This window comes from Budorcas taxicolor, chromosome 8, assembly GCF_023091745.1.
Source record: "Budorcas taxicolor isolate Tak-1 chromosome 8, Takin1.1, whole genome shotgun sequence".
Taxonomy (NCBI): domain Eukaryota; kingdom Metazoa; phylum Chordata; class Mammalia; order Artiodactyla; family Bovidae; genus Budorcas; species Budorcas taxicolor.
This window is the reverse complement of record NC_068917.1, coordinates 104,404,842-104,549,020: the sequence shown is the minus strand read 5'-3', so window position 1 is coordinate 104,549,020 and position 144,179 is coordinate 104,404,842. Positions and strand designations below refer to the sequence as shown.

Sequence of the window (144,179 nt, the reverse complement as noted above, 5' to 3'; positions counted from 1 at the left end):
AGGGAAGGAGAATCCTCTGAGATACAGATCGTGTCTATGTGATGAAAAATATAGAGTTCCCAGATCAACCTTGGGCCATGCTATATTCAGATAGCTGATGCATGATTAATTGGGCTGAATGGTATATCTAGATGGTAATAATCTCTATATGTCTCTCTCTCCTACCCTCAGTCTGCAGGTCTGCCACTGCCAGACAAAACTTGAGTGGATGTGTTAGGCACTGGAGAGACAGGAACACATCACTTAATGATAGGCTTTCTGTGTATGACGCTTTGCTTGACTAGTAAGCACATGGCTTCCTGAATGGTAGGTTCCTCCCAAACACCGTGGGTTGCTCTCAACCACAGCATCAACTACTAAATGGAGAGACTTTCTAGAGTCAGGGCTATCAGAGCTGGTGATGAGATGTTTGGAAAACATATTTGGGATGGCAGAATGACATGCTAAGAGAGTACAAAAGAGAGACCCTTTATAGCAGGTAGAAGCCAAGGAGCTCATCCCCAAGGGAAATGGGCAGCGGCATTGTTGACATACCTTTCTGAAGAAATTAGCGTGTTGACTCTTCACAAAGAAAGCTCCAGTGCTTTGTTTTGTGGGGTGATGAAATGAGTTCTTCTTCATCTCCTTATTGGCGCTACCATAAACATTATCCACAATAACAACACGAATGTCAGTAAGTCGTTATTGGGTGTCTTCTCTATAAAACTGTCAGCGGGATTTCTGGGCTTAGTTTCTGAAAGCCCTCATCTTCTTAAAAACCCTTACAAAGAGAGCCTCAAAAAGTATCAATGTTTTCAATTTAAGATTTAGAGATTAAAGCAAGTAGTTTTCCATAAACTCCTTGAATAAAAAAAGAACATCCATGTCCCAGGTTTGAGAGATCCCAAAGTGTAGACTGAGAAAAGTAAGTCTCCTCTTACCTGTTGTGGGAAATTTCATCCAAGGAGAAGAGTTATGGCTGGACAATGAAGACCTGGTCAAAATCTCTGCAATGCCTCTCATGTGTTTTCTGACCAGGAAAAAGTCCTAATGATTGCTGACTGCTGTCCCCTGCCAGGGCAGCAGAAATTCGGATATGTCACTTAAGGCAGGAAGGACTGTTGACCTCAGTGTTAGCTGATGTGAGTCTCTGTGGCTGTTACCGACAATAGTAAGATCAAAAAACGTCTCAGAAATTCCCAGGAGATATGGTTCTTCTCAAGCCACATACCCAGTGGCTCTAGTTCACACTCCCAATAATTTGTTCAGGCTGCATAGTTCTTCATGACGGGAAATGTAGCATGGCACAGGCCCAGAGTAAGAAGAGTCCTTTCGTAGTCGCATTTAAATTTCATTTTAAGTTTTACTTTTATAGAAGTAATTTATGAATATGTAACATTCAGTACTTTGGCCACCTCATACGAAGAGTTGACTCATTGGAAAAGACTCTGATGCTGGGAGGGATTGGGGGCAGGAGGAGAAGGGGACGACAGAGGATGAGATGGCTGGATGGCACCACTGACTCGATGGATGTGAGTCTGAGTGAACTCCGGGAGTTGGTGATGGACAGGGAGGCCTGGCGTGCTGCGATTCATGGGGTCGCAGAGAGTCGGACAGGACTGAGTGACTGAACTGAACATTCAGTTACATATTCATAAAGCATAACAGTTCTGCTTATGGTGAAAAACAGTAGTCTCCTGCACTACTCCACTTCCATCCCTGGTTCTGTTCTCAGGAGCTTAGAACTTTTGTTGGTTACCTCCATCAGGTTATGTTTCTTAAGGCCCACTGTGGTATTGGAGAAGACTTTTCAGAGTCTCTTGGACAGTAAGGAGATCAAACCAGTTAATCCTAAAGGAAATCAACCCTGAATATTCATTGGAAGGACTGATGCTGAAGCTGAAGATACAACACTTTTGCCACCTGATGCAAAGAGCTGACTCATTAGAAAAGATCCTATTGCTGGGAAAGATTGAGGGCAGGAGGAAAAGGTGGTGACAGAGGTTGAGATGGTTGGATGGCATCACTGACTCAATGGACGAGTTTGAGCAAACTCTGGGAGATGATGAAGGACAGGGAAGCCTAGCGTGCTGCAGTCCATGGGGTCACAAAGTGTTGGACACAACTCAGCGACTGAACAACAAATCAGGTTATGCACACATTCTTATACCTCTACTTCTTGATTAATCAATTTTAAGCATTATCTGTTGACTCCCATTTCTGGAAGTTGAAGATTTGTTTCAGTATTCCCTTGAATAATTTTATATTAATATTTTTAGTTCTTCTAGTGATTGTATGTTTTATGGATTGTATGTCTAATTTTAAATAATATGCTTCAAATTTCATTGTTTATTCCATCAACTTTTGACAGGGCCTCTTGACTCCCTGTTTTATGTGGAGATGTTAATTTCCATACACTTTCCCCCTCTTCCATGTGCAACTACTGTCAGCACATTTTTATCTTTATTTCATTACGTTGTTAACATATGCATTCTGCCTGCAATGAAAACCAAGTCTTCCTTGGTTTTTCCAAGATGAATCTAAACAGTGCAAACCAATCAGCAACACTTACGTTAGTATGACAATGTAAATATTATCCAGTGCTGGTTCAGGTATCACACTAAGATTACATTTTCTCCTCCAATGTCAGGATCCCTCAGCTGTATAAAACAAACCAGTCCTAACATCAAGGTCAAATCAAGGCATCTATTTTCTTAGCCATCAATCAATTAAAATTATGCTACATTTTCATTTGTTTCTTATTTGCCTTATATCATATTTATATTAATATTGCTATCCCAGCTCCTACACAGTTAGTAGTTAAATGATCTATTTCCATTCACTTATTTTCATCCTTTTTGGATATTTTGTTTTAGATATGTTTTCCAGACATATAGGGTTAGATTTTTTAACATGCAATTTTGGTCTTTATTTAGATGAGTTTAATTCATTACTATGTTTTGTGATTGAAAATATATTTTACATTAATATCACCATCTTAATTTGTGTTTTCTATTTACTATCATTTTTCTTTCTTTTTTTTTTTAATGCCCTCATACAATTTTACTTTCATGCCCTCACACAATTTCCGGGATTCACTTCTCTTTTTTCCTTCTATTAATTAATTAAGCATTATTATAGATAATATTTCTATTCTTGAAAGTGAAGGCTCTCAGTCGTGTCTGACTGTTTGCGACCCCATGAACTGTAGCCTACCAGGCTCCTCCATCCATGGGATTTTCCAGGCAAGAGTACTGGAGTGGGTTGCCATTTCCTTCTCCAGGAAATCTTCCCAACCCAGGGATTGAACCCGGGTCTCATGCATTTAGGTAGATGCTTTACCGTCTGAGCCATCAGGGAAGTACCTATTTAATCTATTCTTAAATTTAAATTTTATTTACACTATGAGTTATTTATTTTTTCTTGTAAGGTTTATAATAATTCAGTACTTCTATTATACTCCTAACCCAAACACAGGCCTTAGAATGCTAGACATTGAATACCATTCCCATCATCTTATTGTTACTTAGAGTCATGGTTTTAAGTGTATTTAAAAATACACAGAAATTAAGGTTGTGTTTTTTACACAAAATTTTTAAACTTACTGACATATTTTATTCCATATCCCATGTCTTCTCTCTGTATTTTTCCTTACTAAATTACATCTTTAACTGTTCTTAATTTAATAGGGTTCTATGGATGATAAATTCTTTTGGTTTCATATAATTGAGCATACCTTTTCCCCCTCTCAGTAATGAATCACAGTTTGTCTGTATAAAAAATTACTCGCAGATGCACATTTTTCATCAACCCCATTATTACTGTTTTCTGACTTCTGCTACTGCTGATATTAAATCTGCTGTTGGTATGTCACTACTCTGTGTATAATAATTCATTTTTTCCTGGAAGATTTTTAGATTATGTCTTTATCCTTGATGTTCTCCAGTTTTATTGTGATGTAGTTTGGCATTTTTATTATCTTGCTTGTTACTGAAAATACACATCTAATCTGAGGGAGGGCATAGATTTTATTTTGTTCGCTGTTATATTCCTAGTGTCTGGCACAAAACAGGTAACTGATGAGTTTTTTGAAATAAATCAGTGGCTTTCTTCAGTTTTTAGAAATTCTTACCCGCTCTTGCTTCAAAGATTCCTTTTCTAACTTACTTCTATCCCGTTTCTGGAAACTTTTATTAGGCAATTGTTGGAACCTCAAAATCTATCCTCCACGTGTTTTAATGCTCTCTCAGTTTTAATTTGTCTCCGCCTGACATACCAAGTTCCTCACTAATGTCTTCATTCCTAAGTTTTCAACTGTGTCCAGTTTTGAAAGTATGCTTAACTATAAACACTTTTTTTTATTCCAGTGATTATATCTTTAACAGCTTCATTGAGGTATAATTTATATATCATAAAATTCACCCAATTTGAAGATTTTTGGTAAATTTATAGAGTTGTAGATCCCTCCCCATAATCCAGTTTTAGAACATTTCCCATCATTCCAAAAAAATCCTTTTTACTCATTTGTAGTCAATCCTTATTTCCATTCTCAGTCTCTGGCTATCACTAATCTAATATGTGCCTCTATGGATCTGCTTTTTTAAAAAATGTTTTTGACATTTCAAATAAATGTAATTGTACAACATATGGTCTTTTGCATCTGACTTTCATTTAATGTATTTTTTTTTTAAGTTCAATTCTGTTGTTATATATATCAGCCCATACCTTTTCTAAATAATTATATGTTTTATTTTCAAGATTTTGATTTGGTTCTTTTAGTTATCCAATGTCCTAGTTTCATTTCTACCTATTTTGTTTATAATCTTATGGCCTTTTAAAGGGAGATTATGTCTCAACTTATATATTTTAATGTCCTCAACATATTTATGGTTAATACCTCATCAGATCATTCTATAAAGCATTTATCTGTATTGAATTCCTGTTCTAATTGAAGATTTTATTGGCTTATCTTTGTTAGCAATAAATTTGTGTCTTGAGATCTTGCTTCATTTTAAGTGAGAATTTGTTTTTTATCTTACAGCTTTTTCTCTCTCTCAACCTCTCTACTCATCTTTCTTTGCCTGTCAGTTTTTAAATTAACTTCACTCAGGCTTCTGTGTCCCTAATTCAAAATCCTGGTCTCATAACAGTGGATCAGAGATATTAAGGATAGAGCAGATCTCATCGTATACTGTTCATTGGGTGTCTTGGCTTACCTCCTGGTTACAAGGCAGTGATCTTGACACTGGCCTCCTTTGGTCTGCAGTTCACTAGAAGTTATGGTCTCAGGCAACAGTTAGCAGTAGTTCGTTTTCATTCTTTCCACAGTGTGGAGGGTGCCCCACCGTCACTTAGAGCTTTGAGCTATGTCTCTGGATTTACTCTCCTGTCTCATTTGAGTGTTTTAAATCCTTTTCACTTTATAAAAGCCAAACTCCTAGCTGCCCCAGCTTTACTTCTTTTCACCGTTTTGAGTTTCTAATCCTTTGGGGATTTTGAATATATTTACCTGGTATTAGAGCCCAGTTACACCTTTTGCTTTTTTTTCTTTACATGTTATTTTTATTTTTGCTGTGGATGGAGCAAAGTGCATTTTCATGGTACAAAGCCACTGCACCACCTTGAAAGTCTATTTGCTTCATATTTGGGTCATGAGTCTGTTTTCTTTATTTCTTAATTCTTTTCCTGGATTCCTAGTAGCTTTTTTCTCCTTGATTTATTTGTATTTATAGTTCCCTCAAATTTCCCAAGTTGTTAAAAATGTTGTTGTTGTTCAGTCACTAAGTCGTGATTTGGATGGAACTGGGAGGTGAGCTGCCCATAAGACTACTAAAGCCGAAGATATGCTGAGTACTTGCCATAATTTAAAGAAAATCCCATTTCAAAATCATTTTTAACTTATTAGGCAGCATGTGGAAGCCTTGTTTGTTTATGTGGACATATAATCAACCTGCGAGGCCTCAAACACACTTAAGGATTAAGCCAGTTCTTACCTCTGTTGCCTCTGGGAATATCCATGTCAGTGATTCCTGTGAAGCTAGAATTTAGGCGTACATCAAGAGAATGTCCCAATAACAGTAAGTGATGTGGTGTCATCATTAGCCCTTGAGCTGTGAAGTCAGGTTTCCAGGGTCTTCCTGGCTTTGTTGCTTACTGGCTGTGTGACCTGGAGCAAGCTACCTGTCTTCACTAACCTTTGGTTTCTTCTTCTGCAAAATGTGGTTAATAGTAGTCCTTAGCTCATGGATTTGCTATGAGGCCTAAATGAGATATCCTAGAAAGTAGTCAGCACAGTGCCAGCATAGAATAAGTGTGTAATAGATTAGCCATTATTAATAGCTATTAGTTCAGGAGGCCTTCTGGATCCTTACCATTAGCTATTGGAAGATGATGGTGGGAGGGTTATTCAACAGTCCAAACAGCATAAAGATGCTTTCAAAGGTCAAGGTATAACATAGGACCTGAAGAGCCATGTTTGTTCCTTGCTTTAATTGTAGGTGCCCCAAAGAGCCAGCTTCATGAACATCCATGTGCTGGGATTGGTCCAAAGGCTGGTCATCAGTGAAACTGTGTAACTGTCTCAGATGGTGAGCCCAAGGAAGCTGCAGTAATCCTGAGCGAATCAGAACTCCCCATTCCTCACAAAAGAGCTCTACAATTGCCATAGATTTGAGGAATGTCCAAGTTTGCAAAAGGCATAAAGCAATGTAATGGGAATATATTTCACAGTCATACACATTCATGTGTGCAAAATGGAAATGGTTTCCTTATCATTCAATTTACTTTAGCTCTAAAGTTATTTCACTGATGATGGAAAACCTAACCCTGTAATCCAATGTAATCTCAATCTTTTTTGGATAAAGATCAAGTTAGTGTTTTCTCCCTTCACCTCTTTCTGTTCCTGAGCAGTAATCCAAGTTCTGGGTGATCTATCATCCTGACTTTGAAGGTTCACGGTGATTGACAAACTGCCTAGATGGTTTCTGCTGAGAGGAACAATCCCTATTTCCCTTGTATTGGTTGCCTTTGTCTACTATGACTATGTTGAATCATCTGTGTCCCCTTGGCTCACCAGTCACAAGGACACTGCAGGTCACTCTTTATCCACCTTATCCTGACCTCCCTAGACCCACTGGTCTCACTTTCATTTTTGTCTTTCTGATGTAGGCATGAGAACATTTTGATTTTTTTTAATTATGGTAAAATATATACAGCTTCCCTGGTAACTCAGTGGTACAGAATTCACCTGCCAATGCAGGAGATGTGGGTTTGATCCCTGGGTCAGAAAGATCCCCTGGAGATGGAAATAGCAACCTACTCCAGTATTCCTGCCTGGGAAATCCCATGGACAGAGGAGCCTGGTGGGCTACAATCCATGGGGTTGCAAAAGAGTCAGACACAACTGAGTGATGAAACAACAAAATAAACATAAAATTTTTTATTTCAACCATTTTTATGTGTACAGTTCAGTGGTATTATTGTTCATCTTCACATTGGTGATGTACAACTATCACCACTATCCATCACCATGACTTTTTCATCATCCCAAACTGAAACACAGTACCTATTAAATAATTACTCTCCACTCTCCCCTCCCTATTGCTGATAACCACTATTCTACTTTCTGTCTATGAATTTGACTATTCTAGGCACCTTGTATAAATGGAATCATATAGTTTTTGTCATTTGCTGGCTTATTTCACTTACCATGTTTTATAGGTTCATTCTTATTGCAACAAGTGTCAGATTTCATTCCTTTTTAAACTTAAATAATATTTCATATAATCAACCTGATTTTGGTGTTCACCATCTGGTGATGTCCATGTGTAGAGTCTTCTCTTGTGTTGTTGGAAGACGGTGTTTGCTATGACCAGTGCATTTTCTTGGCAAAACTCTATTAGTCTTTGCCCTGCTTCATTCCACATTTCAAAGCCAAATTTGCCTGTTACTCCAGGTGTTTCTTGACTTCCTACTTTTGCATTCCAATCCCCTATAATGAAAAGGACATCTTTTTTGGGTGTTAGTTCTAAAAAGTCTTGTAGGTCTTCATAGAACCATTCAACTTCAGCTTCTTCAGCATTACTGGTTGGGGCATAGACTTGGATTACCGTGATATTGAATGGTTTGCCTTGGAAATGAACAGAGATCATTCTGTCGTCTTTGAGATTGCATCCAAGTACTGCATTTCAGACTCTTTTGTTGACCATGATGGCTACTCCATTTCTTCTAAGGGATTCCTGCCCACAGTAGTAGATATAATGGTCATCTGAGTTAAATTCACCCATTCCAGTCCATTTTAGTTCGCCGACTCCTAGAATGTCGACGTTCACTCTTGCAATCTCGTTTGACCACTTCCAATTTGCCTTGATTCATGGACCTGACATTCCAGGTTCCTATGCAATATTGCTCTTTACAGCATCGGATCTTGCTTCTATCACCAGTCACATCCACAGCTGGGTATTGTTTTTGCTTTGGCTCCATCCTTTCATTCTTTCTGGAGTTATTTCTCCACTGATCTCCAGTAGCATATTGGGCACCTACTGACCTGGGGAGTTCCTCTTTCAGTATCCTATTATTTTGCCTTTTAATACTGTTCATGGGATTCTCAAAAAAAAAAAAAAAAAGCCTCTTGATGAAAATGAAAGTGGAGAGTGAAAAGTTGGCTTAAAGCTCAACATTCAGAAAATGAAGATCATGGTATCTGGTCCCATCACTTCATGGCAAATAAATGGGGAAACAGTGGAAATAGTGTCAGACCTTATTTTTTTGGGCTCCAAAATCACTGCAGATGGTGATTGCAGCCATGAAATTATGCTTACTCCTTGGAAGAAAAGTTATGACCAAACTAGATAGCATATTGAAAAGCAGAGACATTACTTTGCCAACAAAGGTCCATCTAGTCAAGGCTATGGTTTTTCCTGTGGTCATGTATGGATGTGAGAGTTGGACTGTGAAGAAAGCTGAGTGCTGAAGAATTGATGCTTTTGAACTGTGGTGTTGGAGAAGACTCTTGGGAGTCCCTTGGACTGCAAGGAGATCCAACCAGTCCATTCTGAAGGAGATCAGCCCTGGGATTTCTTTGAAGGGATTGATGCTGAAGCTGAAACTCCAGTACTTTGGCCACCTCCTGCGAAGAGTTGACTCATTGGAAAAGACTCTGATGCTGGGAGGGATTGGGGCCAGGATGAGAAGGGGACAACAGAGGATGAGATGGCTGGATGGCATCACTGACTCGATGGCCGGAAGTCTGAGCAAACTCCGGGAGATGGTGTTGGACAGGGAGGCCCGGCGTTTTGCGATTCATGGGGTCGCAAAGAGTTGGATATGACTGAGTGACAGAACAGAATTGAATATTTCATAGGATGCATAATAATATTCCATTGTATGTGTATATCATGTTTTATTTATCTATTCATTCATCAATGGATATTTGTGTTGTTTCCACCTTTTAGCCATTGTGAATAATGCTGATAGAACAAGTGTTACTCGCTCAGTCCTGTCCAACTGTTTGCAACCCCATGGACTGTAGCCCACCAGGCTCCCCTGTCTGTGGGTTTCTCCAGGCAAGAATACTGGAGTGAGTTGCCATTTCCTTCTCCAGGGGATCTTCCCTACCCATTGATTGAACCTTGGTCTCTGGCCTTGCAGGCGGATTCTTTACCATCTGAGCCGCCAGGGAAGCCCTGCTGATAGATCACTGTTATGGAAACATATGTTTGAGTTCTTACTTTTAATTTTTTTCAGTATTTAGCTAGAAGTGAGACTGGTGGATCATAAGGTAATTCTATGTTTAATTTTTGGAGGAACTGTCACACTGTAACATAGGAACTTTTGAAGGTTCTTCCTCACCATGCAGGGGTGTGCAGGACTCTGAGAAGCTGCCTAAGGCCCCTTTACCTAGTGATCTCATTAGCCAAAGCTACTCTTCAGCTCAGATGTCTTCTTAAAAACTAAGGCTTCACCACAAGCTGAGAGATCTCACCAAGCACCACCCTGGGGAGCTTGAAGGTGGTTCTCCTACTCTGAGAGCCCCCTAAACCTTAGCAGAATAGCTGATGTGTTTCACCAATATTCTTCTTGAGACTCAGTCTGAAGAGTGAAAAGGGCAGAAACTACACTCATGAAGCCAAGTTTCTTTCATGTCCCCTCTGATTTTCTTTCTCCTGCCAAGTCCTGGAAATTTTACTTCCTTTTGGCTAGGAAGACTGCTCTTACATCATCCTATATTGTTCCAAAGTCAATAATTATGGTATAAACTTTATATTTGGATTTTGGCTTTTAACTTTCAAAGCCAAGCTTCCAAACTTAAAAATACTTTCACTTTCAAATAGCCCAACTCATGCAATTTAAAAGTCTCTACTTGCACTCACTGTCTCTGCTATCAATTTCAAGAGCTAACTTTAGAATTCAAAGCCAAGTATTTAACTTTTTGTTCTTGGTTATATAGGCCCTCCCCTCCCCTCTATGGCAATACCTTTAGAAACTATTGCTGCTATCCAACTGATAGGAAGAGGGCAGCTTCTCAAAAAAGTACAAGGGTCAAAAGGAGAAAAACCTTCAGTACCTTAAAATATTTTATACCTGCTAGCTTATTAGCTATAGTACAAATTCATGGACACAAAGTCTGTTACTTAAAGTAGACTTTCCTGGTGGTACAGTGATTAAGAATCTGCCCATCAGTGCAGGAGACCTAAGTTCAATCCCTGGTCTGGGAAGAGTCTACATGCCAAGGGACAACCAAGCCCATGGGCCTTAATTACTGAGAGTGCTATCCTAGAGCCCCTGCCCCACAAGAGAAGCCACTGAAATAAGAAGCCTGCACCCATTAACTAGAGAGTCGCACCTGGTTGCCACAACTAGAGAAAGCCTGCACAGAGCCACGAAGACCCAGGGCAGCCAAAAATAAATAAATAAATAAAAATTGAACAACAAAAAAATTATTTAAAAAAAAGAGCTTCTGGGGGTATGAAATCATTCCCAGAGAAAAGCCTGAAGTAGTTTCTCAAAACCACAGCATAAGACAACATCAGAGAGTTCAGGGAGCTGGTAACACAGAATAAGAGTATTCTCATGCACGCTGGGACTGGGATCCTAGGCAAATACTAGAGAGCTGGTACTGGTGACTTTGACATACTCTCTATGGGGCTGACTAAATTTAAAGGACCAGGAGCAGGGTAACATACATGGCATGGAAGTGATCCACTTACACCCTAAAGCATTCCTGGTACCCCTGTGTTCAACCTATAAAACCCCTCAAAGAGATTCAACAGGACCATGTAGTTTTGATGCAGTTATCCTTTGATTATCTAGAAGCTCTTAGTAGGTCATTATTTGGGAAGGAATTTTCTCAGGAGATGTGTGATGCGTGTGTACGCGTGCAATTTGAAGTTGCTCAGTCGTGTCCGACTCTTTGCGACCCCATGGACTGTAGCCTATCAGGCGCCTCTGTCCATGGGATTTTCCAGGCAAGCGTGCTGGAGTGGACTGCCATTTCCTTCTCCAATATAACAATAATAACAAAGCCCACTTCTGAATCCCACAAGCACAACCACAGAAAAGAACCATAAAATTGTTGAAGGTTAACAAAGGTTGATTGAACCAGGCTTTGTGATTTGAGATTCAAGTTTCGTTGGATTCTAGTCTTTAGGTTTGCCCTTGAGTAGCTGTTGCTTTGGCTAGATCACGTTGTCTCTTTCTGTGCTCTTGTTTCTTCCTTCACGTGCAAAATGAGGTTAATTATAGGTATCAGCCTCACTCCCAAAGTGGTTTGTGGTTGTTGACTATTTTAATTAGCAAGTCTTTTAGTACCAAGAATTATCAACACAAACCATCTACACTCTTTACTGGTAACTGTATGGGTAGAGATGTAAATATCACATTTCAGAAATTTTTGACAACACAACTTAGCGACTGAACAAAAACCAAAACCACATAAGCATCAGTCTCTTTCAACAAGTACCCATTCAGAAGAAATAAATGTTTCTTATATTGTGCAGACATTAACATACGTCTCCGTGAATGCCCTTCTGGGAAAATAAAATCTTAAATCTCAGGATGCTGGAAGGAAATGCAAATTAGCTTCATCATCTTCATAATAAATATTAGGTCTTTGTCATTCTTGTAACATCTCCTTTGGCTTTGGTGAATCTTACCATGTTCTTTGTTGCCAAATTTCTCCATGTTTGCAGAACACAGATCATAGAAATGGGGATATTTTTTCCCAAGCAGAAAGAGGCACACAAATCTTCTTAAAGTTAATAGGACTATACCATATCGTGTGATATCAGAATGGCTAATTGCTCACTGCCCTTCAGACAATGTTCTCCTAGCACAAACTTGTTTTATCTGAAGGCTCACAGGGTATTCAACACAGTAGGAACACTATGTGCCAGCAATCTGCTAGTGCTTATGCACACCTGATCTCACCTATTTCCACAACCACCCTAACAGTGTTTTATACTTGAATAAACTTAATATTAGAGTTTAAGAATCTTCTTCCTATGACCACACAGCTATAAAGTAACAGAACCAGGACTCTGACTCAGATCTCTATGATGCCTAGCCCAGAATTTTCCTGAAATAATATATGAAAAGTATTCAGAACAGTCTCTGATTCATAGCAAGTTCCATTTAATATTGGCTATTCTTTAAGTCATTGTGAGACACTCCAGTGTTTCTCAAAAGAGCATTTCCTCTTTCTTCTGAGAATGATTCTCATGCGGCCACAACAAATGTGGAGACACTGCTTGAAGGTGACTTTCTTCCCACATCTCATTCATACCACGAACTTGACAACAGATATTTGCCCAATTTATAAGTTCAGTTAAGTTCAGTCGCTCAGTCATGTCCAACTCTTTGTGACCCCATGGACCATAGCAAGCCAGGCCTCCCTGTCCATCACTAACTTCCGGAGTTTGCTCAAACTCAAGTCCATTGAGTCAGTGATGCCATCCAACCCTCTCATCCTCTGTTGTCCCTTTCTCCTCCTGCCCTCAATCTTTCCCAGCATCAAGGTCTTTTCAAATGAGTCAGCTCTTCACATCAGGTGGCCAAAATATTGGAGTTTCAGCTGCAATATCAGTCCTTCCAATGAACACCCAAGACTGATCTCCTTTAGAATGGACTGGTTGGATCTCCTTGCAGTCCAAGGGACTCTCAAGAGTCTTCTCCAACACCACAGTTCAAAAGCATCAATTCTTCGGTGCTCAGCTTTCTTCACAGTCCAATTCTCACATCCATACATGACTACTGGAAAAACCATAGCCTTGACTAGACGGACCTTTGTTGGCAAAGTAATGTTTCTGTTTTTAAATAAGCTATCTAGGTTGGTCATAACTTTCCTTCCAAGGAATAGGGATCTTTTAATTTCATGGCTGCAATCACCATCTGCAGTGATTTTGGAGTCCCCCAAAATGTCTGACAGTTTCCACTGTTCCCCCATCTATTTGCCATGAAGTGATGGGACTGAATGCCATGATCTTAGTTTTCTGAATGTAGAGCTATAAGACAACTTTTTCACTCTCCTCTTTCACTTTCATCAAGAGGCTCTTAAGGACACCACTCTATTTTCCACTTTAAAAGCCAGTTGTTAAAAGTTGTTTGACATAATATCTTCCTTTTGTATTTTGCCCTCCCTCTGACCTTTCCAGTAGATGTGAAGTTGCTGACATTTTCTTGAAGTTCCCAGAGGGCACTGGGCCAGCTACCATGGGTTCACCTCTTTCTTTAACCTTATGAAAATGTGATAACATCTTGTGACTTGTGTGGGGTGTTCCTCTAAAGCACTGAGCACAGATACACAAATTAATGAATGAGGCAGACTTGTTCTGTCTTTGCTTGGGGGAGATATGAAAAGTCAGGTGAGTGCCACATAGGAAAGACTTAAGAGTATTTTCACCACAAAAAAAGACCTAATTACAGGGCATGGTAGACGTATTAGCTACCGCCCCAGTGATAATCACATTACAGTGTATAAATATACTAAATCAGCATGCTATACACTTTAAACATATGCAATGTTAGATGTCAATTACATCTCAATTAAAAGAAGAATCAAGAAGATTGTATTGATCTATAAGCTTCTCTGCACAAAACTTCAACTTCTTATTAACATTATAACATTGTTGATTTTTTAAAAGATTTTTTTTAACTTTTTATTTTATATTTGAGTATAGCTGATTAACATTGTTGTGATAGTTTCAGGTGGACAGCAAAGGGTCTCAGCCATACATATACCTGTATCCCTTCTACCCCAAACTCCCCTCCTATCGGAGCTGCCACAGAACATTGACAGAGTTCTCAGGGCTATACAGTAGGACTTTGTTGGTTATCCATAGCACTGTTGATTTTTTACACACTGGAAAGAGGCATAGAGTTCCTTCTCTAAAGGAAAAATATGAAATATGGACATATCTTTTACATAAATCATGGGCCTCTACAGCAGCCATAGTGATAACCACTCTGGAGTTCCCCCAAACCTAGACTTGTTTTGCTGCTATGTGTAGCTAGCCACTAAAGTTCAGTTATGTGTGAAACTAGTTTTATTTTTATGTTGAATTTAGCTTACGTTCTAGTGGATAAGAATGAAAAAACAGTAGCTGGGGTTATTAGAGGAGACATTAGGAAACTCTAAAGGATGTGAGGAAGAAAAATGAGAAAGTAGATGCAGAGAAAGAAACTCTTCAGAAACTCTCTTTTCCTCCCCTTGTGAAATCCTGAACATATTGACACAAAAATGTAGTTTATTATAGTAAAATATAATTAGGGTGACAATGCTCCCTGACTTGCCTGGGACAGCCTCTGTTTATTCTTGTTGCCCTGGCATGATTATTAACTTTCACTTAAATTCTTTGAAGTGTCAGGTTTAGAGAATAAACTGTATGGTCACTTTATTTATAATGTAATCTTCAAAATTCTGGTTTCATGCCTATATAGTATTTTTCAACTATCAAGGATTAGAGTCCAGCAAGTCAAAATTTATTTACGTCTAACTTTCCTCACACACAGGTGTTTATAGAAATGTTGGCACCATTCTAAGAAGATCTTACAAACATTCTAGAATTAATCGAACTAACAGAAGGTCAATAGCTTTAGCAGAACTTTTGAGATCATGTACTGTCCTTTCATACAAAATGTTCTGTTTTATTAGATTGTCAGATGAAATCCAAAGTCAGATTCTGTACAGGGCTATGCAGAACTGTCTTTTTTTTTTTTTTGATCATGCCTTCACACCTAATTGGTTGAGGTAGGATGATATATGAGTTGAGAACAGTCATGTTCTGTAAGATAGATATGTCTACTCGCGTAGAATGGTATTGGATTGAAGCCCAGCCAGACACAATAGATCAGCAACAACAAAAAAGTAAGTAGTAGACAGTTGGGCTTCAACATCTTTATTAGACCAAACTTACCTGCCTGGCATCATCCTGTTATTTCTAGGCAGTCCTCACAAGGCAGTAAATCATTCAGCATTCACATTTTAACCTAAGGGACACTGTACAGGAGACAGGGATCAAGACCATCCCCAAGAAAAAGAAATACAAAAAAGCAAAATGGGTGTCTGAGGAGGCCTTACAAATAGCTGTGAAAAGAAGAGAAGGGAAAAACAAAGGAGAAAAGGAAAGATATACCCATTTGAATGCAGAGTTCCAAAGAATAGCAAGGAAAGATAAGAAAGCTTTCCTCAGTGATCATTGCAAAGAAATAGAGGAAAACGATAGAAGGGGAAAGACTAGAGATCTCTTCAAGAAAATTAAAGATACCAAGGGAATATTTCATGCAAAGATGGGCTTGATAAAGGACAGAAATGGTAGGGACCTAACAGAAGCAGAAGAGATTAAGAGAAGGTGGCAAGAATATACAGAAGAATTGTACAAAAAAAAATCTTCATGACCCAGATAATCAACGATGGTGCGGTTACTCACCTAGAGCCAGACATCCTGGAATGTGAAGTGAAGTAGGCCTTAGGAAGCACCACTACGAACAAAGCTAGTGGAGGTGATGGAATTCCAGTGGAGCTGTTTCAAATCCTAAAAAATGATACTGTGAAAGTGCTGCACTCAATATGCCAGCAAATTTGGAAAACTCAGCAGTGGCCACAGGACTGGAAAAGCTCAGTTTTCATTCCAATCCCGAAGAAAGGCAATGCCAAAGAATGCTCAAACTACCACACAGTTGCACTCATCTCACAAGCTAGCAAAGTAATGCTCAAAATTCTCCAAGCCAGGCTTCAGCAATACATGAACTGTGAACTTACAGATGTTCAAGTTGGTTTTAGAAAAGGCAGAGAGGAACCAGAGATCAAATTGCCAACATCTGCTGGATCATGGAAAAAGCAAGAAAGTTCCAGAAAAACATCTATTTCTGCTTTATTGACTATGCCAAAGCCTTTGACTGTGTTCCGTTCAGTTCAGTCACTCAGTTGTGTCCGACTCTTTGTGACCCCATGAATCGCAGCATGCCAGGCCTTCCTGTTCATCACCATCTCCTGGAGTTCACTCAGACTCACGTCCATTGAGTCTGTGATGCCATCCAGCCATCTCATCCTCGGTCGTCCCCTTCTCCTTCTGCCCCCAGTCCCTCCCAGCATCAGAGTCTTTTCCAATGAGTCAACACTTCGCATGAGGTGGCCAAAGTACTGGAGTTTCAGCTTTAGCATCATTCCTTCCAAAGAAATCCCAGGGTTGATCTCCTTCAGAATGGACTGGTTGGATCTCCTTGCAGTCCAAGGGACTCTCAAGAGTCTTCTCCAACACCACAGTTCAAAAGCATCAATTCTTCGGTGCTCAGCCTTCTTCACAGTCCAACTCTCACATCCATACATGACCACTGGAGAAACCATAGCCTTGACTAGACGGACCTTTGTTGGCCAAGTAATGTCTCTGCTTTTGAGTATGTTAACTAGGTTGGTCATAACTTTTCTTCCAAGGAGTAAGCGTCTTTTAATTTCATGGCTGCAGTCACCATCTGCAGTGATTTAACAAACTTTGGAAAATTCTGAAAGAGATGGGAATACCAGACCACCTGACCTGCCTCCTGAGAAATCTGTATGCAGGTCAGGAAGCAACAGTTAGAACTGGACATGGAACAACAGACTGGTTTCAAATAGGAAAAAGAGTATGTCAAGGCTGTATATTGTCACCCTGCTATGCAGAGTACATCATGAGACACACTGGGCTGGAAGAAACACAAGCTGGAATCAAGATTGCCGGGAGAAATATCAATAACCTCAGATATGCAGATGACACTATCTTTATGGCAGAAAGTGAAGAACTAAAGAGCCTCATGATGAAAGTGAAAGGGGAGAGTGAAAAAGTTGGGTTAAAGCTCAACATTCAGAAAACTAAGATCATGGCATTCGGTCCCATCACTTCATGGGAAATAGATGGGGAAACAGTGGAAAGTGTCAGACTTTATTGTTGGGGGGCTCCAAAATCACTGCAGATGGTGACTGCAGCCACGAAATTAAAAGACACTTGCTCCTTGGAGGGAAAGTTATGACCAACCTAGACAACATATTAAAAAACAGAAACATTACTTTGCCAACAAAAGTCTGTCTAGTCAAGGCTATGGTTTTCCAGTAGTCATGTATGGATGTGAGAGTTGGACTGTGAAGAAGGCTGAGCACTGAAGAATTGATGCTTTTGAACTGTGGTGTTGGAGAAGACTCTTGAGAGTCCTTTGGACTGCAAGGAGATCCAACCAGTCCATCCTAAAGGAGATCAGTCCTGAGTGTTCATTGGAAGGACTGATGTTGAAGCTGAAACTCCAATACTTTGGCCACCTGATGTGAAAATCTGACTCATTTGAAACAACCCTGATGCTGGGAAAGATTGAAGTCAGGAGAAGGGGACAACAGAGGATGAGAGGATTGGATGGCATCACCGACTCAATGGAGATGAGTTTGAGTAGACTCTGGGAGTTGGTGATGGACAGGGAGGCCTGGCGTGCTGTGGTCCATGAGTTCGCAGAGTCAGACATGACTGAGCGACTGAATTGAACTGAACTGACTTTTACCCAAGAGCCAGATAAAATTACTTTTGAGTAAGAGGAACCTCTGCATATATCAAAACTCATGGAATGATTATATTGTGATCCTTATTAAATTCTCTAAATTCGGAATTCAGTGGAAGTCTCTATAATCATGGGTTTCCCTGGTGATTCAGTGGTAAAGAATCCACCTGCCAATGCAGGAGATGCAGGTTTGATCCCTGGGTAGGGAAGATCCCTTGGAGAAGGAAATGGCTCAACCCACTCCGGAATTCTTGCCTGGGAAATTTCATGGACAAAGGACCCTGAAGGTCTACAGTCCATAGGGTCACAAAAGAGTTTGACATGACTGAGCGACTAAACAACAACTCTATAATCATAGGTAATCATAAACAGGCCACCTGAAGCTTGAAGAAGCAAGTTGTTCTTAGTTTTCTAACCAGAATTTTTGACTATTTACTTAGAAATTTCTCAAAGGATGAATGTACCCTAAAGATTCTACCTCCAATTCAGATGTATGGATTTTTTTCCTCCCACACCAAGCAATTTTCTGACACCAGGATGGGTGTACTACAGTTCAATTCAATTCTGAAACTACTCAGGAAGAACATCAGTTCTCACAAGCTAAGGGCTCAGTCCCTAAAGACTGCCTCCTGCTACCACCACTTCAGATGTCAATTGCAAGTCCAGGTTGTCACCAGTGCTGATCAACTAGGTGTAGATTGGAGGGAGGGTCCAATGACCTTCTCCTTGGGTATGATCAGTTTGCTTCATGGACTCAGAGAAGTCACAGCAACATTTACTTACTGGATTACCAGTTTATTTTAAAAGGATATAACTTAGGAACAACCAGATAGAAGAGATGTATAGGGCAGGATATAGGGAAAAGGTTGTCCTTTTAGAGTGCATTATTTTTTCAGAATCTCCATGTTCACCAATGCAAAATCTCTCCAAACTCTATCCTTTGGAGTTTGTACAGAGGCCTCATTACATGGGCCTGGCCTCATTACATGGGTTGATTAAATCATTCACTTTTGGTGACTGAATTCAATATCCAGTCCCTCTTCTCTTCCAGGAGGTGGTGGGATGGGCAGGGAAGAAGGTGGAGGGGGTGGATGGAACTGAAAGTTTCAATCCTCAAATCCCATGGTTGGCTCCAATGCCCTGTCTTTTAAAAATTACATCATTAACATAACAAAAGATACTTTTAATCTCTTTCATCACTGGAAATCCCAAGGACTTTAGAAGCTCTGTGCCAGGAACCAAGACAAAGACTAAATATGTATTTCTTATAATAAATCACAATATTACAGCCATATTCCTTTTGGGATATTTTCCAGGGATATTTGTCATATATTTCCTTTGGGAAGAGCTACATTCTTTCCAATTTCCTCTCATCTCAGGCATCATTGTATATACTGGCAATCCAATTAGCTTTTTGATTGCATTTTTCAGTACTCTCTCTAGACTCTTAGACATCTCTACCTGGTACCACAGATAGTTTCTCTGAGTCTATATTTGTCAATATTCTCCCTTTTCTGTTTATGTTAGAAACAACCTATCATTTGTTACATAAATATAAAAAAGAAGAAATGGCATAACTACAAAGAGAAAAAATCAAGAAAAAGAAGATGAGAAATAGAAGTAAAAAGGAAATATTCTAAGAAAAAAAGGATTAAGAGACAAAAATATAGGGGGGAAAGATGCAAGAAGAGAAGATGGGCAATAAGAACCTCAATAAAATTTAAGGTTTTATGAAAGTTGCTCTCAAAAGCCAAAATCAAAGCAGTCTTGAGGAAGAACAAAGCTAGAATTATCACACTTTCTGATTTCAAACTATATTACAAACCTAAAATAATGAAAACAGTATGGTACTTGCATGAAAACAGATACATAGATCAATGGAACAGAATAGAGAGCCCAGAAATGAACCCACATTTATATGGGCAGTTAATCTATGGCAAGAGAGCCAAGAGTATACAACAGAGGAAAGATAACTTCTTCAATAAATGATTTTGGGGGAAGTGGACAGCTACATGCAAAAGAGCCACTGGACTGTCCTCTCACATCATGCCCCAAAATAAATTCAAAATGTATTAAAGACCCTGAAACCACAAAACTTCTAGATGAAAACAAAGCCAGTAAGCTCTTTGACAGTGGTCTTGGTAATATTCTTTTGGATATGTTTCATCAGGCATGGAAAACAGAGGCAAAAATAAATGGCACTACATCAAACTAAAAAGCTTTTGTGTGGTGAAGGAAACTATCAACAAAGCAAAAAGTCCACACACTTGAAGGGAGATGTTTGCAAATGATATATCCAAAAGGGGTTAATATCAAAACATGCAAAAAATTTGTACAACTCAACACTGAAACAAACAAGCAAGCCAGTTAAAAAGTTGACAAAGATCTGAATAGACATTTTTCCAAAGAAGACATACAGATGGCCAACAGGCACATGAAAAGATGCTCAACATCACTAATCATCAAGGAAATGCAAATCAAAACCACAATGAGATATCACCTCACACTTACTAGAATGACTATTATCAAAAAGGCAACAAATAATAAGTGTTGGTGAGTGTGTGGAGAAAAAGGAATCCTTCATGCCCTGTTGGCGGGGTTGTAAATTGGTGTAGTCACTACACAATACAGAATGGAGGCTTCTCAAAAAATAAAACTACCATATGATCCACTCTTATTTATCCAAATGAAACAAAACACTAATTCAAAAAGATATATGCACCCATGTTCATTTTAGCATTATTGATTATAACCAAGACATGGAACCAACCAAAGTGTTTATTGATGGGTGAATGGATAAAGAATGTGGTACATACATGCAATGGAATATTTATTCAGCCATTATATAAGGAAATCTTGCCATCAACAACAACATGTATGGACCTTGAGGGCATTATGCTAAGTAGAGAAAGACAAATGCCATGCAATCTCACATGTAGAATCTAAAAAACAAAACAAACAGAAACTGAACTTATAAAACCAAAAGAACGGATTAGTAATTGCCAGAGGCAGGAGCTAGAGGGTGGGCAAAAGGGGTTATGGTGGTCAACAGTTACAAAAAATAAGATAAATAAGCCCTGGGGATGTAATATATAGCACGGGTATGTTGTACATATAATATTGTATTAGCATTACAATGTTCTTGGATAAGCAAGCAATACAAGCATTACATATATATATATATATATATATATATATATTTGAAATATTGTGTATTTGAAAGGTGCTAAGAGAATAAATCTTAAAAGTTCTTACTATAATGAAAAAAATTTGTAACTATGTGTGGCAATGGATGTTAACTAGACTTACTTAGGTGATCATTTTGCAATAAACACAAATATTGAATCACTATGTTATATACTTGAAACTAATACAATATTATATGTCAACTGTATCTCAACAACAGAAAATTTATACATACGCAAACCATAACATCAAGATTTCACTCCTAGGTTATTACCCAGAAGAAATGTAAACACAGTCATACAAAGTCTAGTATGCAAACAAGAATAGCAGCTTTATTCAGAATAGCCAAAAACTAGAAATAACTTAAATGTCCACCAACAGATGAAAACAAATAATGATATATAACTTCATTTTATTTTTAATGAGATATAATTGACATATAACATTGTCTAAGTTTATGGTGTACAATATGTTGATTTGATACTTTATATATTGCAACATAATTCATGTAATAATTACTTCATTTTTTGGTAAGAACATTTAGGATCTAGTCTTTTAGTAACTTTAAAGTATATAATACAGTCTGACTGTAATCACTATGCTGTATATTAGATATGCAGAATCTGTCTACCAGTTGAATCAGTAGCAAAGAAAAAAGCTACTGAAGTAAATGGTAAGTGAATGAATGCATATTCCAAGACTGTCCTTACTCTCTGGCTCTTGCCAGCCCTCTCCCTCTCTGCCAGTGTTAACAAAACATATCAGAATGCCTATTATAAAAAAAGACATGTTATTAGGTTGAATAGATCCAGGATACATGGAGATGACAGTTCCTTATTATTCAATCTCATGAGGCTATACAACAAACAGTTCACTTTGTTAAGAGTGCCTCTTCAGTACTTTAACTAGGAAAAAAGTACAGAGAATATAATAGAATGCAAATAAATGTGTGAGGAAATTTTATGTATTTTTATTTATTTTACTTCATCTCACCAGTGGCTCAATGGCAAAGAATCTGCTTGCAATATGGGAAACACAGGAGATGTGGGTTAGACCCCTAGGTCAGGAAGATCCCCTGGAGGAGGGCTTGGCAACGTTCTCTGGTATTCTTGCCTGGAGAATCCCATGGACAGAGGAGCCCGGGGCCCCAGACCATAGGGTTGCAAAGAGTTGGACATGACTGAAGTGACTAAGCACGAGCATTCTAACAGAAATTTGAAGAAGCTAGAAAATAAAATTATAAATTAAAAACAGAAGCCTGCTAATTAAGTTACAGCACTTAAGCGAAACAGTTGCTGCAATTGAAATTTCTCTCTAAAACTGTAGACAGCTAAGTACTAAAGGAAAATATTAAGTTAGATACTCTTGCCTGGAAAATCCCATGGACAGAGAAGCCTGGTAGGCTGCAGTCCATGGGGTCGCTAAAAGTTGGATACAACTGAGCAACTTCACTTTCACTTTTCACTTTCATGCATTGGAGAAGGAAATGGCAACCCACTCCAGTGTTCTTGCCTGGAGAATCCCAGGGATGGGGGAGCCTGGTGGGCTTCTGTCTGAGGGGTCGCACAGAGTCGTTCACGACTGAAGTGACTAAGCAGCAATAGCAGCAGCCATTACTAGGAAGTATCATCTATTTTCTTGGCTTGATGTTTCCATGCAGAACTTCAGAATAACAATCCTGGCTTTCTCTTCACCCCTCACTTACCCATGAGAAGAGTGCCTGAATTTAAAACATTTGGAAAATGGGACATGCATGGCTCAGCATCTCCTAGGCTCTACAGAGAAGGTTAACACCACTTTGTCCTATACCGTATGGTAAGAAGCTTATGTCTTCCAGAGAGCCCTGAAGTTGCCCAGCTTTGCAGGTAATAAGAAAAGGAAGTTTAATTATCAGGTGAAGTATTTAGGAAGTCCAGTTTAGGCAAACATCAAAATCATGTCCTCCAATACAGCTTTAATCTTAATTAGCTAACATTTTAATTTCCAGTGATTCTGTGTCTATTTCTCAATTGATTCTGCCAGATTTTTAATGTGCCAGTCTTCCAGAAAACAAATAAATTGACTCTATTTCAAGAGCTCATAGTTTGGTGAGAAAGACAAACAAGTTAACTAGTAATTACAAAACAGCTGTGATAAGTGTTGTAATAGAGGTGGATACAGGGTGTTGTAAAAGTATATGAGAGAAGCAGCTTCTTAGCTCCAGGTAGGGAGCAGTCAGAAAAGGAGACCCAGAAGGGACATGAGTTGAGTCTTTAAAAAAAAGTAGGAATTTCCTGGATGGAGAAGAAAATGTTCTAGGCAGAGATGATTGAGCAAAGTAGCAAACTGGGGTAGTTGGAAATGCTTTAACATATTTAAAGATATACTTATTTATCTATAATTCATAAATGACTCGTGTTAATGTACTTTAAGACATGTCTCAAAAGGTAACATAAGACTTAAATGAAAATGTAGCAAAGGGTTTAACATAGGGATTGAACCACTGTAGGTATTTTATAAATGGAGTTTTTCATCCTTTATTTATTTACCATTTATTCTACTGTCAACTACAGATTGGCTTTCCTTAAATAAAATCTGTTTGGTTATGGTACATTCAACTTTTAAAATGCTGTTATATTAAGTTTGGTGAAAAGTAAAGTGAAGTTTCTCAGTCACGTCCAACTCTTTGTGACCCCACGGACTGTAGCCTACCATGCTCCTCTGTCCATGGGATTTACCAGACAAGAGTACTGGAGTGGGTTGCCATTTCCTTCTCCAGGGAATCTTCCCAACCCAGGGACTGAAACCGGGGCTCCCACATTGCAGGCAGACGCTTTACTGTCTGAGCCACCAGGGAAGCCCTAATTAAGTTTGCTAGTATTTTATTTAGGATTTTTACATTTATTTCATCAGTAAGACTGGACTGTAGTTTTTTCTTTTCTTCTGCTATTCCTCACTAATTTGGTTTCATAGTTACATTAGCCTCACAGAATGAGTTATCAAGTTTTCCACCTTTTTCAATTTTCTGTAAATAACACTGTCTTAGAAGTTTTCATAGAATCCAGGTTTAAAAGGATTGTGATCTGATGCCTTTTTCAGAGGTAGAACTTTGGTAGTGTTTCTCATTTCTTCAGTTATTAATGAGTTCAATTTCTGCCTCTTCATGTATTTTCATGATATACCTTTCTTAGATAATATCTTATTTTGTCAAAAATTTCTCTTTATGAACAGAGTAAACCTTGAGTAGTCTCACTGTTTAAAGCTTTTGGATATTCATATTTTTCCGTTAATTCCAGGGTTTTTTGGTTTGCATTTTCTGCTATTTTCTCTTTCATCAGTTTTGCAAGATGACTGTTTGATTTGTTAGTTTTTAATGGACTGAGACTTCCCTGATGGCTCAGTGGTAAAGAATTTGCCTGCAATGCAGGAGATGCAAGTTTGATCCCTGAGTGGGGAAGATCCCATGGAGGAGGAAATAGCACCTCACTCCAGGATTCTTGCCTGGAGAATCCCGTGGACAGAGGACTTTGGTGGGCTACAGTCCAAAGGGTCACAAAGAGTTGGACATGACTAAGCACGAGCATGCATGTAATGGACCAGCTATTGATTTTTAATCTATTTTACTTGATCTTTCAAAAGCATTAGACACACATTTTCTGTTTCATCACTTAGCTCTAAGTGACATAAAAATTCTTAAAAAAGAAACTCTGGGAGAGATGAGTGGCCAATATGGTGCATCCTGAGCTTACCTCCTCTCACTGGCATGTGAAAATTACAACTACAGTTTCCCTGGTGGCTCAGTGGTAAAGAATCTGCCTGCAATCCAGGAGATGTAGGTTCAATCCCTGGATCAGGAAGATCCCCTGGAGAAGGAGATGGCAACCCACAACCCAAGAATACTGTATTCTTGCCTGGAAAATTCCATGGACTGAGGAGCCTGGAGGGCTACAGGGGTCACAAGAGTCAGACACAACTTAATAAGTGAACCACCACCACAGAGCAATTATTGACGAGAAAGATTAGAAAGCTAGTAGAAAAGATCTACAACTTAAGATATAAAGAAGAAACCATAATGAGATGGGTAGGAGGGGTGGAGACAGAGTCAAGATCTATATCCACAAACAGGAAGATAATAGCAACAGCAGAGGTTCTCCCAAAGGGACAGGGGTCCAAGCCCCACATTGAACTCCCCAGGCTGCGGGTTCTATACCAGGAAGGCAAGCCCCCAGAACATCTGGTTTTCCAGGCCTGCGGGGCTTTCTTTTGGGAAAGCCAGAGGGCTGTGGAAAATAGAGTCTCCACTCTTAAAGGACACACACACAAAATCTCATAAGCTCTGGGATCCAGGGCAGAGGAGTAATCTGAAAGAAGCCTGGATTAGACCCATGTGCTGACCTTGGAGAGCCACCCGAAGAAGCAGGAAGCAACTGGAGCTCGCCCTGGGGATACAGACTCTTGCAACAGCCATTTTGGGGAGCTTGTTCTACCACAAAGGCACTGGTGCTGGCAAGCACCATTTTAGAATCCTTTGTCTGGCTTCTTAGGGCTGAGACCTGGCTCAGCCTACCAGCCTGTCAGTATGTATGGGACAACTTAGGCTACGCAACTAAAACAGCCCCACCTACCAGGAGGCTGGCTGGCTTGAGACTTCCTGAACTCACAGTCTCCCCAGTACCTAGTCCCATCTACCCTAGGACCCAGGACACAGCCCCACATACAGTGCACAGGCACTGCCCCAGGGCCAAAGGGCCTGCAACTGGAGATCCGTAACCTAGCATCACCCAAGAGAGCGACAGCACGAGCCCCAAAACCTGGCCTCATGCAGGCCAGAACAAATGGATAAATTCCTTGAAACGTACAATCTCCCAGGACTATGCCAGGAAAAAACAGAAATATGAACTGACCAATTACCAGTAACGAAATTGAATCAGTAATCAAAAACTCCCAACAAACGTCTAGGACTACACAGATTAAGAGGAACTAACATAGTGTTGTAGGTCAATTATACTTCAAAAATGAACAAACAAACAATCACATAGAAAAAGAGAACAAATTTGTGTTTACCAGTGAGCAGCAGGGGGTAGGTGGAAAGAGAAATGGATGAAGGCAATCAAAAGACACCATCTTTTGTATGTAAGATGATTAAGTTCTAGGGATATAACACAACATGATAAACATAGTAACACTGTTGTGTGTTATATACGAACATTGTTAAGGAGTAAATCCTAAGAGTGCTCATCATAAGGAAAAATATCTTTTTCTATTACTTTAATTTTATGTTTATATGAGATGATGGATGTTCACTAAAGTTATTGCGATAATAATTTCTTGATGTATGTAAGTCAAATCATTATGATATACAACTTAAACTTTAAAAAGAGACAGAGAAAGAAAAAGGGAGAGAGGAAGAGGAAGGAAGAAAAATGACAGTAATTTACAGGAAAGCAGGGCCCTCTGGAGGCTAAAATTTCAGTTTAGTGTTTTATTGAGATTGTACTCTATAATCAAAACTAACAAAGTAGAAACCAAAGGAACAGAGGAAAATGATCTCATTTGTAATAACAATGTATAAAGCACTAATTTAGTATGCTATATGCTGTGCGCTACATACTGTTTTAAGCACTTTTAATATATTAACCCATTTCATCTTCATAATAACTCTAGGAGGCACTATTATTATTGTCTCCATATTACAGGAGGAAAAAATGAGGCGCACAAAGGTGAATAGGTTACGTGATTAGTTAATGGGACAGCTAAGTTTGGTACCCAGGCCATCTGACTCCTGCACCCGTACTCTAGAGCACTATGCTTTACTAAAGGATGCGTGCATACAAATACACAGAAATTGGAGAGTTGTAAAAGTACTGGAAGAAATAAGAGAAAACTTGAGTAAATGGGAAACCGTATTAGGGTCTCTGATTTTGAAGATTCCATTTTAAAATATGTGAATTCCCCAAACTAATCTATAACTTTTTATTCTATCTCAATCACAAGCCCAGGATCTTGACAAAATATTTCATATGCTCATTTTTAAGAATAAACCTTAGAGTATCCATGAATATTTCTTTTAAAGAATAGTAGTAAATGAGATTGCCAGGCAGAAATTAAAACTTTAATAATTAAGACAATAGAAATAAATAAAAACAGCTCAGGAGTAAACCATCAACAGAACAAATGGCATATGTAGAAAGTCTATATATTTATACCTATATAAGAACTTGGCATATGGGAGTATATAATTTAAAATCAGAAAGGAAGATGAATAAATAATTCACTAAACTATATAAGAAAAACATTAAATTAGTGCTTAATTGCTCAGTCCTGTCCGACTCTTTGTGAACCCATGGATTATAGCCCACCAGGGGATTTACCAGGCAAGAATACTGTAGTGGGTTGCCATTTCCTTCTCCAGGGGAACTTACCAGAGATTCTAAATGTAAAGGATGACATGATTAAAACAGTAGAAGAAAACACTTGAATCTTTGAAATGGAGGTTACCTTTCTAAACATGACCCTAAAAGCAGAATCAGTAAGAAAGAAAATGATAAATTTGGCTACGTAAAAATGAAAAGCAAAAACTGAAAAATTATTCTCCCAGTTTCTTCCTACCTGTTGATTTTAAACAACATTTAAAAATTTGTTTGTTAAAGGTGTGGCACTGGTGTTTCTAGGAAGATGACACAGACTTCAACATAATGTTACCTAAGATATTTTATCAGAATCGGAGGGTTTGTTTTCCTTCTGCATAAATGAACAATAAATACCATGCATGGGGATGACTGACATCCTAAAGTGCTCTTATTCCTGGTGGCCAATAAATCTTTCATGATTCTCAAACTGAAAGAATATGTTCTTAATAGACACTTATTCATTCATTCAGCACATATTTAACAACTACTCAGACCAACATACACTGCTAGACTATATGGGGGGAACCAAACTCAGAAGCCATTGGTAGTGTAATAAAAAGAACATTTAACTGGAGACATAACTCTTGGGCTAGTGCTTAGGACAGTTTTGTCCTTTGACAGGTCTCTTGATCTCTCTGATCCTCTGTTCCCTTATCTTTTGTAAAGTAAAATCAAAACTTGGAGAACTGCTATGCAGATTAGAGTCAAACAAACAAACATTTATTGAGCTCCTACTCTTTTCGAGGTTCTTAGCATATATAATAGAGTTTCTGTAAAATTCTACACACAACTATATTGCTATCATAACAAGTTCCCTGCTCTAGTGGACGTAAGAGTAAAGGCGGGCAAAATAGCATATATATGATTAGTAATAGCAAAATTCGAAAGTGGGGAAAGCTCTACCAGGGAGGAAAAAGAAAGGATCAGAGAATTCATCCTGGAAGCTTGAGCTGGACTTGAAAGGTGGGTGGGTATTTGGGCCTTTATAGTTGTATGAGAAGGATTACATAGACAGAGGATAGGATATGAGTAAGAGCAAACAGAGGAAACAAAAGCAAAGAGAATATGAAGAAGACAGCAGTACTTTAACAAGAGTATGGGACAGACGAAGGTCAGAAGTGACTGGAAAAAGTTTGGAGTCAGATCACACAGAATCCTGAAGGCTGAACTAAGGAGTTCGGACTTGATTCCTTAGGAAAGGAAAAGTTCAGTAAAACGTATAATTTTGACAAAATACTGCCGTGGATTTGAATCCTGGCCCTGTGTTCCCTAGCTATATAATTCTGACATCACTTAACTTCTCTAAGAGGCTTCCTGGGTGCCTCAGCAGTAAAGAATCTGCCTGCCAATGCAGGAGATGTGGGTTCGATCCCTGGGTCAGAAAGATCCCCTGGAGGAGGATATGGAAATTCACTCCAGTATTCTTGCCTGAAACATCACATGGACAGAGGAGCCTGATGACGGGGTATAATCCAAAGAGTCGGTCACAAAGAGTCAGACACGACTTAGTGCCTAAACAACAAACAAATCTTTCTAAGCCTCAGTTTTTCATCTATATGATGGAGATATTACTAACTTAAGTCAAGTTCCAAGCACAACATCCTGTAAATAAAAGATGCTTGATATGGCATAGTCATAATGTATAAGCACTGGTTGACTACGGAAGGGCTCTGATGGAAATAGTAGACATAACCTAAATTATGTGCAGCCTAGATCAGAGGCTAGGAGAACAGTTAGGAGAAAACTACTGCAGTCTAGGAGTCCTAGGGGATACAGAAAAGTTGAAAAGAAGAAGGATCAAAATCAGTTTCAGAGAATATCTTAGGATAGAATATAATTAGGCAGATTTCGGACACAGAATGAAAATACAGTATAGCTGATAGAATGAAGATTACATGACAGGAAATAAGCTACAAACTAAATTCTGGAGGAGGTGAGTGGGGATGAGAAGAAGAATCCAAGGGGAATTGTATTCTTTGCCTGACTTCTTATCTGTCTTTATTCTGTGATACAGAATGCATTTTTGTATATAGCATAATTTGGGGAATAAGGTAGGGCATAAACATTGAATGAAAATAGTCTTAAAAGAGAAATATTTATCCATAGAAAGAAGAGAATAAGAAAACGCCAAATGAGGCTACAAAGACATTTTGAGACAAAAAGACAAAAGTGAAAGAACACAGCTTCTAATTCAAGAAGAATGTGACATCATCTGCAAGGAAAGCACTAGGTTTTATATATGTGACTATAAAAGTGTAGAAATAGTTTAGTTAGTGTAGATCAAGATTTCTCAATCTGGGCACTATTGATATTTTGGATGGGATAACTTATTCTCTTTTAGGGAAGTGTGGGACTTACCTTTCCTTTTTAGAATATTTAGCAGCATCTTGGCCCCTACCTATTAGATGGCTGTGGCACACTTTCCCCAAGTTGGGACAACAAAAAATGTCTCCAGACATGCTCAAATGCCCCCTGGGAGACAAAAATACCTCTGGTCTAGGTGTTGTTGGAATATGATTAGGGGCCTAAAGATATGGACATCGTCTTGTTTGAGGCTATTTCTCACATCTAGAACATTGCTGGCACATACTGACTCTCTAGATAGGTAGGTAGGTAGGTAGGTAGGTAGATAGATACATAGATAGAAAATGATGGGAAATAGTAACTGATAATCGGCATTGAAAGACTAGATGAAGTTGCATAGCATATACTTATATTGGAACCAATGAGACCAATGTTTGATAGTTTTCTTATTTGTCTTATACTTATATTGGAACCAATGAGTATATACTTATATACTTTTCTTATTTTTCTTATACTTATATTGGAACAAATGAGACCAATGTTTGATAGTTTTGATATGGCATAGTCATAATGTATACTGAGCACAAAGTAAACGTTAAAAATTTTATTAAGTTAATTTATATCCTAAAGCACAAGATTGGGTCTAAAGTTAAAATATGAAGTGGTATGAAAGTGAACTTGAGGAATAGGATAGAGATAGGTTAAAAAAGTAGACTTTAACTACATCTTTCATTACTAAAAAACAAAAGAAAACCTCATTGAAATAAATGATACAAAAATTTATTATTTTCTAGTTCTGGATGGTAGGAGTATCTATGAATATTAGATATTCAAATAAATAGAAAAATAAGGAAAATAAAATATGAAGTGGTGAGAATTGCTGTTTATAAAATCTTTTGACTTATGGGAAAAGCGTACCCTCAGTTTTCCATAAAATTACTTTTCCATTGCATATGGAAATGTAACTATTAATGTAATATCCTTTTTATCAAATTTAGTTAAATGCCCTATCTCCTCTATTTTTAAAGTATACAGTATAAACACAATCAAGGATACCCCAAACAATATTCAGTTCAGTTCAGTTCACTCAGTCGTGTCTGACTCTTTGCAACCCCATGGACTGCAGCACAAAAGGCTTCCCTGTCCATCACCAATTCTCGGAGCTTGCTCAAACTCATGTCCATCGAGTTGGTGATGCCATCCAACCACCTCATTCTCTGTCATCCCCTTCTCCTCCCACCTTCAATTTTTCCCAGTATCAGGGTCGTTTCCAATGAGTCAGTTCTTTGTATTAGGTGGCCAAAGTATTGGACTTTCAGCTTTAGCATCAGTCCTTCCAATGAATATTCAGGACCGATTTCCTTTAGGATAGACTGCTTGGATCTCCTTGCAGTCCAAGGGACTCTTAAGAGTCTTCTCCAACACCACAGTTCAAAAGCATCAATTCTTTGGCACTCAGCTTTCCTTATAGTCCAACTCTCACATCCATACATGACTACTTTAAGACTTCTTTTGAAGAGAATAAGAGAAGCAATGGTTTTCCCACCTTTTATAAGGATGACACTGACTATCATAGATATCTGTGACATTTCTTATAATAATTATAGCTTGAATTTGCAAATTTAGCCCTTAGGAAGTTATTTATTTTATAAGTTGGTTCATTTTTCATTAGGTACATAGTAATACCGTGATGAGTTTTGTGGTTCAAACAGCTAGATTTCCACAGTTGTGGTTAATCTGGTGAAATATCTAAATGAGTTATCTAATCAATTTTTATTTGTTAAACTAATACAGCATTATCTCCTTTTTATATTCCCATACCTCTCAGGACATTAATTTTCTCAGGGAATAACTAGTTATAAATGTGAATGTTTTATTTTCCCTGCCACATTGATAGAGTAGCATCATTTGCTCTCTCCAGCTAGCATGGTTCCTCCACATAATGTGTGCTTCAAAATAGATGATGGATAAATCAGTGACTGAACAATTACACCTCACTGGGTGAAAGTCAGAAGACTTGTGTTCTAGACCTACCTGTGTAATTTTGGGCAAATTTCAAACTCGCTGGACCATAAGGTACTGTAACTAAGTAAAACTTTATGAGGTTTTCCCAGGCAGATTTCTCCCCTATATCCTCTCTGAAGTACTTAGATAACAGTAGCTGATGCACATTTCCTGAGTTGTTTTATAGATGCTAAAACCATCCCCAAAATAGAAGAAATTAATTACTTGATGTTCATAAGCATGTAGCCTCCAACCTACTGGTGCCTAAGGATCAATAATGTTAACCCATGTGACATCGCCCTGTTATCATCAACCAATCAGAGAACTGTGCACAAGCTGATCACATACCTTGGGATGTCCCTCCCTCACCTTGCCTTTTTAAATGCCTTGCTGAAACCCATGGGGGCGGGGTGAGGTGGGAGGAGTTCTGGCTTTTTTGAGCATTAGCTGTCCTGAACGACTTGCTTGGCCATCCTGCAATAAATGCTGCACTTTTCTTCACCACAACCTGGTGTCAGCCTTTACTGCACTAAGGCAAGTAAGTAAGGATCCTAGTTTGGTTTGCTAACAATATGAAAGGTGTTAGGGTAAAAGTTACCCAGGCTTATGTTAAAGTATAGAGTTAGCTTCTTCATTTTCCCCAAGGAAATGGACACCAGCATAACTGTTTACACCTGCCTGTGTCTCCTTTGGAGGGTAGTCAAGTATAAGCATGGATAAAGTTTTCATCTTGGCCAGAAACATAGCTTATGTGAATTTTCAGTGTGCAAAAGAGCCAGGGAGCATGTGTGGTATGAGACGGCTCATACTTAGAAAAATGTTCAGAAGTTGGATATGTGGAACAGAAAAATACTGAGAGTGTCTCCAGAGACAAATGTTGCAAACATAAACTACAATAACATTTGGCTTCTTTATGTGAAAACAGAGTAAACTTCATGAATATGAAAGGTTAGATTTCTCTTCCATACTTGTGAAAATTTCTTCACATGCTGATACTACCACAGCTCTCTTCTAGCACTATTACTAGTTTAATTAGATGACATATGTTGTGCTAAAATGTTTGGTCTCAGTCTATTTATGTGAAGTAGTTCCTTACTGATCGAAAGATAGTATGTGAGGCTACACCCATAAATTTGCAAATGCGAGACAATAAGCTACTTATGCAACACATTTGTGCAATGTTATTTCATTCCATATATCCAGATTTTTTCTCCATGATCAGTTTCAGACTAATCTGCAATTCTGTTTCAAGATGATTATCCGCCATATTCATACCAAGCTCACTTTGGCTGGTATGTGTGTAGCTGTAATATTTCATACATATTAGTGCTCTTGTAAAAACATAGAAAACCTAAAAATGAATAACAAAATCTTGATAGCTATTATTTCAAAATAACCTAGTGCCAGATTTTAAGTGAATTAAATATTCATTTCAGACCTTACTCCAGATGAAGCACTGTGCTAGTTACAAAATATATAATTAAGACAAGGTCCATGGTCTACCATCTCAACAAGCCTGTGGTCTGTTAGGGAAGCAGACACAAAACAAATTTAATGCAAAGCATGAAAATTTCCTAAAGCGGGATGTTGACGACAACTCTAAGGGTGGAAAAGCTAACAACCAGTTCCAAGATTGTGCTTCCCTTTTGACTCAGTGGTAAAGAATCCTCCTGCCAGTTCAGGAGATGCATGTTCGATCCCTGGGTTGGGAAAATACCCTGGAGAAAAAAATGGCAACCCACTCTAGTATTCTTGCCTGGGAGATTCCATGGACAGAGGAACCTGGCAGGCTACAGTCCATGAGGTCACAAAAGAAACAGACGTGACTCAGTGACTAAACAACAACAATTCCAATATTATCAATGGGAGGTGGAAACATCTGAACTGAACCTTATAGAATAAATAGGGTTCAACGTGTGATTAGAAAACAAAGTAAAACAGGAGACTTCCCCGGTGGCTCAGAAGGTAAAGCGTCTGCCTATAGTGAGGAAGACCCAGGTTCAATCCCTGGGTCAGGAAGATCCTCTGGAGAAGGAAATGGCAACCCACTCCAGTACTCTTGCCTGGAAAATCCCATGGATGGAGGAGCATTGTAGGCTACAGTCCATGGGGTCACAAAGAGTTGGACACAACTGAGAGACTTCACTTTGCTTTGCTTTGCTTTGCTTTGCTTCAACCTGTGATTAGAAAACAAAGTAAAACAGCAGGAACAAAGACTTGGAAGCGGGAGGATGTGGGGGATGTTCAGAGAATGGCCAGTGGTTCAAGGTTCCAATGTAAATGGGGTTGAGTGAATAGTTGTTCCATGTCAAGGATTTCAGATTTTATCCTGTATGTAAAAGAAAGATGAAAAGAGTGTATAGCAGAATGATATTCTCAGTAAGTTGTTTTAGAAATATCATCCTGGCAATAGTGTACAGAATTATCTGAAGAGATGAAAAATAACTTCAGACAAGGAATTGTGAGCTTATTAAAGATTTTTTCCTTATTTTTTGCCTTTTCAGTGCGTCCATACTGGGTCTGGCATATAAAGTACGTTCTCAAAAACATTAAACATTATTGCTATAGCCTCAACAGCACAGCATGTGACTCCAACAACGAAGCTTAACATTAGCACAGGAGATTTCCACAGAAGTGTGGAATTAATCTAGATAGAAGGGGAGTTCCCCCCCTTCCTTTATGGCTTATCAACTTAGTTTATATTCAAGTGTGTCTAAGCATTTATTTCCACCTAGATTCAAAATAGTAGTGGTACACATAATGGTGAATTAAAACTTACAGGGAAAACTAATTGTTTTAAGATTCTCTTAAATGCATAATTTTAGAAATGATGCAGAAATATTAACAACTGAGATAAAATATAGATGATTCAGATGTGGTAAAATCCAATATAAATATAAAAGAAAACTTTTAGAAATTTCCAAAGATAACCGGGGAGAAATCTTTGCAAAACATATAGCAGACCAAGAACAAATATTCCTTCTAAAGAATGTATGGCCTAGCTAAAAGCCTGGATTCTGAACCAGACTACCTGGGTTTGCAATTCTGTCTCATACTTTTTAGCTTAACACTGCTCATTAATTAATTAATTAGATACTTAAGTTCTCAGTGTCCCAGTTTTCTTATCTGTAAATTGGGGTTTGTAATATGGTATCTAGTTTATAAAGAGTGGCAAAGTGTTTATAATAGTATTTGTCACACACTGAGTGCTCAATAAAAGTTAGCTATTTTAAAATTATTATTAATGTGGCAGAGACTACTATGTATGTCCCCCAATTTTTTCTCTCCTTATTGTAATAAAAAAATCTCCAAGTTGTGACTATGCAGATGACAGTCCAGAATAAAACCTGAATTTTCTAACCTTTATTACAGATAGGACTTACCATGTGACTAGGGCATGGTCAATGAGGTGCAAGCAGAGATGTCACATGGCAGCTTATGGAAATCTTCCTAAAAAGACAGCTAGATATGTACCAGATTCTCAAACAGAATGAAATTGATAAGGGTCAGTGAGAATATAGGGCAACAGGAACTCTCAAATGTTGCTGGTGGGAACATAAATTGGTACAATCATTTTGAAAAACAGTTTGGCATTATTGAATAAAAATGAAGATATACACATTTCTCAATAATCAAGAAATTCATTCCTAAATTTATATCCTAGAGAAAGGTACATACATACTAAGATAAACAAAAAAGGATGTTGCTAGCAGCATTATTTGTAATTTCCCAAAACTAACAATCCAAAGGTCCATCAATAGTAGAATGGGTAAACAAGTGAGGTATATTTATATGATGGTAGTAATTCAACAATGAAATTGAATTAATATATATACAACAATGAAATTGAATTAATATATATACAACAATGAAATTGAATTAATACATATACATACCCACTGAATAGAAGAAGCAAGAACCAAGCTAAGACAAACAGTAAGATTTGAAAAATAGGCAAAACTGTATCATTTAGAAGTATGTACTTGGATGAAACTCTAAAGAAAAGCAAGGCAATGATTATCATAAAGTCAGGATTATAGTAATCTCTAGATCTAGGAGGATATTTCCTGTAGGGAGAATTGTGATTAGAAAAGAAAACAGAGAGCTCCTGAAACTCTTGTAAAGCTCTGTTTCTGAGTGGAGTTTGCATGGATGTTCCTTTAAAATAATTTTTAAACTATAGATTGTCTTATGGACTTTTCTACATGAACATTATATTTCATGATTTGAATTACAGATTATACAAGGAAACATTGTGCCCTTTTTCTCTCCTCTTTTTCACTCCTTCCTCAATCTTGCTGCCTGAAAAGACAGATATTGTCACCTGAGACCAGGAAAACAAGGATCACAACCTAGGAAGTTCAGTGTAATGAGCTGGAAGGTAAGTCCCTGAAGACTTTGTGGGAACAGCTGTCAAATCAGTTTTGAAACTTTTGCTTCTGTATTTCATTTACATGAAAGAGAAGTAAATTTTATATTATTTTGGAATTTTCTGTTTTTTACATAGCAAGATTTGATATTAACTAATACGCCTATATTTTAGATCTTATAAAAGACAACCTACTCAATAGAAAAATGGCTTGAACCTACTGCATGACACAAGGAACTCTACTCAATGCTTTGTGATGATCTAAATGGGAAGGAAATCCAAAAAAGGGGGGATATATATATATATAGAGAGAGAGAGAGAGATGTATAGATGTATAGACCTATAGTTGTTGTTGAAGCTGAAACTCCAATACTCTGGCCACCTGATGTGAAGAACTGACTCATTTGAAAAGACTCTGATGCTGGGAAAGATTGAGGGCAGGAGGAGAAGGGGACAACAGAGGATGAGAGGGTTGGATGGCATCACTGACTCAATGGACATGGGTTTGGGTGGACTCTGGGAGTTGGTGATGCACAGGGAGGCCTGGTGTGCTGTGGTTCGTGGGGTTGCAAAGTGTCAGAGACAACTGAGCAACTGAACTGAAGAGTTGATTCACTTTGCTGTACAGCAGAAACTAACACAATAGTGTATAACAACTATACTCCAATGAAAATGAATTTTTTAAAGTTGCCAGATCACATACACACACATAATCCTTAGGCAATTAGTTCTTGGAAGAAGAAATTCAAAAGGTCTCATAAACTTCTAAAAAGTACTTAATCTCAGCAGCAATCAGAGAAATGCAAATTAAACAAGATAGTATTTTTCACGCATCAGATCAGCAAATATATTTGAAAGGGAAAGTCACTCAGTTGTGTCCAACTCTTTGCAACCCCATGGACTATACAGCCCATGGAATTCTCCAGGCCAGAATACTGGAGTGGGTAGCCTTTCCCTTCTCCAGGGGATCTTCCCAACCCAGGGAGCAAACCCAGGTCTCCTGCATTGCTGGAGATTGTTTACCAGCTGAGCCACAAGGGAAGCCCAAGAATACTAGAGTGGGTGGCCTATCCCTTCTCCAGTGGATCTTCCCGACTCAGGAATTGAACGGGGGTCTCCTGCATTGCAGGTTAATTCTTTACCAACTGAGCTATGAGGGAAGCCCAGCATATATATTTAAAGAGCAATATATTCATTTCTGTTGCATATTTAGGAAAATGGTTTCTCTCAGGCACTGTTAACATAAAATGCCACAAATTTTTGGAAAGTAAATTGGCAACATTAAGTCTGAAATGCTGTCATTATGTGAGTCAGCAAAATAATACAAATCTATCCCAGGGACAGGGGAGCCTGGTGGGCTGCCGTCTCTAGGGTCACACAGAGTCGGACACAACTGAAGCGACTTGGCAGCAGCAGCAGCATACCACAGAAATAGCACTAATAATATTCAAGATCATATGTCCAAGAATTCTTACTGCAGCATTATTTTCAAGGTAAAAAACTGGAAACAATCTGTTAAACTCCATTAGTAGTAGAATGTTTGGATAAATTATGGTACAGTCTTCCTATGAAATATGTGACTGTTTAAAAATGAGTTGAATCTGTTTATCTTGATCTGGAAGGTTGTTCAAGATGTATTGCTTAGGAAGAAAAATAAGTTACTCATTTTTATATAATTGGCCAACCTATTTTGTGTATGCATGTCTATATAAATTGGTATGAACATGTAGGAAAATGTGAAAAGATACACCCCAGATGTTAACATCATCTACTTGGGAGTTGGGGGTGGTAATAAAGACTACTTTTTCTGTATCAATCTTTGGATAGTTTTATGGCTACACTGAGTATAATTATGTGTTATTTTGTAATTTTTGAAAAATTACTCAAATTAAAATTGGTTCTAATAAAAGGTATATAGCCAAGAATGTGAATAATTAATGTATCTCAATGCCAGATGAACATCTTCACACCTGATTCTTGTCAAATATTAAAACATAACGCTGTAGCAAATTGCACCAACCTGTACAAAATAGAATGAAGGCAACTTAATGTGGCTTAATCACTCACCTTTCATTAGTATGTCAATCATAACTTTAAAAGAACTCACGTGTTAGGAAAATAAATAAATGTAAGTGCTTGCAATCTTCTGGGAAGGAATCTAATGCCAAGCTGTGTCACAGGAAGGAACTCAGAAGTTAAGAAACAGAGAGAAAGGGACAAGTCTTCTTCCTCTGGGGTGGGTCTAGAAACTTCTAAAAGAGTTTGTTGGTGAAAACGTGGCTGCTAATCAAGGTATAACTATGCATGCTCAGTCGCTTTAGTCGTGTCAGACTCTGTGCGACTGTAGCCCGCCAGGCGTCTCTGTCCATGGGGTTCTCCAGGCAAGAATGCTGTAGTGGGTTGCCATGCTCTCCTCCAGGGGATCTTGCAGACCCAGGGATCGAATCCGTGGTGTCTCCTGCAGCGGAGGAGGATTCTTTACCACTGAGCCACCCCGGAATCAAGGCATACACTTTGCGTTTCCCAATTATAACTCGTCATCGTCCTGACTTTCCCCGAATGTTCTCCGTCCATTGAGGCACGACCAACACCTAGTCAGGCATGTTTAAAGTCATGTTTGCCTCCTCCCATTTGCTTTCCTCCTTCCCTGAATGTGGTTGCTAAATCCTCTCAGTCTGCCCTCTGGGACGCTTCTGACATCGTCCTCATCAGGCCCTGCCACCTCACGAGCAGCCACACCAAGGAATCCCAGACTCTGGTCGTCCCAACTTTTCACACAGGCTCCATCAGGGTTCCCGCCACCATCTTCCCTGTCACGGTTCAGCGTGTGCGGCGAAAGTCTGCTCACCCGCGAGGACCTCTGCATTAACCATGTCCCCGCTTCGGCCCTCACTTTTTGAGGCCAGGACGGCAGAAGGACCCGCTGCCCGAGGGGCAGGGTGACCGGATGAGGTAGGGCGTGGCCTAGCCTGGCTAGCCAATGGAAGCATTGAGTCCAAGGTCAGAGGTCACGTGTCCAGTGGGCGGGCATTTTCTCTTGCGAAGACGGGTAGTAGGCAATGTCCCGAGAAGCTGGAGAGAGGCGTTAGGCAAGGTAATCTTGAGCTGAGGGGAAGACAAGAGCTGGATGGGGCTAGTGTATGGCAGCTGTCTGGAAAACAGATCTGTGAGGTCCGGCTCACCTGGCCCTGTGGGTACAAGACCCCAGAACAAGAGTCCACTGAACCTGACTGGGCGAGAACACAGGATGTGAATGGAACAGAAAGGCCAGTAGGATTTCTAGCCACTAATTAGGCTGTGTAAATTAAACAACTTGAGAATATACGTCCACCTTACCTCCTCTGCCATTTGACATGGTGAAAGTGTGGTCTTTGTGCAAGGAAGTACGGGGACAAGTCTCCTGATGCCTGAGGCTATGGGAGATAAATATATATAGTTTTTATTTGTCAATTCTGCTCAGTAAAGCTAGGTGGAAAAAATCTTGAAAAACCTGACTTCTCTAACATTGTGCATAAAATCCTGACCTAATGATTTGCATGCATTTTCATTTTGGCCCAGTGACAGGAGGAAGCATTTTCATTTTGGCCTCCTGACAGGAGGAAGCACAGGAGAGAGAAAATTTTTAGAAACAGGTAAGGAAAACTACTTCCGGAATTACTGCAATTCAAAAGCTGAATTTTTAAAATACTTTCTCTCTAACCATGATTTGCTTGTTTTCCCCCTTGTCTTGGATTTTAGAAGCAAGCCAGTTTCTCTCTCGCTATCCACCCACCACTATGAGATGGATACAGATATCTGTAATGCAGTAAAATACAGTTGATAGATGAAAGAAGTTTTATAAATGGCAACGGTTTTTTTTATTACTATGTGTCTAGCATGGACTTAAATGGTTAGCTTTAGTACAACAGTAATTATTATTTAAGGTAGTTGATGGGAGTGATGAATCTGAAGCTGATGGAATATAGGCTTCATAAGAAAGGAACATTTAAGAAAAATGCCGACAATAACTTGAATGGATAAATTAGTTGTGATTTTTAACTTTTTCTGGTATCAGGCACAATCATATAATTTTTTCTGAAAGTGCAGTATCAGGAAGTAGAAATTCTAGAATCAATATTTGCTTCAGCTATCAGTGATACACTGTATGGAAAAGGTACAAAAGTATAATGGTTGGAAATATTTCCAGAGAAGTAATCAGCAGTTAGAAGATGCTATGTTGGCATTGTTTAGCTAAGTGTGAAAGAGGGCCATGACATTCTGTATTCCTCACATTTGTTGATATCAGGATCTAACAATATTTAAAATATTCAGATAGCTTATGGGGTTTGTTTTCATTGGAGCACTTACTATAATATCCAAAATGTCTTCTGATTCATTAGTGAAATGAAATGATTTTACTCTATATTAAGAAGTCTGCTCTTAGCTTTTTAACCCAGTAGTTAAGTAGTTAAGGATGTTCACTTGATAATAACTGAAAATAGGAATAGTTCATAACCAATTAATATAGATGAGTCCTGGTGAGCACTTTTACCATTTGGAAATAGGTAAACCTCAGACAAATTGATAATGATAATTTATTATATTGATAATATATTATTGATATATTATATCAATATTGATATAATATTACATTACATTATTGATTATATTATATGATATATATTATATTATTGATATATAATATATCAATATTATATTATTGATAATATATTATATTGATAATATAATAAATTATAATTATGATTTATTATATTAAATTGATAATTTATTATATTGATAAACATATATCAAACAGAATGATAATGAAACCAAGGCAAGACCGTTTGAATTAAAATATATGTTTCATTCACTGAAAGCTTATTGACAAACTACTAGTGTATGAAAACTAGTTTATATCTGAATTCCTCACAATATTTTAAATACTTGATAAAAATGCTAAGAACTTTCTGATAAACTGGACTGTGTCCTAGAGTAAACTTTCTAAGCTGTAATTCCTCTGATTTTTGAAACTATCTTGGACTTATTCAGCTTTCAAAAGTTTACTTATTGGGACTATCTAGGACTAATGGATGTACTATTACTATTACTATTATGCATCAATTCAGTTCAGTCGCTCGGTTGTGTCCAACTCTTTGTGGCCCCATGGACTGTAGCATGCCAGGTTTCCCTGTCCATTACCAACTCCCAGAGCTTGCTCAAACTCATGCCCATCAAGTTGGTGATGCCATCCAACCATCTCATCCTCTGTCATCCCCTTCTCCTCCCACCTTCAATCGTTCCCAGTATCAGGGTCTTTTCAAATGAGTCAGTTTTTCGCATCAGGTGGCCAAAGTATTGGAGCTTCAGCATCAGTTCTTCCAATGAATATTCAGGACTGATTTCCTTTTTTTAGGATTGACTGGTGTATCTATCCCAAACTATTAAATAGTTTAATAGTTTAACTATTAACTGGTTTATCTATCCTAAGCTATTAAATAGTTTATCCATCCTAAACTATTATATATATGATGGATAAACAATAAGGTCTTACTGTATAGCACAGAGAACTATATTCAGTATCTTGGGATAAACCATACTGGAAAAGAAAAGAAAAAAATTTTACTCCATTAGGTGAATTTTTTTAGTTACTAATAATGACCCAATGACCTAAAAATAGTATACTATATTTGCTTTATTCCAAATGAACTAACTAAAAGGGAATTTAACTTAAGGCCTTTTATTTTCTTGGGACTTCCCTGGTGGCTCAGATGGTAAAGCATCTGCCTACAATGCAGGAGACCTGGGGTTGATCCCTGGGTCGGGAAGATCCCCTGGAAAAGGAAATGGCAACCCACTCCAATATTCTTGCCTGGAAAATCCCATGGATGGAGGAGCCTGGTAGGCTACAGTCCATGGGGTCACAAAGAGTCAGATACAACTGAACGATTTCACTTTATATTTTCTTAGAGAGTGGAATTTTCCAAATTCTACTCCACTGCTTCAGCACAGTTTTGTCCTTGTTCACTTAAGACATACGGTTATCATGAGAAAACCACTCTATTAGTCTTGTGAACCTCAGCCTCTTTTGCAACAAAATGATGATATTAAATATACTGTAATCTACCAACTAGGATTGTATGGATAAAATAATAGGAAAAATATAAGAATAATTTTATACCAATGTATATATTATTTTCATATTAGATTTAAATCATAGTAATGTTATTTTCATAGTTAAATTTTCATCAGTCAGAGCCTTTTTAAAAAATGAATGAGCCAATGTTTTGTGACTAAGAATGGTTTTCTGCTCCTAGCTTTGCTATTCTACCAAATATTTATTTTTAATTTTTATATTTACAGATGTGAAATTTGTACTGCTTCCAAAGAAAGAAGATATGTTTCCAGCATTCAAATATTGTGCAATAGATTATTTGAATGAGGTAGTGTTATTAGATCACGACCTGATTACTAAGAATTGTGAAAGTATTATCTACATGCGCTATATATTATGATCACTTTTTAGTAGTCCTTAGAGTAATCCTTAGTCCTACTTTGAAATGCACTAAAAACTACTTTCCAGTTTTAATATACCTTAAAAATACTATTTGGGGAGGAAATTGTTGCCAATTTAATGTGAATTTGAGGCTGTCAATGGGAAAAAAGTGGAAACTGTTAGCAAGCTTGGGCTGCTTTTATGGATTACCTTGAGTGATTTTTCTCAGCAGGAATGGGGAAAAAACAACTCCAGTTATCTCTATGATAAAATGACTGTAACAGTATGTATTAGTCCCTTACTATTTTGATTAATTATGTCATTTGATCACTTACTCTTTTGATGGATTATGTCAATTTGATGATCATAACTACTCCATGAGGAAGATACTATTATTACACACGTTTTACAGTTTTATAGGTTAGAAAAATGATGTCTAGAGAAGTTAAATACCTTGTACAAAGCTGAAATTCAAACCAGGTACATTGTTAAGAAACTAATTAGAATAATTGTCACACACCAGTTCGTAGTTCTTACCATCTTATTATTCCATAATAACAGGGAAGCAAATGTATCATTGCAAAGGAAGCATATGTACCACATATGCGGTAGGGAATCAGAGGTCACTGTTACACAGATATATTTATGAATGTATTATCCACTTGAAAAATTAGTCTATACTCAAACTTCCTCAGACTTTTATCCTTGCCCATGGTATCTTAGTTTCCCACTGGTGTACCACAACCCCATGATACAGTACAAATATACTAATCAATGGCAAATCTTGCAAAAGATACAGCGTTTTGTAAAGTTCATGAAAACAGTTTTGAAGAATCACTCAAATAACAGGTAAAGCTATTATCAGATGAAAATCTGACAAAATTAGATCAGATAACAGGTAAGACAAAGAGAAAGGTTTGAATATCAAAGGAGTCAGAGATGCCTTGGGAAATTTTGATTAAATCCTCAAATATTTTCTAGAAAAATCTTCTTTATGATCACAGATGAAGTAATGACTAGTATCACACATATCATCATATAATGCAGTTTTGAGGGAAATTGTGACAAAGTAGTTATAAGCTAAATACAAACAAAATTTAATTAAAATAAATTTTAATTTTTATGACTTTATTTTGTTTTTTAGGTAATGTTCCATTTGACTATGAACCTTTGACTTTTGACTATGAAACTTTTGTCTTCATTTTTTATGAATTACTTAACTCATCTTTTCTTTATACTATTTATTCTTAGATAATAAGGGCCTCTTATTTAATATGTTATTAAGCCTAGCAAACATAAAACTCTTGGGAAATAATGAAAGAAACTATCATTTGTCCAAATACATGGATAATGAATTCTGTGACAAGTTGGGAGTCACTGAGGAAATTTGCTTAAGATGAGCCTTGAAAGTTGAGTAGAATTTTGACAGCTAGAGAAGAGTAGCAGGGCATTTTTCAAAGGCATCCTGTTGATGAGCAAGTGATCACTAAATGTTAAGAGGGTAGTGATTGCTCTATTTAAAGACTACAGTTAGTATTAAAGAGTAATGGGAAATAAAGCTGGAAAGTAAAGGCAGAACCAAGCATAGAGAATTTTTATTTACATGCTTACTTAACTGATTTAACATCCTTTTAAATTTTAATTATTAGATTTTTTAAAATTTAGTAACATGTTTGCTGGATGTCACAAGTGAAACAGTGCAAAGATGTAGAAAACAAAAGTTAAGATAGCCATATTATACTAAAAGTGAAAAACAGCACTTTGCTAAATGGTGTATAAATGATATGATCCCATTTTTTTTTTATCAAACACACAGACATTTTAGCCTAATTTAGAAAATAAAGTATGTAGGAAAATATACCAGACTTATTGATATCACTAGGGACCATGACTTTCTCAGTTATGTAGTTATGTGTTAGATATTTTATAGTGAACATGTATTATCTTTAAATGAAAACAATATAAATTTGAAACAATAGAGAATTTTAATATTCTGGAATATGACAGATAAATATTTTAAATTCAATATATATTAAAAGATTTCATAATCTTTCTTACACAGAGTGTAGTTAGAAAGAAGTTGTGCAAAGATACTTTATTGCTTCGGATCCCTTCATGTTTATATCAAGATGACAATTATCCTGCAAGTGTTATTGATAATAAGTTTAGGAGGCCATGGACAAGAGGTATATTTTATTTTTATTTTTTAAAAATCTATTTTTAAAAGTATATCAGAGCTTAGCATAATAAATTATTAAGAAAATGTACTGTTTTCTCATTATATGAAAATGTATTCATATCAGACTTCCAAGAAGTTTATAAATTAATATTTTTATGTGACAAAGTAGTTAGGTGACAAAGTTAATATTTTTATGTGACAAAGAATTTAAGTGACAGAGTAAGGAATTGGAAAGCTTATACTAGATATAAATAAAACAAAAGATATGTAAATGATGAAGTCTTAAAATATTCTGACATTCTACTATTGTATTAGAGTAAGATCTTCCCCAACTGTATGAAGGCTATTCTAAGTTGTAATGATACACTGACTATAAAACTATTTTTTAAATGAATATGTACAAAGTATCATCTTTTGCTTTGGAAAATGTCAAGTAAGATGAGAATAGAATTGACCATTAGCTTAATTAAATGTAGATCGATAACCTTGATAGGAGTGGTTTCCCTGGAATATTATGTATGAAAACCTGATCAGAGTATTTTGAGAAGAGAATGCACAGTGGGATGTGAGATGGTGGACACAGTGAGCTCTTTTGAAGATTTTTGCTATGACAGAACATAGAAAAATGGAGATGCACTAGCTGAAGGGAGAAATGAGTTAAAGAAAAATTTTTTTAAGATGTGAGATTAAAAATATATATATGCATGATAAGGAAAGAAACTATGAAATGTTTGTTTGCCAAAGGAAATAATCTTGGTAAAAAGAGAGAAAATGATGATGCAGGAAAGAAAAAAGATAACCCAGTAAAAGAGAATAGAACCAAGAGCACAATTGGAGGAGTTGGTGTTAAAAGTCAGGATGGTTCTTCTACTGTGATAGAGAGGAAGGCAAAGTTGGTAGGTACTTATGCCAGTTAGATGTTAGAATTGGTGGTAGAAGATGAGGTTTTTTCTTCTCTATTTATATTAATTTTCTGACAGAGAGTGGGTAGGGGGATGAGTATCAAAAATTTGAAGGGAGGTGTCAAATGTCTTGAAGAATGAGAAAATCCTTTTTATTAAAAGGATATTAAGATGAATTACTATTATCATCTGTCAAAGTTGGATGCCCATTTAAAATTTATGGTCATAATTTGAAGTGAGCTCATTCAGAATGGCTGGGTGAATTTTTTTCCAAATAATTTTTAATTGTTCTAGTGTACATATACGCATATGAGTTCCTGGTGGAGCAGATGGTAAAGAATCCGCCTGCAATGCAGGAGACCCAGGTTGGATCCCTGTGTTGGGAAGATCCCTGGAGAAGGGAATGGCCACCCACTCCAGTATTCTTGCCTGGAGAATTTAATGGACAGCCTGGTGGGCTACCCTCCATGGGGTCACAAAGAGCCAGACACGACAGAACGACTAACATTTTCACTTTTAGTGTACATATACCAAGTGAAGACTAGGGGTTTTCTAAGTTGGTATAAGGGAAAGAGAGGCAAGGGACTTGACTCTTTGTAAGATTGTGATATGAGGCCGTGGAAACTAAACTGTACGAGAAAGGAAATGAGGATATGAGGGAGGATGAATATTGTAAAAATGATAGGGTCAGTGGACTGAAGGTCTCGATCAGGTTGGAAACAAGATCACCAGTAGTGTGTGCTTGGGTGCATGCTAAGTCACTTCAATTGCGTCTGACTCTTTGCAACCCTATATATTGTAGCCTGCCAGGCTCTTCTGTCCATGGGATTTTCCAGGCAAGAATACTGGAGTGGGTTGCCATGCCCTCTTCAAGGGATCTTCCTGACCCAGGGATCGAACTCACATCTCTTATGTCTCCTGCAACGGCGGGCAGGTTTTTACCACTAGCACCACCTAGGAAGCCCCATCAAGAGTAGTAGTTTTCATCAAACTGCTTCTCTTAAAGTACAGAAGGGAAAATGAATTAATTATTTCTCTTATTTCTTTTCCTTTTCTTCTTTTTAAAAATCATAACAATAGCCAAGATTTATTGGGCAGTTACACCATATCAGGCACCATTCTAAGCAATTTACATGTCTTAGCACATTTAATCTTTACAACACTATGAAAAGGTCATTATTATTCCTAGTTTACAGATAAAGAAACTGAGTTCGAAAGAGGATAAGAGATTTACACAAGATCATACAGTTAGTAGGTAGCAGTATATGTATTAAAATCTAGTTAGGGTGATTCCAGACCTGTATTCTTTTTTTTTTTTCAGACCTGTATTCTTAACCACTAAACTTTTATATTTTTCAGTGAAGCACAGACTCAAATGTTCAGTGATTTGTTCAAGGTAACAAAACTAGTAAGAACCAACACTTAGAATACAAGTCCTTTGCCTCTTCAGTGAGTTGCTTTTTCTGACACAAGCATCTGACATGGTCCCTCTCCTTAAGGAACTGAGGGTCTATTTTGGGAGACAAGCTATAGATACACATAAAAATTTAACATATGACTGCATATGATTAAGTACTGAAGTGCGTGCTACTGACAATATTATGGCCCTTCAAGGGGAGTGTATCAAAGTGAGCTGGTTTTATGAGGAGTCACATGAGCTGTGGAACAGGATTGTCTGGGATGGTAGTGCTGTATAAGCAAAAGAAAGGCTGTAAAAATGAGGATCCTATGTTCAGGTGATATTGTTCCATGATTGAGAGGGTTGTTTGGGGTTGCTTTTTTTTTTTGGTGGGGGCTGTAAAAATCAGAATGATTATTTAAGTATTTGGAATCTGGTATAACTTTGAAGAGATCTCTAGTCTTTCCCATCCTATGGTTTTCCTCTATTTTTTTGCATTGATCACTGAGGAAGGCTTTCTTATCTCTCCTTGCTATTCTTTGGAACTCTGCATTCAGATGGGTATATCTTTCCTTTTCTTCTTTGCCTTTAGCTTCTGTTTTTTTCTCAGCTCTTTGTAAGGCCTCCTCAAGACAATCATTTTTCCTTTTTGCATTTCTTTTTCTTGGGAATGGTCTTGATCACTGCCTTCTGTACAATGTCACAAACCTCCGTCCATAGTTCTTCTGGCACTCTGACTCTATCGAATCTAATCCCTTGAATCTATTTGTCACTTCCACTGTATAATGGTAAGGGGTTTGATTTTGGTCATACCTGAATGGTCTAGTGGTTTTCCCTACTTTCTTCAGTTCAAGTCTGGATTTTGCAATAAGGAGTTCATGATCTGAGACATAGTCAGTTCCCTGTCTTGTTTTTACTGACTGTATAAAGCTATTAAGAAGAGATGACAAGAATACTCAGAAGAACTACACAAAACTATCTTACTGACCCAGATAATCATGATGGTGTGATCACCTACCTACAGCCAGACATCCTGGAGTGAAGTCAAGTGGGCCGTAGGAAGCATCACTACAAGCAAAGCTAGTGGAGGTGATGGAATTCCAGTTGAGCTATTTCAAACCTAAATGATGATGCTGTGAAAGTGCTGCACTCAGTATGCCAGCAAATTTGGAAAACTCAGCAGTGGCCACAAGACTGAAAAAGGTCAGTTTTTATTCCAATCCCAAAGAAAGGCAATGCTAAAAAATGTTCCAATTACCACATAATTGCACTCATCTCACACTCTAGCAAAGTAATTGTTCAAAATTCTCCAAGCCAGGCTTTAGCAATACATGAACCATGAACTTGCAGATGTTCAAGCTGGATGTAGAAAGGGCAGAGGAACCAGGGATCAAATTGCAAACGTTCATTGGATCATTGAAAAAGCAAGAGAATTCCAGAAAAACATCTGCTTCTGCTTTATTGACTATGCCAAAGCCTTTGACTGTGTGGATCACAACAAACTGGAAAATTCTTAAAGAGAAGGGAATAACAGACCACCTTACCTGCCTTCTGAGAAATCTATATGCAGGTCAAAAAACAACAATTAGAACTGGACATGGAACAAATATTGGGAAATGAGTACATCAAGGCTGAATATTGTCATCCTGTTTATTTAACTTATATGCAAAGTACATTATGTGAAATCCTGGGCTGAATGAAGCACAAGCTGGAATCAAGATTGCTGGGAGAAATATCAATATCCTCAGATATGCAGATGACACCACCTTTATGGCAGAAAGCAAAGAAGAATTAAAGAGCTTCTTGATGAAAGTGAAAGAGGAGAGTGAAAAAGCTGGCTTAAAACTCAACGTTCAAAAAAGGAAGATCATGGCATCCGGTCCCATCATTTCATGGCAAATAGATGGGGAAACAATGGAAACAGTGACAGACTTTACTTTCTTGGGCTCCAAAATCACTGCAGATGGTGACTGCAGCCATGAAATCAAAAGATGCTTGCTCCTTGGAAGAAAAGCTAAGACAAACCTAGACAGCATATTAAACAGCAGAAACATTGCTTTGCTGACAACGGTCCATCAAGTCAAAGCTATGGTTTTTCCGGTAGTCATGCATGGATGTGAGAGTTGGACCATAAAGAAAGCTGAGTGCTGAAGAATTGATGCTTTTGGACTGTGGTGGTGAAGACTCTTGAGAGTCCCTTGGACTGCAAGGAGATCTAACCAGTCAATCCTAAAGAAAATCAGTCCTGATATTCATTGGAAGGACTGATGCTGAAGCTGAAGCTCTAATACTTTGGCCATCTGATGCAAAGAACTGACTCATTTGAAAAGACCCTGACGCTGAGAAAGATTGAAGGCAAGAGGAGAAGGGGATGACAGAGGATGAGATGGTTGGATGGCATCACCAACTCGATGGACTTGAGTTTGAGCAAGCTCCGGGAGTTGATGGACAGGGAGACCTGGTGTGCTGCAGTCCGCGGGGCCACATAAAGTCAGACATGACAGAGCAACTGAACTGAACTGATAACTTTAAAAAAATTACATTTGTGAACAAATAAAGATAACACCATAATGTAAAAGGTGAATGTTTGGCTTCCCTGTGTTGTGTAAAAGAAAATTCCAGAAGCTAATGTTTACCATTCTCCTTTCTAGTTTCAGCTGTTTCAATCTGGGGAAAGACAGATATCTCAGTCTTGGATCAATGGAAAGCAAGTCTCACGGTGGACGAGTTCCTTGAGAAGTATGTGTCCTTAACCCCAAATTTCCCCTTTACATCTAGAAGATGAATAGTAAGTTCCTCAGTTACCTAAGAGAAAAGATCCTTTCATTTGTATCCTCACAGGTTTTCTTCTTTTATCCAAAAAACAAGTCCTAGTCTGAACCACAAAGAAGAGTTTAATCAAAATTATTTACAACCTCTTTTTTTAACCTTTCCCTCATTATCACATATTAACAGTTTTCTGTGCATTTGTTTTGCAAGAGACAGAAATAAAACCAAGATGCTATTATGCTTTAACAATAAGTGAAATTTTGGTAGAAAGTATCTATAGAAAATCCTTTATATTAAAATCAGTGGTTTATCCTTGTAGTATAAATGCAGACTTAAGGCTATTTTCTAACATACTTTGTCAAAATGTTATTTATGAGTAGTCTAGTCATTCATCAAATATTTATCAGATACCACGTTGTGTGCTGGATACAGGATAAAAAAATTAGATACAGTCTCCACTCTCAAAGAACATAAGAAAATAGAGAATAAGAGATTTATAAATAAATAATACGATAGAATGTGGGAAGTACAATGACAGAGATAGGCACACAGAGCATAATATGAGGAAGAATATCTAACCCATTCTATGTTGTTCAGGTAGACACAAAATAGAGATTTTAGTGCAAATGTAAATAATTTACTCTGTTGCATCACTTCATGCAAAGAGTTCTGATCAGACCCAAAGGATTTAGTTAGTTTTCAGATTTTCAAGTTTTAGTAATTTGTTTTCTTTAGTTACATTCGAAAGAAACAAATGACCAACTTATATGTGTCTAGACATTAAGAGAAGCCCTATATACTATTTCTGTCATCTAGGAATTTAAAATCAGATTAGGAAGATAATATATGAACAGAAAAAAATTGACAATGTTAAGAACTAAATGATAATATAAAATGACCCTCAAAAGGTCTATCACAAGGTATAAGGTCAATGCAGAGTATCTATCACAGGACTAAACTCTAGAGCAGGGAGGATGCAAAAAGGTGTAGTGGAAGGAGCTTTGCACTAAGAACTAAAAGATGTGGATTTTAACTCTTCATTTGAAAAGTTAAGTACTAACTAGTCAACGAGCCATTTTCTCTCTCTGACCCTCACTTTTTATTTATTTATTTTTGGCTGTACTGGGTCATTGTTACCAGTAGGTGTTCTGCTTCTTGAGAAACCTATATGCAGGTCAGGAAGCAACAGTTAGAACTGGACATGGAACAACAGCCTGGTTCCAGATAGGGAAAGGAGTACGTCAAGGCTGTATATTGTCACCCTGCTTATTTAACTTCTATGCAAAGTACATCATGAGAAACGCTGGGCTGGAAGAAGCACAAGCTGGAATCAAGATTGCCGGGAGAAATATCAATCACCTCAGATATGCAGATGACACCACCCTTATGGCAGAAAGTGAAGAGGAACTAAAAAGCCTCTTGATGAAAGTAAAAGAGGAAAGTGAAAAAGTTGGCTTATAGCTCAACATTCAGAAAACTAAGATCATGGCATCTGGTCCCATCACTTCATGGGAAATAGATGGGGAAACAGTGTCAGACTTTATTTTGGGGGGCTCCAAAATCACTGCAGATGGTGACTGCAGCCATGAAATTAAAAGACGCTTATTCCTTGGAAGAAAAGTTATGACCAACCTAGTTAACATACTCAAAAGCAGAGACATTACTTTGCCAACAAAGGTCCGTCTGGTCAATGTTATGGTTTTTCCAGTAGTCATGTATGGATGTGAGAATTGGACTGTGAAGAAAGCTGAGCACTGAAGAATTGATGCTTTTGAACTGTGGTGTTGGAGAAGACTCTTGAGAGTCCCTTGGACTGCAAGGAGATTCAACCAGTCCATCCTAAAGGAGATCAGTGCTGGGACTCCTTTGGAAGGAACGATGCTGAAGTTGAAGCTCCAGTACTTTGGCCACCTCATGCGAAGAGCTGACTCATTGGAAAAGACTCTGATGCTGGGAGGGATTAGGGGCAGGAGGAGAAGGGGACGACAGAGGATGAGATGGCTGGATGGCATCACCGACTCTATGGATGTGAATTTGAGTAAACTCAGGGAGTTGGTGATGGACAGGGAGACCTGGCACGCTGCGATTCATGGGGTCGCAAAGAGTCGGACACAACTGAGTGACTGAACTGAACTGAAGTGAGGTGTTCTCTAGTTACCGAGAGCAGGGGCTACTATTTGTTGAGATTCATGGGCTTTTGCTTACCGTGACTTTCTTGCAAAGCACAGGTTCTAGAGCCTTGGCTCAGTAGTTGTGGCACATAGGCTTAGTTGCTCTGTGGCACGTGGAATCTTCATGGACCAGGGATGGAAACTGCTGGACCACCAGGGAAGTCCCTGACCCTCACTTTCTGATTCAGTATAAAAATGATGGGTTAGTGCTTCTCAAACTTTAATTTACATATGAATCACCTGAAGATCCTGTTAAAAATGAAGATTCTGATTCAGTCGGTCTGTGGTGGGGCCTGAGATTCTATATGTCTAATACGCTCCTAAGTGTGCTGATGCTACTGGTCCAAGAACCTAGTTTGAGTCACGAGATACAGAAGATAATCTCTAAAATCTGTCTTCTCCCTATGAATTAGATTGGTAGAGCTGTGCATTTATAAGCAGGAGAGATCAACTTCATAAAGAAGTGGGAATTGAGCTTGTGTTGGACAAAGGAGAAACTAACTTGAAAGAAAGCATTTCAAAGGAAACAGTACATCTGAAGATACAGAGGCAAGAACATGCAATAAGTAATGATCAGGCTACTTTGGCGCACACAAAAGATTCTTGTATGAGAGAAATTTGAGGCCCTAAAGGAATGGGCACCCTGTCATGTCTGACCCTCCATTCATTTTATAGTACCTTCAAGATAGAACCCATGGCAAAGAAGATGGAATCTGTGGCACCACCTAGGATAAAATTCACATTTCTCTGCCTCCCTACAGCCAAATGTAGCCATATGACTAAGCTCTTCCCAAAGCATATAAGCAAAAGGGACTTATGCAATTTCTGGAGAATGGCTTAGAAGGAAGCAGTGTGTTTTTCTCCTTCACATTTTCTCCGTCCTGATGTTAGAATGCAGATGTTGGCTGCAGCAACCACCTTGGAGTATACGTGACAAGGACTAAGTCTAGGAATGGCAGAGTTGAACAAAAGGAGTCTCAGTCCCTCATGAATTGTGAAACCACCTTACTAGCCATGACCTTCCACCCTCCTTGTGTGTGTGTTAGCCATCATTAGTTTCAAGTTTGTCTCATGAAGTATTTTTAATGAACTTTATTTTTTAGAGCAGTTTTTGGTTCAGAGCAAAACTGAGCAGAAGGTTTAGCAGGCTTTCCCAAATTGAATTAATTTTAAATTCAGGAGCTTTGTTATCTAACGGAAATTAAGATCCCATAGGTTAAGAGTTTAGTCCTATGAAACTTCCCCTGCACCCTACACTTCAGAGGCCATTTGCAAGGTTATCACCTGTGCTTCTGACTGACCAGCTATAGATCAGAGATTCCAACAACCCCTTCTTTGGGTTCAGTCAACTTGCTAGATTCATAGACTCCAGCAACTGTGAATTCCAGACTCATAGAATTCACAGGAATATTTTACTTACTGAATTACCAGTTTACTATAAAAGGGTATAACTCAGAAACAGTCAGATGGAAGAGACAGATAGGGCAAGGCATGGTGAAAAGTCATGGAACTTCCATGTTCTCTCCCATCACCCTACTTTCCCAGCACCTCCATGTGTTCATCAACCTGGGTGTTTTCTTAACCCAGTCCTTTTGTGTTTTTACAAAGGCTTCATTACATTGGCAGGATTGATTACATGTCACTGGCAGTTGATTCAACTTCCAGCCCCTCTCCCCCTCCTGGAGGTCAGAGGAGTGGAACTGAAAGTTGCAATCTTCTAATCACATGGTTGGTTCTCCTGGCAACCAATCACCATCCTTAGGTGCTTCCCGAAAGTTACCGTATTAACATAAGAAAAGTCAACTTTAGCACTTAAGAAAGTCCAACGACCTTAGGAGCTTTGTGCAAGAAATGGATATGAAGACCAAACATAAATCTCTTATTATAAATCACAATATCACACATATATATGTGATCCTTTGTGACCGGCTTCTTTTACTTAGCATAATATTTTTAAGATTCATCCCTGGGTCAGAAAGATCCCCTGGAGAAGGAAATGGCTATCCACTTCAGTATTCTTACTTGGAGAATTCCATGGACAAAGGAGCCTGGAGGGCTACAGTCCATGGGGTTGCAAAGAGACATGACTGAGTGACTAACACTTTTTTATTCTGTAGCATGTGTCAGCACTTCACTTTTTGTGATCAAATAATATTCCATTGTATGAATATACCACATTTTATTTATCCATTCATCCGTCGATGGACATTTGTTTCCACTTTTTGGCTCTTATGAGTAATGCTGCTATAAACAGTTGTTGTTTTTTGGTAAGTATGTCCAACTCTGCAACCCCATGAACTGCAACATGCCAGGCTTTCCTGTCCTTCACTCTCTCCCAGAGTTTGCTCAAATGCATGTCTACTGAGTCGGTGATGCCATCCAGTCATCTCATCCTCTGTTGCTTCCTTCTCCTGCTCCCACTCTTTCCCAGCATCAGGGTCTTTTCCAATGAGTCGGCTCTTTGCATTAGGTGGCTAAAGTATTGCAGCTTCAGCTTCAGCATCAGCCTTTTCAATGACTATTCAGAGTTTATTTCCTTTAGGACTGACAATCTCCTTCCTGTCCAATAAACTCTCAAGAATCTTCTCCTGCACCACAGTTCAAAAGCATCACTTCTTTGGTGCTCAGCCTTCTTTTTGGTCTAACTCTCATCCATACATGACTACTGGAAAAACCATAGCTTTGCAAGCAGATTCTTTACTGTCTGAGCCACCAGGGAAGCCCCATAAACAGTTGTGGACTGTTTTTATGCAGACATAGGATTTTATCTCTCCAGTAGTGAAATTGCTAGATCTTATGGTAACTTTGTAAACACTTCTTTTCCATGTAGATGTACCATTTTATATTCCCACTCAGTTCAGTTCAGTCACTCAGTTGTGTCCGCCTCTTTGCGACACCATGAATCACAGCACTCCAGGCCTCCCTGTCCATCACCAGCTTCCGGAGTTCACTCAAACTCATGTCCATTGAGTTGGTGATGCCATCCAGCCATCTCATCCTCTGTCGTCCTCTTCTCCTCCTGCCCCCAATCCCTCCCAGCATCAGAGTCTTTTCCAATGAGTCAACTCTTCATATGAGGTGGCCAAAGTATTGGAGTTTCAGCTTCAGCATCAGTCCTTCCAGTGAACACCCAGGACTGATCTCCTTTAGGATGGACTGGTTGGATCTCTTTGCAAGGGACTCTCAAGAGTCTTCTCCAACACCACAGTTCAAAAGCATCAATTCTTCAGCACTCAGCTTTCTTTATGAAGGTTACGATTTATATCTTGCCAACACTTATTATCTGTCTTTTTAATTATAACCATCCTAGTGAATGGCTTATTGCATGTCACTGTAGTTTTGATTTTCATTTCCCTGATGGCTAATGATATTGAACTTCTTTTCCTTTAATTATTGGCTGTTAGTATATCTTCCTTGGATAAATGACTATTCAAGTTCTTTGCCATTTTTAAATTACGTTATGTGCCTTTTCATTATAGAAGTTTAAGAGTTCCTTATGTATTATGTATTCCAGATCCAAGGCTCATATTAGATATGTGATTTGCTAATATTTTCTCCTATGGATTGCCTTTTCACGCCCTTGATAGTATCCTTTCAAGCAGAAAATTTTTTGGATTTTGATGAAGTTCAATTTATCTAATTATTCTTTTGTTATTTGTACTTTTGGTATCAAATCTAAGAAGGCTTTACCTAAACTAAAGTCACAAGAATTTACTCCTTTATTTTCTTATATGAGTTTGCCTGTGATTTTTTTTTTTTAAGACACAAAGCAGTTCATGAAATGTTTCAGTTATTGATGGGTTATGCCTTTCATCATTGGTATCCCATTTCACATAGAATAAAATCCAGTGTTCTTACCAAGTCCTCTAAGATCCAGCATAATCTTGTCCTTGCCCACCTATCTAACCTCACTCAACTCCAGTCAACCTGACCTTTCTGCTTTTCTTTGACTGTGTCTCTTGGTCCTCTACTCTGAGCCTCTGTATGGCTTGCTCTTTACCATTATTCAGGTAACTGTAGCTCCTCAGAAGCCGTTCACTAACTACTCTCTCTAAAACATACCTTTTGTTATCCCTCTGGCTATTACTTGATGTCCTAATACCTCCTTTTATTTCACTCATAAGAGTTTTTCACCACCTGACATTATGTCATTTACCTATTTATTTGTTTATCATCTCATTATCATGGAAAACTTTACGAGGGCAAGGACACTGGTTTGTTCACCTCTCCACACTCAGTGCCTACAATGGTGCTAGCACATTGTAGACACTCAATAAATGTTTCTTTTGAGTTAAGGAATTAGTGAACAGGAATGGATGAATTTACCCAAAAAAGAATGATGTAGAAAGAAAGCAAAGACAGTGCAGACTGAAAGCCCAGGAAACATCAGGATCTACAAGTTAGGCAGAGGAGGAGGTACCAGTGAACAAAAAATAGATAATATTGGATAAGGAGGGGGAAAGAAAACCTGGAAATACTGGTCTTTACAGATCACTTATGGTGAGGGAAAGAGAATTGACAGGGTTTTCTCAAAACTATAGTACCAGGCTTCTGTGGTGGCTCAATGGTAAAGAATCTGCCTGCCAGTGCAGAAGACACAGGTTCGATCCATAATCCAGGAAGATCCTGCATGCTGTGGAGCAACTAAGCCCATGTGCCACAACTATTGAGCCCACGTGCCACAACTACTGAAGCTTGCACACCCTAGAGCCTGTGCTCAGCAACAAAAGAAGCCCCCACAATGAGAAGCCCGTGTACCACAACTACAGAGTTGCAGCAACTAGAGAAAAGCCTGTGCAGCAGCAAATACCCAGCACAGCCAAAAATAAATAAATAAAATTATGTTTAAAAAAATTTAAAAAACTATAATGCCAACGATCACCATTAATTATTGTCTCTGTCAGTCATATTTATTTTAAAGTAGCTATCTAAGCACTAAATTTAGAAGTCTCTAAAGATCCACATAGAAATCATCATTCTCATGAGTAATATGAAACTGAATGAGCTAAAATATTTTTTTCTGGTACCTTGTATTTTTATAAAGAATAAAGCAGAAACTCTAGAGGTTTTTCTACACATGATTTTGAGATATGGCATATTCATTATTTTCTTCAGTTCACTGGGGAATTATATTGATTTTGGTTCTTTCAGTCTGTGTAGGGTTAGTAAGGCTAAGTATTTTAAGATATCATAAAAATATATATTAGAATATGTAGCCGAATTGCCAATAGTATATTTATTTACTGGAAAATTCAGTAGAAAGTTCTCTTTTAAGTTCAAATATCCTGATGATATAAACAATGGTGGATATATCTGGGTCAGTCAGGAAACAAGTAAGGTACAGGTAGGGTCAAGGGAACCAAAACCAAGTTCCCAGGACTCACAATGCCTGGAAGTTATTACCACCCTAAGCTTGAAGGAGAAAGGGGACTGAAGTAACTAACACAGTAAGAACTGAAGCTACAAGAGAGATGCTGTGTGATTAAAGTTGTAACTGTTGGTTGAAGAATGCAGCTATCTCTCCAAACTGTGGCCCCAAAGGGAAAGATTTGGGAAGAATAATATTTCAACCTATTTAGTTTCCCACCTTTGATCTCCTGCCAGTGCTTCCATTGGCTAAATCCAAGCAGAAGACTGGGCAAGGGAGTTCAGTTGGTTCACTGAGATTAGTCTCCTAGGATGTAGAACAGGATATAAAAGGTTGAATAATGACATGGAAAAGCAGACATTGACTATCCAGCACAAGGACATTTTGGCAATGCACGGAAAAGTCTAAAAATCTATATATCTTTAACCTCATCATTTCCATTTTTAGGAATTGCGTTTTGAGAAAATAGATAAGTACACAAAGATATTCCTTGCATTGTTGCTTATAATAGCAAACAATTACAACAAATTTAAATTTGCAGTAACAGGGAACTAGTTGAAAAAATTATTTACCTATACAACGGGATCTTGTTCATCCACTCAAAAAATGAAGTGAATGTACATTGACTGACATGTAAATGTGCTCATGCTTCATTCATTGCTTAGTAGGAAAGAACAGGTTACAAAATACTATGTATATGAATCCACTTTTGTTTTAAAATATTCAAAAGTAATTGAGAAAATACATACTTTTAAAATTCATCTCTTGAATGATGGATCTATGGGTAATGTTTCTCTATATCTGTTGGAATTTGGTAACTTTCTACAGTGAACATGTATTATTCGTTAATAAAGATGTTTTAAAATAAGACATACACAAAATCAGTAATTTTCGTATATCATAGAAGAACAGTTACAGGAATGGTGACTCAGCTTAACTGTGAATTTGATGAAATTGTTCCAAGTTCAAACCCAAACTCCCAAACTGAAGTAGAGGAAGCCAGCTTATATACCCATAAGGATTACAATGAATTCTTTACTCCTGTCAGCTGCTTAGAAAAATGTCCATCACTTCAAGCACAAGGTAAAACATTTGTTATTTCCATTGATATAAAACATTTCTTACTAATATATAAATTTTCATTTCAGTGATTTTTTTTGTTTTACTGGATTTTTAAATTTTTCTATTTTGCTAAGGATATCCACCTGCAAAATTGAAATTCAAAGCTTTGCCACATTAGCAAAATATTTTCTTTCATATTAATCTCCTTTTTGTAATTTAGTTGTTTTTGGAGTTTAAGTGTGCTGGGCTTCAAAATAGCCTCAGAAGTTTCATCAAAGGTTGCTCACGACATATTCCTATAGTTATATTAGCATCTCTGTAGCAATCTGATGACATGACAATCTGGTATAACATTAAATTATTAGATTATTAAGTGATAGTTCTATTTTATTTTCCCATTTATTCTGAAGATTTTCAATCTTATCTAATTTATGTGAAACCATAATTCAATGTGGAGATAAAATAGTTGCAGTGTTAGGTCAGGAAGTTCACTCAGTTTTTAAAGATATAAATTAAAGATATATTTTATCCAAATTATATTCTAAATCTGATGTTGTAAAATGTTTATCCAATGTGACTGGCAAAAAATTATATTTTTACTTGCATTTTTAAAATTACTGGTATTCAGTGTTCATTTGCATATTTTTATTTTGTGAAATGATTCTTTTTTGTCTCTTTTTCTATTCTTGTATTTTATCTTTATATATCAATGGTATCAATAACCCCATATATATTTAACTTGAACCTAACCATTCCCTTTATGATTTCTATCATTGTTTTTATACTTAGAAAATTCTTCTTTGGAGTAAATAAATATTTATTCATATTTTTACATAAAGTTTCCTTTATGATTTCAGTATATGATTCAAAGTAAAATTTTTTTTAAATCCCAAATGTTTTCACAGTGGTCCCAATATTACTTGGGGAATCCTCTTTGCTTTCCCCATTGATTAGAAATGTCACTTACATTATATGCCAAATCCTTTTCCACATTATAGTTTGTTTCTGGATATTCTAGTATGTTTTACTGACTTGCTATTATTGTGTGAGTATCATACAGTTTTAACTATTTAATATACAAATATAACATGTATTAATTAGTCTTTTCCGTCCTACTCTCACATCTGTATTCTTCCAGACTTACTTCGTAATCAGCTTTCCAGATTCCAAGACAGACTTCTTGAGAAATTGAAACTTTTTAGTTTTTACCATAGTTAACATTTTTTAGCCAGGAAAATGGTTTATTTTGCCTTTTCTTCAAGTTTTGTTGTTTTTGCTTTTGTTTATTGGTAATGATCCTTGGTAATGTTTTATGGTATCTTCCATAGACAGTCTGCACACTTCTGGTGTTTATTTCTCAATATTTGTATGTTTGTGGCCATAATGAACACGTTTTTCCATTAATTTTTGACTAGGTTCATGTATATATATGTATATATATTTGAAAACCATTGATTTTATAGTTTTTTATCAGTTTAGTGAACTCAGTTGTTTTCATTTCATTGTATTGGGTTTTCTGCCAAGAATAACCCCATCCTCTTTCCTGTCAATAGATCTCTTTTCTGCTGTTTTTTCATAGCTAACTAGCCAAAATTTTGTTTCCTCATGACAACTTAACACTCCTCTACAGTAGAGGAAAACACTCTCCTCATATCTGTATTGGTACATATACTAGTGTAATAAGATAAGAAATCCAGGGTATGTGTATAGCCTTAAGAATATAAGGAAGTAGCACCTCTGTTAAAACCTTTGTATAGGTAAAAAGAACATTGGTTGTGGTGTAATGCTGCCCTCACGTGGCTCAACAAAACAGAATGGTTAGGAAAAAAAGACCTCAAAACTGATATGAGATGTTCCCATGGTGCTCCCGGAAGTACTTGGATGAGCCTTTAGGAAGGAAAGACAGCTAGAGGGTCAGTGTTTCAAAGTGAAAAGTGGAGATGGGGATATAAATGAATGATTTTTGAGTCTTTACTATTAATATGACTTCATTAATATTTACAGAATGGATGTACGAATGAACCTTCTTTAATTATCTCAGCTAAAGCCTGCTTAGACATGGTGCTGATTGGCCAACTTTCTCTGGCATATCATGGGACCTTTTCAGCCACAGGATTGTCAGGAACTTAACAAGTTCTGATAAACAATCTCTTAGGAGGCTAATTTACATAACAATTTCTCTTTGGGTAATTTTAAGTTAGCACCAGGCAAAGGCATGGTCCTGGCCTGCCTACTCTATACCATATATTTATTAAGTACATCTGTACCAATGATGTATCAAATAGTTGGTCATGGGAGATTTCACTTCATACTATCCTTCTCTCATACCATTTAAAATTACTTAACTGAAAGGCCACTGCCCAGAAAAAGAGACCATTGCTCCCCCTTCCATCCCTGGGCCTAGAAACTGCTAAAGCACTGATACTATTAGCTAAGATTCTAAAGTGATCCAAACACAATAGATAGAGTGAGGAGAGGAGAAACCTGTGTTTCAGGTTTCAAACACGAAACCTGTTTCAAACCTGTGTTTCAAACACGACACAAAGCAGTCGTGTTTTCTAACATGTAAGCTATATCACACTTCTCTAGTAGATACTTTGCTATATAGCTTTCATTGTAGTTAATTTTATAACAAATGTGTTTAAACAACTTTAGAGTGCTAGAAACAGAGTTGTAGGCTTTTTAGACCATCTCCATTCCCTAGTGTGAGTCTCTGGAGATGAATCGGAGACCTTACGAGATAAAATCATACAGAGAAGAAAAGACTGGGATCAGCAAAAGTCAAATGCTTTTATTTCTTTACTGTCTTGCTAAGGCTAACTGGCTAGCCTGAGGCATAAAATAGCTTCCTCCATTGATTACATTCACTTTATGGGGGAAAAAAAATATGAGCCTTTACAACTCTTTCAGGATATTTGGTTACCACTCAGTGTACTGTACCATGCTTAATCGGTTGCTCAATCGTGTCCAACTCTTTGTGACCCCATGGACTGAAGCCCACCAGACTCCTCTGTTCAGGGAATTCTCCAGACAAGAATACTGGAGTGTATAGCCATTTCCTTCTCCAAGGGATCTTTCCAACCCAGGGATGGAACCTGGGTCTCCTGCATTGCAGGCAGATTCTTTACCATTTGAGCTACAGGGAAGCCCTACTCAGTGTACTGAGTGTGAAAGTGTGAAAGTGTTAGTCACTCCGTTGTGTCCGACTCTGAGACCCCATGGACTGTGGCTCACCAGGTTTCTCTGTCCATGGAATTCTCCAGGCAAGAATACTGGAGTGAGTTGCCATGCCCTGTACTAAACCATGTTAAATTTTATTGAGCTTCTACCTCTGTACCAGTCCCATGCTACATGATTTATTTGCACAGTACAATGAAGAACTAAAGACTTTAAAATGTGTTTGACTATTGTGTATAAAATAAGCTACAATGATACATTGTACAACAGGGGGGAATATAGCCAATATTTTATAATAACTATAGGTAGCTGCTGCTGCTGCTAAGTCACTTCAGTTGTTTCCAACTCTGTGCGACCCCATAGACGGCAGCCCACCAGGCTCCTCTGTCCCTGGGATTCTCCAGACAAGAATACTGGAGTGGGTTGCCATTTCCTCTTCCAATGCATGCACGCATGCTAAGTCGCTTTAGTCATGTCTGACTCTGTGCGACCCTATGGACGGACAGCTGCCCACCAGGCTCCTCTGTCCATGGGATTCTCTAAGCAAGAATACTGGAGTGAGTTGCCATTTCCTTCTCCAAACTATAGGTAGAGTATAACCTTTAAAAATTGTGAATCAGTGTATTATATACCTGTAACTTACAGAATATTGTACAGCAACCATTCTTTAAATAACTAAATAAATAAAATGTGTTTGTCAACCCCAACTGTATCAATGGCTGACTACAGTAATTATCTAGATCCTTTTGTATAACTTTTAGATTTGTTCTTATTCTATTTCTTATTTATTTTCAGATTTGTCTATTGAAGAAATAATTTTTGTAAATTATTTGATGGCCTATAAAAGTCAGCTACCAACTTTGCACACTCTGTTGAGTAGGCTAAAACTATATTTAGTAAAGGATCCCTTGCCAGATTTCAAAGCACAGATCTCCACAGAAGCTAAATTTTTCAGGTACTTAATTGCCCAGTGTCGTAAATATTTTTAAGAGGAGAAAATATTCTTTGTATGTTCACAAGTCTAGATGCTATCAATCATGGTATTTTATTATTACCTCAAGTCTAATTTTAATCACTATGTATTTTGACTAACTACATTTGGTATGTACCTTACTAAAAAGTAAACACTAATGTTTTGTTTTTTGTTAAGGGAGTGTTTCTCTCTTCAAGGAGATGTAAAATGTTTTGTGAAAGAAGATTTTTACATGGATAAAGAGGACTTTTGTCAGGAGAAACTGAAAGATACAGTAGGTTTAAATGAAGCTGTAGTATTTGCTTTCAGTAATTTTTAAATTAAAGTTAGAAAATCATACTTTTAAAGTTGTAGTAATACACATTGGCCATCTACTGTTGTCAAATTAAAAAACTCAATAATGAGTTGAACATGTATCAATTAAAGAGTCAAATGTACTTCAGAGATAGCAGGCTAAACCTTGGCTATGCATTGAATTTACTTGATAAATTTTAATAAAATTCTGAAGCCTGGGTCCTACTCAGATGTATTCTTATCTAATTGGTCTGGTGTGCATCCCAGGTATAGGGAATTTTAAAACCTCTCCCAATAATTTTAATCAGTATACCTGGTACAGGACACTAAGAGGTTATATATACATTGGTCTTAAGGCATTTAAAGGTTTCTGTTTTTACAAACAAAAATTGTAACACACATGGTAAAAATATTAATTCACCTGTTAGCTCCTTTTCTCCAGTCTCCTTCTTCTTCCCCTGTTAATTCTGAGAGCTATGCATATATAGTCTCATGTGTTGAAGAATCCAGTTCTGTCAGAATGAGAGAGAAATAAATTCAATGGAATGCAGTAAAGATCCATTCCATTCCACCTACTCTTTTTACTCCATTCACCAACTCTCATTTGCTGCAGTGATTGCTTTAACTTAGAATTTTGAATTGTTATTAACACAAAAGAAAATATGCTGTATCTAGGAATATTGTACATCACTAATGTAAACAGTGGCCATGAAGGATTTTATTCAGACAGAAAATTGCTTGTAATATATATTTTTTTGGCTGCTACACTTAATTTTAAAATAAAATGTGTGCAGAGCATTAAAAGTTTTGAGTGTGGATTTAGTTTTTAAATTACACCAATTAAGCAAATGCATCTTTTTGTGAACTCAGAAATATTTCTTTGGAAAGCCTCACTAAAAACTTGTCTTGCCTATATATTATTTTAGTCATCAACTTTGCTTGAATGTGAATTGTTAGTACCTATAAGCCACAAACAAGAAGTTGATATTCCATCACTCTCAGAACTGAAGGAGTCATTAAACTTAATGCCAGAAATAATAAATTATGCAGATGAAAATGAAAACCTTTCCAAAACAGGTGAGAATTAAATGGCTGTGTTCGGATATAAAAGGGCAACATTTGGAATCGTGGTGATAGAAATGTTCTGTGTCCAACTTCAGTGTTAGTATACTGATTGTGATGTTGTACAAAGTTTTGCAAGATGTTACCCTTTTATATGAAATCTCTGTATATTATTTTTATAATTCCACATGAATCTATAATTATGTCAAAATTAAAATATAATTTCAAAAGGCCTCCCCAAAATCTACGACTTGTTAGAACTTCTTAATAATGTTTGTTACAAAAGTTCTTGTTCATTAAACCTTTTCTGAACCTTCAGATTTTTTAAAAGTTTCCTGTAAGGTTACACAGCAAAAATCTCAAAATTATTATTGATAAAACTCTTTTCTCATTGTCCACTCTTTGTATACTTACACTCTTAAGATGTCTCAAATTAATCTATTTCAAGGTAATTATACAAATAGAGCTAAAGCACATATGGCTATATTAACTTTTTGAGTTATTTACACAGTGACAAAATGTTAACAACTTCTGTGCTGACTTTAGAGACCCACAGTAAGGTTATGATTCATGGATCAGATGACTGGGAGAGTCATAACCTGGAATTTAGATGGTTTCTTCCTAGTTAAACATAGTAAATATTGTTGAAGTCTTCTAATATAATTTGAGCCCACATATTTAATGCTCCTCTTATAAATTCCAATTGAAATAATCAAAGATATATAATATTAGGAAAGAGTGAAGGAGGATTTGTGATATCCAATGAAAATAGGGATGCTTGCCATCAACATACTTGAAAGTATTCTTGCAGACAAGACTAAATCAAGGGGATTACTGCTCAGCGTGTAAGTCAAGCAAGGTTACGAAAAGGCAACCTGAGTAAATGAATCAAATTTATACCAGAACTTGAACATCTAGCAGAGCTCAAAACCACAGGTAGCCAAAGGGCTTTTTCAGTTCAGTTCAGTTCAGTCGCTCAGTCGTGTCTGACTCTTTGCGACCCGATGAATCACGGCACGCCAGGCCTCCCTGTCCATCACCATCTCCCGGAGTTCACTCAGACTCACGTCCATCAAGTCAGTGATGCCATCCAGCCATCGCATCCTCTGTCATCCTCTTCTCCTCCTGCCCCCAGTCCCTCCCAGTACCAGAGTCCTTTCCAGTGAGTTAGCTCTTCACATGAGGTGGCCAAAGTCCTGGAGTTTCAGCTTCATCATCATTCCTTCCAAAGAAATCCCAGGACTGATCTCCTTCAGAATGGATGGATAGGTTGGATCTCCTTGCAGTCCAAGGGACTCTCAAGAGTCTTCTCCAACACCGCAGTTCAAAAGCATCAATCCTTCAGCGCTCAGCCTTCTTCACAGTCCAACTCTCACATCCATACATGACTACTGGAAAAACCATAGCCTTGACTAGACGGACCTTTGTTGGCAAAGAAATGTCTCTGCTTTTGAATATGCTGTCTAGGTTGGTCATAACTTTTCTTCCAAGGAGTAAGCGTCTTTTAATTTCATGGCTGCAATCACCATCTGCAGTGATTTTGGAGCCCGAAAAAATAAAGTCTGACACTGTTTCCACTCTTCCCCATCTATTTCCCATGAAGTGATGGGAAGTGATGGGCTTTTTAGAAGGATACAAATCTATGAATGCTAATGTTAAGCACAAGTGACTTTATCGAATTACTGTGGTGTTACGCTCTCAGCCTTTACTTGGCCCTGGTGGTGATAGTTTAGTCATTCAGTTGTGTCTGGCTCTTTGCAACCCTATGGACTCTAGCCTGCCAGGCTCCACTGTCCATGGGGTTTTCAAGGCAAGAATACTGGAGTGTGGGTTGCCAGTTCCTTCTTCAGGGAGACTTCCCAATCCAGGGATCGAACCCGGGTATCCTGTATTGCAGGCAGTCTCCTGCATTGCAGGCAGATTCTTTACCAGCTGAGCCACTAGCGAAGCTTCTTATTTGGCTCTGCTGCTGCTGCTAAGTCGCTTCAGTCGTGTCCGACTCTGTGCGACCCCATAGATGGCAGCCCACCAGGCTCCCCCGTCCCTGGGATTCTCCAGCCAAGAACACTGGAGTGGGTTGTCATTTCCTTCTCCAATGCATGAAAGTGAAAAGTGAAAGGGAAGTCGCTCAGTCGTGTCCGACTCTTAGCGACCCCATGGACTTCAGCCTACCAGGCTCCTCCGTCCATGGGATTTTCCAGGCAAGAGTACTGGAGTGGGGTGCCATTGCCTTCTTACTTGGCTGTAATGGAGACTAAATGACACCTCAGAGGAGTCATTGAGGAATGAACTGAGGAATGAACAGTTCACTGAGGAATGAACAAGATTACAGAAAACTAATATCATAGTACTTTTGCTGACTTTCTTTTTTTTGTCTTTTCAGATCTTACTATTAAGCATGGAGTTGACCTTGAGGATATAAAATGCAGCTCCACAGAAATTCTGGCCATTCAAAATCAATATGAACCAGAGTACAGGCAACCAGGTAGAAATTTTGAATAAACCACTGAGTTTATCAGGGAATATCTATATATGATGTAAAAGTACAATACATTCACATATAAAGTCTACTAAGAGACAATTTTCATGTTTAAAACTTGATTATTGCAAACCAAGTTCTTTTATCTATCCCTTACATTTGTTCCTATCGTTAACATCCTTCAAGCATCAAAATTGAATAATATATAGAGGAGAGTTACAAAGATTGAAAAAGAGGAATGAAGGAAATAGTATTAATATTAAAAACAGAAATCTTATAATTTTATAGTTCAGTAATAAAATTTTACCTCAGTATTAACAATCTTGCTGACCGTTATTACAGTTTTGTAAATTTAACTTTTTAATCCTCAAAGCAATCCTATCATTATTGTTAATATTACTATCCTACCAAATTTGGAAGGTCAGAATTATCTTTTGTTCCAGTGCAATGCCAGACTATGTTGCTTTCGAACTGTGCTGACAATACTGTTACTTAGTTACATTTTTATCTGGATCAAATTAATCATCTATTTGGAAGTATGCTGTTTTATTTATGAGAGTGATAGAAACACATTGGCTCTGTATCATAAATGATGATTATTTTTTCAAACCCACTGTATAAAAATATAATTTTGTGCTAGCCCACCTAGTCTCCAGACTTTTTAAGGTGAAGAATTACTCTCTATTAATACTGTTTGCTTAACATCACCAGTATTTAGTACAGAGATAAAAATAGCACTGTGTCCTAAGTATTGACAGTATTAGTTGTCAGAATTTAAAACATTATTACACATAAAGTCTTAGAATTTATCTTAAATGGTAAATTTAATAAAGTTCAGTTATCATTGTATTTTTTAAAAATCACCATTATCAAAGTTGAGACACCATGTGATATATATGTAGTCCTTTATATAGATGGAAATTTAAAACTTATTTTGTATTTCAAATAATCCAAATTTATTTCGATTGAAATTTTTTGTTGTAACAGAATGATTGAACGTAATAGTTGCTTACAAAAGTCACGAATCATACATATTTATTCAATGTTTATATAACATGATTTTTATTAATTTATATATATTCCAGGAGAGTTAGGAATGCCATTAACTCGTCTAGACCTAACAAACCACCATTCTTCAGTGAATTCATTATGTGCAGAACTTCAGACATTTCCATCTTCTCCTGTTTGTAAAATGTAAGTAAAGATTATATCTAGAACTCAAATTGCAATTCAGAAGAAGCAATCTTTAATTAAATCTCCACATATAAAGTCAGTTTCCAAAGTATTTCTGTGAAAAAAATATAAGAGATTAAATGGTGTTTATAATAAGAAACTGATGGGAATATATGAACATATATGTACATAACTGTTTTTATATGCACAGAATATCTTTAGAAGGACATGTGAAAATCAAGTAATGTTGGTTGAGCCCAGAAAGGAACTAGGTAAACACAATATATAGGAGCTAGTAAGTGATACAGCTAGGCTCTTTTATACTTTTAGTATTTTGAATGTGAATATATCACCATCAAATATAAACCACTCAAAAATTTTAATTTTAAACTTAAACCATCTGCTTAGAAAACTGCCAGTGGATGCTTACCAATGACACTGTCTCTATTGGCACTCATTACCATGAAATATAGTGTAGTAGTATATTGATTTGCTAGGGCTGCCATAACAAATACCGTAGACTGAGTGACTTGAACAATAGAAATTTATTTCTTCAGAATCTAGAGGCTAGAAATCTGAGATCTGGATATCAGCAGGGTTGGATTCTTCCTGAGGCCTCTCTCCTTGGCTTGTAGAAAGCTGTCTCCTCCCTCTGTCTTCATGTAGTCTTTCCTCCATGCATGTCTATGTCCTGATCTCTTCTTAAAAGGACACCAGTTGTACTGGATTAGGAGCCACCCTAATCGCCCCATTTAACTTAATTACCTCTTTAAAGGCCTTACCTCCAAATATAGTCATTCTAAGGTACTGAGTGTTATGGCTTCAACATATGAATTTGAGCGGGGACAATTCAGCCCATAGTAAGTAGTTAATAGCCCTGAAGTACAGCCAGATTGTCTGGCTCTGTCATTTACTAGCTCTGTGATCTTAATTGTCCTGTGCCTCAGCTTCCTTATCTATAATATTGGGATAATAATAGTACATATTCTGAGTTCTTAGTTGTGATTGGCTAATCTGCCAGAAGAGAATGCTATTGGATTACTGGAAGCAACTGGAGCATCTCATCACTAGCTGCTCAGGCTTCTACTAATGGTCTCAGGAGAGTGTCACAGCATAAAATAAAGAAAGCTGACATTGAGCGTACCAATTATCTTCATCTTCAGGCAAAGAAGGATTTCCTTTAGGAGGAGTAAATTTTGTTTTAGAGCTATGCAGAACTCTACCATGAACTAGAACTGTCCATATCAGATACGAGCTCTAACAAAATAGCATGAGACAAGTATAGAAACTCTATAATTTGTTTAAATATTTAATCCCTTTGTTAAGGTGCAGGATTTTTTATCTTTTATTTGCAGGGCCTATATTTCTTTTTGTGTGTGTTCTTTTACTCTTTTACTTACTCCATATACCCTCCTTGTTGTTGTTAACTCTCTAAGTCATGTCCAATTTTTTGCAACCCAATGAACTTTAGCATACCAGTCTTCCCTGTCCTGCACTATCTCCCACAGTTTGCTCAGACTCATGTCCATTGAGTCAGTAATGCCATCCAACCATCTCATCCTCTGTCCCCCAGCCCTCAATCTTTCCCAGCTTCAGAGTCTTTTTCAATGAGTCAGCTCTTCACATCAGGTGGCCAAAGTATTGGAGCTTAAGCATCAGTCCTTCCAATGAATATTCAGGGTTGATATCCTTTTAGGATTGACTGGTTTGCATCTGTTAAGGCAGATTGTCAATTAGAAACAAAGACTAGCTGGAATTAATATAATCTTGAATTTGTCATATTGAAAGTGTTTATTTAAACTGCGGTAAACTCATTTTAATCACACATGTTTTATACCTACTTATTGTTATAATTCAAACATCTAATGAGAATTTATGAAATTAAGTCTTATCTGTATGATTTGCCAGTTAGAACAAAAAGACTTTTCAGTTAGCCAAAGGTTTTAGGGCCTTTTGAAACAACTTTAAGAAACTGTCTCATCACTGGAAATCATTTCCATTGGTTCATGAACATAAAAACTTAAAAATCCCTATTTAAAAATAAACTTATACATCAACTGTGAAACTGAAAACAAAGAGAACAAATAATTTTTAAAAAGCAGAAAAGAAAAATAATATGTAATATTATTATAATTTTAACTTGCTTTTATGGCCCTAATTACTTTTGTTTCAGAACACAACAGTTTGGCTAGAGATATAAAGTGAAGTCACTCAGTTGTGTCCGACTCTTTGCAACCCCATGGACTGTAGCCTACCAGGCTCCTCCATCCATGGGATTTTCCAGGCAAAAATACTGGAGTGGGTTGCCATTTCCTTCTCCAGGAGATCTTCCCGACTCAGGGATTGAACCCGGGTCTCCCGCATTGTAGACAGACGCATTACCGTCTGAGCCACCAGGGACTGATATAACCAGTTAACAAATATTTTTAGTTCCTATTACATGTAAAACTCTGTGCTAGATTGTATGGTGCTAAAAAAATGTCTGTGTGGTGTGAAGCCTTTTTTCTACATTAACTGATTGCTGAATTGTGAATATATTTTTATATATGACCAAAGAAAATATCAAATTCAGACATGTCTTCAGAAAGCTCGATTAAGAAGGAGGTCATTTGTCTATATTATGATCTTCTGCAGGACTTGGTTTGCCTAAATATTTATCTTTCCTTTTACTTTAAGATAACCTACAATCTGAGGTATCAGGTTGTCAAAGAGACCTTGGCAAGGTTTAAGAACTGTCTAGCTTCTCAAATATTACCACCACATGCAAGATTTTTGGGTCATGTGAGTAAATTGGGTGATTTAGACATAAGATCTAGTTGTCTGCTACTACCCAGAATTGTCAATTGAACTAGCAGTACTTACAGTTAGCATGTTCATGTATGATCTGTGGGGTTTCCCTGGTGGCTCAGATGGTAAAGAATCTGCTTGCAATGCAGGAGACCTGGGTTCAATCCCTGGGTCAGGAAGATTCCCTGAAGAAGAGAATGGCTACTCGCTCCAGTATTCTTGCCTGGGAAATCCCATGGAAAAAGGAGCCTAGTGGGCTGCAGTCCACGGGGTCACATATGAACAGAGACACAGAATATGATCACTTCTCACTTAAGAGGGTGTGGAAGGTTTGGGGCATAGATTAAAGGGTTTGTGAATTAACAGTCTCTTCCCTGTTGTTCTTGTTCAGTCGTTTAGTTGTGCCTGACTCTTTGCGACCCCTTTATTTCTACACTAACTGATTGCTGACTTGTGAATATATTTTTATATGTGACCAAAGAAAATATCTCTGGACTGCAGCATGCCAGGCTTCCCTGTCCTTCATCGTCTCCCAGAGTTTGCTCAAACTCGTGTCCATTGAGTTAGTGATGGCATCCAACTATCTTGTCCTCTGTTGTCCCCTTCTCCTCCTGCCCTCAATCTTTCCCAGCATCAGGGTCGTTTCCAATGAGTCAGCTCTTTGCATCAGGTGGCTAGAGTATTCAGGACTGATCTTTAGGATTGACTAATTTGATCTCCTTGCAATCTAAGGGACTCTCAAGAGTCATCTCCAACATCACAGTTCAAAAGCATCAATTCTTCAGTGCTCAGCCTTCTTTATGGTCCAACTCCCACATCTGTACATGACTACTGGAAAAACCGTAGCTTTGACTAGATGGACCTTTGTCAGCAATTTTTTGCTTTTTAAATTTTACTTTTTGCTCTGCTTTTTTAATACACTGTCTAGGTTTGTCATAGCTCTTCTTCCAAGGAGCAAGCAAGTGTCTTTTAATTTCATAGCTGCAGTCACTGTCTACAGTGATTTTGGAGCCCAAGAAAATAAGATCTGTCACTGTTTTCATTGTTTCCCCATCTATTTGCCATGAAGTGATGGGACTGGATGCCATCATCTTCATTTTTTGAATGTTGAATTTTAAGCCAGCTTTTCAACTCTGCTTTCACCTTCACAAGAAGCTCTTTAGTTCCTCTTCACTTTCTGCCATAAGGGTGGTGTCATCTGCATATCTGAGGTTATTGATATTTCTCCTGGCAATCTTGATTGCAACTTATGCTTCATCCAGCCTGTGCTTCATCCAGGTATTTTGCGTGATGTACTGTTCATATAAGGTAAGTAAGCAGGGTTAAATATACAGCCTTGACGTACTCCTTTCCCAATTTTGAACCAGTCCATTGTTCCTGCTACATACTAATTTTTGACCTCGTACCTACTAATGAGCTGTATTTACTGATTTTCACTGCTTGTCATACATACTTCCTTCTCTCCTAAATACCAAAACACACAGACACATCAGTCACTCACCCACAAAACTGAAGGACCTGAACTAAACTTAAGGATCTTTTACTTCCTGGAAAGGTAGAGGAGACAGAAATTTTTTATAGTTCTGATCCTCAGCCAGTAGAAGCTCCAGAAATTCTGTTTAGAATGGACTTGGGTCCATTGTTATATTGTCTTATATATATTATCTAATATTAAACTTTAACTCTTCTTTTTCAGTAATTTGCTTACTGCTGAAGAATCAGCTAACAAATACCATATGCTATGCCAATTAGAAAGCTGCCAAAGCTCTCTGAACTCATCTTTTATTAGAGGTAAAAATTGATTTTGAATGCTAAATAAAAAGTATAGATGAAAATGTACAATCAGTAGAAATGTATTGTTGTTGTTGGACGTGCTGCTCTGTCCATGGGATTCTCCAGGCAAGAACACTGGAGTGGGTTGCCATTTCCTTCTCCATCTCTTTCCCTACTTAAGCTAAAAAAGTAATGGAAAATTCTGTGCCACAATATCTAAAATGATAATTATCATAAAATCTGATAAAACATATCTTCTTATTTAGGCTCATTATAATGAGAAAATTTCTGATTTAATAAATCTTACATTAATTCTTCAAAATATTATTGAATGTACTAATTTAGTAATTACTAAAACAGTCAAACAAAATAAAAAAGTTTTATTTCCTGCTAAATAGTAGAATATTTAACTTCATGATATTTCCATATATTGAAAAAAACCTTTATGTGACTTCTGTTGCTATAATATTTTAGACTTTTACAAATATTAGCATCTTGAAAATGAAATACTAGATATGGTTGTTTTATTTTTATTCTAATTTGTAAAAGTCTACTTTATAAGAGATTTCTAGTGTGATTCTGTTTTTTGTTTTTTTTTTCATTCTTTTGCCCTGTGGATTGTTTCTCATATTTGTTGTTTGGTTTGTTTTGATTTTTTAAGTGCCAAGAATCGAAGAGCCCAACAATCAATATTCACTTACAGATGTGAAAAAGATATTTTCTGTTGAAGACGAAAAACTTGTGGTTAATCCTGTAAATGCAGAGTGGTGGAAAGAAGCAAGACTAAATCTGCCAGAAACTTTGGAACCTCTAAGTACATATTTGTGTCATAATAATTTATCTTCCAATGATACTAAATTGGAGACATTTTTACCTACAAATGTGCCTCAAGTAGAACGTAAGTATAATAGTAAACATCACTTCTGTAAATATTTTCAGAATGAGAAAATGTTAGATATTGGCTTTCCAGGAGGTAATTGGGAAAATACAACTAAATTCCAGCATTTACTATAATTCTGGCTCTGCCAGAATTTATAACTTTGACCTTCACTAAGCCCCATTTTCTTCCTTGAAAAAATGAGGAAGTTTGACAAACTAATCCTTAAGTCTCTTTCTGTTCTAAAATTCTGTAGTCTGAGCTTTAAATCTCTAGACATTTTCAGTTAAAGAGACCTTATTTCCTTTTATAAATGATAATTTCTAGCTCATTTTCTGTGTACGTCAGCCTAGGTGTAAACCAGCACCATTATTTTTCGACCTGACAGGTGAGTTTTAAGTGTTCAGTAATGTCTAGTAATCTCTTTTCAACAATAGAAATCATCCTTTGATACCAAAAGGTTTAGTCATTAAGCATTTTTAAACTTGATACAATTTAAATATTTTATTTAGGAATTTTATTTCTGTGGATTTTTTAAAAGATTTTATTCAGGAACTTTTTCTAGTATTTTATTTAGGAACTTTATGTCTATGTTCTCCCAAATTCCTTGAGCATATTTATGATCATTACCTTGAACTCTTTATTGAGTAGTTTGCTTATCTTCATTTAGTTCTTTCTGGGGTTTTATCTTTTTCCTTTATTGGGAATATATCCTTCTGTCTCTTCATTTTGCCTAATTCACAGTTTTTATTTCTATGTGTGGGGTAGTTTGGGTATGTTTCCTAGTTTTGGAAAAGTGGTCTTTTGGAGCAGTTGTGTATGTCCCAGTAGTGCACTCCCTCTGGTCACTAGAGCTATATGCTCTAGCTATATGCCCTAGAGCTATATGCACTTTGCACAGCCCTGTGTGGGCTGTACAGGCAATTCTGTTGTGGCAGATTGACTAATGTGAGTGGTCTGATAGGTGTGGCTGACCGCTTGTCCAGTTGGTTGCCAAACCCTGCTCTGGTGTGGAGGCTACTGGCCACTAGTGGGTGGGGCTGGGTCCCAAAGTGGCTGGCTGTGGAGCTGGAGACCCCAGGATTACTGTTGACCTACCCATGGGTGGATCCAGATCCCAGAATGGCTGGCTGCAAAGCTGGGAGTCCTGGATCTAGTGTCAGCCTGCTGGTAGGTGGAACTGGTTTTTGATATGGCTAGTTGTAGGGTTTTGAGGCTGGGATTAGCCAAATAGTGGGTGGGTTTTATACCCTCAGGTGGCTGTTGAGGAGCCCAAAGTGTCCCAGAGCTGATGTTAGCCTACTGATGGGCTGTGGTAGGGCTCAGATGATCCAGGGCTAGTGCCCACCCACTGGCAGATGGAACCAGGTCCTGGGGTCTCATAGCTGATACTGGCCTGCTGGTGGGGAGGTTGAGGCCTAAGAGATCCTGGGCTGTTGTCCAGCCACTGGTGGGCAGGTATGTTTCCTTGGCCTTCTGGTGGGCAGGACCACATCCCAGGGTGGCTGGGGGCTTGGGGGTCCTGCTGGCAGGTGGTATTGTGTCCCCACACAGCTAGCTCCTGGGCCTGAGGAATCTCAGTACTAATGCCCAAAAGGCTGGTGGGTGGGGCCTGACCCAGTGCTAATAGGCTAGAGGGAGGATATCAAAATGGCACTTATCAGCACTAGAATCCTCATGGCAGAACAAGTGTCCAAAAGACAGCTACTGCCAACATCTGTGTCCCAAGGGTGAGCTCCAATTGCCCTGCCTTCTTGGAAATCTCTCCAAGATCAGCTGGTAGGTCTGACTCAGGCTCCTTTCAAAGTATTGCCTCTGCCCTGGGACTCAGGGTGAGTGAGATTTTGTGTGCCTCTTTTGAGAGTGGACACTTTCCTACAGCTCTCCTGAAAAAAAAGCCCAAGAAGCCTTCAATGTCAACTATTCTGGGGACTCACCTTCCTGGTGAATGACCCCAAGTATGGAAGCCAGAGTGGGGCTCTGTAAATGAAATTCTGGTTCATCCCCTAAAAGGAATCTTGTACCCATTAACAGTCACTCGCATTCTGTGTCTTTATAAGTTTGTCTATTCTGGATGTTCTGTAGAAATAGAATCATGAAATATGTGGTCTTTTGTGATTGACTTACTTCATTTAGCATGTTTTCAAAATGTGTCCATATTAAGCATGTGCATACCTTAATATAAAGTACTAATCAAGTATCTTGTCAAATTTTTAATTGGGGTTCTTTTAAAATGTTAAGTTATAAGAGTTCTTTATATATATCGGATATTGTCTTTTTTAAAGTGTATGTATTGCAAGTATTTTCTTCTGGCCTGTGGCTTGCTTGGTACATAAGTTTTTGACTCTTACCTTAGAATAACTGTTACCTCTAGGGCTGTGAGTAGCTGTAAGCCTATTGGCAACAGGCTGGAATTATTTCTTTGCCCAGTAACCTTAGCTCCAGTAGTAGGAAAAGAGGTGCTGAATTTTTATCCTTTAAAAAATTATTTTATTCAGAGAAAATATTGATTTTTTAAAATTTAAATTTATTTATTTTAGTTGGAGGTTAATTACTTTACAATATTATATTGGTTTTGCCATACATCAACATGAATTCACCACAGGTGTACACATGTTCCCAATCCTGAACCCCCCTCCCACCTCCCTCCCCGTACCATCCCTCTGGGTCATCCCAGTGCACCAGCCCCAAGCATCCTGTATCATGCATCAAACCTAGACTGGCGATTCGTTTCTTGTATGATATTATACATGTTTCAATGCCATTCTCCCAAATCATCCCACCCTCTCCCTCTCCCACAGAGTCCAAAAGACTGTTCTATACATCTGTGTCTCTTTTGCTGTCTCGCACACAGGGTTAACATTACCATCTTTCTAAATTCCATATATATGTGTTAGTATACTGTATTGGTGTGTTTTTCTTTCTGGCTTACTTCACTCTGTATAATTGGCTCCCGTTTCATCCACCTCATTAGAACTGATTCAAATATATTCCTTTTAATGGCTGAGTAATACTCCATTGTGTATATGTACCACCACTTTCTTATCCATTCATCTGCTGATGGACATCTAGGTTGTTTCCATGTCCTGGCTATTATAAACAGTGCTGCAATGAACATTGGGGTACATGTGTCTCTTTCACTTCTGGTTTCCTTGGTGTGTATGCCCAGCAGTGGGATTGCTGGTCATAAGGCAGTTCTATTTCCAGTTTTTTAAGGAATCTCCACACTGTTTGCCATAGTGGCTGTACTAATTTGCATTCCCACCAACAGTGTAAGAGGGTTCCCTTTTCTCCACACCCTCTCCAGCATTTATTGCTTGCAGACTTTTGGATCACAGCCATTCTGACTGGCGTGAAATGGTACCTCATTGTGGTTTTGATTTGCATTTCTCTGATAATGAGTGATGTTGAGCATCTTTTCATGTGTTTGTTAGCCATCTGTATGTCTTCTTTGTAGAAATGTCTATTTAGTTCTTTGGCCCATTTTTTGATTGGGTCGTTTATTTCTCTGGAATTGAGCTGCAGGAGTTGCTTGTATATTTTTGAGATTGGTTGTTGTTCAGTTGCTTCATTTGCTATTATTTTCTCCCATTCTGAAGGCTGTCGTTTCACCTTGCTTATAGTTTCCTTTGTTGTGCAGAAGCTTTTGAGTTTAATTAGGCCCCATTTGTTTATTTTTGCTTTTATTTCCAGTATTCTGGGAGGTGGGTCATAGAGGATCCTGCTGCGATTTATTTTGCCTATGTTCTCCTCTAGGAGTTTTATAGTTTCTGGTCTTACGTTTAGATCTTTAATCCATTTTGAGTTTATTTTTGTGTATGGTGTTAGAAAGTGTTCTAGTTTCATTCTTTTACAAGTGGTTGGCCAGTTTTCCCAGCACCACTTATTAAAGAGATTGTCTTTAATCCATTGTATATTCTTGCCTCCTTTGTCAAAGATAAGGTGTCCATGGTATGTGGATTTATCTCTGGGCTTTCTGTTTTGTTCCATTGATCTATATTTCTGTCTTTGTGCCAGTACCATACTGTCTTGATGACTGTGGCTCTGTAGTAGAGACTGAAGTGAGGCAAGTTGATTCCTCCAGTTCCATTCTTCTTTCTCAAGATTGCTTTGACTATTCAAGGTTTTTTGTATTTCCATACAAATTGTGAAGTTATTTGTTCTGCTGCTGCTGCTGCCGCTAAGTCGCTTCAGTCGTGTCCAACTCTGTGTGACCCCATAGACGGCAGCCCACCAGACTTCCCCACTCATGGGATTCTCCAGGCAAGAACACTGGAGTGGGTTGCCATTTCCTTCTCCAATTATTTGTCCTAGCTCTGTGAAAAATACCGCTGGTAGCTTGATAGGGATTGCATTGAATCTATAGATTGCTTTGGGTAGTATATTCATTTTCACTATATTGATTCTTCCTATCTATGAACATGGTATATTTCTCCATCTATTAGTGTTCTTTTTGATTTCTTTCCCCAGTGTTTTAAAGTTTTCTATATATAGATCTTTAGTTTCTTTAGGTAGATATAATCCTAAGTATTTTATTCTTTTCATTGCAATGGTGAATGGAATTGTTTCCTTAATTTCTCTTTCTATTTTCTCATTATTAGTGTATAGGAATGCAAGGGATTTCTGTGTGTTGATTTTATATTCTGCAACTTTACTATATTCATTGATTAGCTCTAGTAATTTTCTGGTGGAGTCTTTAGGGTTTTCTATGTAGAGGATCATGTCATCTGCAAACAGTGAGAGTTTTACTTCTTCTTTTCCAATGTGGATTCCTTTTATTTCTTTTCCTGCTCTGATTGCTGTGGCCAAAACTGTTGAATAGTAGTGGTGAAAGTGGGCACCCTTGTCTTGTTCCTGACTTTAGGGGAAATGCTTTCAGTTTTTCACCATTGAGGATAATGTTTGCTGTGGGTTTGTCATATAGAGCTTTTATTATATTGAGGTATGTTCCTTCTATTCCTGCTTTCTGGAGAGTTTTTATCATAAATGGATGTTGAATTTTGTCGAAGGCTTTCTCTGCATCTATTGAGATAATCATATGTCTTTTATTTTTCAATTTGTTAATGTGGTGTATTACATTGATTGATTTGCAGATATTGAAGAATCCTTACATCCTTGGGATTAAGCCTCCTTGGTCATGGTGTATGATCTTTTTAACGTGTTGTTGGATTCTGAATGCTAGAATTTTGTTAAGGATTTTTGCATCTATGTTCATCAGTGATATTTGCCTGTAGTTTTCTTTTGTGTGGCATCTTTGTCAGGTTTTGTTATTAAGGTGATGGTGGCCTCACAGAATGAGTTTGGAAGTTTACCTTCCTCTGCAATTTTCTGGAAACCTGTGGGACACTGTAAAAGCAGTACTAAAGGGAAAGTTCATAGCAATACAGGCATACCTCATGAAAACATTGATTTTAAAAGCAGTAAACAAAGTCCTCCTAAGGATCACATTATATTAATAAAAACCTAGAACTAAAAGTTATCTTAATACCCTAGTAGAACACCCATTTGGGCATGAAAATCATTGGATATTTTTATTTTCCATTTTCAGCACGGTTAGAACATGAAGATTGTTCCTCTCCTCTTATACTTATTAATGAGCAATCTACAAATGATCATTTATCACCTCCACGAAAGACTCCATCTCCGACTAAAGAAGTATCAGATTTGCATCTTTCTGATGAATGTGTCTCTGTTGAAAGACCAAGAAAAGAAGAAAAACCAAAGAATGACCTAGAACTAGGTTATGGAATAATCCAAAATAAAGGAAATAAAGATCACTTGGAACTTGACAGCACAGTACCATCTACTGAATCATCTTCCTCTTCAAAAATTGAAAAAGCATCTTTTAAACATGGTAAAAAATGGGAGAATAATTTGGATCTTTTGAACGACTTTATTATGCTGCGAAATAAGTATCCGACTTGTACCTCAAAGACTGAAGTCACAGACAATGATGGAAAAGATGGTGGGTAACTTAGTAATAATTTGGTGTAGATATGATAGTTTCAAGGACTAAACAGATAATTTATTATAGAAATAAAGTTCTTCAGGTAAAACATGTCATTCTTCAAATAAAATATCGTTGATTCATGACACATTGTATAAAGAGATGGATATGAGATAAACAGGTATAAATATACATATGAGTTTTCCAAAAAATTTAAAAGCACATTTGAACTTGTAAGAAAAGCCACTATTTGTAAAAACACTTTCTACAACTTAGTCATACAGATTCATAGTATTCCTAACTTTTGCTGTTCTTTCTGCCATTCTTTTTTCTCTTTTAGCTCACAGTTCTACATCAATGTTTTAACTTATGTTTTAATATGTACCTAAGAATCTTTCATCCACTTGATTGCTTATTATTCCTTTTAACTTTACCAAGGAGTTTCTGTTTGACTTATAACTGTTTTACATTAATTGCTTATAAACATCCAAGTAGTATGTGTCATATTATTTCACTCCTGGTAAAAAAATTATCCTAGAATTCTAATACTCTAGAATGTGTTTGACATAGGTTACCCAAGTGAAATAAGTACAAAACTATCTATAAGAGTTAGAGTATATATAGGTATAACTGTCCTATGTACTATTAATGTACACAAGGTCTTGCCCCTGAATAAAGCAGAAGTAAAATATATACCAAAAATTAGTCTGAGGGTCCAGTGAGCTTACTAACTAAACACCAGAATTGTGGAGAGTAGCTACCCAGCCCCAGACTATGCTGGACTGGACTAAGATTCCCCATGATTGGGGAACTGCTTGGGATTCAAGACAGAAAAGCAGAAAAGAATGCTTGTTCCTTCTGTGCAGCATGATATGAAAGCCTCTTATAGATCTATCTAAAGTTACAGTACTTTGTCAGTCAGTGCATTTACACAATGAAAAATTCAATGAAATTGCAGGAAAGTATTTAAAATCCCAGAATTTTATGACCCTTTATGTTGATATATATTCACCCTAAAGTTTCTTTTTATGTAATAATTTGACCACCTATAACCTCCCTTGCTAGGAGACAACTCTATATGTAACAGATCTTTCTAATCAATTTGCACCATAATCCAGAGCATAATTTCTATACATTGAAAGAATGAGCAAAATAGAAAGAATTATCTTATGAATCATAAATAGGAATTTTTATAAGATTTGTTGTTTTCAGGTTCATGAATGTTTTCAGTTTCTGTTCAAATTTGAGGCAAAGGAAAAAGAACTCAATCCAAAATTACCACTGACATCCTTTTCTGGTTGTCATACTTGTAATGATATCTTGTAATAAGGGATGTTGGCAACAGAGAGAGGAAGCAATAAGAAAGGAGAAAAAGATAAAGAGAATGTTTTCTTATTAAAAAGTTAGCCATTAATTAAACACATAAAATAATACTCATGTTAGGTGGGAATGCTTCTGCACTCTTGATGTTTCCTCAGTTTTTTGTTCCTGGCCTCTTTGTCCTTTAATGTGTTCTCCCCAGAGGACTTGGAATGAATTATGTGTGTTGTAAATTTGAAAAAGAGTAAGTTGGCATAAGCCTACTGGAATGAGCTGCCCCACAAGTAGCAGGCCTTCTCGTCTGCTTCTCTATGTCATGCATCTTTTCCAAGCAGGTCCCCAGCCATGCAGAACCCTGGCCCGTCCAGTATAATCTGGGGCAGGGAAGGTAGTATGCCGAATTCAGGTATTTATTTAACAAGCTCACCTGAGTCTCAGCCCAAGCTTCTTTCTCCAACTTAGTTTTAATAACAGAGGTAATATTTTGGTATGTATTTTTATTTCTTATTTTACCAGGGCAGGGAAGAATGTTAGAATCAGGCCCCCTCAAAAACTCTAATAATGATTATTTAATCACTATTAATAATCAAGCTACTTACATTATTTATACTTGCAAATAATAACAATCTAGTTTAGGATATTTTACTCTTTTTTTTTCTACTGTGTATTTAAAGCTCATAGAAGAAAAGTACAGTTATTGAACATTGTGTGCCAGGCACTAAATCACTTTTTAGAGAAAAATATGATACTGTCACTGACCTTGAGAAGCTTCCAGTATAAGAGAGTGTACCAGACTTGCAGATAATTTCAGTACAACGTTGTCAGTGCCAGGAGAGTATGCCGAGTGCTGAGGAAACAAAAAGGAGAGGCACTTTGCTGGCCTGGAAGTAGAGTGCGCAGTTACAAAAGGCCTGTTATAGAAAATGCCTGAGAGCTAAAAGGTAAGTAGTATGAAATGAGTTGAACGTTGACTTAGCAACTGAACAACAACAACAAAGTAAGAAGTGATCTTATTAAGAAAGGATGGGGACAGGTAGGGTTTGGGGCCTAGGAGAGGATTAGTAGCAGAGGAGGGGTATGTGGACAGTCACAGAGAAATGAAGTAGAATGGAATGTGCCTCTTAGATGTCAGGAACTGTCCTTGGTGTTTATAACACCTTATAACAATATTCGTAGTAGATATATTAATCCATATTTTACACATTAATCCATATATAACACCTTATAACAATATTCGTAGTAGATATATTAATCCATATTTTACACATTAATCCATATTTTACACATGAAACTGAGGCTTCATCAGAATTGGGACTGAAACACTGATTTGATGCCAAAGTTCTTTCCTTTATTACCATTCAGCTTCCTACCCAGCACCATGTTAAGTCCATTGACCAGGATAGTTGTTCAGCTTAATACTGATGCATTTCAAAGAACTTTAACAGTTACAATCGTATTAAAAGAAAGCATTTTAATCAACATTAAGTTGCCCTGAACAATGCAAATTAATGTTTTCATTAGAACTTCAAAACGAAGAACTCTCTTTCGCTCTTCAAGAAGAAAGCCCTATTGTTTGTAATAATAAAACCCTAGAGAAAACAAATCAGGAAAGGAGAGCAGATAATGTCATCGAAATTCCAGCATCAGGTATGTATTATGCTTTTTTAAATGCCTTTAAATTAAGTAAATTTGAAAGCTCATATATTAAAATGTTTCAAGATGGTAATATGTTTCTAAAATTTAAGTATCTAGAATATACCTTATTTTCCATGTAATTTTCTTCACTTGTTTCAGATATTTCTTCATTCGAGTCTTACTTTCAAGTTATTTCCAAACTCAGAATGCTTTATTTACTGCCTCTGCCCTCCCTGACTTGCCCTACTCTGGTCCACTAAGTATTATTTCTTCCTTCATTTAACTTGCTGATTTCCTGCATTCATCAGAGAAGAGCAAATTGCAGCTCCTCAAACTCTGACTCTTCTGCCCAGTCTGGAAAAGTAAACCATTAATGGTTGCTTTCTCTGTTCTCTTACCCACCATCAGGGTGGTTTTATAGATTCCTATACTGATTAAAATGATTTGTTCTGCTGTAAAGAAAACTGTTCTTTACACTGACTCCCAAAGAACAGCCTGCTTAAGAACATTATGCTCATTGTGAAAATCAATAAGGAAATAGATGCTAGTTCTTTAGTATCATTTCATCTTTTATTTAAAGTTCATTTATGATATAAAGTTCATATATGATAATACAAATCTTTAAATATCAATCTAGTGAAAACTAAAAATAATCTGTCACTGTTATAAATGTGTTCAGCTTAAGGTTATAAACTAATAGTGGAGGGAAAAGAAAAAATAGTATGTGATTCTCTTTATATGGCTCCTCATACCTGTCTTGCCGAATTAATTCAAATAAACAAGATAGCCATAACATTATACTTATTCTACAGAGGTGTTTTGTTTTGTTGTTGCTAGTTTATTTAGAATAAATATCCTAAAATAAGCTGTTATACAATCTCATGATGTTTAACTCATGGGAATTTGGATGGAGTTCAGGTTTCCAAGAAGTACCATGCATAATTGGTTTGTCAAAAAGAACATACCATCCTTACAAAAACACTACCTTTAATGTTTTTATTTTTGCAGATAGCCAGTGCCAAGCATATTGTCTCCTGGAAGCAGCAGCTTCTCCTATCTTAGAAAAACTTGTATGCCTCTGTACTCTTCCTGCTGCTAACTGGAAATTTGCCACTGTCATTTTTGACCAAACAAGGTTCCTCTTGAAAGAACAAGAAAAAATAATAAGTGATGCTATTCATCAAGGTGAGTGCAAATAAGTCACACTATTTAGAAGAATATGAATTTATGGATTATTAGAAAATGCAGAAATTAGTCACAGATGGAGGCATAACTATAATCCAGCATATGGCACCCATAATCCAATGCTGGAAGATCAGCTAAGCAAGGATAAAAAGGTAAAAAATACAAGTATTCCCTGCTTTTCATGTTTGCACTATGCCACTTTGATTTTATGAAAGACCTGCATAAGTATATGTGTTCACTAACTGAAAGAAATCAAAGAGGATGTTCATTTTTATGAAAAAAGGTGCTTATTTACTCCATTTCAGCTTATGAAAGTTTTCATAGGAATGCTTTGTTTTCAGATAGTGGGGGAAACCCGTATCTAGGATATACTACCCATAACTGTTCTCCTGTTGTTCCTGATTCTCAGTGATCACTGTTTATTTGCTTTGATCTGCATGGATTAGATCAGTAGTTTTCAAACTTTTCAGCAGAACTCTTTGTTCAATGAATATTTCATGGCATCCCATTATATAAAACAGAGAAAAGCAGAGTTTCTCTGATTAACTTGTGCCTAGAATCCTGTCTTCTTGGCCTCGCTTTTGCATGCAGTCTATCCAAAATCCAATCTATCCAATTAATAAGGTCTGGAACTACATGGAACATATTCATTAGATAATTCACCAGTCCCTATGAGTACCTGTCTTGTTGGAATCATATCTTAAGACAAATAGTCTCAGATGTCTACCTCCAGGTCAAGGTATTGCTTTGTGTTATGATCCCCCACCTTTATCTAAATATGTCGTTGCTCAGTCGTGTCCGACTCTTTGTGACCCCATGGACTGTAGCCTATGAGGTTCCTCCGTCCATGGGATTTTCCAAGCAAGAGTACTGGAGTGGGTTGCCATTTCCTTCTCCAGGGGATCTTCCCGACTCAAGGATCAAGCCCGGGTCTCCTGCATTGCAGGCAGACGCTTTATCCTCTAAGCCACCAGGGAAGCCCCAACCTTTATAAAAACAAACCAGTTGGCAAATTATGAGTAGTTTAATTTTCTTCTTGTTTCACAACTGGGAATCACCGACCATTTGCCTACCAGGAATAGAAATAACTGAACATTCTTTGGGAGCAACAAGAGTATGAGCTCTAAGATTAGCTGTTTGGGTTGGAATACCAGCTCCATCATTTTTTCACAGATTGACCTTGGGCAGCTACTTAATAAGTTAAGACTGTTTTCTCATCCATAAAATGGAAATCATGATGAACTTGTCTAATAGGGTTATTGTTATAAGTTCAATGAAATAAACAGATTACATACAGCTTGGCACCTAATAAGCACACAATAATAAATAGCATTTATTATTTTTAAGCATTCTGATATATAGCCTAGAATTCTAATGTATATCCTGTTTTTAAATATGTTTTTGCTTACCTAGGTAAAAATGATGAAAGAGAAATGACATTCAAGTATGCTGCTCTCTTACACCTTTTGGTAACAATTAGAGATGTCCTTTTAACCTGTAACTTGGACACAGCATTGGGTTGGTGTGAAAATTTTTTATTTCCTCTTTTCTTCTTATTAAAATGTCTACTTTTCTGAAAAAGATGCTTTGTAAGAAATTATGTAGCTTCTTTATTCTGCATTAAACATTATATACATCTTGACAAAATATAATGGATTATATATTTAATTCTCTTTATGTTCTTTAAAAGAAATTTTCTTATAACAACTACCATCACCTAGAAAAATAGGTTTAGGATTCTCTATTCTAGGCCTGAATTATAGACTTTTAATAGATTTGATTATGTAATTATTATCATACCCTTGCTTTTTAATGTAAAATGATACTTTGCCATATTCATTTTAGGTCCTCATTGAATGTTTGTGACTTTGAATCTTTGCTAGATGAAATATAGCTAAATTATTAATACTAAGATCTTTTGCAGTTATTTTCACCTGTGCATGTAAATTAGGATATGAATTACTTCAGTATTAAAAATCAACCTATTTTGAATGTATTGAAAATTTTTAAGATTTTAGAAATTTTTTCTAAACTGTTAAAATCCTTAAAGTATCTATCTAACTACATTACTGCTCTCTAGACCCCTTACTGCAAGCTGTTTGGACTTGTTTAGTAAGGATGTATTTATTGGATTATGTTTTATAACTTCAGTTTCTAGAATCCATTGGTGGTCCAATGGTTGAGACTCTGCTTCAGCTGCAAGGAGGCACAGGTTCAACACCTGGATGGGGGAACTAGAATCCCACATGCACATGCCCTGCAGTATGGCCCTCTGTACTCCCCCAAAAAACCATTATATATATAACGTGGAAATAATTTTTCTCTGATATGTAACCCAAACATTTTCTCTTATATATGACCCAGACAAATAGTATTCTCTAAACAAAGGTTTTGTTAAGTATTGGGCAGCAGCAAGTTATAATTGTAGTCCCTCTACAATACTGGGAGTTATAATACTTGGCCAAATACTATATTAGTACAACGAACTGTGGATAATTCTTAAAGACATGAGAGTACCAAACCATCTTACTTGTCTCCTGAGAAACCTGTATACGAGTCAAGAAACAGGGTGTTCAGGGCTGGTGCACTGGGATGACCCTGAGGGATGGGATGGGGAGAGAGGTGGAAGAGGGGTTCAGGATGGGGAACACATGTACACCCATGGCTGATTCATGTCAATGTATAGAAGAAACACTACAATATTGTAATGTAATTAGCGTCCAATTGAAATTAATTAATTTTAAAAAAGACAGAGCCTTATATGGAACAACTGACTGGTTCAAAACTGGGAAAAGAGTACAACAAGGCTGTGTATTGTCACCCTGATTATTTAACTTTTATGCAGAGTACATCATGCAAATTGCTAGGCTGGATGAATCACAAGCTGGAGTCAAGATTGCTGGGAGAAATATCCACAACCTCAGATATGCAGATGATACCATTCTAATGGCAGAAAGTGAGCAGGAACTAAAGAACCTCTTAATGAGGGTAAAAGAGGAGATTGAAAAAGCTGGCTTGAAATTCAACATTAAAAAAACTAAGACCATGACAACTGGTCCCATCACTTCATAGGAAATAAAAGGGGACAAAGTGGACAGCAGTGACAGATTTTACTCTCTTGGGTTCCAAAATCACTGCACATGGTGACTGCAGCCATGAAATTAAAAAGTGCGTGCTCCTTGGAAAGAAAGCTATGACAAACCTAGACAGCATATTGAAAAACAGAGACATCGCTTTGCCAACAAAAGTCTGCATAGTCAAAGCTATGGTTTTTCCAGTAGTCATGTATGGATGTGAGAGCTGGTCCATAAAGAAGGTTGAGTGCTGAAGAATCGATGTTTTTGAATTGAGGAGCTGGAGAAGACTCTTAAGAGTTCCTTGGACTGCAAGGAGATCAAACCAGTCACTCCTAAAGAAAATCAACCTCAAATGTTCGTTGGAAGGACTGGTACTGAAGCTGAAGCTCCGTTACTTTAGCCAACTGATGCAAAGAGCTGACTCATTAGAAAAGACCCTAATGCTGGGAAAGATTGAGGGCAGGAGGAGAAGGGAGAGGATGAGATGGTTAGATAGCATCACTAAATGAATGGACATGAATTTGAGCAAACTTTGGAAGATAGTGGAGGACAGAGGAGCCTGGCATACTGCAGTCCTTGGAGTTGCAAAGTCAGATGTAACTTAGTGACTGAACAACAATAACCTTTAGAAAGCCCAACATGACGCTCTCCCTTTCTTCTCCAGATAAAGCATTTGAATGTTGATGCTGGGTCAATTTGTCTTGTCTCTATTATCAGACAACGATAGCCCTAGCTTACAGGACCTGAAACTAATATAATGGTATAGTGTCACATGCCCTTCTGTTTAGTCTCCTGTCTTCGTTATACTTTTCAGCTTCCATAAAAGATTGTCAGTCCTACTAACAACTAGGCTAACTATTAAAGTGAAATAGTAAGACAGAATATCAGAATCTAGAATATCTGGGCTCCCAGGGAGAATACAGAGAAAGGCATGGCAACCCATTCCAGTAATCTTGCTTGGAGAATCCCCATGGACAAAGGAGCCTGATGGGCTACAGTCCATAGGGTAGCAAAGAGTCAGACACAACTGAAGCGACTTAGCACACAAGCACACAGGGAGAGTACAGTTGTGACTCACTCCTGCTCAGTTCAGTTCAGTCACAAAGTCGTGTCCGACTCTGCGACTCCATGAACTGCAGCATGCCAGGCCTCCCTGTCCATCACCAACTCCCAGAGTTTACCTGAACCCATATCCATTGAGTCGGTGATGCCATCCAACTGTCTCATCCTCTGTCATCCCCTTCTCTTCCTGCCCTCAATCTTTCCCAGCATCAGGGTCTTTTCAAATGAGTCAGCTCTTCGCATCAGGTGGCCAAAGTACTGGACTTTCAGCTTCAACATCAGTAATTCCAATGAACACCCAGGACTGATCTCCTTTAGAATGGACTGGTTGGATCTCCTGCAGTCCAAAGGACTCTCAAGAGTCTTCTCCAATGCCACAGTTCAAAAGCATCAATTCTTCAGTGCTCAGCTTTCCTTATGGTCCAACTCTCACATCCATACATGACTACTGGAAAAACCACAGCCTTGACTAGACGGACCTTTGTTGACAAAGTAATGTCTCTACTTTTTAACATGTTTTCTAGGTTGGTCATAACTTTCCTTCCAAGGAGTAAGCGTCTTTTAATTTCATGGCTGCAGTCACCATCTGCAGTGATTTTGGAACCTGCTCAATACTTAGCAAAATCTTGAATTAGAGAAATAATATTTATAGAGCGTTGATTAAAGTATATTCACCTTTCATCACTCTACATTTTGCCCTAAGATTATATGAGACCATTGAGAGCTATATACTCCTGAATTTTTTTTGTTACTCAAAGAAATGCATTTACTAAATCAAACTTTGGCATTACTATTTGGCTACCTTGAGGAATACTCATAAAAGTAAAATCTTTGTTGGAAAAATGTAACTTCTTAAACCCCAGCCACCAAGCCATGATGAATAACCTTGCTGCCTCGGGTATTTTTAGTGGAAGGCTTTCTCACTCTTCTAAACCTCTCAAAATTAAAGAGCAAGTTAGGTTGACCTCCTTTCTTCTGTGAATAGCGACAGCAGAAGAAAGGTCCATATGGTCTGGCTGCCTATCCTGGACCCAGATTCTGTATTTTCCCTCAACTTCCAGTTTGTGTGTCTCTCCCAAGCTAGCAAGGTAATGAGTTTGAAGGTTAAAGGTTTAAAGTTTCACTTCTGGGCTTTAACCCAGAAATAAATTTGGTATTGTGTAATGGGTACTGTAATAGAGATACATAGTAACAGCATAAAGGATGGTGGTGACTGTTACGCTTTCAAGGGGAACATTTTCTTTAAATGAGTAAGAGTTTGTCAAGTAAATAAAGTATGAAAAGGTATTGTTGGCAGAATTAAGAGCCCAGAAAAATGATTCAGTGAGTGTGTGACAAACGGTTCCATGTGGCTAAATTGAAGAGTACAAGGTGGAAACCTTGAGAGCTAAGCCACTAGAAATAAGAAAGAGCTTAATCATGAAAAGCCTTTTCAGCTACAAAAAAGACTTCAGTCACTATTCTGTAAATGATAGGGAACCACTGAAACAGGGAAACAAATGGACTAAGTTTTTCTTTCGGTTACATCTACTAGCAGTACAGAGAATCAGTGGGAAGCTTTGAGATTAGGAAGCAGAAAGAACATAAGTCAACCTCTAAATTGCCCATTATTCTAGCTGTATTAATATAAAATTGTAATATGTACACAATATAAAAATGAGAACATGAGCATTGTACTTTTTATTTATTATTGTATTTATTGCCCAAATGTTCACTGAATAGCTGATCTACATAAGTTACTGTCAGGTCTCTACTCCAGTAATTCACAAAATTCATTGTGCAGCAGAATCGCTAGGAGAAGTCTTTAGACATAGGAACCCCTGGGACTCAATCTAGATTTCTTGAATATGAACTTTCAAGGATAAGTCTCAAGATTCTGTGTTTACAGTTGCCTTTAGAGAGTTTGAATTTAGGCACTGCTGTTTCAGCAGCTACATAAATTAATTATCATATATAAATATGGATTATGAGAGCTTATAGACTAATGAGGTTGTTAAGCCATATACACAAATAACCAGAAATCAAGCACAAAAGCTGTATCGATGCCATACCAAGAAAATCTCAGTGAAATATTTTACCACAGGATTTCTTGGCAAGTAAGTGTAGATTCTAGGGTTTAAGAAGAAGGCAGTAGCATTTAATAAGTTAGAAAGCAGAAAAGGATGGGGAATATTCAAGGAATCTGTAGAGTATATCCAGTGATATTGGTATCATATAGCTTAAAAATAGACATTTGGTATATGTTTCTCAGCTTTGCTTAATTTTAAGAGGATCATTCCGACCCAGAGATTGAACCTGGGTCTCCTGCACTGCATTCAGATTCTTTACCATCCAAGCCACCAGGGAAGCCCAGTAAAGGAAAATTTAACTGTCTCTGCTATGACCCTTATTTCCCTTTCAGATTTTTACCATGGAGTTTCTAAAAGAACAAAAAGACTTGCTTTTTTTCCTACTTTTGTTTTTAACAGGATATTTGTCAAATGCAAAAGATATCTACAAAAGTGTTTTTAGTTCCTGTTTGTATGACATTTGGCGACAACTGGAGATAGTACAGTTTATAAGGGGGAAAAAGCCTGAAACCAACTATAAGATAAGAGAATTGCAATGTCAGATACTAAATTGGATGCAAAGTGAACAGCAAATCAAGGTAAGTATTGAAATAAAGCAGATTACAATAATCAGCTCATATAAGAATTGTATGTAAGATAAATTTTTGCATTGAATTTGAAATTATGAAATAATATAGTATATACAATTTGGTCCCTTGACAGTTTTCTCCATAAGTAAGTTCATCGGACAGAATCAAACCCAGAAAAAGGATCATTTGTGTCATTATTCATATGTCTTGAATTTTAAAAATACTTTCATTTTTATTATACATAGCTTTCTATGGATTAATTAGTCCTTCAAATCTCAAAAATTTTGTTTTCTGCTTGTAAGTTCATGAACATATACCTAACAACAGACCTCTGATAATTAATTTTTAGATATTGAGCCATAATCTTCCATAATTCTTTTTTAAAGCACTTTGTTTACTTCTTGGATTATATTGGAAATTTTTGCCCACTCTGCCTCAAGCATTGGACAAAGACTTTGCATAAATAAAGATTTAAAAGAAAATACCTTAAAAAATCTTTTCAAGCAGTAAAACATCTACCTATGGCTGATTCTTGTTGATATTTGACAGAAAACACCAAAATTCTGTAAAGCAATCATCCTTCAATTAAAAAATAAATATTAAAAAAAAACTTTACACTAAATCTGGAAACAAATTTGGCCTTTTCCTTCATTTTCCTGTATGTCCCTACTGTATCTCTATATCCCCAAACCTATGGTTATTGGATAGCATAACCAACTCAGTGGACATGAATTTGTGCAAACTGGGAGATAGTGAAGGACAGGGAAGCTGGGAGTGCGGCAGTCCATGCGGTCACAAAGAGTCGGACACGACTTAGCCACTGAACAATAACAAGAAATTTAAAATTGGGAGTGATAGCATCATGGCAGGACAAGATGCTCTCTTTGTCTCTCCCCTTCAATCTACAACCAGGAAAACGTCCACAACTCAACAACTGGGCCTCTGCCCAACACACCAGGACACTAAAGAGTTCCACACATCTGTACATCTAAGGTGGGTGTAGAACTGGAGGATTAGCATAGGCAGTGCCTGTAGCTGTGGTCCCTGAACCACGGCAGCCAAGCCCACAGGCCCCGAGAAGCCAGCAGCAGCAAGGGAGGCACTGCACCTGACTCCAGCCTCCACTTGCGGTGGCACCCACAGCCTCAGCTAACCGGGCAGCAGGGGCAATGAGGCCCGTGGCCCTGTCCCTCCAGCTAGCTGCAGAGCCACCCACAACTCTGACGCCCCATCCTCCACCTGCAGGGGCTGAGCCCAGAAAACCTGCGAATATTGGACAAGGCAAAGGCACACATGACCCCGGTTCCTCCTCCTGGTCTTTTCCCTCCTCCTGCAGTGGCAGAGCATGTGACTCAGGGGATACCAGATGAGACCACCATCCTACTACCACAGGCAGTGGAAGCAGTAACACTGGAAACAGCAAGGCATCAACAACCCTCGAGGCACAAGCAGTGATAACAAATGCACTGGGTGACAGCTCTGACATAGACATTGCAGGGTCAGTTCAGTTCAGTCGCTCAGTCGTGTCCGACTCTGCGACCCCGTGGCCTGCAGCACGCCAAGCCTCCCTGTCTGTCACCAACTCCCGGAGCTTACTCAAACTCATGTCCATCAAGTCGGTGATACCGTTCAACCATCTCATCCTCTGTCATCCCCCTTTCCTCCTGCCTTCAATCTTTCCCAGCATCAGGGTCTTTTCAAATGAATCAGTTCTTCGCACCAGGTGGCCAAAGTACTGGAGTTTCAGCTTCAGTATCAGTCCTTCCAATAAATATTCGGGACTGATTTTCTTTAGGATGGACTGGTTAGATCTCTTTGCAGTCCAAGGGGCTCTCAAGAGTCTTCTCCAACACCAGGGTAACCGGTGCCAATACTCAACCACAACCAGAGGCAGTGCAGGGTAAGGGAAACCAGAAAACTTGTGCTGTAGTGCCACCTGCTGGAAAATAAGAGAAAGACTTCCGGAGAAATGACAGCCTCTTCAATAAGTGGCGCTAGAAAAACTGGACAGCTACATGTAAAAGAATGAAATTTGAACACTCCTAACACTGTATAGAGAATAAGATGGTTGGATTGCATCGCCAACTCAATGGACATGAGTTTGAGTAAGCTCTGGGAGTTGGTGATGTACAGGGAAGCTTGGCGTGCTGCAGTCCATGGGGTCACAAAAAGTCAGTCAGACACGACTGAGCGACTGAACTGAACTGAACTGAACACCATATACAAAAATAAACCCAAAATGGATTAAACACCTAAACGTAAGGCTGGAAACTATAAAAATCTTAGAGTAAAACATAGGCAGAACATTCTGACATAAATCACAGCAAGATCTTTTCTGATCCACCTCCTAGAGTGATGAAAATAAAAACAAAAATAAATGGGATCTAATTAAACCTAGATGCTTTTACACACCTAAGGAAACTATAAACAAAAAGAAAACCCACAGAATGGGAGAAAATATTTGCAAATGAAGTGACCAACAAGAGATTAATCTCCAAAATATATAAACAACTCATGCAGCTGAGTATTAAAAAAAAAATTATCTGAGAAGAAGAAGAAATACAGAAGGTAGCAGAGTGTTTATTTAAAAAAATAACAGCTGAGGACTTCCCAAACTTGGGAAAGGAACTGGGTATACAAGTCCATGAAGCTAAGAGAATACCTAATTACCTCAATGCAAAAAGATCTTCTCCAAGATACTGTCAAAAGTCAATGAAAAGGAATGTTAAATGCAGCAATGAGAAAAGAATGGCAACCCACAGAGGAATCCCTATTAGCTATCAGCAGATTTCTTAGCAGAAACTCCACAGACCAGGAAGGAGTAGAATAACAGCCTCAAAATACTGAAAGATAAAAACTGGCCTCCAAGAATACTTTATCCAATAAATTTATCATTCAGGTATAAAGGAGAAATAAGGGCTTTCCCATACAAACAAAAGCTGAGGGATTTCATCAATACTAGGCCTGCCTTACAAGAAATATTGAAAGGACCTCTTCTATCAGAAACAAAAAGACAGAAGTACACAAAACTTTGGGTAAGGTGATAAATAGACAAACAATTAGAAAATTGCAACTCTATATCAGAATAGGTTTTTAAACAGTTTATATAACATAATGGTTAAAAGGGGAAATATCAGAAAAAAACAATAGCTACTTCAATTTGGTAACAAACAGAATATAAAAAGGAATGAATTTGAGAAAACAAAAACATAAAAGGGGAATAAGAACAGAATCCATATAGGCAAATGAAGATAAGATGCTATCATCAGAAAAAGTACTATTTTACCTATGACATATCTTACACAAACATCATGGTAACCACCAAGCATAAATGTAGAATGGAGACACAAAACATAAAAAAGAGGAACCTGAGAAAAACATAGAAAACCATCAAACCAAAATGAAACATGAAGAAGCAATGGAAACATAAAACAATCAGAAAACAAAAGATAGAATGGCAGTACTAAGTCCCCATGTATCAGTAATCACCCTACGTGTAAATGGAGTGAGGTCACCATTCTAAAGACACAAGGTGGCTGGATGGACTTAAAAACAAGAGCAATTCAAACCCGTCTGGGTTAAATTTAACACTTACAATATGGGCAGAGGCTACTTATATAGTCATCTATATTAGAATTCTTGAAGAATGCTAAGAATGCCCTGCCCCTAAATGTTTTCCTCATTGACATTTTATTTTTAGTTCAGTTGCTCAGTCGTGTCCAACTCTTTGCGACCCCATGGACTGCAGCACACCAGGCCTCCCTGTCCATCACCAACTCTTAGAGTTTACTCAAACTCATGTCCATTGAGTCGGTGATGCCATCCAACCATCTTATCCTCTGTCATTCCCTTCTCCTTCCACCTTCAAACTTTCCCAGCATCAGGGTCTTTTCCAATGAATCAGCTCTTCGCATCAGGTGGCCAAAGTATTGGAGTTTCAGCTTCAGCATCAGTCCTTGCAATGAATATTCAGGACTCATTTTCTTTAGGATGGACTGGTTGGATCTCCTTGTCGTCCAAGGGACTCTCAAGAGTCTTCTTCAACACCACAGTTCAAAAGTGTCAATTCTTCGTCGCTCAGCTTTCTTTATAGTCCAACTCTCACATCCATTTGATCTTACCAGAGTGTATTCCTTTGTGTTTAAGCACTGCTATATTTTACAATGCAAATATTTACTTTGCCAACTTATTGTCATTAGTTTCATGTAACCAGTTGCTTGCTATTTTTGTCACTGTAGCAAAAGAATATTACAAAGCATAGTCATTCAGATATATATGAAATTTTTATTTTTGATCAGGTGCTGATTATAATAAGAATGGATTCAGATGGAGAAAAACATTTACTCATTAAAATCCTTAACAAAATAGAAGGTAGGGAGTTTTAAATTTTGCTTAATTTAATAACAAATGCTTGAACACATAAAAATGTATTGATCTAGCCAAGTTTTTAATTAAGATATGAGTGAAGTGAAGTGAAGTGAAGCCGCTCAGTCGTGTCCGACTCTTTGCGACCCCGTGGACTGCAGCCCACCAGGCTCCTCCGTTCATGGGATTCTCCAGGCAAGAATACTGGAGTGGGTTGCCATTTCCTTCTCCAGGGGATCTTCCCGACCCAGGGATCAAACCTAGGTCTCCCACATTGCAGGCAGATGCTTTAACCTCTAAGCCACCAGGGAAACCCACATACTATAGACAACTACCCCAGGCACCGCTGGGATACGAACCCAGGATCTCCTGTTTACTAGGCAGGTGCTGAGTAACATACTATAAAATCCATACTTTATGAATTTTAGTTTCTTCATTTGTAAAAGCTGAGTTAATGAAGCCTACTCATAGGTTTGTAAATCGTCTGTATTATTAGTAATTTTAACAATAAAAGGTATCAACAGGTAATAATAATCATCATGAGAATATATACATAAGTACACTATAGTATATTTACATTTCAGACTTACAGTCCACATTGATTTAACCACTGATTAGATCCCACCAAACTATATATTTTAAAGTATGAATTTTATAGTTGATGTATCATGCCAAAATCACAAGCTAAGTGAGGGAATCAGGATTTGAACCTAAGTCTCTCTTGTTCCAGGGTCATTTTTCAACTCTTCCATACCAACTACTACTGCCCCTTCTGTCAGCCCTTTCCATCTTGTGCTGTGGAACTCATTGCTAAAATATAAACTCCTCTTTCTTCACCTCCTTGTTTTAAGGGAAACTCAACTTTCCCTAGATGATAATGCTTCCCCTGTATGCCTTTCATATAGAAGCTGATAACTTTCTCTCTGTATGTATATAAGAATGAGAAGGCCATTTTGTGCTTTCCATTATCCTTTCCAAAACTTTATTCCTCTATCCTTTCCAAAACTTTATTCCTCCATCCTTTGAGGCTATGCCATATTGCCATGTCATTCTCTATTACCCCACAGTCATCCATGAACAGTTTTGCACCTGGCTCATGGTACTCTCTTTATTCCTGCCTGGTCCTGCCATTGAACTAGATGTCTTTAATGTGAATGATTCATTCAACACCCTGACCTTATAGTTTCATTGGTCTTCATAACAAATATATTCATACCTTGGCTTTGCTATCAACCTTTTGATAATGCAGAACTATCCTGCCTCTAACTTGAAACTCTCTGTCTATAGCTACCTCGGGCTCTTTCATGATCTTCAGCATTCTAAAGATTATAAACTTTCAACTCCTTTTTTCATTTCTTTCTTCTTCCATATTTGGTGATGGTCATCAATTTAAGCAGTCTCATCCTTCTATTGTACCTTCCATTTAAACTTCAGCTCTGAATCAATCAAGATTTCATCTCTCTATCCCTACACCCAAGATGTTGTGCATTATTGGAAAAAATCGAGTAGATTGGTACCACTACAAAATCAGGCTCCCTGAACTTAAATGGACCTTTAATACTTTTCAGTGATCTTTGTATATGTTCTTAGCTTCCATACCTACCATACTAATGGCTATACCATACACCCCTACCATGCCACTCATCCCCTCATTTTGAGAAGGGAATTACACCTTCTAATGACCTTTAATTGAGTAATAATCCTCCTCAGTTCATCTTCCCCACCATCTACAAACTTACATTCATTTCTCCTATTCTTTTATCTTTCCTCCTTTCTCAATAGAGGAGGTGACTCTCCACCCTTAAAAAACCAATCTTTCACTTGTGTTGTGGATCCCATCACTTCCAGGAGTCTCAAACATTTTGTTCCATTGATTATTTCCCAGCCAGTCTTATTCTCTAATAACTCTCTTAGTCTTTAAGTTTTCCAGTCTTAAAAATAAAATACCACCCTCAACCTGTGTCACCCTTATTCTCTTACCTCTATAAACTGCATCTTGTACCATCTTCTAAAATATTTCTTTGCTCTACTCCTACCAAACTAGTTATCATGCTGTTTCTGATCTCCATGCCTTCACACCTCCTGTTTCTGCTGTCATTAATACTCTTCTCTCTTCTTCAGGAAGCTAACTCCTACATATCCTTTAAAAATGAATTAAAACATTTGGTTAGGAAACCTTAATTTGAATATGTTCCCTCTCTATTCTCAGGGTAATATGTGCATCCTTCTAAGGCACTTCTTAACATCCTGGTCTGTAATAACTGATGCTCTTGTTGGTTTTCCTCACTACAATTTCAGCTACTAAGGATAATGACCATGTCATGCTTTGTATTTCCAGCACCCACAAAAATGCCTGGAACATGGAAGGCACTACATAAAGATTTTTTTGAATAAGTGAATGAGCTAATGAATACCTCCCCACATGCCCTATTTACACTAAGACTAGTGGAAAAGATTTAACTGAAATACATGCAAATATTGCGACTAATATCTGCTTCTCAGAGTAGTTACTTAACTGTTAAATTATAGTGATGTGAGGATGGAAGGTTCTTTTAAGGAGAGCCTTATATGGTGCCATTTTGGGGTGATGTTATCATGTGCAAGAATGCAAATTTTCATGCTCGGATCATATTGTTTCACTCAGTTTTCCAGTAGTGGGAAAATGAGTTCATATTTACCAAATTCACAAGATCCTTTCTAGTACCAAAGTGTTCAGTTCAGTCCAGTGGCTCAGTCGTGTCCGACTCTTGGGACCCCATGGACTGCAGCATGCCAAGCCTCCCTGTCCATCACCAACTCCCAGAGTTTATTCAAACTCATGCCCATTGTGTCGGTGATGCCATCCAACCATCTCATCCTCTGTCGTCCCCTTCTCCTCCTGCCTTCAATCTATCCCAGAATCAGGGTCTTTTCCAGTGAGTCAGTTCTTCACATCAGGTGGCCAAAGTTGGAATTTCAGCTTCAATATCAGTCCTTCGAATGAACAGTCAGGACTGATTTCCTTTAGGATGGACTGGTTGGATCTCCTTGCAGTCCAAGGGACTCTCAAGGGTCTTCTCCAACACCACAGTTCAAAAGCATCAATTCTTCGGCACTCAGCTTTCTTCACAGTCCAACTCTCACATCCATACATGACTACTGGAAAAACCATATCCTTGACTAGACGGACCTTTGTTGGCAAAGTAATATCTCTGCTTTTTAATATGCTGTCTAGGTTCGTCATAACTTTCCTTCCAAGGAGTAAGCGTCTTTTAATTTCATGGCTGCAGTCACCGTCTGCAGTGATTTTGGAGCCCCCCAAAATAAAGTCAGCCACTGTTTCCACTGTTTCTCCATCTATTTGCCATGAAGTGATGTGTTAGAGCAATACTTAACCATTGTGGAGCTGAAGTCACCACAGTTTTGTGGACAATCAGGGTAACTGGAAACTTTAAAATTTTTATTTATTTATTTATTTATGGCTGCATCAGGTTTCAGTTGCAGAGCATGGGTTCAGTAGTTGAGGCGTGCAGGCTTAGGTGACCCACAGCATGTGGCATCTTAGTTCCGCAACAGTGGAAGGTGGATTCTTAACCACTGGATTACCAGGGAAATCCAGAAACAGTTTTTAAATTTAGGGAAGTGCTGACCAATGTTAGCATTATTAAAACAAAAGCATTTCAATAACTAGAGGAATATTTTTGTGAAGAACTGAGGAAATATTCCTGCCCCACAGAAAAGAAGCTTTAAACCTACTTAATGGGGCACCTTTTCCTTTAATGTCACTTAAAATGTATTGACAAATTATTAAAAATGTATATATATCAACTCTATGCTTCAGGCTGAACAATTCTATTTCTTTTGACATTTGGGATTATATCATTACTACTGTGAAACTCCAGTACTTTTGCCACCTCATGCGAAGAGTTGACTCATTGGAAAAGACTCCGATGCTGGGAGGGATTGGGGGCAGGAGGAGAAGGGGACGACAGAGGATGAGATGGCTGGATGGCACCACTGACTCGATGGACGTGAGTCTGAGTGAACTCCGGGAGATGGTGATAGACAGGGAGGCCTGGCGTGCTGCGATTCATGGGGTCGCAGAGTCAGACACGACTGAGCGACTGAACTGAACTCTTAATATTTTGTTTCAACAAGGTCTACTGACACAAAAATACATATTGAAAAATGTTTTTACTCTCTTTGCAACTGGCAGTTATTCTCTGTATCTAGGAACTAGGCCTTTTTCTGTCTAGTATTAGAAACAAAGATGTGGGTCCATATTGCATGTGTTTGAAAGATCCTAGTAACAAGCTTAGCAAGTAATCTGCTTTGGGATTAAAGCTAGTACAAATCACTTAAAGAGATTAGGTTTTCAATAATATGACCTTACAAATTATAAATCATACCTGAATGGTCTAGTGGTTTTCCACTAGAAAATAGAGGAAAACAACACAATGGCAAAGACAAGAGATCTCTTCAAGAAAATTAGAGATACCAAGGAAACATTTCATGTAAAGATGGGCTCAATAAAGGACAGAAATGGTATGGACCTAACAGAAGCAGAAGATATTAAGAAGAGGTGGCAAGAATACACAGAAGAACTGTGTAAAAAAGATCTTCACAACCCAGATAATCACAATGGTGTGATCACTCACCTAGAGCCAGACATCCTGGAATGTGAAGTCAAGTGGGCCTTAGAAAGCATCACTACAAACAAGCTAGTGGAGGTGATGGAATTCCAGTTGAGCTATTTCAAATCCTGGAAGATGATGCTGTGAAAGTGCTGCACTCAGTATGCCAACAAATTTGGAAAACTCAGCAGTGGCCGCAGGACTGGAAAAGGTCAGTTTTCATTCCAATCCCAAAGAAAGGCAATGCCAAAGAATGCTCAGACTATCACACAATTGCTCTCATCTCACACACTAGTAAAGTAATGCTCAAATTCTCCAAGCCAGGCTTCAGCAATACGTGAACTGTGAAATTCCAGATGTTCAAGCTGGTTTTAGAAAAGGCAGAGGAACCAGAGATCAAATTGTAAACATCTGCTGGATCATCAAAAAAGCAAGAGAGTTCCAGAAAAACATCTATTTCTGCCTTATTGACTATGCCAAAGCCTTTGACTGTGTGGATCACAATAAACTGTGGACAATTCTGAAAGAGATGGGAATACCAAACCACCTAACCTGCCTCTTGAGAAATCTGTATGCAGGTCAGGAAGCAACAGTTAGAACTGGACATGGAAAAACAGACTGGTTCCAAATAGGAAAAGGAGTACGTCAAAGCTGTATATTGTCACCCTGCTTATTTAACTTATATGCAGAGTACATCATGCGAAATGCAGGGCTGGAAGAAGCACAAGCTGGAATCAAGACTGCTGGGAGAAATATCAATAACCTCTGATATGCAGATGACACCACCCTTATGGCAGAAAGTGAAGAGGAACTAAAAAGCCACTTGATGAAAGTGAAAGAGGAGAGTGAAAAAGTTGGCTTAAAGCTCAACATTCAGAAAACTAAGATCATGGCATCTGGTCCTATCACTTCTTGGGAAATAGATGGGGAAACAGTGTCAGACTATATTTTGGGGCTCCAAAATCACTGCAGATGGTGATTGAAGCCATGAAATTAAAAGACACCTACTCCTTGGAAGGAAAGTTATGACCAACCTAGATAGCATATTAAAAAGCAGAGACATTACTTTGCCAACAAAGGTCTGTCTAGTCAAGGATATGGTTTTTCCAGTGGTTATGTGTGGATGTGAGAGTTGGACTGTGAAGAAAGCTGAGCACCGAAGAACTGATGCTTTTGAACTGTGGTGTTGGAGAAGGCTCTTGAGAGTCCCTTGGACTAAAAGGAGATCCAACCAGTCAATCCTGGAGGAGATCATTCCTGGGTGTTCATTGGAAGGAATGATGCTGAAGCTGAAACTCCAGTACTTTGGCCACCTCATGTGAAGAGTTGACTCATTGGAAAAGACTCTGATGCTGGAAGGAATTGGGTGCAGGAGGAGAAGGGGACAACAGAGGACGAGATGGCTGGATGGCATCACCAACTCTATAGACATGAGTTTGAGTGAACTCCGGGAGTTGGTGATCGACAGGGAGGCCTGGCATGCTGTGATTCATGGGGTCACAAAGATTCGGACATGACTGAGCAACTGAACTGAACTGAACTGATGTCATTATTATATCACACCTTTCAGAACTCTACAGTTGACAGAAGTTCATTAATACAGTATAGAATTTATATGAACTGGAATTAGCTATTCTTAAACTAACTCTGTCTACCGAAAATAAACTGTAGTGTGGGTGTAATAAATTTTAATTTATTATATTTAAAATATATATAACAAATAATGTAAGTAATTTAAATATAATTGAGATGCATGAGTAAATCTACAAAACAGGCAGTGTCCAATAAGACTTCTTTTTCTTACACAGCAAATAGAAAGGAAAAAAATTCCTATCATAGTGAAGTATCATCTCTTGTTGTCTAGTTATATACTTAAATTTTTGGCTAAAGGAAAGGTAAAATCTACCATAATTTTTCACAAAATAAAAGGAACTACATGAAACTGGTGTGTTTTGTTACTTTAACATTAAGTTTTTGATCCATTTTATTATTTTACATAATAAATTCAGAATTTCCTTGCTTATAATCACACAGCATACACACACACCAGAAATAGTGCCCATGGCTCAAAGTTTCTGATTTCCTAGACTTAGAAGAATAATCCTTGTTCATGGGCCTTAGTTCATTTCTATGGTAGTAAAATATATGACACACCTAAAACTAGATATGAAAATACACTAAAAAAAAACTTTTCATATTTCTCTTTTTTTTCCCAACAGGTTTGACACTGATTGTCTTACATTCAAACAAAAGAAAAGACTTTCTGGAATCCGAAGGTGTTTTAAACAGGTGAAAATGTACTTGTTCATCTATGGGTAACAGACATACCAGTTCCATGGGAAAAGCACAATTTCTCCTAGAACTTAAAAAAAAAAAGTTTAATAACACCTGAAATTAATGTATGCCTTTACCCTTTTCCTGAAAAATTATTTAACTAAGTTCATTGCCTTATGTATTATTGTTGTCCAGAATTTTTGCTTAATCTTGTTTTAATATCTCCAGATTATCATTTCTATTGTTAGTGTCGGTACAAGGAGTACCTCTTTAGACTTACCCTTATTTTTAACCAGTGTTTTTGTTTAGCATTGCTTCTTACATTTTCTTCCTTCTTTTAGAGTTTCCTTCTCCTGTAGTATATCTTTTAGAAATTCTTTCAGTGAGAGCCTGATAATAATAAATTTAGTGTTGCTTGTCTAAAAATGTTTTTACTTTGCCTTATTTTATGTAGAAATTATTTCTAATAGAAAGCAGCAGTAGAGAATTTTAATTATAGTAAATGCTATTGTATGAAATTTGAAGATGGGAAAGATAAATTAAGATATTTAAGTATCCATCATTCGGTTGTTGTTAAACTATTTATGAAGCCCATTGAGAAAAAAAAAAACGTTTTAAAGTTGTCAGGTAATATTCTACTGTTAATATATAGATTATCAAAGATTAAAATCTCCCATCTATAAGAAAATGAGATTGATTTTTCATGGTGATTTATGTATTATTGATAAGAATCAGATAATAAAATAGGGTCCTTTGCATTTGAGGATGTGAAACAAGTCCATAGTTGTTTTATATTCTTTTTATATATTTTATATATAAATATTTTTTATATTTTTTAAAAGTATGACCATCAAAAAGAAAGATGAAAAGACATTGGCACAATTGGAAAACAAATCAACAGGAAATACACGTGTCTTTCCAAGATAAGTGGGCATAGATTAGAGAAGAATTTCCATAAAATAGCCAAAGCAGTCGTCTTTTATCATAAGGGTATAATGATACAAGTCTAATTCTCTTTTCTTGGCTTTCTTTTGTCTTTAGTACAAGTTTCTGTGTAGTTGTACCCAATCAATACATTGGAGCAGATTTCCCCTGGAGTAATTTCTCATTTGTGGTGGAATACAATTTTGTAGAAAACTCTTGTTGGACTGAACATTGTGAAAAATTGAATATTCCTTACACGGCCTTAAAAGTGATTCTTCCAGATACAGTTTTAAAGAGTAAGAATGTAATTTAAATTCTTTTTTTCTGCTCCATGACCATAAAAATTTTCTGTTTTTTTTAATTTCTGATTTATGAAAAGATAATAAGCTATAGCATTAGAAGACTAGAGTTCAAGCTCTAACTTCACCATCATCAATGTGACCTTGAACAAAGACTTTAACTATCTCTTACCTCATATTCCTCTTTTGAAACTAGCCTTTACTGATTCTATTTGTCTTCATCACTTTAACTTCTAAATTTTACTTATAATAACACAATTTAATTATATCTAATCTTAAACTGACTTTCATGCAACAGTATTTTTACTGAATTTCAGGGAAAATATGTAATAGTATGTTGACTGACACAGAGAACTTTTTACATGCAAAAAAACTATGCACAAATGCTTGGAAAAAAGTCTAAACCACTTTACATAGCATTAGGTTTCTTTGTATTTCTCAGTAATGCTTCACATGACTAAGGCTGTGAATTCTAAGATCCACTAAATTAAAAACCCTATATGTGTTTAGTCACAGTGCACCTCTCTTTCAAAACTTGCCATAAATTACTTTCCATCCACCTTGAGTAGGAAGTTTGAATTCTGAGACATTCCAACTCAATTCTAAAAATACAGTCAATATCACTGATGAACATAGACGCAAAATTCCTTAACAAAATTCTAGCAATCAGAATCCAACAACACGTTAAAAAGATCATACACCATGACCAAGTGGGCTTTATCCCAGGGATGCAAGGATTCTTCAATATCTGCAAATCAATCAATGTAATACACCACATTAACAAACTGAAAAATAAAAGACATATGATTATCTCAATAGGTGCAGAGAAAGCCTTCGACAAAATTCAACATCCATTCATGATAAAAACTCTCCAGAAAGCAGGAATAGAAGGAACATACCTCAACATAATAAAAGCTATATATGACAAACCCACAGCAAACATTATCCTCAGTGGTGAAAAATTGAAAGCATTTCCCCTAAAGTCAGGAACAAGACAAGGGTGCCCACTTTCACTCTGATTGCTGTGGCCAAAACTTCCAAAACTATGGAACTATGGAAGTTTTGGCCACAGCAATCAGAGCAGGAAAAGAAATAAAAGGAATCCAAATTGGAAAAGAAGTAAAACTCTCATTGTTTGCAGATGACATGATCCTCTACATAGAAAACCCTAAAGATTCCACCAGAAAATTACTAGAGCTGATCAACGAATATAGTAAAGTTGCAGGATATAAAATCAATGCACGGAAATCCCTTGCATTCCTATATACTAATAATGAGAAAATAGAAAGAGAAATTAAGGAAATAATTCCATTCACCATTGCAATGAAAAGAATAAAGTACTTAGGAATTTATCTACCTAAACAAACTAAAGATCTATATATATGAAAAACTATAAAACACTGGTGAAAGAAATCAAAGAGGACACTAATAGATGGAGAAATATACCATGTTCATTGATTGGAAGAATCAATATAGTGAAAATTAGTATACTACGCAAAGCAATCTATAGATTCAGTACAATCCGTATCAAGCTACCAACGGTATTTTCCACAGAGTTAGAACAAATAATTTCACAATTTGTATGGAAATACAAAAAACCTCGAATAGCCAAAGCAATCTTGAGAAAGAAGAATGGAACTGGAGGAATCAACCTGCCTGACTTCAGGCTCTACTACAAAGCCACAGCCATCAAGACAGTATGGTACTGGCACAAAGACAGAAATATAGATCAGTGGAACAAAATAGAAAGCCCAGAGATAAATCCACACACCTATGGACACCTTATCTTTTGACAAAGGAGGCAAGAATGTACAACAGATTAAAGACAATCTCTTTAACAAGTGGTGCTGGGAAAACTGGTCAACCACTTGTAAAAGAATGAAACTAGAACACTTTCTAACACCATACACAAAAATAAACTCAAAATGGATTAAAGATCTAAACGTAAGACCAGAAACTATAAAACTCCTAGAGGAGAACATAGGCAAAACACTCTCCAACATAAATCACAGCAGGATCCTCTATGACCCACCTCCCAGAATACTGGAAATAAAAGCAAAAATAAACAAATGGGACCTAATTAAACTCAAAGGCTTCTGCACAACAAAGGAAACTATAAGCAAGGTGAAAAGACAGCCTTCAGAATGGGAGAAAATAATAGCAAATGAAGCAACTGACAAACAACTAATCTCAAAAATATACAAGCAACTCCTGCAGCTCAATTCCAGAAAAATAAATGACCCAATTAAAAAATGGGCCAAAGAACTAAATAGACATTTCTACAAAGAAGACATACAGATAGCTAACAAACACATGAAAAGATGCTCAACATCACTCATTATCAGAGAAATGCAAATCAAAACCACAATGAGATACCATTGCACGCCAGTCAGAATGGCTGTGATCCAAAAGTCTATAAGCAATAAATGCTGGAGAGGGTATGGAGAAAAGGGAACCCTCTTACACTGTTGGTGGGAATGCAAATTAGTACAGCCACTATGGAGAACAGTGTGGAGATTCCTTAAAAAACTGGAAATAGAACTGCCTTATGACCCAGAAATCCCACTGCTGGGCATACACACCAAGGAAACCAGAAGTGAAAGAGACACATGTACCCCAGTGTTCATTGCAGCACTGTTTATAATAGCCAGGACATGGAAGCAACCTAGATGTCCATCAGCAGATGAATGGATAAGAAAGTGATGGTACATACACATAATGGAGTATTACTCAGCCATTAAAAAGAATACATTTGAATCAGTTTTAATGAGGTGGATGAAACTGGAGCCTATTATACGGGGTGAAGTAAGCCAGAAAGAAAAACACTAATACAGTATAGTAACGCATATATATGGAATTTAGAAAGATGGTAACAATAACCCTGTATGCAAGACAGCAAAAGAGACACAGATGTATAGAACAGTCTTTTGCACTCTGTGGGAGAGGGAGAGGGTGAGATGATTTGGGAGAATGGCATTGAAACATGTATATCATATATGAAATGAATTGCCGTCCAGGTTTGATGCATGATACTGGATGCTTGGGGCTGGTGCACTGAGATGACCCAGAGCGATGGTATGGGGAGGGAGGTGGGAGGGGGGTTCAGGATGGGGAACACGTGTATACCTGTGGCAGATTCATGTTGATGTATGGCAAAACCAATACAATATTTTAAAGTAATTAACCTCCAATTAAATAAATTTATATTTAGAAAAATAAATAAATAAAAATTAAAATACAGTCACTGTAATTATTACTTTGGAATCTTTGATATATAGAATTAAGTGTTGCTGTTCAGTTGCTAAGTCATGTCCTACTCTTTTAGAATTTGTGAACATCATTAAATGATTAAAACATGGGTCCAAGAAAGGATAATACATAAGCATTCACCTTTGAAATTAAATTATTCAAACAATTCCTTATTTGGGTCATTTACAATGTTTTGATTTTCTACTGTTACACCACAAGATTTATAGCAATTTATGTATCTTATATATCTTTATGTATTTGTTCTCAGAAGTAAAAACTCTAAGGTAAAATGAGTTTCTGGGTCAAAGGTGTGCACACATTTATATATTGCTAATATCTTTGCAGAAATTCTATCCCAGTTTATGTCTATGCAGAAAGTATGAGAGGATTTTTTCCCTTGTGTTTTTACTTTGAGTAGGTATTATTAATCTTTTAAATGTCTGAAGGGATTAGAGACAGAAACTATTTTACAGTTGTGTTAATTTGCATATCTTTATCTGTATCATTTCATAAGTGAATTGATCTTGCATAGCCATTCTTTTGTAAACTGCCTGTTTATGTCCTTCATCCAGTTATCTATTGAGGCATATAATTTTTGTCCTATTGATCTATAACACTTCTTATGGATTATTGTACAGCACATAACTTTAAATTTTTATATAAATCAGTATATATATTTATACAGAAATGTCCAATAAATACTAATTGAATAAAGCAGATATTAATATTCAGGTAGAGTATGATTTTATATTTTCCTTTATTTTTTCAGGTGCATGTACATGTGTAAGTATAGACAAGTAAACGTATAGGAAAATAGTGTGGAAGTATATATTGAACTCTGTTCTTAGTATATAGTAGTTTTAATAAGTAATAAATGTTTTACTTCTGGGTAGTAGAATAACATGGAGAAGGAAATGGCAACCCACTCGAGTATTCTTGCCTAGAAAATCCCGTGGACAGAGGAGCCTGGTGGGCTGCTGTCCATGGGGTCGCACAGAGTCGGACACAACTAAAGCGACTTAGCATGCATGCATGGAGAAGGAAATGGCAACCCATTCCAGTACTCTTCCCTGGAGAATCCCAGGGACAGAGGAGCCTGGTGGGATTTTGACTATGGGGTCACACAGAGTCGGATCCGACTGCAGCCATGAAATTAAAAGATGCTTACTCCTTGGAAGGAAAGTTATGACCAAACTAGATAGCATATTGAAAAGCAGAGACATTACTTTGCCAACAAAGGTCTGTCTAGTCAAGGCTATGGTTTTTCCAGTGGTCATGTATGGATGTGAGAGTTGGACTGTGAAGAAAGCTGAGTGCTGAAGAATTGATGCTTTTGAACTGTGGTGTTGGAGAAGACTCTTGAGAGTCCTTTGGACTGCAAGGAGATCCAACCAGTCCATTCTAAAGGAGATCAGCCCTGGGTGTTCTTTGGAAGGAATGATGCTAAGGCTGAAACCCCAGTACTTTGGCCACCTCATGCGAAGAGTTGACTCATTGGAAAAGACTCTGATGCTGGGAGGGATTGGGGGCAGGAGGAGAAGGGGACGGCAGAGGATGAGATGGCACCACTGACTCGATGGACGTGAGTCTGAGTGAACTCCGGGAGATGGTGATGGACAGGGAGGCCTGGTGTGCTGCGATTCATGGGGTCGCAAAGAGTAGGACACGACTGAGCAACTTAACTGAGCTGAAGCAACTTAGCAGCAGCAGTAGAATAACATGTGGTTTTTATTTTTCAGGTCTTTATTCTGAATTCATATTTTTTCAATGAACATGTTTTATTTTCATACTACTCCTTGAATATACATCTGTTATTCTCATGTTTAGTAAAAAGAGGAAGAATGGAGGGAGGAGAAAAAAGAGACATACTGATAATTTTTTTCATCTTTAGGAAGCAGCTTGCTTGATAGTTTTGGTGGTTTTCTCTTGGAAATTCAGATTCCATATATGTTTTTTGCATCTGAAGGACTTCTTAATACTCCAGAAATCCTACAGTTGTTAGAATCCAAGTAAGTTATTGATTTCATAACTTTAGCAAAGATATATATATATATATATATATATATATATATACCCTAATGGACTAAATATTATGTTATAATGTGGCACTATTTCTTTCTGATTCAAGCCTGGAATTACATCACACAAAATAGTTTTCCATAGAGTTTATGTCAATTTATACTTCTCTCCCTATAGCATACCATCATACATATTGAATATTGTCTTTTTTGGTATATATCAATTTTGTACAGAAATAATATTTATTTCAATTCATATTTTAATTGCATTTCTACTGTTACCAACAAATATGAATATTTTATGTTGGGGTTGGTTTCTGTGAACTGCATGGTCATATCTTTGGCTCCTGGATATTGAGAATGAGTATTCTTATTTAGAGGCCTTTAAATACTGCTTAGGGACTCGCCTGGTGATCTAGAGGTTAGGACTTTGCTTTCCAATGCAGGAGGTGCTGGTTCAGTCCCTAGTTGGGGAGCTAAGATCCTGCATGCCTCACAGCCAAAAAAAGCAAAGCATAAAACAGAAGTAAAATTGTAACCAATTCAATAAAGACTTAAAAAAATATTGCTTTGGAAACAAGATTATGAAGTTCTGAATCAATTCTCAAGTTTTTAGGCCTTTAGTTCTAAGGTCATGTCAACACTGAGAATTTTCAACTAATATAAAAACTTTATCATAGCATACAAGTTGTCACAGAAAATTTAGACATTGGGCTCTCTATATCAAGGAAGGATAATTATGCTGTGACCTTAGTTAAAATGCAGATCTATTTTCCATGCTTTTGTTTTTGTATCTTAAGGCTGTGGGGCATTCACAGAAAACTATGAGCTTATAATAGTTAAAATCTAGATCACTTTTCAGGAGAAAGAAAAGAAAATTCTGATAAGTGTAGAATGTTTTGATTTAATGAATTATTACTTACAGAGCCAGAATAAATTGATCAAGATGTTTATTATAGAGGGATTCCCTTGTTGTCCAGTGGTTAGGACTCCCTGTTCTCACTACCCAGGGCTGGGTTCAGTCCTTAGTGGGAGAAATAAAATCCCACAAGCTGTGCAGGCACTGACAAAGGCACAGCCCCCAAAAGCCCCAAAACCAAGCAAACACAAAAGACATTTATAATAGTATCATATACATTAATATTTAGCAAAATACATAAGGCAGCACAAAGCTCAACTAATCAGTCATAGACTGAATAATTGATAGTTTATGAATTATTCATAGACTCAAGTTTATAAAGTAGAATAAATTGATGTATGAAATTTGCAAAGTCATTCAAATAGTCTAATACGCCAGAGGACTATCTAGTTTGTCTTAAAGAATTTTTCTTAGCCATATGTCACCCCAAAATACTGTATTTTACAGCTATAACATCACACTAGTGGAGAGATGCTGCAGCGAGTCACTGAAACTCTTTGGAGGTACAGAGCATTATGTGGTAATGACAATTGATGAGCACACTGCTGTAATTTTGCAGGTAAAACTATACAGTAAAAAAAGGTAAATCAAATATATTAAAATGTGTGTGTAACCATGTAAACATTATTAGAGATTATAGTTTAAAGAGCTTAACTACACTTTATTCATGATTTCTTCAAAACTTTGCAAAAGGGCCGTAAGTGCTAAAATCATCACTGTGGAAACATACTTTAAGAAGAACTGCAGAGAATGGTGACAGTGCAGTATGTTCATGAAACTGCTTTCAAGCTTCCTCTGTGGAGGCTGTAAGTGCTTTGAGGACCTGGTTTCATTTGTCTCTGCCCTGTCCTGTGCCTGGCATGGTCCTTGCCACAAAGTAGATGCTTAATAAATGTTTGCTGACTTGAAAAAAAACAAAGACAGAGCAAATAGAAACTCTTTAATATATGTCAGTTTGGTTCAGTTGCTCAGTCATGTCTGACTATTTGTAACCCCATGGACTGCAGCATGCCAGGCTTCCCTGTCTATCACCAACTCCCGGAGCTTGCTTAAACTCACATCCAGCCAGTGATGCTGTTCAACCATCTCATCCTCTGTCGTCCCCTTCTCCTCCTACCTTCAATCTTTCCCAGCACCAGAGTCTTTTCTAATGAGTCAGTTCTTCGCATCAGGTGGCCAAAGTATTAGAGCTTCAGCTTCAGCATCAGTCCTTCCAATGAATATTCAGGACTGATTTCCTTTAGGATTGATTGGTTTGATCTCCTTGCCGTCCAGGGGACTCTCAAGAGTCTTCTCCAACACCACAGTTCAAAAGCATCAATTCTTTGGCACTCAGCTTTCTTTATAGTCCAACTCTCACATCCATACATGACTATTGGAAAAACCACAGCTTTGACTAGATGGACCATTGTCGGCAAAGTAATGTCTCTGCTTTTTAATATGCTGTCTATGTTTGTCCCAGCCTTTCTTTCAAGGAGCAAGCACCTTTTAATTGCATGGTTGCAGACAGCATCTGCAGTGATTTTGGAGCCCAAGAATATAAAGTCTGTCATTGTTTCCATTGTTCCCCATCTGTTTGCCATGAAGTGATGGGACCGGATGCCATGATCTTAATTTTTTGAATGTTTAGTTTTAAGCCAGATTTTTCACTCTCCTCTATCACTTTCATCAAGAGGCTCTTTAGTTCTTCACTTTCTGCCATAAGGATGGTGTCATCTGCATATCTGAGGTTATTGATATTTCTCCCTGAAATCTTGATTCCAGCTTTTTTTAACATACTTTAAGAAGATAGAACAAATATAAAATCTTTAATATTATGTACTGACCTATTTTAAAATACATTTATAGAATAATTATAGTGTTAAAACTTTTAAAAATCCAATTCTAGCCACTGTTTCTTAAGAGGAAGTAACATACTAGTCTGTAATTGATAATATAAGATTTCCTCTAAAGTGAGGATTTCCTATAAATAAGGCAGTTTTTTAAAAGAGAGAGAAGATCTCTTTAAAAATTCATATATTTTTGAATTTAAGGTATATGAATCTCCCTGATATGTTTGCTTGATTGGAATTCAAATTATAATTAATTTAATAGTGTGGGAGTGGAGAGCAGAAACCAGTTTAATGGTATGGAGTATACATTAAGGTAGAAGTCTGATGACAAGCAAATATAATAATGTAAGAATTATATGACAGAAACAAAAAACTGTTAGAAAAGTTCTTATAGGATATTGTGTCTTATGTATTTAAATTTCTTAAATAATAATTATTTGTGGGAGGGATATCCTGTTTGGGAAAACTTTTAATCCTTGCTTACATTACATAATTTAATGTTAGAATAAAACACTTCCTGAATTATTCAATCAAAAATTAATTTTGTTAAAGGAGATAAGGGATTCTAGATCATCAGTGAGAGATTCCAATAAACATATTAACAGCTGTGTTTTCATCTTCCTTAAATAAGTATTTAATACAGATCATCCCACAGGGTTTTGTCCTTAAGAGTAGTCAGATCCCAGTCTACAAAGGATTTTGCCCAAATAGGAGCACTCTGTAGGCTGCTTTCTTCCTGTCTAGGACTTTGGGAGGTTCATGAACCTTCCTGGCCAAGGCTGTCATTAACGGTTTTACATCTATTGTAGCTTTTCCCCTATTGCTTTCAGTGTGACTTTCATTTTTCCATAAAAAGCCCACACCCACAATCTATAATATATATTATAGATTCTTGAAATATAATAACAAAATTTCATAACAACTGGTCAACCTAGTGAATCTTTTTATTTTATTTATTTTCTGGTAGGACCTAGAAGAATTAAACTGTGAGAAGGCATCAGACAATATCATTATGAGACTGATGGCATTATCATTCCAGTACAGCTATTGTTGGATAATTTTATATGCCAAAAAGCCATTAAACTCAGAGTAAGTAACACTTCTCCATCCAAAGTCACATATATATCTGTTACGTTATTCAGTCTTCTTTGAACAAAAGTAGCTATGTCAGTTTTCCTCTTGTTCACCTAGTTTGCTTTAAGTAAGGGATTCTCAAGGTGGAAGCAAGTCCATAGGAAGACAAATCAGAATTTGGGAGATGATCTATTAACAAATCATCTTCCCCTCCTTTTCCTCACTAAGAATTGTTGCCTTAAGTGTTTCACTTTTTGTTCATTTTTAATTCTGGACTCATCTGTTATTAGGCTGATGCAAAAGTAAAACTGCAGTTGGTGCAACAGTAATTGAGGTTCAAAAATAATTGCAGTTGAGTTTTGCACCAACCTGTTACTTTTGTTCCAGATGCAATTATTATCACTTTTGTACCAACCGCAATTACTTTTGAACCACAATTACTTTTGCACCAACTGCTTAACCTCAATTTCTTTTGCACCAACAGCAATTACTTTTGCACCAATCTAACAAGTCATTCTTAAATCACTCCTCTCTAAAAATCATGTGAAAATACACTGACTAACTAGCATCTTACTATACTTTCTTCCACTGATGCTCTTAACTGAAAAATTACCCCCCAAACCCATGCCAAGACACTGGCTCAAGTTATCATCATGTGTCTCTCCTTTCCCTCATTCTGAGTTTTATGAATGTACTGCTTTCACTTTCTCCTTGTACTGTTCGAAATCTGGCGCTTGTCTCTACCTCTGTACTGATCTCTCTCTCTCAGAGGTCACTCGCCATTTGTGGCTTTTTGATGATCAGCTCCCAAAATATTTCCACTTCACTGCCCTGAAGTATTTAAGACTATTGTCGGCGCCTTCTGTCTTGAAACTCTTCAGTTCCATGGCGCTTGCATGTTTCTGATCTTCTATCTTACTATTTCTTCTCTGACTTTACTTCTTCTTCCTTGTCCTAGTCTCAAAATAGATCTGAAATCTCTTTTTTCCTTTTATTTTGTCCATTAGAAATCTTACCCTTGCGATAGCTTCAGCCAACATCTTTCTGCATATAATTATTATATTTATATCTGCAGCCGCAGTCTCTCTCTGAAATCTCTGACATATGTCTCTAACTTTACATATAATATTTCCATTCTGATATTCCACAGGCTCTCAAATTTAACATAGTATGAATTCACTATATTCTCTATTTCTGCCCAAAACATATCTGCTCTTTTCTTTCCTTTAGCTATTTATGACCATTGCCTCACTTTCAGTCAGCAAGACTGGAAAACAAATGTTATAGATTCAACCAGTGTACTTTCTCTTTCATCTGTCCCCTCACTCTATCTATATTACCAACATTTTGATTCAGATTCTCATTATTTTATGTGGACAATTATAACACACTACCAATGGTATCCCCACCTCCAGATGGCTCTCAATGTTACTCTCCATAACCCGTCATACACACAATTAATATTCCCAAAACCAAAGACTAGAGATCTCTTCAAGAAAATTAGAGATACCAAGGAAACATTTCATGCAAAGATGGGCTCGATAAAGGACAGAAATGGTCTGGACCTAACAGAAGCAGAAGATATTAAGAAGAGGTGGCAAGAATACACAGAAGAACTGTACAAAAAAGATCTTCACGACCCAGATAATCATGATGATGTGATCACTAATCTAGAGCCAGACATCTTGGAATGTGAAGTCAAGTGGGTCTTAGAAAGCATCACTACGAAGAAAGCTAGTGGAGGTGATGGAATTCCAGTTGAGCTGTTTCAAATCCTGAAAGATGATGCTGTGAAAGTGCTGCACTCAATATGCCAGCAAATTTGGAAGACTCAGCAGTGGCCACAGGACTGGAAAAGGTCAGTTTTCATTCCAATTCCAAAGAAAGGCAATGCCAAAGAATGCTCAAACTACCGCACAATTGCACTCATCTCACACGCTAGTAAAGTAATGCTCAAAATTGTCCAAGCCAGACTTCAGCAATACGTGAACCGTGAACTCCCTGATGTTCAAGCTGGTTTTAGAAAAGGCAGAGGAACCAGAGATCAAATCGCCAACATCCGCTGGATCATGGAAAAAGCAAGAGAGTTCCAGAAAAACATCTATTTCTGTTTTATTGACTGTGCCAAAGCCTTTGACTGTGTGGATCACAATAAACTGTGGAAAATTCTGAAAGAGATGGGAATACCAGACCACCTGACCTGCCTCTTGAGAAATCTGTATGCTGGTCAGGAAGCAACAGTTAGAACTGGACATGGAACAACTGGTTCCAAATAGGAAAAGGAGTATGTCAAGGCTGTATATTGTCACCCTGCTTATTTAACCTCTATGCAGAGTACATCATGAGAAACACTGGACTGGAAGAAACACAAGCTGGAATCAAGATTGCTGGGAGAAATATCAATCACCTCAGATATGCAGATGACACCACCCTTATGGCAGAAAGTGAAGAGGAGCTAAAAAGCCTCTTGATGAAAGTGAAAGAGGAGAGCGAAAAAGTTGGCTTAAAGCTCAACATTCAGAAAACGAAGATCATGGCATCTAGTCCCATCACTTCATGGGAAATAGAGGGGGAAACAGTAGAAACAATGTCAGACTTTATTTTTGGGGGCTCCAGAATCACTGTAGATGGTGACTGCAGCCATGAAATTGAAAGACGCTTACTCCTTGGAAGAAAAGTTACGACCAACCTAGACAGTATATTCAAAAGCAGAGACACTACTTTGCCGACTAAGGTCCATCTAGTCAAGGCTATGGTTTTTCCTGTGGTCATGTATGGATGTGAGAGTTGGACTGTGAAGAAGGCTGAGTGCCGAAGAATTGATGCTTTTGAAGTGTGGTGTTGGAGAAGACTCTTGAGAGTCCCTTGGACTGCAAGGAGATCTAACCAGTCCATTCTGAAGGAGATCAACCCTGGGACTTCTTTGGAAGGAATGATGCTAAAGCTGAAACTCCAGTACTTTGTCCACCTCATGGGAAGAACTGACTCATTGGAAAAGACTCTGATGCTGGGAGAGATTGGGGGCAGGAGAAGGGGACGACCGAGGATGAGATGGCTGGATGGCATCACTGACTCGATGGACATGAGTCTGAGTGAACTCCGGGAGATGGCGATAGACAGGGAGGCCTGGCGTGCTGCGATTCATGGGGTCGCAAAGAGTCAGACACGACTGAGCGACTCAACTGAACTGAACTGACTTCCCCATTATTTACTGAAAACATAGACCATTCACCCTTATATTCAAAATCTTCAGAATATAATCCCAACCTATATTTTCAGGTGTACTTTTCACTGCTTTCTATTTCAATCAGAAGTTCTGCTCATTGGCTTGCAAACAGGCTCCTTGCTTTCCTACTTCTAGTTTTGCTCATACAGTTCTATCTTTCTACAATATTCTGTGTATGCGTGCACACTCCATCCTGCCCAACTCTTTGTGACCCCATAAGACTGTAGCCCACCAGGCTCCTCTCTCCACGGAATTTTCCAGACAAGAATACTGGAGCAGGTTGCCATTTCCTTCTCCAGGGGATCTTCCCAGCCCAGGGATCAAACCCACGTGTCTTGCAACTCCTGCTTGGCAGATGGGTTCTTTACCAGCTTAGTCACTGGGGAAACCCCACCATTGTCCCTACTTCCTCCAACTACTTCATCTGGTGAAACTGTGCCTGTTTTTTAAAGACCAATCTACTTTTTCTATTCGACCTTTCTTCAATATCCTCCATTCATGCATACAGATCAATATTTAGTTGTAAACTTTCCATCCTTCAAACCCCTTAGCTCCCTGTTTTTTCCTCATCTTTGATATTTATCATGTTTAGTTTTATATGATCAATTTTGAAGCCCTTGCCCTGTAGCACTGACCACGTTGCTTTCATGTGATAGATTCTTGGTAAATACTTCTTGATTGAATGAATGAATCTTTCCAATTAAATTGCACACTGGTCATTCACTTTTCTAATCTCTACAATACTACATAACCCATACCACATCAGTCTTAGTAGAAATTTCAAAAATATATTACATAACCCATACCACATCAGTCATAGTAGAAATTTCAAAAATATACTACATAACCCATACCACATCAGTCATAGTAGAAATTTCAAAAATATTCTTTAGTTATTAGATAAGGCACAGATACCTTATTTAACATTCTTGATTGACTCCATTTTGCTTATCTTACTGTACCTAGCTCTTCATATACAATTATTATCATGTGGGGAGAAGTGTAAGTCAGAATGTAAGAATATGAACAACCTGGTTCTTATTTCTTCTTCTACTAACAAGAATCTCTAGCACTCATTTAACCTAGTTTTTCCTTTCTACCAGAACTGAAAAATTAAAATAATTATTCAGGTATCAAATTTTCACTTTGAAGATTAATAACGGCTATAATGCATTTTAAGCCTTATCAAGAACTTGGAAGTATTCTGGATAAACAATTGATTTGAAATTTTTTAAAGTTGTTTTTAGATTGGTATCCATGTAGAGGTATAAATGTAGTACAAGAGATAATAAGAGGAGATTTCCACTTATTTTTATCCAGATTTTCATGAAAAAAATTAAGTAATAGTCTGAGATAGATTTATGTTCAGGATGTGAAGAATTATCATTTATTCACAATAATATATTATTCTAAAATGTAATTCTTTCCAGACTTCTAGGTATCTCAGTTCCATATTTCTAGAAGATTGGAACATTTTAAAAGTATCTTAATTAACTGATCAAATGAGGAAAATTGAAACTACAAAGTAAATTGTTCCAGTTATCACTACCTTAGTCATTCATGCCATTAGTTCTTGCTTGAGAAAAAGTGCTAGGAATCCCCAAGACAACTCCCAAGTTTGGTGCTTTGTTAGGAGTATTCATAGCACTGAGCATATTCTTGTGCTCATGGCTATGATTTATTACAGTGAACAGTTACAAAGCAAATTCAGCAGAGGGGAAAAGGGCATGGAGCAAATTTCAGGGTAAATTAGGAGGAAGCTTCCAAGAGTCCTCTCCTAGTAGAGTCACATAGAACATGCTTAATTTTCCCAGCAACGAGTTGTGCCCACACTTGTGAAATGTTGTCTATCAGGAAACTCACCAGACACTGAGTGCCCAGGGCATTTATTAAGAGCTAGTCACAAATCAAAACTCTAGACTCCAAAAAGAAAGCAAGTGTTCAATAGAAACCACATTGTTCATACAAACAGTTTAGGCACAGTGAGCCTGTCTTATCAGCCACTCTTATGAAAACAGCTTGCCTGAAAAAGAACCCAGCAGATGAAAGAAGAGGCAGGAAATTAAGAAAGCCATTGCCTCAGTGACGTGGTTTGAATTCCTGGGTCCAACAATGTCTTCTCCTGGACCCAAAGTGATATGAACCAATAAATTTCTTTTTTCTTGCTTGGAGTACTTGAAGTGGATAAAGGTAATAGAAATATTCACTCACAGCTCAAGAGTCACATCTGACCTGCTTAATAACTACAGAAGGAAAAAAGGAGCGTTTTTAAGAATTATTGAGAACCACAATGAGGTACCACTTCACACCAGTCAGAATGGCTGCGATCCAAAAATCTACAAGCAATAAATGCTGGAGAGGGTGTGGAGAAAAGGGAACCCTCCTACACTGTTGGTGGGAATGCAAACTAGTACAGCCACTATGGAGAACAGTGTGGAGACTCCTTAAAAAATTGCAAATAGAACTACCTTATGACCCAGCAATCCCACTGCTGGGCATACACACCGAGGAAACCAGAATTGAAAGAGACACATGTACCCCAATGTTCATCGCAGCACTGTTTATAATAGCCAGGACATGGAAACAACCTAGATGTCCATCAGCAGATGAATGGATAAGAAAGTTGTGGTACATATACACAATGGAGTATTACTCAGCCGTTAAAAAGAATTCATTTGAATCAGTTCTGATGAGATGGATGAAACTGGAGCCGATTATACAGAGTGAAGTAAGCCAGAAAGAAAAACACCAATACAGTATACTAACACATATATATGGAATTTAGAAAGATGGCAATGACGACCCTGTATGCAAGACAGCAAAAAAGACACAGATGTGTATAACGGACTTTTGGACTCAGAGGGAGAGGGAGAGGGTGGGATGATTTGGGAGAATGGCATTCTAACATGTATACTATCATGTAAGAATCGAATCGCCAGTCTATGTCTGACGCAGGGTACAGCATGCTTGGGGCTGGTGCATAGGGATGACCCAGAGAGATGTTATGGGGAGGGAGGTGGGAGGGGGGTTCATGTTTGGGAACGCATGTAAGAATTAAAGATTTTAAAATTAAAAAAATAAATAAATAAATAAATAATGTGGGGAAAAAAAAGAATTATTGAGATATAACTGATTTATAAGATTGTATAAGTTTAAGGAGTACAATCTGTTGATTTATTTATATGTTGTTGTTTTGTTGTTGTTGTTTAGTCATTGAGTCATGTCTGACTTTTTGTGACCCAATGGACTGTAGCTTCACAATCTCCTCTGTCAGTGGGATTCTCCAGGCAAGAATACTGCAGTGGGTAGCCATTCCCTTCTCCAGGGTATCTTCCCAATCCAGAGGTCAAACCCAGGTCTCCCACACTGCAGGCAGATTCCTTGCCATCTGAGCCACTGGAGAAGCCCCTGTATTTATATACTGCAATATAATTATAATTATCACCTCGGTGTTAGTTAACACCTCTATCATGTCACATAATGATCATTTTAAAGAGTGTTTTTTTTCCCCCAACAGTTCAGGGAAAAGCCTCAGGGAGAAATCTAGTTATTCTTACTTTGGTCATATGTTCATATCTGAACCTGATACTTTGGACAGGAATATGAAGTATTCTATTTGGCTAGGTTTCAATCACATAGCCGTCCCTGGGGCCAGTAAGAGGATAAGTTAAACTTCTCCCCACTCCGCCCCCACCCCCCACACAGAGCATTCTCTAGATTTAACAGTACCGTTGAAGAAAGGAGGTGGAATTATTTTTACAAAAGAGTGCTGAGTGGACAAAAAAATATGACATTATGAAATGTGGAAAATAAAATACATTTTTAATAAGTACAATCAGACATCAAATGAGTAGAATAACACATATTTATTTTTTTAGGTACCATCTTACAGAAAAGACTCTTCATCACCTAGCACTGATTTATGCAGCTTTGGTTTCATCTGGGCTAAAATCAGAAGAACTGGATGTAAAGGTATTCTTTTCTTATATGTTTGTTCATGAGTATTTTTCATAAACCAAAATTATAATGAAATTCAACTGCCCTGTGAGAAGAAACATTAAATGGGCAAACTAAAAAAATATTGAAAGCCATATAAAGAATGGTTTTCAAATTTACATATATTCTTTAAACTTAAATTTCTACTCTAAAAGCCTTTAATGAATTTAAATTCATAATTTGTCTCTACTACTGAGATTTTTTGGAAACATGTCAGAATATGAATAAAAATAATATCCCTTGATCAAAAATATTCACTTATGGAAGATATACTGTGTATATCTACTATAAAAAAGAAATTTTATGACATATGAATAGAGCAATACCTTGGTGATCTCTAATCAATCTTCTTTCTTGGCTTTTTCAATGTCCCACTTTGATGTTCAGATAGTTTCTCCAAATGGAGGGCTCAGTTCTCTACTGTTATCACTTTATATTCTTTCTTTGATAAACTCAGACATTTCCCACAAGTTTAGCTTTCATGTCTAAGAAAATCCTTAACATTTTCCTAACTTTTCTTAAAGTCTGCACGAATATTCTAGAATTCTGTTGGAAATGCCTACATGAATATCCCACAGGTACCTCAAACTCTGCATATCCAAAACACAATTTGTATCTTCCCCCAAATTTGTGTTGTCCTAAAACAAATACATGGCCAGTTATTTGCGCAGTAAAAATGGGTTTGTATGGAATCAACAAATAATTGCAATTTAGGGTCTGCAACCATTAGAAACCATGGGAAATATGGGAAATCATGTGCAAGTCCAGGCACAGAAAGGAGAGGGGAACTCTTTTAAAGAGGGAAAAAGAAAGTTGGAAAGTTATAATAAACAAAGAGTCCATTGGAGGAGTTGAGAGTTCAAAGTATAGTGACTTTTCATCAGTGGAGTTGTGACAGTCTCTCATTGGCTGAACTCTTGCCAGGAAAGAAGAGGAAGTCTTTCTTCTTACTGGACTCTGCTATCATGGTGGGACATGAGAGCTCCTCCTCTGGTCTCCTAACTCTATTTTAATTAACATTTTTGTTAATTTTTACACCTAGTTTATGGCATTACTATTCTAAGCTAATCAGTAGAAAAATCTTCCCTCTAACTCTACAGCGTCTCTAGATTATGCCTCTCCTTGCTACTCCCATTGCTATTTCCCTAAATAAAGGCCTTCACCTTATATTTGGAGTTTTTCCCTAATTAATCTCCTTATTTCTACTCTTTTCCCACTCCCATGTATCATGTATATTGACACCAATTACATTTCTGAAATACAGATGTGATACTTCACTACTGAGACTGCAAGCTCCTAAAGGAAAGGGAATGTGTTTTTTTGTTTTTGTCTTCCTAACACTAAGCAGAACCTACATAGCAAGCTCTTGAAAAATATGTTGTTGAGTTGAATTGTCTTGCTCAAAAGATCTTGTACAGCTTCCTACATCATCAAAATAGAATTGATCCCAGCTGATTCAAACTCCTCCACAATTTGACCTATAGCTTAGTTGTGTCTGACTCTTTGGAACCTGATGGACTGTAGCCCATCACCAGGCTCTTCTGTCCATGAAATTTTCTAGGCAGGAATATTGGAGTGGGTTGCCGTTTCCTTCTCCAGGGGATCTTCCTGATCCAAGGATCAAATCCTGTCTCCTGCATTGCAGGCAGGTTCTTTACCATCTGAGTCACGAGGGAAGCCCTAGTAATCCTAGAATCCTTAAAGATATTATTCTACTCACCATTTCCTGAATATGTCTCCACACTATCACCTCTCAGCCATGTGATTCTGTCCTGTCTTTCCCCAGAAATACTATTCCTTTAAACATTATCGCCTTTAAAAAATTTTGCCCTAATTACACTCAAGGTAAATTTCTCCTCCCATCTTCCAAATAACATTTCATATCTTTATTATAATATAAGGTATTTATTCATATATTATCCACTCTGAACCATGAGAACTAGGCCCTTTTCCTTGTAAAACCTGTAGCATTCTAGCACAGTGTTTTGTACACAGTAAAAATATTCCACAAACATCCACTGAATAGAATTCAGTGAAAGCAGAACTTAAGAAAATCATCAAATGATCTATTTGAAATAAAATCCAGATAATTTTGATCCTATGATGCATTTTTAACAAAGAAATACAATTCTCAGAAAAGTTATCTAAATAAATGTAAATTTCTCATTTATTCACTCAAGGGAGGTTTCACCATTTAATCAGCCTCTTTTCTCTTCACTTAATAGTGAGCAGTCATATGCAAAACATGATTTAGAGAATCATTTTATTTTTCTCTACATGGGGTATCTGATACCAATAAGTGATAGTATTCAGGTACAGTGACATGGCCTACAAAGTGTATGTTCCAAGGAAGGCATCTGGGGATGAAATAGGAATTACTGCCCAGGCACAATCCATTCCAAATGAGTCTCTTCCTACCTGACTTCAACTATTCCAAAAGCTTTTCAAGTTTTCCTAATGCTCTTAAAAGTAGGTCCATTTTTCCATGAAAGTTGAGAAACAAGTATGATCAAATTGCTCTAATTTTGTTATCAATATATCACCAATACTCAAGCCTCCCATTCTCCTACTTGATGACATTGTTATATTAAAGGGGGTTACCTAGACATAGTATTTTAGAATAATATGGCTCTTGGCTTTTCAGTTCAGTCGCTCAATCATGTCCAACTCTTTGCAACCCCATAGATTGCAGCACGCCAGGCCTCCCTGTCTATCACCAACTCCTGGAGCTTACTCAAACTTATGTCCATTGAGTCAGTGATGCCATCCAACCATCTCATCCTCTGTTGTCCCTTTCTCCTCCTGCCTTCAAACTTTCCCAGCATCAGGGTCTTTTCAAATGAGTCAGTTCTTCACATCAGATGGCCAAAGTATTGGAGTTTCAGCTTCAACATCATTCCTTCCACTCAACACTCAGGACTAATCTCCTTTAGGATGGACTGGTTGGATCTCCTGCAGTCCAAGGGACTCTCAAGAGTCTTCTCCAACACCACAGTTCAAAAGCATCAATCTTTGGCACTCAGCTTTCTTTATAATCCAATTCTCACATCCATACATGACTACTGGAAAAACCATAGCCTTGACTAGATGGACCTTTGTTGGTAAAGTAATGTCTCTGCTTTTTAATACGCTGTCTAGGTTGGTCATAACTTCTCTTCCAAGGAGTAAGCGTCTTTTAAGTTCATGGCTGCAGTCACCATCTGCAGTGATTTTGGAGCCCAAAACATAAAGTCTGCCACTGTTTCCCCATCTATTTGCCATGAAGTGATGGGACCGGATGCCATGATCTTAGTTTTCTGAATGTTGAGCTTTAAGCCAACTTTTTCACTCTCCTCTTTCACTTTCATCAAGAGGCTCTTTAGTTCCTCTTCACTTTCTGCCATAAGGGTGGTGTCATCTGCATATCTGAGGTTATTGATATTTCTCCCAGCAATCTTGATTCCAGCTTGTGCTTCTTCCAGCCCAGCATTTCTTATGATGAATTAAATAAGCAGGGTGACAATATACAGCCTTGATGGACTCCTTTTCCTATTTGAAACCAGTCTGTTGTTCCATGCCCAGTTCTAACTGTTGCTTCCTGACCTGCATACAGATTTCTCAAGAGGCAGGTCAGGTGGTCTGGTATTCCCATCTCTTTCAGAATTGTCCACAGTTTATTGTGATCCACACAGTCAAAGGCTTTGGCACAGTCAATAAAGCAGAAATAGATGTTTTTCTGGAACTCTCTTGCTTTTTTGATGATCCAGTGGATGTTGGCCATTTGATCTCTGGTTCCTCTGCCTTTTCTAAAACCAGCTTGAACATCTGGATGTTCACAGTTCATGTACTGTTGAAGCCTGGCTTGGAGAATTTTGAGCATTACTTTACTAGCGTGTGAGATGAGTGCAATTGTGCGGTAGTTTGAGCATTTTTTTGCATTGCCTTTCTTTGGGATTGGAATGAAAACTGATATTTTCCAGTCCTGTGGACACTGCTGAGTTTTTCAAATTTGCTGACATATTGAGTGCAGTACTTTCACAGCATCATCTTTTATGATTTGAAACAGCTCAACTGGAATCCATCTCCTCCACTAGCTTTGTTCATAGTGATGCTTCCTAAGGCCCACTTGACTTTGTATTCCAGGATGTCTGTGATCACATCATCGTGATTATCTGGGTCATGAAGATTTTTTTGGTATAGTTCTTCTGTGTATTCTTGCCACCTCTTCTTAACATCTTCTGCTTCTGTTAGATCCATACCATTTCTGTCCTTTATCGAGCCCATCTTTGCATGAAATGTTCCCTAATTTTCTTGAAGTGTTCTCTAATTTTCTTGAAGAGATCTGTAGTCTTTCCCATTTTATTGTTTTCCTCTATTTCTTTGCACTGATCACTGAGGAAGGCTTTCTTATCTCTCCTTGCTATTCTTTGGACCTCTGCATGCAAATGGGTATATCTTTGCTCTTTGCTTTTCACTTCTCTTGTTTTCAAGTTATTTATAAGGCCTCCTCAGACAGCCATTTTGCTTTTTTGCATTTCTTGGCCTTTTGCATTTTTGGCTTTTCAAGCCAAAAACAATCCATCAGGTTGGATTACTTTTTCATTTCCAAGCATCTGGAAAGCCTAGCCATAAAAGGAGTATTGGGAAATTTAAATATATCTTCTTAAACTAAAAGAAAATACTGCTAATATTTTACTGTTAGTATTTCATCCCATATTTTACTCTAAAATTCAAAAAAAGTTCTGTCAATTTCTTAAGAACTCTCTTTGTAGAAAAATGTATAGATACACACATGCACATTTTTGAAAACAATGTTAGGCGGGGGTTCTTGAATCTCCCAAAGTCTAGCTAGGAGCTCCAGAATCCTCACCCTAAAGGATAGGTAATAGTCATTACCATTATAAAATTATGCCCTTTAAAATAAAATTTATATTTAAATGTCTCAGATCTTCTTAAAACAGCCAAAACTTTTAATAAAATAAATCTGGAATCAAACAGTATATTTCTGTGTATTCTGTATATTTAATATAAAGAAAGTCCTTCTTTAGTATGCATATGTTATTGTTCAGTCACTAAGTCATATCTAACTCTTTGTGACCCCAGGGACTGCAGCATTCCAGGCTTCCCTGTCCTTCACTATTTCCAGGAATTTGCTTGAACTCATGTCCATTGCTTTGTATTTGTTTTTCTTGTGAAAGAAAAGAAAATGTCATAATTATTTTTGTGAGGTTTGTACAGTCTTTGTTTCTTAAGTTTCCACCACTGGACAGAATATTTATATTATTAAGATATGATTGTTTAGGGCAGTATTCTCCATCCACTTTAAATTCATGCTAACCCATGAATTAGTTATTTTTCTGTAAACAAAATCCAAAAGATGAAGAAGATAAAAGTAGATATGAAAGCGGAAGGAAAAGGCTGGCATTTCAGAAGAGAGACGGGCATGGAGGAAAACATAAGCGACAGACAGGAAGTCGGGGGTATTAAAACTCCTTTTAGAGTTAAGTTTAACACTTCTCAGGTGGCTCAGTGGTGAAGAACCCACCTGCCAATGCAGGAGATGCAGGTTCGATCTCTGGGTCAGGAAGATCCCCTGGAGGAGGAAATGGCAACCCACTCCATTATTCTTGCCTGGGCAATCCCATAGACAGAGGAGCCTGGAGGGCTACAGTTCACAGTGTCACAGAGTCAGACACGACTGAGTGACCGAGCATGCAGTTTTAACACATACACATCGGCAGGGGTATCTTACCATCAAGTAAGCCATGACTGGATGAACAGTTCCAGAAAATATATTAAATCAAAACATATTTTTGTTTTTGAATACAGCATCAAATTAATCTGTAAACATCCTTATTTTTCAACTTTGTTTTTTAAAAATCTTGCACTATATCTTTCATTCTTATTTTTACTTGAGAACTATTAGGTTTAACCTACAAAAAAGCAAAATATTAAATATTACTAGTGACATCCAAATTGCTTTTTCTTCTAATACAGATGAAATTAAACACCAAATATGTTTAAAAGACTATACTAATAAATGCCAAATGGAAGTGAAGAAAAACAATTTAATTCCAAAAATTAGAAACTATAAGGATATCATATTTAAGGAAGGAAAGTAAATTGTTTATCCTCACAAATGAAACCTCCTGAATTTTACATAGATAAATTAGTAAATTGTATCTAAGTTCAGTTCAGTTCGGTCGCTCAGTCGTGTCCAACTCTTTGGGACCCCATGGACTGCAGCACGCCAGGCCTCCCTGTCTATCACCAACTTCCGGAGTTTACTCAAACTCATGTCCACTGAGTCGGTGATCCCATCCAACCATCTCATCCTCTGTCATCCCCTTCTCCTTCCGCCTTCAATCTTTCCCAGCATCAGGGTCTTTTCCAATGAGTCAGCTCTTCGCATCAGGTGGCCAAAGTATTGGAGTTTCAGCTTCAGTATCAGTCCTTCCAGTGAACACTCAGGACTGATCTCCTTTAGGATGGACTGGTTGGATCTCCTGCAGTCCAAGGGACTCTCAAGAGTCTTCTCCAACACCACAGTTCAAAAACATCAATTCTTCAGTGCTCAGCTTTCTTTATAGTCCAAAATAGTGTTCAAAGATTAGAATCTACTGGGGTTTTGTTTCTTCAAATTGTAAACAATTTTTGAATGATATATTTTGCTTCCTAGTATTCCCTTTAATCTAACATAAAAAATGTATTTTAGCTTATAATTGCCCCAGGAGTGGAAGAGACTGCACTGATGATTCGACAAATTGCTGACCACAATTTGATGACCTCGAAAAGAGATCCTCACCAATGGTTGGATAAGTCCTGGCTTAAAGTTGCACCATCTAAGGTTTATTTGCAAACATATAAATTAGAGATTTGCAGAGCAAATATAAATATATATACTTGAATTCTCTTTCTGGTAGCATTTTCTTGTTCTATCATGCTTGCATGAGCATATGTAACAATATGCCATAATGCGTAACATTTATTTAGACAATTTTCCAGAACTATGAGTATTTTTCAACTTCATAGAGCTATTTTAATGGGATCTTATTTCATTAACTTTCAAAATGAACTTGTTTTAGGGTGATCTAATGGCTTCAATGTCTAATATTTTAAGAATATAATAGTTTTTCTAATTTCTACATTTAAACATTCAAGAATAGTAGATATGAGAATTGCACAATTCTATCATTCCATGATTCATCAGTAATTCAATTATGTAATTCAAAGTGAAAGTAGAGTTATGAAATAGTTAGAAGATTAGGTAGTTAATTTTTATAAATTCCTTTTGCTTAAGCATAAATATTTCCAGGTTCTCATACCAACCTAGTGTTTCTGTTACCTTATTTTTAAATATATTCAAATCCTAAAATCATGGAAAGAGGATGGAGATCATTATGTACTAACATGGAATGACTTTGAAAATATATTAAATGAAATGTAAAAGTTGCAGTGCAGAGCATCCAGTACACTACTATTTGTGTAAGAAAGGGGGAAATTAATATGTATTCATTTACAAATGAATAAAATATCTCAGGAAAGATACCACAAAATGATATCATTGATTATCTCTAGAGAAAACTGAGGTAGTGGAGTAGGAATGGGACTTAAATACACCTTTTAGTCCTTTTGAATTTTGAACCATGTGACTATTTTACCTACTCAAAAAATAAAATTATAAAACAAATAAAATATTCATATATATTAAACCATAGGACTTTTATTTGCATAAACAGAATATAGAACTATCAGCAAGTATGGGTACTCTCAGCAAGTATCGGTATGGTTAGAACATTTTTGTGTGTATGTATATGCAATTTCCTTCCTACCAAGCCATGTCCAATCTACTAACATGTCTGTCATTTGATAAAATCAAAGAAGGTGCAAAAAGTCAATGTAACCCAGAAAAAACAAAAGGAATTTAGTAATAAATGTGGCTGCTACATTTCTAGATATTTATGAGATCTTTCTGAAAACATATACTTCTAGACTTAGATAGAAGTTCTTCCTATACTCTTCACAATAAGCCTTTTCTGAAATTGTAACATCTGTTAGACATCATGCACATGGTTTATTTTAACCAAACTATGATGGCATACGGTCTACAGAGAGCTGAAAAAATCTTGAGCTATATAATGAAGTCCCCTAAAAGGTTTCTCATTAGAAGAGCTATCATTAGATAACAATTGTCATTTGAAGGATATGAATTATAATGAATCACTTTGGATGAGTGGTTAGACTCAATGAACTTTAAGATCCTTCCCAATTCTGGGTGTTAGAATCTTTACTGACAGACAAATTTATTTCCCTCCTGGCCATACTTTTTCCCCCAAGCATCTCAAATTGAGTGGTAGGTACAATGACATCAATTTTAATCTGCTGGAGTGAGCAGAGTAAAAAGACCACTTCTGATTATTCCTTCAACGTTTTTCTAGGAAGAAATGTACTTACTTGATTTTCCAAGTGTTACTCCATTGGTGGCTCAGCTCATGTTAAATAAAGGACCTTCACTGAACTGGATATTGTTAGCAACTCTTTGTCAACTTCAGGAACTCCTGCCTGAAGTTCCAGAAAAAGTGTTAAAGGTTAGTTATTTGAAATCCATATTCTTCTATGAGTCTATTTCCTTTGCATTTGAGTATCTATTTTCACCATAATGGTTTTCAAAATGAAGGTATCCAAGTTTGTTTTGGACTTCAAAGGGTGAAGAAATAATTTACTTAAGCTAAATTTCATATAGAATTCTCACTAGTTGTCAAACACATTATACATTTTAAAGTTATAATTCTGCACAAATCATTTATCACATTGCAGATCATTTTGAAGTATTACTATGCCCACAGATATTTAATTACACTCTATTCTTATGTGTTTACATCATCTCTTCCAAACAGTTCTGATGCCTTCATTATAGTAGTTAAAGAGAACTTTAGACTTATCAGTAAGTCTCTTTAGTTTTTATGAAGGAAATGGTATTCATGAATAACTTGTGTAACTAAAAATTCTGTTTTAAGTGATTAGGAAATAGATGCAAATTACAATAAGTTTTTCTTTTAATGGGAGCCAAATTATGTTCTGTTCTCATAGATCAATATAATATCTTTGAATGGACTACTTATTTATAGTTTTCCTTATTTCCATATAGTTAAGCATCATTATATTTATTTCATGAATTTTTATGTTACATATTTATTATATTAATTAACTTTATAAATTTTTTAGCATTTTTGTGGCATCACTTCCTTATTCAAGATTAGTCCTTCCACAACAAAATCACCTCAAATTTCATCACCTCAGGAAAACAGGGATCAGACTAGAACCTTTACTTCTCAGAGTTCAGCTTCTGGCTCTTCAGATTCTGTCATTCAAGAACATAATAATTATCAATATTCAGACTTAGGAGAGACAGTACATGAAGACACCAACAGCACTTCAAATTATACCTCCTCCCTTATGGAAGTAAAAGAAATGCCAGGCATTTTACCATCTGTGAGTTCTTGCAATCAGACCAGCCACTGGAAAGAGTCTAGTTGTAACCGTAACTTGGTACAGAATAATTCTGTTCTGACTAATACAGAAGCAAGGAATGTGTCTGGTAATTCTCTTCTGAACCAGAATGATTCAGAGTCAGATGTCTTTTCTTTGGGTCTAACAGAAATGAATTATGAAACTATAATATCACCAATCGACACTCAGAAGACAGTCACCCCTCACTTTATAAGTTATCAGAAAAAGGGAACACATGAAAAAAAAGGACCTATAAAAAAAGAATTGTCAGCTCCTGTCCTTTCACTTGAGGGTTCTCAACCTCCTCTTCATTGGAACTTTAAGAGAAATGTATGGGAACAACAGAATCATTCATTCAGTTTACAGAGTGGTGCACAGCAGAGTACATGTGACAAATGGTACTCTCAGAAAGATAATTTATTCATTAATCAGCAAAAATATCAGTCGGATGAGTTAGAAGGCTTCATCTGTGAAAGTTCAAATGCTGGGACTAAAAAGACTTTCTGGAAAGAATCACCATCTGTCCCCAGTTTGGATTTATCCTGTGCTTCTGATTCTAATGTAAATCAAAAAGAATTCAACAGTCTTTATTTCTACCAAAGAGCTGGAAAATGTTTAGGACAGAAAAGGCACTCTGAGTCTTCATCTAACTCAGGAGACAACAACTCATTAACAGGTAACATGATTCAATAGTTGATAAAACTACTCTCTAAAGTAATTTTAAAAGATAGAATCATCTCCAAATTAAAACAAAATTTTGTTCTAATTACTACACTTAAGAATCTTCAATAACTTTGGCATCAAAAAAATCAAAATTCTAATTATAGACTTTTATGAAAATAAATGCAAAAAAATTATGTCAAAATCTTGTAACTTTAGATGAACTAAGCATTCAACTGAAGAAGTTATGGATGATTCACATTGAGGTCTGACAGAAAACAGCAAAATTCTGTAAAGCAATTACCCTTCAACAAAAAAATTAATTTATTAAAAAAAACACAGAACAAATCTAAGTCAAGCAGAAGTCTAAAAGTAACAAAAACTAAGTAAAGAAATTAGCCAATTAGAAAAGTAGCCTCTTTGTCAAGCTGGGATATTTAATGAGCTAATATTTATTAAAAACTTATTATATTCCCTTTATGTGAATTATTTAATTCTGTCAGTCCTATTAAATAGATACTACTATTGGCGCTCTATTTTACAATGGATGTTTTTGAACATTTAATCATATCAGTTTTTAAAAGGACTTTATTTTCCCATTTTTGGTTATTATACCTTTTGTGTATTTCTTATTGCATTGGTCTGAGCATTTAAAACAAAATATTAAGTTCTGATGGCTATACAAAGATGGCCTTACTATGATGGGGAGAAACAAACAAAAAGAAAGGAGAAGCTGGAAGTTTCAAAACTCCTCTTTTACACAGACCATTCTGTGAGGCCAAAGAATCTTAAATTCTTTGTTTTATTAAAACAGAATCCCCAAACTATGTAAGTTCTAGGATTCCCAAAATTTAGATTTGGTCCCATAAATAGTCATAATTTGTTTTTTCCTGACTTTAAGGGGAAATATTATTTCCCTAGTTTTGTAAGAACTTTTGCAAGAAATAAATGCTGAATTTTATTTCAAACTCTTTTTGGTTTCTATTGGCGAAAATCAAAATGTTTTCTCTCTTGACATTAATATCACTCAACATTTACAGGTATACTAACAATCAATCATTTATGTCATTTGTGTGATGACCCTAAGTGGCTTTTAAGGAATGATTTTTTAAAATATGCTATTGAATATGGTTACTATTTATTATTGATTTTCATATCTACATTCAAATGAAATTAATTTATTGTGTTCTTTATTTGTACTCTGTCAAGTTCTGACATAAATTTGTCCAGAGCTATTGGTATAACATCAAGATAATTTTCCATTTGTCTTGAATGTATATTTGTGGTCTCTGTGATAAAAACTATCTACTGCATTGCCTTTTAAATTTCCTCAAAATGTATCCATCACTGGCAGGTATAAGACTATATTGCTGGGAATAATTACTACCATTCTAAATATTTTAGCTTCTCTTTTTATTAATCAATCGACCTCTGTAAGTATACAAATCTAGAATATTTCAAACTGTGTCACATCTAACACAGTCATGAAAGGTGAGTCCATCCATGATCAGAGCTCAGGATAAATTCTTCAACATTACAGACAGACTCTAAGAAACAGACTTAATGAAGGAAAACGTAAAAGCAAGAGTCTTAAATCCGGGGAGATTTAATTGTTTGTGCAAGACAAGAACGTACACATACATGTGTCTTACACTAATTAGTATCAGGCCTTTAAGAATAGGCACATTTATGCTAAAAATTTAATTTTTAATAGTCACTATTTTATCTCAGTTTGGACATTTCAACACTGTAAATAAATGATAAAGAGACAAGATCCACCTGAGCATTTGAGAAAAAATAGTTACACTTACTATTATCAGAAATAAAACAACTTTCTTTTTTTTCCTTTTAACAGATTTCACGTCCTTACGACTACCGCAATTCAAAAAACAACGTCTTGTGTATGAAAAAGTCCCTGGTAGACTTGACGGACAAACTCGTCTGAGGTTTTTTTGAAAGAAAGATTAGAGCTGCATGCCACATTTCATTGTTTTTTTTTTTAATGATAAACCAGTAATAAAATTATTTAGATTTGATCATATATCAAAGAAAATGCAATTGTTCTTAGATGTTCTTGATGTTCCTATATTAAATTTTCATAATATATATTCTACTTTATAGTTTATCTTTGTAAGTATTCTAATTAGCAAAATATTGTTATAAAATCCAAATATCTTCCCAGTTCACCTAAGTTTCTTGAGCCCTTTTTATAAAAGAGAGGCAGAAAACCTTACTGGATGTATAATCAAAGGGTTATTTTGTTGTCTCCTCAAAGGCCCGCTGCCTCCAGCAAGTCTTTGAAAAGAGCTTCCATCTCAGTCTGATCCTCTGAGTTCAGAAGTGAAGATCACCACAGTCCACCCTCCACCACTAACTTAAAAACCTAGGGCAAAATTGAAGTTAGAGAACTTCCAATCAAAATGTTGTCATCACAAACAAAATATTCAAACAAATCACTAAGAGAAAACATTTGCTACCCACATGATAGCAAAAGGGCTTACATTCCTAATATACAACGAATTCCTACAAATTGATAGGCAAAAGACAACGTAATAGAAAATTGTGCAAAATTTGAATATATATTTCACAGAAGAAACAAAAATAAAAACCGTATGTAGCTTCATTATTTATCAGGCAAATGCATATTAAAACAATAAGTTACTATTTTTTCACCTATCAGATCAGCAAAATTTTTGAGAATTCATAATATCAAGTGTCAGTATTTGGGAGACAGAATGCTTTCCTGTACGGTTGGAGAGGATACTTGGTATATTTTTAAATGGATTATTGTAGATTTCTAATTCCTGTAGTAATATTTCATTGAATACATTTAAAAGAAAGATGTTTTATTTTAAAATGTCAATATTTCTAATAAAATTTTATTCTTTGCTGCTACTCAGAGTTATAATGAAACTTTTATATGTCTCTAAAATGGAGGTATGGGAATCTCTGGTGGCTCAGTGGTAAACAATCCACCAGCTATACAAGCAATGTAGGTTCGATCCCTGGGTTGAGTAGATCCTCTGGAGAAGGAAACGGCAACCTCCTCCAGTTTTCTTGCCTGGGAAAGCCTATGGATAGAGGAGCCTGGCAGGCTACAGTCTATGGGATCACCAAGAGTTGGATGTGACTTAACTGATTAAGTCAAGAATACTGCAAGGGAGGCAAGAATACTGCAAGGGAGGCAAGAATACTGCAGCAGGGAGCCATTTCCTCCTTCAGGGAATCTTCCTGACCCAGGGATTTAACCTGAGTCTCCAGCATCGGCAGGTGGATTCTTCACCACTGTGCCACCTGGGAAGCCCATTATCAGTGGTATTATTGAGAGGCAGATCTTGTGTTGGTAACCTAGGAGCAGAGAATAAAGCAAATGAGCACCACCAGCAAAATGGAGGTACATGGATTTTGAACATTACTTTAGCAAAACTGGTTGAAGACCATAGGCACATTCTTCCTGTCTCTCTACTGGTTTCTGAAATGGTCATCCTGTTACTACCAAAACTGATTTCTACCTTCTGAGATCCAATGGACATTCAGACATCACCTCACTTGATTTCTCTTCAGTGTTTGATACACATCCTCCTTTTGGAAGCAGGCTTGACTTTACATCAACTCTGTTACTCTTTTACTACACTTGTATTTATATATAGGATGTTTGGTTTTGCTTGAGTATGTGGAGGGTGGAAAGTTCAAAGAGAAACTATTTCTGGAAATTTTATTAGAATTTCTATTGTACTTTCTTAAAGTTTCAGCAGGTTTGCTCTTATACCAAGGTAAGGCTGTCTTCCCAGCTTGCAGATCTCCTTGATCCCATCTTTAATCAGCTTGCAGAGGAAAGGAGTTTCTTCAACGCCCTAGACTGAGCCAAGCTATCAACACACACCCCTCTGCCTCCTCACCAAACGCAGTGAAAGCACCTGAGCCCTTCTGCCTGCATTTCTCAGTGATGCTTGGTGTTTAAGGACACATTCACTCTGTCTGGGCCTGGAGCAGCCTCTTGTGCTGGTGCCCATCAGAGGCAAGAATACTGCAGCAGGGAGCCATTTCCTCCTTTAGGGAATCTTCCTGACCCAGGGATCTAACCCGAGTCTCCAGCATCAGCAGGTGGATTCTTCACCACTGCGCCACCTGGGAAGCCCATTATCAGAGGTATTACTGAGAGACAGGTCTTGTGTTGGTACCCTAGGAGCAGAGAATAAAGCAAATGAGCTCTGCTTCAGCACCAACTGAAGCAGTTGGGTTGGTCCATAGAAGCCTGAAGGGTCTGGAGAGGCCATTATTAGGGGCTTACAAGTGTCAGTCCGGCCTCCAAGATCCTCTCCCAAACACATCACATGAAGTTATTTAGAATAGTCCCAACTTCCCAGTTTCTTGCCATGGAAACTTCCATTCTTTCTCTCAGAGCATTTCCCCATTAGGTTTTTTTAGGTTTGAAGGGGAGTTACTTGCCCAAATTTAGATCTATGACTGGTAGTTGTGATACTCACCTCTGAGGACCTTTGAGTGGCTTTACCCAAAAAGTTCCTAGGCCCAGCCCAAACTTTGTCAGACTCATCAGAACATCAGCTGCCCCTTGCATTCGTAGGGGGCGAGGTGATACTCCTTCCCTTGTCACTGAGACTCAGCATACAACTGGGCATAAACACCAGGGTGTCCCACTCTTTGCCTCTCACAGTTAAGAGTCTGGTTTTTCTCCCCAAATAAGCCTGCCCTAAAGCAAACAATCCAACAATTATAATAAGTGGGAGTAGCCTGGGTTGGTGGGGATGGGGAGTGCAAACTGTAGCAATCCAAAATGAAAGCAGAAAAAAAACACGTCTTCTGCTTTTGCTTTTTTATTTGGTTTATTGTTTTTTCCTGTACAAGAATTTTAAATTTCATACTTACCTATTTAAATCGCTTATTTAAATTGTTTACATTTAATTTGATCAAGTATACACCTCTTTTCTTTTTTGATTTCTGGGTTTCCTGCTTTTTTTAGGAAGCCCTCTTTTACCCTGAAGGTACACTACTATTCTAACTTTTCGTCTGATGCCTTTGTATCACCTTTCTTTAACCTATGTGGAATTTTTTTTACAGAGTATAATACAGGCCCAATTTTATTTCCTTCTGAATGGATAGCCAATAATGCCAACACCATTTGTTTCCCTTGAATAGGGAAAAAAAAAATCAGGCCTACTTCTGCACTATTATGATCAATTCAATCATCTATTTGTCTGTTCCTAGGACCACAATAATATTGTTTATTTTGAATTTGTTTTTTTTCAGTCATATCATTTTGATTCAGCAGTTTCAAAGTAAGTTAGTACCTGGTAAGGCAAGTTTTACCCTACCATGTTTTATACACACTCACACACACAGTTTTAAAAGCTATTCTTGGAAACTTGATTTTCCATATAAACTTTCAGTTATTTTAACTAGCTTCCCTTAAAAAATAAAAAAGGAATTCCAATAAATCTACATAAATTTTAGTAAGATTGCATTTTAATGACATTGTCCTATAATCCTGAAATTTTAGATTCTGTTCTATAAACATTGGTAAAATTTTTGATTCTTGCACTTTTGTTAAATGAATTCTCGGTATTTTTTATAGCTGTCATTAAAGTAGAAATGGGATAAAGTTTGCATTTCTACTTTTAAAATTATAGTTGGTTTACAAAGATGTGTCCATTTCCATTTTTAACTATTGTCTGTGTAGAAAATACTTTTCATTTTTTTATATTTACTTTATATTTAGCCACCCTCCTAAACTGTATTATAAATCCAAATATTTTTTACTAAACTCTTGAGTTTTCAAAGTGTAAAATTATATAACCCATAAATACAGATATTCTTAAATGTTTACACCATTTCATTTTTTCATCTTATTGCATTAGCTAAGACTTCCAACGTAATGCTGAATAATAGTGGTGATTAAAAAAGTATCTTGATTGTTTCTAATATACCGAATGCTCCCACATTTCACCGTGTAATATGAAATTTACTGTTGGTTTTAATAAACTGCCTTTATCATCTATAATTTCTTTCTCATTTCATGAACTCACTTTGTTTTTATTCCGAACAACTACTGAATTTTATCAAATGACTTGCTGGCATAAATTCTCTTCTTTAAACCCCTCATGTAAAGAATAACAATGCTTTGCTTATGTTGAACTAGCTTTGTCAGCTTGTATTTTCTCTCTTGATAAACTACTGAACTTGATTTGCTTATATTTAAGACACAACTATATTCATATGTGAGATGTCTATATTTTTCTTGTACTATCTTACCAAGTTTTTGCCAAAGAGAAAGTGAAATCAAGAGGTGTTTTTTTTTTTCCTGACACATCAAAAGCTGTACATAATTAATGTATACAACTTAATGAGTTTGGAGATAAGTATATACCTATGAAACCACAACACAATCTATGCCATAAACTTACCCATCACTTCCAAAAGTTTCTTCCTGCCTTATTATTTTTGTGATAAGAACGATTAACATAAAATTTATCCCCTTAGCAAATTTTAACGTAAATAGTACAGCAATCTTAACTATAGGCACTGTGCTGAACAGTAGATCTCTAAGGCTTACTCATCTTTTATAACTGAAAATGTGTTTTTTTAATGGAGACTTTTCTAAATGCTTATTGTTGTTAAGATGGAGAATAGAAAATGTTTAAATGCTAATAAAAAGAATCCAACAGAGAAATTGAAGATAAAGGACAGAAAGGACAATTGATAATATGACACTTCAGAGAAGATCAAACAGATCCACAGAATGAATAAATGGGTTAAAAAAGGGACATCTGAATTTTGATCCCATGGAAGGGGGATTTAGATCACTTAGATTTGGAAGTTTAGTGGCTGGAAGTTAAAGGAGTTCCAACTAATGACTTCTACATTCTCTACTGTAACACTACTTATGTTCAAAGATATCCCCATTTATCCATGGATTTATCCATAGCTAGACAGTGTATTAAAAAGCAGACATCACTTTGCCGACAAAGGTCCCTATAGTCAAAGCTACGGTTTTTCCAGTATGGATGTGACAGCTGGACCATAAAGAAGGCTAAACGCTGAAAAATTGATACCTTTGAATTGTGGTGCTGGAGAAGACTCTTGAAAGTCCCTTGGACAGCAAGGAGATTAAACCAGTCAATCCTACAGGAAATCAATGTTGAATATTCACTGGAAGGACTGATGCTGAAGCTGAAGCTCCAATACTTGAGCCACCTGATTCGAAGAGCTGACTCACTGGAAAAGACCCTGATGCTGGGAAAGATTGAAGGCAGGAGGAGAAGGGGGCGACAGAGGATGAGATGGTTGGATGGCATCACTGACTCAATGGACATGAATCTGAGCAAACTTAGGAGATAGCGAAGGACAGGGAAGCCAGGCCATGCTGCAGTCCATGGGGTTCCAGAGTTGGACACGACTTAGCGAGTGAACAACAAGAATACATAGCTATCTCAAAGAGCAAATGTTGCCAGTAATTGAGATATTTCTGCATATTATACCTATTTTTCACAAAATTCTACAAGGACTTGTAAACAAAAATTTCACTTCCCACTTTCAGCACTCAATCGCCCAAGCAAACAAAATCTATGAAGCCTTAAAACAAAATCAGACATAAAATGTTGCTGTCATTAGTAGAAATTAAGCAGAAATTTTATTTCCAAGTTCTTCAAAGATTAAAACAAACACAAATAAAGTATTCCTTTAAGTGTCCCAAATTAAATCAAACGCACATCATCAAAATAATACAGCTGTGACATTAAAAATTCATTTAGGTTGTCATATTTTCACATTACTTTAAAAAAATCATTTGCAATGCTCTGTAGATCACATTTAAATATGAAATAATTTAGTATTTTTTTTAAGTAAAACCACCCCTATAAAGTAGAGGAACTTATGACGAAGATCAAATCTGCTGCATATACTGGATGGGGCAGTCTCATACAGAAAACAACATTCATCTTTGCAAACAAGGTTGCTAAGAAACAGATCCCATGCTTAGTGTTGAAAATAAAACAATCTCCTCATTTAGAAAAATCAAGACATCATTTGATTAACAAAGCCCATTCTTCCCCCAATTTTATACTTGCCTGTCTTCATTTAGAAATTATAAATTCATGAGAAAAGAGCAAATTTTGTTATGGTATAAAGATCTCAGTTGGGAACAGCAAATAACAAATATTCAATTTTTTAACAAAGAATACTGTTTTCCTTCCCAAAATGTAAACATCTAGTAAATAAAACATACATAACATTCCAGGCATAGAAACGCTAGTAATTCACTTAATGAAAGAAGTGTATCTTGGTATATTTGGCGGTAAGGTTTTTGTTTAAGTATAAAGCACTTCAGCAAAGAATCAGGCCATTATTATTTAAAATCTACACCTTCACCCAGTTTCCTTATTTGAGTAGAAACATCAGTTTCTGTAGAATGTTGGCTAAAGGACCAGGTCACAGGAAAGGTCCTGTGAAACATCTAGAAGTCCTGTGGTTAGAGAAGTGTTTTCTTGAAATTTGGAGGCAGTCATTCATCAGTTTGTGCTTGAAAGCATTCTTCAGCAAATTTCTTCTCTACTGTAAAGAAAATTTGGTAGGTTTTCACTTAGTAAGATTTATACATAAAATTAACTACTCATTATTTCATAGGTCACTTTAGGGTTCTCAAAGTAGAAAGTAACAGGTTAATGTCAGAAAATCCAAACCACACCATTGAATGAGTAACATCCAGGAGAGTGCTTTGTAAAAAGACAAATGCTATGCCAACATAAGACTATTATTTTAATATCAGAAATGTAGACATTTTCCATTAAAAGATACAATAGCACCAATAGTATTATTACTTCCTTCTTGTTAACGTGAATAATTTCCTTTTCAAGTATATGAAAAAAGATCTAAGATGATTACTTCCTGCATAAACACCCCTTGTGTATGTGTGTGCTCAGTCACTCAGTTGTGCCTGACTCTTTGCGAGTCCATGGACTGTAGCCTGCCAGGCTCCTCTGTCTGTTCATGGAATTTTCCGGGCAAGAATACTGGAGCGATTGCCATTTCCTACTCCAGGGGGTCTTCCCAGATCAGGGATCGAAACTGCATCTCCTGCATTGGCAGTCGGATTCTTTACCACTGCGCCACCTGGAGAACCCATAAACACTCCTGAGAATATGTAACTTGAAATATACTGGCCACAAAAGAATAATAATAAATTATGCCCTGACCTCTTAAAAAAAAAAAAGTGAAAATATGACTTGAGACCCCATACAACACATTCAATTCAGTTCACTCGCTCAGTCGTGTCTGACCCCATTAATTGCAGCATGCCAGGCCTCCCTGTCCATCACCATCTCCCGGAGTTCACTCAAACTAATGTCCATCAAGTCAGTGATGCCATCCAACCACCTCATCCTCTGTCGTCCCCTTCTCCTCCTGCCCCCAATCCCTCCCAGCATCAGTCTTTTCCAATGAGTCAACTCTTTGCATGAGGTGGCTAGAGTATTAGAGTTTCAGCCTTCCTCAGCAATCAATGCAAAGAAATAGAGGAAAACAACAGAATGGGAAAGACAAGAGATCTCTTCAAGAAAATTAGAGATACCAAGAGAATATTTCATGCAAAGATGGGCTCGATAAAGGACAGAAATGGTATGGACCTAACAGAAGCAGAAGATATTAAGAAGAGGTGGCAAGAATACACAGAAGAACTGTACAAAAAAGATCTTCACGACCCGGATAATCACAATGATGTGATCACTCACCTGGAGCCAGACATCCTGGAATGTGAAGTCAAGTGGGCCTTAGAAAGCATCACTATGAACAAAGCTAGTGGAGGTGATGGAATTCCAGTTGAGTTGTTTCAAATCCTGAAAGATGATGCTGTGAAAGTACTGCACTCAATATGCCAGCAAATTTGGAAAACTCAGCAGTGGCCACAGGACTGGAAAAAGTCAGTTTTCATTCCAATCCCAAAGAAAGGCAATGCAAAAGAATGCTCAAATTACCGCACAATTGCTCTCATCTCACATGCTAGTAAAGTAATGCTCAAAATTCTCCAAGCCAGGTTTCAGCAATACGTGAACCGTGAACTTCCAGATGTTCAAGCTGGTTTTAGAAAAGGCAGAGGAGCCAGAGATCAAATTGTCAACATCCGCTGGATCATGGAAAAAGCAAGAGAGTTCCAGAAAAACATCTCTTTCTGCTTGACTATGCCAAAGCCTTTGACTGTGTGGATCACAATAAACTGTGGAAAATTCTTGAAGAGATGGAAATACCAGACACCTGACCTACCTCTTGAGAAACCTGTATGCAGGTCAGGAAGCAACAGGTAGAACTGGACATGGAACAACACACTGGTTCCAAATAGGAAAAGGAGTACGCCAAGGCTGTATACTGTCACTCTGCTTATTTAACTTATATGCAGAGTACATCATGAGAAACTCTGGGCTGGAAGAAGCACAAGCTGGGATCAAGATTGCTGGGAGATTTATCAATAACCTCAGATATGCAGATGATACCACCCTTATGGCAGAAAGTGAAGAGGAACTAAAAAGCCTCTTGATGAAAGTGAAAGTGGAGAGTGAAAACGTCTTAAAGCCAACATTTAGAAAACGAAGATCATGGCATCTGGTCCCATCACTTCATGGGAAATAGATGGGGAATCAGTGTCAGACTTCATTTTTTTGGGCTCCAAAATCATTGCAGATAGTGATTGTAGCCATGAAATTAAAAGACGCTTACCCCTTGGAAGGAAAGTTATGAGCAACCTAGACAGCATATTAAAAAGCAGAGACATTACTTTGCCGACTAAGGTCTGTCTAGTCAAGGCTATGGTTTTTCCTGTGGTCATGTATGGATGTGAAAGTTGGACTGTGAAGAAAGCTGAGCGCCAAAGAATTGATGCTTTTGAACTGTGGTGTTGGAGAAGACTCTTGAGAGTCCCTTGGACTGCAAGGAGATCCAACCAGTCCATCCTAAAGGAGATCAGTCCTAGGTGTTCTTTGGAAGGACTGATGCTAAAGCTGAAACTCCAATACAACACATTAGAACCCAGGAAATGTAGGCTACCCTTTAAAGAGGTGTTTTCATTTCAAGAATACATTTTTAAGGCTCTTTCAACCCTACTTACATTTTCCCCAGTTATTACATTTGTTCCTCCATTAATACACAGAAATACATTCTGAAACCCTTAGGAAAGAAACCACAGCTGGCGGCAGGAACGAGTCTCCTTTGCAGTCCTTAGTCCCAAGAGTAACGAGTCAGTTGACAGCACCAAGCAACATCACAACTCCAGGATGGTGTAAGGACAGAGAAGACGGTATTAAGGACAAGAAATTACTATTGGCCAAGTCAGTTCAAAAGCTCAAGTACAAAAGGATATTATCATCTGGTGAGTTACTACAAGAGGACTGAGTCTCTCCTAATTAGATGTATTCCACAAGCAGGCAGATTAGAGTCACCCTTCAGGTAAAGTTGTGCATTTTGCTTGGATTTATTTTAATTCCCTCAAGAACAGTAGAAATGTAAAACTCAGTTGCCCAAGTCCTTTGGGAAGCCCCAGGATAATCCCATGGCCCCAAGATGGCCTGGGGTATCATTACTCACCAGTCTTCAGAGTAAAGCACAGGATCTGGGCTCCCGAAAGGGATTGCTTCCAGCTGGAACACCCACCAGCAGGGCATCCTTGCAGGCATTCTGCATGCAATATTGTTGAAGCTCTGCAGCCGCCTGAGAGACCTGGAACAAAGGGACATGCGCTCTTGACATGCTGCTCACAGCCAGGTCCATCCGGCAGTCACTTGAAACTCTGAAAAATGACCGTACAACCTGATAAAGGTCACACTTTCTACAACCTCCAAGAGTCTCTTTTTGCTGCAAGTTCTAATAATTGAACTCCAAAGAGGGAAAGTTACAACTTCTATGAACTTTGATTTAGGGCCTTTTTGTTTTAGTGGCTTATTCGACCGAGGAAAGATAAAACATATTTTTCACCCATATAGAATCCTGGTTTTGAGACAAAGTATAAAGAAGTAGCTTATCCTAATGTGCCCTTAACAAATTTTCACTTATAAACCACGCATTGATGTATCCAGATTTGCCATGTGAACAGACTGTTTTAATATTTACAAGGCTTGGTGGAGCCTTATCCAGTCTGCTCAAAGCAAGTGATGAGGTTCCTCCATCATGCTTTTGAAGCAAAATAGCTTACTGGTCAAGAGTGCAGCCTCTGGGCACATTACTTCTCATCTGGGAAATTTATTTGTAATAGTGCTTACCTCAGTGAGTTGATGTACTAATTAAATGAGTTAATGCACATAAAGCACTTTTCCAATGAGTCAGCTCTTTGTATCAGGTGGCCAAAATAATGGAATTTCAGTATCAATCCTTCCAATGAATATTCAGGGTAGATTTCCTTTAGGACTGACTGGTTTGAATTCCTTGCTGTCCAAGGGACTCTCATAAGTTATTAATTCAAAAGAAATCTGGAACCAGTTATGCTCATGCTAATTATGTCTCCTTCAGAGGGAACAGGGGAACTCCATACATGATGGGTAGAAACTATCTCTTAGGACCCCCAGAAAAGTGGGACTAACTAGATGCTAGCCTAAATATGGTCAAAAAGTTAATGTGGAAGATACGCAAAGAAAATAAGAGAATAATTAAGTGGTCGGTATTTCTCTTGCACTTTCAAGGGGCAGAGACTCTGGCCTGGGAGAGTGTAAGCCCAACCCTTAGAAGTTGTATCCTCTCAATGGAAGAGGGCTAATCCCCACTCAAATCATATTTCTTTCCTTGGTTGGAGCCCAGGCTGACCAATCAACTTCTAAGAGACTTCTCCAAAGCAAGTAAGGGTCCTTGGAACCATACTGAGTGTTCCAATCAATGGGAAGGGGTGCCTTCTATCAAATGCTTCGAAACCAGTATTCCGCTTTATTTACCAGTTAGCAAGTCTGCAAAAGAGAAGACATCTCTGGATGTGCTGAGAATATCCCTCTGTTACTGAGCCCTGAAATGAGGCAGACCAGAGACCCTGGATGGTTGTGACTCCCTAAGGTGCTGCCTGAGAAAAATCCTGCCAAGCACCCTAAACCATACTGCCATGATGACACCCCACAAAGAAGCTGCGTGACTCTGAGCAACTCACTTGACTTCTCCGGGCCTTAGTTTCATCACCTGTAACTGTCATTTAAATGTAGATAAGAATACCTCCCCCAGCTACTTCCCAGGATAGGCAGACATCCGGCTCACAGTTTTTCTTTCCATCTCAGGCCCCAACATCACCCTCAACATTTCCAGCAATCCTAGTTTCCATTTCCTGAGCTCCTCTCCTCAAACAACCTTCTCCTCAACACCAATAGTTACAGTCAACACTGCTCCGCATCTGAAATTTCACACTCCAACATCCTACCTTCTGATCACAATCTCTCCCGCTGCTTCCTGCCTTCTCACTACACCTGCTCTTTGACCTCAAGGGGAACATCTCTTCCTTTTTCATCTGGCCCATCACAGGCAGGCTGGCTCTGTTCCTTCTCCGTTCAGCCTCCTTCTAGCCAGACCCTTGGACTCCTTGCTTTCCACTCCCATTTCTACCTTTCTGGCAAAACTCCCCTGCTAACTTACTACTTGGATCAGCTACCATTCACCACAGATGCCTGGGTGGCCAAAACGCTGCTGGAGACAAAAGAAGAAAAAGAAGAAGGAAAATAAGACAATCAATCTCACAGCGGCTAGGTCTTCCGAATCGCAAAGTGTCTCCGACTGTGTCTGCTGGGGGTCCTCTGGCATCCCCACAGCGCAGTCTCCCGCATCCTCAGCTCTTGTGACACTATTAGTTCCCCTTTTTTCTGCCCTAAAAGAAAACTCGGCCTCCTATTCCACAAAGACATTTGTCATCATACAAGTTCTTAGGCCTCTATCTGGAAATATGTATGTTTACACATACCCTTCCTCCTTTCTTATCTCAGAAGGAGCCCCTCCGATCCCAGGCACCGTTAGACTCCCTGTCTCTACCTCCAGTTCTCCTCCCTTTGTTTCTCCCCCTTGACCTAAAAATACAGTGTGTTCCTTCCTCTCAACCTCAAAATGCAGCTTTTCATTTCCTAAATTTTAAAAAGTTTCTTCTTTAACACCAGATTTTTTTTTTTTTTTCCAAAAAGTGTCTACCTATCCTATTATAATTTAGATTTGGCTTCTACAACTATATGTCACTGAAGCCTCCTTTGTATTCCACAACTCTCTTTACCTTATATATAATCTTCACATCACTTTCTGAAATTATTTTATTCATTAGTTAATATGTTTATTATTTCCCTTCCCCCTAGGAATCACCATATTCTCAGTGCATAGAACAGGGCGTGGTGCAGAGTGGAGGCACTATCAGTCACCAAGTTATCACAGTAGTGTTCATTCATTCACACACACATTCTACCAATAATGCTATATGCTAGTTGGTAAACACAATCACACACCAGAGGCTTTTTATCAAGTGACTAAACACTGGACACGTTGTCTAAGGCCCCAGTTTTTGATAACCTCTCCTTCCGCGCTCCAGTACCCCAGCCTTATCTGGCTTCTCTTCTCACAGCCGTCTCTTTCAGCGGGTCCCTGGGTTCGACGCTCCGGGAACTCAGTTTTCACTCCCCTGCGGTCTTTCAGCTTTGTTCCCTGAGCTTCGGCCAAAGCAGTCAAACACCTCCCGGGCATCCCTTCCAAGTCCACGTATCCGAAACTGAACGCACCACCTCTCGCCCCTACCGTGGCGAATGGCCACGCCATCCACCCCGTTACCAGGCCAGAAAGCCGAGCAGCGCCCTCCTCCCCTCGCATCCTATCAACCCATCACCGAGGCCCGTCCATTCAGTCGCCTCCGCAGCCCTAGACCCCATCCTCCCGCACCCGCCGAGCTCGGGGAGGGGAGGCCACCAGCGAGTCGCCCCCATTCCTGGGGTCCTCGCGTCTGCCCCGCACCCCGAGTCATTGCCCGCATCACTGAAACTTGACCGCCCCGGGGCGCTCGGTCCCGGACAGCGCTCGCGGAGACAGGAGCTTCTCCCCGGCGCCCCCAGACCCGGCCTCCCTCTCGGGTCCCCGCGCCGCCGCCTCTCCCGGGCGCTGGGGTGCGGCCCCGGCCCTGCGCGGACCCCCAGCCACAGAGGCCGGGCCGCGCGAGCCAGGCCGGGCGCCGTCCTGAGGGCCGCCCACCGCGTCAGGCTCCCCGGCTAGCGCCGGGGTCGGC

The 144,179-nt window shown here is 37.6% G+C and overlaps 1 protein-coding gene across 1 annotated transcript; it reads left to right on the top strand.

The window, feature by feature from the left end:
* The first annotated feature begins 42,617 nt into the window (after positions 1-42,617).
* On the top strand, positions 42,618-130,918 carry SHOC1 (shortage in chiasmata 1). Its single transcript, XM_052645292.1, has 27 exons — positions 42,618-42,662; positions 44,778-44,901; positions 49,847-49,934; positions 58,408-58,586; positions 62,538-62,697; positions 62,893-63,007; positions 63,936-64,086; positions 66,455-66,556; positions 67,636-67,744; positions 72,207-72,301; positions 72,945-73,181; positions 78,709-79,125; positions 81,949-82,074; positions 83,071-83,247; positions 84,661-84,765; positions 89,855-90,033; positions 94,323-94,395; positions 101,222-101,291; positions 102,318-102,496; positions 107,640-107,757; positions 109,133-109,244; positions 111,485-111,606; positions 118,696-118,789; positions 125,508-125,639; positions 127,231-127,380; positions 128,018-128,978; positions 130,818-130,918. The coding sequence occupies exons 1-27, from the start codon at positions 42,618-42,620 to the stop codon at positions 130,916-130,918; spliced, it is 4,521 nt and encodes a 1,506-aa protein (XP_052501252.1).
* The last annotated feature ends 13,261 nt before the right edge of the window (positions 130,919-144,179 follow it).

Excerpts from the sequence above, each read along its gene's own strand:
- SHOC1 (XM_052645292.1), top strand. The coding sequence starts at position 42,618 with ATGTTTCCAGCATTCAAATATTGTGCAATAGATTATTTGAATGAG. Across the intron at positions 49,935-58,407 it reads GTGGACGAGTTCCTTGAGAA|AAGAACAGTTACAGGAATGG; the intron begins GTATGTGTCCTT and ends CGTATATCATAG. Across the intron at positions 102,497-107,639 it reads TCCAGATACAGTTTTAAAGA|GAAGCAGCTTGCTTGATAGT; the intron begins GTAAGAATGTAA and ends TTTCATCTTTAG.